This window comes from Ammospiza nelsoni, chromosome 2, assembly GCF_027579445.1.
Source record: "Ammospiza nelsoni isolate bAmmNel1 chromosome 2, bAmmNel1.pri, whole genome shotgun sequence".
Lineage (NCBI taxonomy): Eukaryota > Metazoa > Chordata > Aves > Passeriformes > Passerellidae > Ammospiza > Ammospiza nelsoni.
Genome location: NC_080634.1, coordinates 104,127,724 through 104,249,619, shown reverse-complemented (window position 1 = coordinate 104,249,619; position 121,896 = coordinate 104,127,724). Strand labels below are relative to the sequence as shown.

Sequence of the window (121,896 nt, the reverse complement as noted above, 5' to 3'; positions counted from 1 at the left end):
GTGCGCGGGGGCGCTGCCGGCGAGGGGCGGGCAGGGCAGGAGATAAACGGGGCGCGATCGGCCCGACGGCGCCGCTTCCTCTCACAGCCGCCGAGGTCGCGGACGGGAGCGGGCGCATTGTCCCGGGAAGGCACGGCGGGGTGGAGCCGGACTCCGCGCTGGGCTGCCCGGGCTGTCTCGGTCGGGGAGGGCGGTGCCCAGCTGAGCCGAGCCCGCTCCGTGCCGGCCGCCCTCAACTCGCCTCGTCCCGTCTCCGTGCCCGCCCGCCCGGGAGCGGAGAGAAGCGCGGGTAGAGGGGCCGGCACGAGGAGGGAGGGAGGGAGCCGCCTCGCCGGGGGTTTGCCCGGCTGCTCGCGATGGGACGCGGCCCCGCCTGAGCACCTGCCGGCAGCCCCCGCTCCCCTCAGCTCTCGACGCCGCTATGGAGAGCCCCGTGAGCGGCAGCGCGGCTGCGGAGCCGGCGCCCCCCGGCGCGGAGCCGGAGCTGGCGGCCGGGGGTCCGGCGGAGGCGGAGGCGGCGGAGGTGGGCTCGGCAGCCCCGCGGCCGCGCTGCCTGCGGGCCGTGTACGTGCTGAACGACCCGCCCAAGGCGGGCGCCGGGGCGCGGAGCCCCGAGGCCGGGGCACGGCAGTGCCTGCTGCGGGCCTGCGAGGCCGAGGGAGCCCAGCTCAGCACCGTCAACTTCGGCGAGCTGGACTTCGGGGAGACGGCGGTGCTGGACGCCTTCTACGACGCGGGTGAGCGGGCTGGGCTGAGGCGGGACGCGGGGCGGGGGCTCGGGCTGGAGCCTGCCCCGCGCCGCCTCCCGGGTCGTGCGGGGACACGGCCGGCAGGGACGGGAGCGCTCGGTGAAGGTGGTGCCGGGGAACAGGGAGAGCGGGGCTCTGGCAAGGGGTGTGGGGACAGCGAGATGGGTGCGAAGGGATCCTCGTGTAATGCGGCCGGCACAGGCAGCAGGAGAAGGCGAGAGAATAAAGTTGAGGCTCTCACAGCAGCTCCTTCAGTCGCCACGGTGCGTTGTCCCAGCAGGACTGTGGGTCCTGCAGTACCAAACGAGTCTTAAGGAACAGCCGACCTCCTCCTGGGGTGGTTTGCTAAGAAGCCTCTTCCAGCTCCCAGCCTGATGGGGAGCTTAGAGTGAGACACAGGACAAAGACACACCAGCCCCTGATCTGGCTTGGCCAGAGGCTTCATGTTCACCACTCTTACTTACTGCGGCCTGGACGGTGAAATTGCGAACAAAGTGTGTGGCTCTGAACAAGGGCCCTGAGGAAGATTTGTAGGTATTGCCCGCCCCGTTCAGGTTCCAGCTGGTGACAGGTGTCTGTCTGATGGTTCAAAAGAAAGCTGCTGTCCCTTCTCCACTCAAAATCATCTGGCTAGTTTGGCACTATGGCTGAGAACTGTGAGCTTTTTGAGCATTCATTGGAAGCTTCTGAGCCAATAGGTATTATAAACTAATCAAGGCGAGTGTGTGGGCATTTTGCTGGCATGCAGACAAACTTTTATCTCCTATCTGTATGAGCCAGCATAAGGAAATGCTGGAAATTTACAAACTCCAAAGATGGAAAGTACTCTTTAAGTCTATCTTTCACAGTTCATCTTTCATAAGAACTTTGTTTTCCTCATGAGATGTGTTATATTAAATATAGCACATAATATTTAATATAAATATTAAAGAATATTTCCTAAAACTTTAGCCGTATTTTAAATTCTCATGTGATTGAGTCAATTTCATCCCGATAAGCCACCCAAATATTGAGGAATCTCAAACCCTTTTTGTCAGTATTTTTCTCCAGTCAGAGTTTTTTTATGTCTCTGCTAGCAAGGTTGACAAGTTTGTAATACATTCTTTGTGCATCTTAGTACACAAACACAACCTAGGAATTTCTTTTATAGCCACTCTGAAGGTAAGAGTAATTTACTCATCAACACAAAATTATTCCTCTGTTTCTGCTAATAGTGCTATTAATGTATTAGGCACACATCTGTTGTACATTATACTGGGAGTCTGAAACAGCTATTTAAAAGGGGTTCTTAAATTACTGCCTGGTGAAGTGAGTGCTTCTTTTCTAGGAGTCTGCAAAGTTCTCTAACTTTGCAGACTTTTGATTCAAGTCATCTTGTTTGACCAGGATAATTTTATCCCTGATTAATAGCACTTTATAATAGTAACGTGCCTTTTACTGAATACACCTTCAACACTCATATATCCAGGGTTTTTTTTTCAATTATAAAGTAATTGAATAGTCCATAATCTGGAATTGTTCCAAAGGCGACTGTTAAAAATAGACTTTTTGTGGATTTCTTTCCAGTAGCAACAATTTGAGATCAGCCATGGGGACAACTTCTTAGTTTGTTAACTTCCTAATAATGTAGGCCTGGGATACTGGCATCTATTCAGTTCTTAAGAAGAACATCATTAAGAATAAGTGTTAATGTGAGCACTCCTATGGCTCACGATGAACTTTGTGTTAGGAAGTTCCCATGTGTTTACTTTAAAAAGAAAACAATCTAAAGGAGTTTTATTGCTGCCTGGGTAAGATATTAAGCAGGTGTTTCCCACACTGAAGATATCTCTTACAGTGTATTTTTACTTTCTCTAGCTGAGGGGTAGAACCTTGAAAAGCAAATCCTGTTGCTTTGTAACAAATGGTGGGGTCTCTAAGAGGTGCTGGCCTGTTGCCTTCCCTTGGTTTAATAATGGAACCTTAATCATCTACTAATGCTTAATGACTGAGCAGCAAAAGACCATCTCATTGTGAGTAGGATTGATGGCTCTTTGTTAAAAATGTTATCTATTAGCCTTTTTCCCTGACTGTGCCTGAAATTGTAGCCTTTACTCAGCCGTTAGACAGCCCCCTCCAAAGTAGTTTATTCACCTTAGTATGAATCTATAAGTACCTTTTGTAACAAAATCAGCAAACTTTAAGGACAGAGGGCAACAAAAAACTTCAACAGAAACTTCTTTCCTGTCTGCAGGCAGGTTTTCTGGTCAATGATTTTTCAGTAGAACACTGAGAAAAGTGCTGCAAACCCACTTAAATTCTATAATCAGAGTATATGTGTTTTTTACCTTGAGTGTAGTCATTACTGGCTTCCCATCATTTGAAATCTTACTGTGAATGGAAGCATGGCTTATGCCTTTAGTTAGGTATTGCAGACCTGCAGGTAATGCAGGTGACCCTGATCTTAAGAAATCTCTCAGCTTTCTAAGGTTTTGCTTTACTGAAGGAGAATTACAGCACTTGTGAGAACTAACTTAAAAGTGAAATAAGAACTTGGTAAAGAAAACTAAGATTTCTTTGCTCAGTGTGGGCTAGAAACAAGCTGTCAGCAAAGTAATTTATATTTTCCAAAAATGGGCAATGAGATCTACCTAATAGAGGAGCAACAAGGATGTCTGCACACATTCACTGTATCTCTGGGAAGAAAAAAAGGTAATATTTTTAAACTATAACTGGCAAGTAGTGTGAAGCTTTTTTTGCAGAAAATAAAAGAATAAAAGTAATTTTCCCTAGGAACAGTGAGCCTAGGAGCTAATTGAGAATTTTTAGAATTCTTCAGAATTATCCCATGAAGAAAATCAAACTACAGGCACTGTAGTGCATTCATAAACAACTTGAGAGACACGGTGGAAGGGTGAGTGTGACTTGGATATAGTGATGTTACAGGTAGAGTGATTAATAGCTGCAAAGGATCTTTCTGTTCTTAATGTACTAAGAAAACAAACATGATGTCAAAGTCAAATGTCTGGCCTGTACCTCTGGAAGGGTGATGTTAGGTAGAAAAAATGTAGCTTTTCCTTGTCTACTCAAGACTTTATCAAATCTTAGTGCCTGCAGTGCCAGGCAATAGGGTTTGGCTACAGTGTTAAGGGAAGGGGTGTACAAAGTACACTTATACAGGTTTTGGGTGTTCCCATTTTGGTTTATGAAATCCTTTCTCTGTAGCTGATCATACTTTTCCCTCATGAGGGATGTGCAGCAATCTGTTTTGAGGCTTGGAATATTTCTTTGACCATTTGACCACAGCATTTAGAAATTATACAGTCAGCAGGATGAAAATCAGCTGAAAGGAAGACAAGCTAGAGAGCAAGTGGTGTACTGAGAAATAGAGCTAATTGCTGACCTGAGATAAGTGAGTGTTCCTCTGACAATCCAGGAAACTGTCAGGTAATTTGTGAGTATAGGGGAATATTTTGAAGTCTGTTTCTGCTGTTTTGCTTTATATGAACCTCTCTAGTCAATATCCTGTGTGATAAGGCAGCCCCAAAAGGCATGGTGTGATACCTGTCTCTGCAGGCTTGTCTTCATCCAGAGCCAAGACTTGGGAGTGAGCCTAAACAGAGACTGAAACACAGGTCCTCCTTACTTTTGTACCTGATTTCTTAACCCTGATTTCTTGTCCATGAAACTTTTTTTCTTTGTGTTACACTGTGAAAGGGGAAGGAGGAAATAAATTTGCTGGATCCTAATTTTCAGGCTCTGGCACCTGCTGGGGGAATCATTGCCTGTTCCTCAGCTGCCTGCCCTGAAACCCTCTGCCCTCAGAAGGCCAGTGTCCCCATTTCAGAATTGGCAGGGATGCTTCAGCTTCTTCAGCATGAGGGCTGAGTGCATCAGGTGCAGTAAACACTTGTCAGTGCTTTGGGATAATATACAGCATGGTAACCCGTGTAGCTTAGCTGGAGGCACAGCTTCCCTTGCTGACTCTGCTGCAGGGAGCTCAGTCTCTGACAGGAATGACAGGTGAGGGCAATCACTTCTAAACAAACTTCATCATACCTTCCTGCTGCAGTTTATCTTTGCCCCTGGGTGCGACAGGGAGCAGTGCTGGAGTTAAGGGTTAGTGCTATGATGCTTACTTCAGCAGGCAGGGTTTCCTGTTTTTCTGAGGAACGCTTAAAATCTTTTCTTTCTTTTCCCACACAGATAACTCAATGGCTAGGGGTATATTTGCTTTAAATCTCAAGAGACATACATACCACAGAGTACAAAAGTACCAAGAGAAGCAAACCAGCCATCTTTAGAACAGGAAGGTGGTGGATGAGAGGCTGGGCTGGATATTCTGCTGCTTCAGTAAAACAGCAGAGCTGTTGGGACCTGATCTTTTATCTCTGTGTGGTGCTGCACATATAGAGTGACTTCAGGTGTCTCCAGCAAAGCTCTGCATTGTGACATCAAACCAAATATTCTAGTAACAAAACCCTTTAATATACCAGTATGGTAGTCCTTTTATATCCAAGTGTGTGAGGCCAGTTTTAAATGACAGTAACAAACATCAGGTCTATATGTTACTGTCATAAAACAGTTGAGGTTGGCAGACACCTTAAAGGTCATCCAGTTTTAACCCCTCTGACATGGGCAGAGATACCTTTCACTAAACCAGGTTGCTCAAAGCCCTGTCCAGACTGGCATTGAACACTTCCAGGGATGGGGTATCCACTCTCTGTGTAGTATGTTTCAGTGTCTTTCTATCCTCACAGTAATCTAAATCAGCCCTCTTTCATCTTGAAGTCTTTCCCCCTTGCCCTATCACTACAGGCCTTTGTAAAAGGTCCCTCTCCGGTTCTCTTGAAGCCCCCTTTAGGTACTGCAAGATGCTATAAGTTCTCCCCAGAGCCTTTTGTTCTCCAGGTGAAACAGCCCTAACCCCCTTCCTGGGGGATGTGTTCTAGCCCTCTGATCATCTTCACAGTCCTCCTGTTGAACCTCTCAAACAGGTCCCCACCCTTGTAACGCTGGAAACTCCAGAGCTGGATGCAGCACTCCTGGTGGGGTCTCACAAAAGCAGAGTAGATGGGAGAATCCCCTCCCTTGACTTGCCAGCCGTGCTGCTTTTGATGAAGTACAGGACACAGTTGGACTGATGATCTCAGAGGTCTTTTCCAACCTAGTTAATCAATTCTGTGATTGACTAATTGATTCTGTCATTCATGTACCTTCATCTTCCTTAGACGGTTTCCAACCTCATATTCTGCATGATACACAACACAAATGGTGTGTTTCTGTTTTTTTATAACTTACTCAGCAAGTAGTATTTTTCACTGTGTGATTATAAGTCAAATTGAGTCTCCCTAAATAGACTTAGAAGCTTTTACACCCATTACAACCATTGCAATTGACTTCAAAAATTTGAACATGTAAGATTATTCTGAAAAAAGGAACAACTGCATCTATTGAACTGCCTTAGCTCTGAAGACCAATTATTGTCACATGGCTCTTGAAAACACTTCAGTAAAGTGGGTTTTGGTTGTTTGTAATATTGTTTAATTTATTTTTTAAAAAATGAAACTGGCAGCATTTTCTGGATTTCTTCATATCAGTGAATGTTCTTCTGATTGAATTTTTTTATCCTCTGATAGGAGGAAAGAACTGTGCTGGCTATGCATAGCAGTCTGCAAATTCTAAAGGTCCTTTTATTTATTTATTTTTTAAGAAGTATATGCAAACATTTTTCATGTAGTTCCTCATTTGCTCTGAAGGAATCTACTGTGCCATTTGGCTGTGAGATGCTGGCAAGCAGATCTTCAGTTCTGCCTTTTGCATTTCAAGTTGGCTTTCAGTGACTCCCAGCCACTCATCTCCTTTGCAGTGAATGCATGCTTGCTCAGTCTTGCTGTGCTGTGTGTAGCATGTTCTTCATAAGAATCATTTCTCTTAGACCTGCAGTCTCAAAATTAGGTTAAACAAGAATAAAGGTTATGTGGGTTAATTACATTGCTTTAATTTCCATCCTCCATAAAATAGATTATGGTAGATATGTGGTAGCTCATATTATGTTCTGCAGTCATGCTCTTCCTTTATCAGTGTAATCTTTTTTATCAGTGTAAGCTTTTTTAATTGTTAAATTATGCCTGTACATCCTAGTTAAAAGGTAAGTAATTGAACACACTTGCACATGCTAGTTAAAAGGTAGCCTTTACAGGATCGTAAAGGTAAGTTCCTGGTTTGCCTTGAGGTAAAGGTCTTCTGACTTGTAAGGACTTGTGCAAAACCGAGTTGAGAACTCAAGATGTTTTGGTTTCCTCAGGATGGACTTGTGTCAGAGTAGTCAACAGCTCTTGGCCAGGAACAAGAAGTAGGATATAGTGATTATGTGCATGATTATTATTTGATTTATTGCTAATTTATTGTCTAAATACTGCTGTAATGAGGCTGTAATACAATAAGTAAATAACTATTATCTATTAAAACAGATAATAGTGCAATAGGGTCATGGTCTCTCCAGTTCTGAGCTTCAATGGGACCCCCTTATTTTCTAAACTCAGAGGAGTTTAGGTGTGGCTAGGTCCACTATCTCAGATTTGGTCAACAGTTTATGTCTAAAGGCTTACAATATAAGCAGGTTTGGCTAGAAAAGTACAGGTCAACAGTCTTCAGCCTTGGAGAGTTCACCATTCCAAAGCAACAAAGCACCTATGTAGCAGCTTTTGGATTTTATCTCCACTTGTGACTGGATCTTACTGGTTTTCACTCACTATCAAAAAGTCAGTGTTTCCCATCTTCAGGCTGCAGGCTTCCATGCTGCGAGGGAATTCCACCTGGAAGGTTCTTGCAGCACCAGGAGACCAGCTGGCCCAGTCTCTGCCAGCATTTCGTACCCTTCTGCAGGCCAACATGCACCAAAGTCAGTCCTGAATATCTTGGCTCCCCCATCTCTGGAGTGCATTAATTTACATTCAGACAGTTCCTCCTGCAATCCTCACCTGGTGTTCCAGTCCTAGGAACAAGCCTCACTGCCATCAGGGGCTGCAGAAAGGGGGATGCTGTGGGGCTCTGTGTGGAGGTCACATGCAATGGCCCAGCTATCTTCTGTCAGCATCACAAGCCTCAAATTCAAACTCTGGCTGCAAACCTGTGTTCTGGAGATACTCAGGGCATGCTCCTGCTTCCATGCATGTGGAGGAGCAGCTGCAAGGGTGTTGTGTGGCTAACATTTGGCAGCTGAGATGAGTGTAGGGTCTTTCTTAGGAGGGCCTCAATGTGGTTTGCCACTTGCAGCTGAACTCTGTGAACACAGTAGGCTCTGGTTGCCATGCACCTCAGGAGGGCTGTGAATTGCTTTAGCCTCAGGCTACCTTTGAACAGCAGCAAGGGTGCCTGAGGCAGAGCCAAGAGAGGCTTGCAGCTGTTGCTTTGTCCTGCCCCCTGGCACAGGCTGGGTACAAACAGCGTAGCTCCTGTGTCAGCTGAGGTCAGGGGGACTCAGTGGGCAGCTGATGGGTCAAACGTGTCTCACAGTATGATTTCACCCCACCTGTCTTCTTTCAGAAGTGCTGCACATCTCTTCACCTTTCCCTGGGAGGTTGGGCTGGTTATAGAAATGTGCCAGGAGCAAAAATTGCATCACTGTTCTCTGCAAAGAGAAGACATGAATTCTGACACAAGTACTGGATTGCTGTGTCATGGAAAGTCACTCATGCTTTTTTTATCCTTCGTAGTACTCAGCCTGATCAGGTTAATGATTCTGCTGTGTGTTCAAGGTGGTGGAATTGAAACTTCTCAGCTATTATTTGGTAATACTTCAGAGCATTTAAAGTTTTGTCTAAGTAGTTCAGCAGCTGTTATGTCTTGGAGTGCAAAGCCCAATGGGATTCACGACTTTAAAACGTGTACCCTAGCTTTTATTACATTGAAGGTAAATGATCCCAGCCTTGGTTAGCAGTCTGTCTTTAACTGCAGTGGGCTCTGATGACAGGCAGAAATCTGAAATGTAATGAAACAGTAATGACACTGTTAGGACTACATCCCTAGCCTTCTGCTGATGTGGGATGGTACAGCTAAATCCAGCAGTAAGGGATGTACTCCAGTTGATCACAGCAGAACTTACAGCTCTGTCTATTCTAGTATGTACTGCTTTTATGCTTAAATTGTGTTTTAAAATTCTTCAATATCTCTTTAAAGCAAAAAACAAGGAGAAGAATCTTGAAGTGCTTTTTTAACCCTGCTTCAGTATAATAGTTTTTTATTTTGCATCATGTTATGGAGGGAAATGTGTCTGGATTCTTTGCATTTTGTGGGATTTTATTCTGTTCAGTAAAACAGCCCTTCATGCACAGAACTGTAGCACAACCACAGGTGGTCGAGGGCCTCTCAACAATTTGAAAAGTGTTTATCACATGATAGATGTTTACCACATGATTTCTAAACCTTTTGAAGTGTATGCCAAAAATACACTAGTTCTGGAAAATAAACAACCTTCCATGTAAATCAGCATGATAATGAGCTTTCTCTAAAATTCTTCAGTTTCCTACTGGTGCTGGCAGTGCTTTCCATGAACAGTGGTACTTTGATGCCTCCAAGCACGTCAAAAAGCAGTGGTAGATTCTATGGAACTGATTATGGGGAAAATAACAGGGAAGTTACTTTTTTAAACTCAGGGTAGTGAATTATTTGCCACTTGATTGCTGTCCTTTCTGCCTCCTTCCCTTTAAATTTTTTACAACTATTTAGTAGCTAGATCAGCCACAAGAAATTGGGTTGAATCAAGTATCTCTTTGCCTTAGTCAGAGAAAAGCTGCAGGTTTTTTCTATTGCAGAAAAATCTCTGCCCATAATAATTTCCCTCAGCTGAAGATTAGCTGCATTAACTCTATTGTTGCTGCCTTTCACTCACAGAAGCTGAAGAAAGAAATTTCTTTCTGCTAATTTGTGTGTTGAGGGAGACATTCGTTGTTAGTTTTGCCTTTGATTGGAGAGTGACAAGGTGAAACTGAGGTTGGGAACTGGTAAATGAAAACAGTACAAGGCTTTATTCAGTCTGTGTGTTGCTTTCTAACAGTGCTAGACCAGTCATTGCTGTTGTGCTAATCTTAGCAGATAATAAAAATTTGCAGGAGAAAAGCTAATGTTTACAATTGTGTTACTGTTTGGTTCTGGGCTGCCTTACTTAGCAGGGCTTCTGTGTGCACAATCCTGTTTCACACAGTAACTGTCAGCTTTTATCAGCATCACCTCTGCCTTCTCTGCAGCTAGATACGTGTTTCAGATATTTTCTTTGCCAGTGGATGTTTGGTATGCTTCAGTCTTTTTAAACCCAGTTTGAAAAGAGGACATGATTACCAAGCTCAAAGCCAGGCACTGTGCTTGTTTTTCCTACTGCTGTTTATGGGGCTTAAGATAACTGACAAGTTATGGGATGTTGTCAACTGGAGAAAGTATTCAAATCAGAATGAAGTCTGAAAATGGTTGAGGTGGATTTCTTGTTTTCATGATAATTAAATTGGGAAACTGATAAACTTAGCTTTTTGCTTATTATAGTAACAAAACTAGGTAAGTCTTCATATTGTTTTGGGAAAACTAGAAACTGTCTTGACTTTCTGGCTTGTGATCAAGTAAAAAAAAGAATGCTTGACTATTTAAAATTTTTTTTTACCCTTTAATGCCTCTTCAGATTCCTAGTTTTGCAGTAGTGTCTCTGTGATGGTATAATACAAATTTAGAGAAGAATAATATGTTAATTTCTGTAATTTTGGGTATTTTGGACAATTCTAAAGATGAACATTCAGAATTTAGCATCTTAAATCTAAACTTTCTTGCATCCTCTTACCATGACCAAGTACAGGTTAGCCTGGGGATGTTGTTGGAAGAGAAACTTGACATGGGCCAGCACCTCAGAGAGCCAACTGCACCCTGGGCTGCATCCAAAGCAGGGAGAGGGAAGGGATTCTGATGAGAATCCCTGCAGATCTGTGGGACCCAATGTAGGAGCGAGCCCAGAGGAGGCTGTGAAGGTGATCAGAGGGCTGGAGCACCTCTCCCGTGAAGACAGACTGAGAGGGTTGGGGCTGTTTAGCTTGGAGAAGAGAAGGCTCTGGGGAAACCTTATGGCACCTTGCAGTGCCTAAAGAGGGCTACAAGAGAGCTGGAGAGGGGCCTTTTACACAGGCTTGTAGATAGGCCAAGAGGGAATGGTTTAACCTAAAATGGGGCAGGGTTAGATTGATATAAGGAAGCAATTCTTTACTGTGAGGGTGGCAGGGCTCTGGCACTGGCTGCCCAGAGAAGCTGTGGGTGCCCCATCCCTGGAAGTGTTCAGGGCCAGGTTGGACAGGGCCTTGAGGAAGCTGGACTAGTGAAGGTGTCTTTGCCCATGTTAAAGGGGTTGAAACTAGATGACCTTTGAGGTCCCTTCCAACCTAAACCATTCCATGTTTTTGAGGTGGAAAATGCTGGAGACCATGTTTGGACGTTTGTTGCAAAATCACAATTTCATGTGATTAACTTTGTCTAAATCACCATTTGGAAGTACTAATATTCCTCTGATTCTATAGAGGTCTTAGGGAATAGGTTCCCCTATTGTGATAACAAACAGTCTGTGTTTATGCTTTATATTCTCTGTCTACATGCTGGAATTTATAGAATTATATATGTGCTGTATTTATAGAATAGGTAAAGACTAAGTAGATAATGGCTATGACTCTAGAAAGACCAGCTTCTACTAAAATTCTAGATTTTATTGATCTCTACATAGTGTCTTGAAATTGATTTCTCTCATTTTTTAATGGAAGCTTCCAATTTTTTAAATTACAGCATTGAGTGGTACATCAGGATTTTTTCAGTAGCACATGCAGTCTTTTAGACTGGCACGTAAAGCTTGTACTGTTTACAGGAAAGATAAAAATAGCAGAGAGAATCCACATCTGCCCAGCATCCGGAGTGTTGTATCAAGGACTCAGTATCTGTATGTGAGTGCAAGTCTCTTGGCTCACAGATGATGCCCTGGCTTCATGTAAACTTTATCTCCATTTGCACTTTAATAATATTGCCTTTCCTCAATAAACTTTTTTTCTGTGCATAACTTACTGTGCTTTATGTGAGTCCTAAATGACAGTATGGGAGTCCATCAACATAAAGAGGAAATCTGTGATATAGTTATGAGGTGGGATATCTCAGTTTAGTACATAAAAATTCCCATTGCTAATGATGGAGACATCTCTTGATTTGATTTTAAAAAACATATTTGGGAAAAAATAAGATATTCGGACTAAGAAAGTCTCACTTTTTTTATTTGCTATATATTTAAATAAAGAAAGGAATAAGGTCTTAGTTTAACCCAGACTTATGAGCTTTAGTGTACTGAAATATTTTTTCTATTTTAGTTCCTTGTATTTTGATTACTTTTCTTCTTATTATATTTCTTTGATAATAAGATAAAGATCAGCATAATTTTACTTCTCCAATTTTTTTTTTTTATATATGTTGTTGGCCAGTGTGTGTGACCTGTGGGAGATGTGCAGATTTAGCAGGTTTTTTATGTTCCCCAGCCAAGGTATTCAACATTAAATGATGGGTGATTCTCAAATGGTTTAGTTTGGATAAATGTCTAAAAGGTTGAAGCTTATTTAACCTTCTTGGCCTAAAAATTTGACTGCAGCTGGTGAGAAAGGGACAATGTTCCTTGTTGAATTTCATCCTCTCTTTAATTTCACTTAGGCCAGGTTATCCAGTTATGTAACTTTTTTTCCCTGTACTTCATTCCCTTTGATTGCCTTTGTTGATCCAGTGTAGGAAGTGCAGAGGTGCAGGAGAAGTTAAATAAAGTTCACCTTTCTCATTCCATGTACCCACCCCCCCCGCAATTGCAGGCAAGGTTCAGATTAGGTTCAGGCTTGGGGTGTTTTTTCTCTGTGCTCTCTGGGGCTGTGTGGCTCCACTCTAGAGCACTGCTGTGGAAATGGTTTGGTGTGAGCCTTGGCACACTGCTGGTGCAGCAGGCAAGTGTGAGCTGCCTGCTTTTCATTTACTCTGCTGTTTCTTTTCTTCTCTGATACTAAATAGGGCAGAAAAATGTCCTGGAGAATTAGTAGGTTCTTTGGCTTGTGAAAAAAATTAGGAAAAAGTGCTATTCTTAATGACTCGGCATAGTGAAAAGTATGTGTGATGTGAGACAGTTACGACAGTTACTCATTATGTCAGTCTGACATCTATATCAAAATTTCTAATATACTGAGAGTATATAAACAGGGAAAATTATTGAACAGGTGTCTTCAGATCATCTGTGACTGATAAGTGTTTTTTTCAGTGTTCTGATTTAAAGCAAGAAATGAGCAACCTCTGGAATCTTCATTTGTCTACATCTGTGAACAGAAAACTAAGGAGACAAATGTGGCTTATTCAAGTACTCTTTGGGAAGTTTAAAATGCTGCTTCTTTACTATTCATTTGTATATAAAGGGTGAATGAAAAATGAAATACCTGTCTTTTTGAGGTATGAATCAGGCATACTGATTGTTCTGTAGATGCTCAGCTATTCTGCAGGTGGAAGACTGCAGATGCTGAATCAGAGACTATTCAAGTTCTAAGTTGTACCAAGGTACAGTAGGATGATAGAAGGGAATTGCTTAGGTAAAATATTAGTAATTTTCTTCTCTCTGAAGGAATTTGGTTTGTTAGCAAGTACCTTTCAAATGAGGGCTCTGTTTTTCAAAATCACTGTTTCTGTTTCAGTGGGGTATTTTTTTTTCTTCTGAAACTCAGAATCTTAATAACTGCATGGTCAAGAAACCCCATCTCTGAAATCCCAGTTTATCTGACTAGGTTAGCAGCTGTGGGGTAGGAAGAAGCAGGTATGGAATTCAGTTCCACAGGCAAGCATTCAGCTGCTTAAGCCATGATAATGCCCTTTTCATTCCTGCAATGTTGTCAGCCTCTGTCACGGTGTCATTGCTTATGTCAGCAGCCAGTGAGGCTGATGGGAACTGCTCTGTTCCCCACGAGCCCCACAGTCACTGGTGTGCCCTGAGCTGTTCTCATGGGGTAATCCCAGCAGGAGCTAAACACCACTCACTGTCACTTCCTCACCAGCAGGCTTGGAGAGAGAACTGGAAGAGTAAAAGTGAAACAGCTCGTGGGTTGAGAAGAGGACAGTTTCACATAAGGCAAAAGTTGTTTGTGTTGTGTTATTGGCACCAAGGCCAGCTCAGGTTGGGTCACTGCTGCACTTGCACTGCTTCTTGTAAGGCTTCTCCTCCAGTGGTTCCTGCTATAAGCAGTTTTTATGACATGTAACTCATGGTTGCAGCCATGTAAAGGTGTATCTGTTAAAATCTGCACCCTTGCTCCCTTTGGGCCAGAACATAGGGTTTAAAATGGCAATGAAAAAAAAGAAAAGAAAATTTACTCTATCTCACCCAAAAACAGCACAGCTGTGTTTAAAAAAAATTATTAGAATGCTAAAAGTCTTCAGTTTATTTTAACTGTAGTTAGGTAGCCAGCATCTCTATCTGTCCATCTACCTGTCTATCTATGATAGAGTAGTTCACAGTATATATAAAGGAAGGATTATTTATCCTGAAACTTGTAGTGATTAATAGTTTTTGCTTTTTACACTATACATGGTCAAGTGATTGACGTCAACCTGAAATAGCAAACTGCTTTGTCTTTCTTCCCCATTTTACTTGTGCTGGGAGCATGTTTACGAGGTTTAAATAACAGTAATTTTAAAATATAAATACTTCATTCTGGCATTCATGAAATATGATTATAATTCAGTAGGGATGATTCTAAGAGATGTGTACCATCTCAACCTAGAATCTTTTTCACTATTTACAGAACTGGATTTTTAAGTTACAGATGCAAATGTCTTTTGTTACACAATATGTGAAAAGTGAGTTGTCCTGAAATTAAGTTTTTAGCTGTTATTTCTTTCAATTGTTAGTTTAACAGTTTCTTCAAGTACTTTACCAGGACAATAGTGTGAAGCTGGTAGCTGATACCACTCACAGGACTGATCAGCTACACTGACAGAGCTTCTGTCTGCTACTGTGCAGGTTGATGGATAAGGAGAGAAGAGGACAATGAGAGAGACTTAGTGGATCATGTGAAGGAGGTAGGACTTGCAGGTTCATCTGCCTGAGCCACAAAAGCACTGAAAAAGCTAAGATGCAAGCAATGAGATCTCTCTCAGTTCCTAACCTGGGATCTTGAACAATGTAGATTTACAAGAAATGGTATAAATATCAGTCTCTTGTGCATGTCACAAATTCTATAATGCATTGTTTACCAATGTGTAGATCTTGGCAGCATCCACCTGATTTGATTGTGGTTGGTAAATAAAGGTCTGTGACTGTGGTCCCAGAATGGGTAAATTTTTACAATCCTTCCTCAAGGAAGGGAGGTTGTGTAAAGGGGTCTGTGCTGTGAGTTTCCAGAGACAGTGTGGACATAATCTTTTTGACTTCAACCTCTCACACTGCTGTGATTTAACTCCCTCAGACTTGAGGTTTTGTTGTTCCTGGGACCTCACAAGCTATGGTATGAAAGGAAAAAAAATAAAAATAGAAGCTTAAGTCTATTACTAGCTTTTATATTAATGACTTTGTCTTGCAGGGAAATGTAATGCTTATATTTGGCTTGAAGGTATTTTTGTGAAAATTTAATTAATTTGTAAACTTCTTCCATAGATGGGGAGGTTATAGTCAATGCTTCAATGTAATTAAACAGGTTATATGAGTAAGAGGAAAGACCCTGGGCTGAGATAGCACATGCACAAACACCTCTTAAAGATGTGAGTCATCCCCACAGTTGTATAACAGTGAGTGCCAAAACAAACAACATTGTAAACTGGGACTCACAAATGAGCTCCCAATTTATGGAAAACTCTAGCAAGAGTTAGGTGTTTGAGAGATCCCTAGAAGTCTTAGGTGAGGATTTGAATTGTGACAGTCCTTCCTCTCTCACAGGTAGAGAGAATGTGAGTAAAGTACTGATGAGAAAGATTTATAGTCCTTCTCCACTGGCCATTTGTTGGTTAACTGATGGGAACACATCTAGGGAAGCATCTGCTGAGATTATCTATTTCTTAGTCTGGAGTGCCTTAGTGGTTGATAAAATCCTCAAAGCAGAGCTGTGAGGCTCTGTGGAAGGGGCACTGAACACCTTCAGTGTGGGTGTCTGCAGTTGCCTGGATTCCCCTCGTGGGCAGTGGAGAGAAACTGGCACTTCTGGGCTGAAGTTCATCTCCTGAAGTTGGCTTCTGACAGATGAGGGGAATGGGGCTGGAAAAGTGCTTCTGCTCTCTCTGTGCTGACAATGGAGGCAGTGACAACAGGCTCACCTGAGACCAAGCATCTCCCTTGTGACTCTGAGCAGCTCACTGCCCAAACTTTGCTTTGGAACGAACAGCATTTCATGGGGCTGAGAGGAGTTACTTCCAAACAGCTTCACCCATCTGACAAATTTCTGATTTGGTGCTTGAAAACTGCTTTATTTGGCATGAGAGGGTGTTTAACAGTTGCCAGGAAAATAAGTTTTCCAATGCAGTCTCAAAATGACTTGAGTTGGTTTGGATTAAATCTCTTAAAAGAAAAAAGGAAGAAACAAAACCCAACAACCTGAAGCAAAGACTGGCAAAGTTAAAAAGGACTGAAAGCAAAGCTTTGTCATGGAAAATATTAAGCAATTTCTAAGCCTAGGCATGTACTGTTTACAGTGAATTATATATTTCCTAACTTCTGCAATTCAACATTTAAAGAAGAGTTCTTTGAGGATTAGGTCTTTGTTTCCTTCTTTCCCTAAACTGCCAACTGTAAAAAAAAAAAGACCAAAAAAGTCACAAATTATGCTATCTTCTGAGAGAGGTTATTATCAGGTGTTTCCAATCATACAATATTTTTCTTCTTCATACTTGTGCAAAGCATTAAAAACACATTCTGAGCTTGGATGCCTCTGTATTACATTAACTGCATTCATTAACTGCATTACTTTTCTCCCCGTGCCAGTTCTTGTGGGTGCTGGTTGTATTCTGATTTGGCAGAGTCTGAAAGATTCTCCCTGAAGATCTGTTAAAGAAATAATAAGCATAGGCATTCTATTGGCACAATTTTTGCTTTTCTAGATCAGTAGAATTGCCCTGTTCTTTTAATACAGTGTCTTGCCCTGTTTGAAACTTAGTTTTGCTGTGAATTTAATAGTATTTAAGAAGTATCGAAAATGTTAAAGCTTTTGCTGTCAAAGCATTTTTGGAAGTGTCCTTGTTTCCATTTGACAGAATAGTTCCTAAAATGCAATTTCAGGGCAAAAATTTGAAAAGCTTTAGATAATGTATCTAATGAATAAGAAAACCTCAAATCATAAAAATAAATGAGAACTTAGGCTACAGATCAATTCCTAGAACTGGCAGTGTTGCTCACCTGCTGTAATTTGTTCTGTTCCTCTCAACTAGAGTGTAGTCTCTTGGGTGATGTAATTTTTGGAACAGACGTTTAGCTATTAAGGAATATGTATTAATTATAAATATGGCACAAATACTTTGTTGTGTTTTAGAAAAATGAGTTGTTTTAAGATACTAGTTTCCCTGAGTTGCAATAAATGCCACTGAAGCATGAAAAATATGTTCTAATTCTATTTTTAGTGTGTGTTCCATGTACCAGAGGACAGATGAAAGATGCAGTATCTGTAAAGTAACACCACAGCACTAACGTGATTTCTGGCTGCAATGTTCAGGTCTGAATGTAACCCTATTGTGGAGCTGTTTGTATGAAAGGGGGGTTTGTACACAATTACAAAAGCCAGAGATGAGCATTGGCCCCTCAGTCTTAGCTGTTCTGTTGTTTTGCATGGTTGTCTGATTTTCACAGTATCATCTGAGGGCTGATTTTGCTGGATAAGAATTGCCAGTGAATGGTATAATGTACATGTATTGCTAAGATAGCCTAAGACTAAAATTTTCAAAGGTTGCCAAAGCTAGAATTTGAAATCAAAAGGACAAAAGACTATAGGTGAGAACTGATCTCAAGAACAAGAAGTTTCTCTCTAGTTACGATTCCACTAAATATTTAAAATAAACACAGGTTTTGTATTCTTTATCTACATTAAAATGCTGTCAGGCTCGGTGTACATGATGCTGTGCTGGTTGAATTCATGACTAGTTTCAGTCCATGTGCTAGACGTGCCTCTGTTTTTGATAGACTGGATTATTCTGTTTTCTGCTTCTTTGCACTTCACATTTCACCACCTGCAGCAAGGCTGTCTGAAGAGCGCTCGTTCCTGTGCAATTTCAGGCCACTGGGGGTTCTCCCAGGGCTTTCACTGGAAGCTGTACAAGGCACTCCTGTTATCTGTACAGGAGAAAAATAGTGTTCCAGCTTTCTTACCTCCACTTTCAGACTGTAATCAGACTGTAAGTGCTACAATTTTTCTTGGTAAGTTTTAACCATTCTGGTAGTTTAAAACCTGCATTATTTCAGCTTTTTGTGCTGGGATCTGAGAGGATTGAGTTTGAGTGTTCCAAACTTTTCATGTGCACAGGAAGGAGGAGCTGCCTTGCTGGGCCACATGAAAGGACTTTCTAGCACCATCCTGATGCTATGGTTAGAAACACATTCGGTTGTCAGCTATTCCTCCTCCTCCTCTTCCTCCTCCTTTACATGGATGTGTCTGCTTTCCACACAAAGCCCAGCTGGCCCACTTTGCTTACCACAGCTGTTCCTAGAATTGTCTCTGGAGGTGGGACTTTGCCAGTGTTGATGTGTTGTGTGTTAAGTGGAGTAAAGCAATCATTTGAATTGCTACAGTTAGTAATGCTTCTGGGCAGTGAAAAGGCTCATCTGAAAAATTAAAAGATTTTTTGTTTCCCAGCAGTAGCAGAGCTCAGGATTTGCCTGGTCCTTTCAGGAAAGTTATTTAACAGCAAACTTTCCTTAGTCAAGAATGCTGCTGCTCCTCATTTAATACGTAGTTCATCTTCAGCATTCTTCATTCACATGTACTGAGCAGAGCAGTTTCACAGGGAAGGATGTGAAACTGGTTTCCAGGGCAAGATTTGACACATAAAAAAGAGGAAATGCAAAAGAGAGGTATGGCTTTCCCCTCTGTGTTTGTGGTTCTAAGACTGCTGGCTTTTATAATTGTTAGGTACTTCATGGTTGCCTTCCATATTGCTTGGTGTGAGAAGTGGTGACACATTTTGGGGTGTGCTGGCCTTTGTCTATAGTAAATCACTTTATAGCATAAAGCCTGTTGCAGATGTAATGCCACAATTAAGTAAAATGCAAATGACAATCTCAGTCTGAGAACAAAAATTAGAGGTGTTGCTCTATTTTTTAAAAACAGCACAAGTCTGAAATTACCACTTTACAACACTTCTTGTATTTTTCTGAGCAAACAGACAAACCATGGAAAAGAACCTTTTAGAATTTTTGCCACTTGATGCCCAGGTTTTCAGAATTCCCAAAACACTTGACAAATCCATTAAAGCTGTGAAAAGTAAGATATAAGTATAAGATATAACTTAAATTTAGATTTTGCTTCATTTTATAGTATATGGATAATGTACTAGAACTGGAATTCTCTGTGTTATCTTCTCAAAATAACAATAAATTTAAAACAGTGAATTAAAAATTATTTGGCTAGTATTTAAGTTTTCTTTTCTCCAATTTGTGGTTGGTGTCATCAATAAAACCTGATAATGTCACTTTTTTTTCAGTGCTTACTATATGTGAACAGAAAGAAATTTTTTTCCCACACTAGTATGAGGATTCATACCTAATTTAATTCTTATTTTTCCTGTCCTTTGAAGCACTTCCTTTTGCCTGTGAACTAAACACCCTGTCAAAGGAAGTGCCCTCCGTGCATCAGAAGGTTTCAGACATGCACTGTGCATGCTTGTGTTTCCTGTCCTGAGGTAGCAGCAGGCTGGAATTTGCAGTCAGGGCTCCAGCCACTCCAGACTCCTTTGCAAAAGTTGCAGCTTATAAAACAGTGTGTTTTTTTTTTTAAAGATGCTTCCTAAGCAATTTCTGAACTAATGCAGTTAATTTTAATTTTAGTATTAGTGCTGCACAGAAGTGCAGCACTTGGTTTTTACCTACAAGAAGCTAAGTGTAGCCTGAAATATATGAAGTTGTTTTTAAAATGCTGTTTAATGTGATTATAACATATACAAATCTGTATTGCTGGACAAATCATTACTGATTCCTTGGTTTTTATTTTTATTACCAATTCTGGCCCTGTAGCAAACCAGTGATGTTAGCAAAGTTCATGCTGTAGTATTGCAAACTTGAAAAAGTTGAATTGAAATACCAGAAGTTCCTAAATTAAAAAAAAACAGCTTTGTCTCCTGAGTCTTTCAGCTTCTGAAGCAATCTGGGTTTAATTTGGTGCTGTGTATTTTAATTGGAACAATATTTTTTTCTGAGAAAAGTAAGCAGATTTTTACAGGATACCATGATTATAAAGCACTAAGATATAAATGAAACTTGATTCATTATGAGAGCCATAATATCATCACAAATGTTGACAGTATTTTTACAGTAATATTGGCTTGTGCCTAGGATCTAATGGAGGGCACTGGCACTTTGCTGGTATAACAAACTGTGCTGAAAAATCACCTCAACAGTTCAGTTAGTAGTTGCTACCAATGTGCTTTATTACCTTGAGCTTCCCAGTTTCTGGGAGTATGGGGTGGTGTCCCTTATGTTTTAGCTGAAGTGGAATCTGCAAAGGGTTCCTAGTTTTCAAATATACCAAGTTTTACCATAGTTATTTCCCTGTGAAAACTTTGGTATTGTCTTCTTTAAGGAGCTGTGCAGAAATCAAAATGAATATATATCCTGAATTAAGGATTTTAATTTCTTTTTCTTTAGGAGTGTTGTTGTTCTTCTGAAGAATTTGACAGTTTTCTTGACTGGTTTTCAAGGAATTACATATTTTTTTACTTATTGACTATGATGCAAGTCGCCAATCAGCTGAAGCAATACAAATGTAAAGGTTCATAATTTGCAGGGTGCTAGTGAATAGCAAAGGGCTGAGTTGTGCATTTCCCTCCAATATGATTTCTATTATCACATTAAGTTTAGGGGTGTATTTGAAATCTGTTATGTTTAGAAAGGTTCCAAATGCTGAAAAATAATGAATCCAAAATAATGGAGTAAGGTTCTTGCTCTGCACGGAGGTCAGTCTTAGATTAGAAGTTGAAAGCAGTGCAGACTTTTTCTTCTCTTAGGCCTCCTAGATTCTATTTAACTATCAGCATATTGCAGGCTATTTCTTAATTTTCTTCTGTTTATTACTTTTTAACTTACAGATCCCAAAATCTGATGCCAAAATTGTCCTTTTGCTAACAATTCCATAAATCATAAAAAAGTCGTGCGAAGACTTGTGATTTATTTAGATCATTAATTGTATGATGTCTTCAGGTGGATTTCCAAATAGAGAAATAAGTCCCTTGGTCTTAATCTGTTTAATAATGTTTTCCATGTTGAATTATTTATTAGTTTCATAGTCTCCTATTTTACCACAGTTAATGATCTCTAATCTTCATTTCAGTTTTCACAGTTATTTGTCTCTGCTCTGGTAGACACACTAATGTTAAAATATGTAAACTGTAGTATAAGAAATGAATTAGGTGTCATCTGCTGCAACAATGCAGAGACCTAATCAAGACTGTATAAGCAATAGTTCTGAATTACCTTAATGCTCTACAAATACACACATACCATTATCATTTTACAGTGGAAACAAAAGCCTAGACAAATGAACTGCAATCACATAATAGATTGAGATCAGTTTTTGGGTTCATGACAAGAATTGACTACTTTGAGGATGAAAATAGTCTCATGGGAAACTACTAGAGGATAAAATGAGTTGAAATTATATGCAATGCTTAAGAAGAAATGAGGGAGAACACATTTTTATGGGTATGCTCTTTTGAACACGAGTTGCTAATGCAGAAAAGCCATAAGTTTAAATATTCTATTCCAGAATAATTTGAAATTGTCATATGCAACATTAATCACATCCCCATGCCTCTACTGCATCTGGTGGATGCATTGTACAGATTTTCATTTGGAAGCCTTCTGTCCTTCTAGAGAGGCTGTACCTTCCCCTGCTCTCTTTCCTTCTGAACGTAGGAAACTCTCTCCATTGGTGGTTTAGACCTGTGTGAAATATTTCATTATCACATAACATTTCTCATGTGTGATAAGAGTTGATAAAAATTGCCATTAGCTTTTGCTTCACCCCTGTCTGAAATGGAGGTTGAACCTAAATTAGTCAAGGGAAGTCCAGAAGTACATTTGGCTGACCAGGCTCTTTTGTTATGGGGAATGGGAGTTGAGAATGAACTCTGATTGACTTATGTTTCTATTCATAAATCAAAATTTGCAAAGCACATACTAGTGTTGAAGTTATTTCTTTTAATGTGTCTCTGGAAGTTTTAGGAAATTCTTATCTCTCTTATCAGCCATTCTAAATGCACGGTTGAAGTGCAGGGCCCCATGTCTTGTTTTTAAAGAGGTGTAAATGAAGAAATTTGGTGTAAATCATGAGAAAAATGCCAGATAACTGAAACAGAAGTATTTTTGGTGTTGCATACTAGCTTTGTTCATTACATGATTCACAAAACTGCCTTACTCCAAGAGGAGATATGTACCCCTGAGAACAGTAGTTCTGGGGAGTGTGCTTAGACCTAGCCATAAGTGACACTGAGCACTCTCAGCCCCCCATGCACTGGGTGCATCCCAGGCATCCACTGCTTTTATAAGTGTTTACTGTGGGTCATACTTTCTCCACCCAAATTTGCATTAATTTCATGGGCCCTCTGTGCTCGTGCTGCATTTCACTAGCACGTTAGTAAAGCTTCTTTGCAAGTGGTTCTTTTTCCTCCGTGCTCCAAGGCTGCTGCTGTTACTCCTGAAGGAGCACTTGGAGAGCTCCAAAGGATTGCAGCTTCTCATCTCTGCTTAGCCCACAGCCAGGAGCATGTCACGTGCTCTGCCTCTGTCCGCTGTCATTGACTTCTGTGTCATTCCTTGACTCCCATGCTCAAACTGAATCTACTCAGTTATCTTCCTGGAGCTTTTTCTTACCTTGCATGCATATTTTTGTGATACATCTTCATCTCTGCTACTCTTCATTTGGATTTATTTTTATTTTATCTTATTTACGCCTATGTTTGTGAGGTGTGAATAAGCAAGGAAAACCTGTTCTCATAAATCTTTTTATCATGTGTGAATTAATATCTAAGGGATGAATAACTATCCTTTTAAGTGGAGGTGCTTATTTCTGTTCTTATGTCCATGTCATGTATTTTTGATTCCACTTACATGGCTATGGAGCAGCAATCAACTGGAGACGAGTTGTAGACCAGATGTGGCAATGATCTGTGTACAGCCCTGTTTCAATGAACTCTGTTACAAATCATTGCTCACATTGTATTGTAAAATGCAATATCTGTACACTATAACACTGCATTATCTGATTTCCCTTGCCAGGGCGATGATTTTGATTTCACAGTATGCTGATTCCCCAGAAACACTCTTATGCAAGCAATAAAAACCATCCAAGCTCCTAATTTTTTTTTTTCCTAGATGGTATTTGATTCTCAGTCTGCTTGTTAGTTTCTCTTGAATTTGTTCTATAGATAATTTATTTTTTAGTTTTACATATAGATAATTTATATATTTAGTTTTCCAAAAGGATTTGGAAATATTGGGGTAATCTTGATTCTGTTGAGTTTGTGGAGCTGAGTTTTACTTCTTCAAGCCTACATGGCCTCTCTCAGTTTACATAACATTACAGTGTGCAATACTAGAATTTTATTCATGCTGCAGACAGCTGGCTAAACATTGGAGCTGGAAAGATCATCTGTAGATGATACAGGATTTGAGTTTTATATGAATAAGGGGATTTTCTTATGCCATGGTTTTGTGCCAGGGTTTTGTTTCTTTGGTGGGTGAGGGAGGTGCATTTGGATTTTTTTTGTGTGTTGGGGTTTGGGATATTTTGGGGTTTGGGGTTTTTTATGTTTGTTTGGTTTTGCTCCTGAACAGTGATGTTTTGGTCTTGAAGCAGGTCTTTAGACTCAAAATGTTCCTTGTGTTTTAACAGGAGTCTCATAGTAATCCAAGGGACTGGCTGACCTCCGTGTGGTGTGTCAGAATAGGCTGATGGAATTGTACAGGAGCATATATTCATGGCAGGTTTTTCCAAGAAACTGCCTACTAAGTATGGAGTATTGATTCTTGTGATGTGTGACCTTGGTGCAACCAAGGTTAACTGGCTGCTGCATTTGGGTCTCAGCCATCAGACCTGCTTTTAGATTTCTTGTTTACTGGCAGCTCACCCTTCTGTCTTTCCCTGTATGTACCAGGCACTGTCTGTTACCCCTCCAGAGACACAGAATTTACTGCCCAGCTGCACTGAGTCTCTGGAATCTGTTTTGAACCTCAGACACCCCTGTGGTTTCAATGCTAAGGCTCTATTCTTATGAATACTTTGGATTTCAGTTTATGTATCCCAAAGTGGTGAAAGCAGACAGACATATAGATACAGACCTCTAAAAAACTTCAGAGCAAAATTGTCTTAGGAATATATATGGATATAAGGATCAAGAAATAAAAACTCAGCATTAAGTGTCCTCTTCTCTAGTTACCCCTTCTTCCTGCATTGCTGTTTAGGTCTATATGAGAACAAAATGGTGAACTCAGAATCTTTTGTCTGTATCTCAGCTGTTCTGCATAATATGGGATATTTCTTGTTAGCTCTCTGCACAGCTCTTCTTGCACAGATGTAAATGTTCTTACTTGTGTTTCTGACTTTCATTTCTGACTGGAACACTAAAGAAGAGCAGTGGAAGTCTTGCTTGTCTACTTGTGATTGAATTCCCTCATTGCTCTGCCCCCATCTTGAAAATCTTGCCTGTAGCCTTTAGAGTCAATTTTCAGAGTAATTTCTTTTTCTACTCTTTAGGAATTTCCCATTCTTTAAATCTCAGCCTCTTAAAATAAACTTGGTCTCACAGTTTCCCCTGGTTTTCTAATTTACATTATTATTTTTAGATGTTCCATCCTGAATATTTGAAACTTCTGTCCTATGGGTATTCATGCTGTCAGGCCTCAGGGAGCAAATGCAAAATTGCTTTTTTACCCAAGGCATTCCTGATGGTGTGATTTCAAAACCTTAAGCAGGAGTGATAAACTCAGCCTCCCAGTTAATGTAACACTGATAATTTCATGAGTGGCTCTTATCTTTTATATGAAGAATAAAATCTACTTCTCTCATAAGAAAATGACCCTTATTTGAAAATGTTGCCTTTGTCTGTTCAGTGTGTAATTTCAGGATTTATTTTAAATCCTGTGTAAGATTAAAATTGGGTTTAAGATTATTATTTTTTTTAGCATTGTCTCTTGTTTTCCACTTCTCTCATTTCAGATGTTGCAGTTGTGGACATGAGTGATATTTCCAAGCAACCATCACTGTTCTACCACCTTGGCGTGCGTGAAAGCTTTGACATGGCCAATAATGTTATTCTTTACCATGACACTGATGCTGACACTGCTCAGTCTCTCAAAGTAAGGTTCTCACTTCACAATCTGCTTCATTTCAGAAATATCTTTATACCTGATCCTACAGATGTTTGTGTTTTTTTGAAACTTACATTTAATGTAATTCCTGATAGCTGTATAATTAAATCCTGCCAAGAAAAAGCAACTATTAGCAAAAACAGTAATAATAGAATAAATAAATGCACGTTTTTGTAAGAAAAGCTTCATAGTGTGGTACTAATTTTTCTTCAGGTAGTTAGACTTGGAATTGAGAGTACAGGTCCAATTTTTTCCTTCCTTTCCCTCTTTTAATTAGACTACATGTAAGAAAAAGTTATTGCCTGTATAATAATAACTTGAACAAGGGCTGTATTGCAGCCTGCTCCTATGTAAGCACTTCTGTCAGATGAGGTTTGTATTACCTATGTGCTGACTAGCTAAGACTACTAGAATCTCCTTTTTATTGCTGTTTGAAAATAGGAAAAGACATCCTCACCAAATCTTTTTATAAGGCTGTTGTTCATTTTTATAGTAGGATAATACATGCTATACACTTAAGTCCTGAAATTACTGTTCTGGATGCAAGTCATATATTGTGGATTTTTCTGCCTTTTTCAGTCCAGGCTCTCTTTATTTTACATCACATTTAGACTTTTGTCCTCTATATCATCTGTTGCTACTTTTAATATAATCCATTTTCTTGCTACCTTCACTGAGACAAGCATTGTTCATGGTTTGTTGTTTTTTTCCTTATTTTGAGTTATTGCCCCTTGCTACTTCGCTTTTTTCTGCATCATTAGTGTCCAAAAATCCTTTTTGGAGTTCTCCAGCCTCTCTTGATTCTGTAAGAATTTTAAGTCTCCTTTTTCCTCAGAAAAGCTCTGTTCTGTCACAGCTTCTCATTCCTCTTCTCTGCTCTCAAGGTCTTTGATTTTGCTCTCATGTGTGTCTAACCCATACTTCCTTTCTTCATGTGGTGATCCACATACACATTCACATTCCATGTGGTCTGGGGTCCCAAGAACTCGGAGCTGGAGCCTGTCACACTCTTTGCTCTGTGAGATTATCCATATGGATACACACATATGGATACTGGCATGTCCTCCTTTCCTCCAGCTAATCAGGGTGGGCAGGCATACAGCTTTTCATCCACTGCTGGTAATACACCTGAAATACTTCATTTTTATTTTTCATTAACACATTTTTATCTTTCTTTATGCTGTCACTCAGATGTTCTGATTAACTTGGTTCTCCCAAGGATGTGCCCAAGTCTGGGAAGCACAGGCTAGTTGTTTTCTATTTGTTGCTGCCCAGTGAGGATATTGGTTTAATTTCTGCACTTCCTGCCATAGCACATACTCAAGCCCCTGCTCTGTAACTGGAGTGTTGAAGGATCTCCAGGATTGCATCCACCTGTGGTTGGATGTTCAGACTGATTCTTGCAAGTCTGTACTGTCAGTTCAAAGCCTTTTTTTCTAATAATGTAATGCTCAAATTTAGGGACTGGGGAACACCAGAATGTCACTAGGTCACTTCAGGCTAGAAAAACTATTATCTGGCTTCACCTTTCTTCTTCTAGGAACTCTGTCAGTGGCACTGATATCTTACTTATCCCTCAGTTGCTTGCATAACTCCCTTGGCCCATAGCATATCTTAGATGGGATCATAAAACTTGATTTAAGTTCCTGGAACCAGCTAGGAGAGATCCTGTGTATCAAATGGTTTAAGCTGGACACTGAGACAGGGTTCAGTGCTCCTCTTGCCATTTGTGTCTCTTCAGCAATCGAGCCCCAGTTCAGTGCTGGATAGCATTCAAATATGCTAATGCACCTTTCTAAGGAAGACTTCAGAAGGTAGGCAGGGACTGTTCATGGGGTATTTCAGCAAAGAACAGTTCGGGACACATTTCACATCATAGGTGCTGGGTGGTTTCAGAAGACTTAATTTCTCCCTATTGAGAAAGATTTAACTGCAGTAGATAAAGCTCTGTTGGAGATACTTGCTTAGCTAGATAGACATTAATTTCCAGATATGTAGTATTTCAGCTGTCTAAGCCTTCCATCACTTTTGTTATGAAGTATTTTATTTTGGTTAAGGAGTTTAGGCTAATTAGGAATTTCATTTAGGTTTTAATACCTTTTTGACCCTTTTATTCTGAAGTTTATGAGTAATTTGTTCAGGGTTTGTTCACTTCTGTTCAGAATTATATTACTTTACTTGGACCTAAGTTGCTGTGCACACTCTTAAAAGTGGTGCAGAGTCTGAGTGTTACAAAGGCAGTATTGATGTTACTGCTGTTACTTCTGCTGAAGATCTGTGAAGTTCTGGCAACCTGACTTTATACAATTTATCTTAGGAGCCATCCTGAAATTACCCCAAGAGTTTTCTCTTCAGTTTCACCAGTGTTCTTTCAAAATAACCTAGTTCTGAGGATATAAAAGAATACGTAATCTTGTTTTCAAGAGAGTTCTATCTATAGAACTAAAACTCTTAAATGCCTCCTGATATTTTTGCCTGTTGTTGAGGAAATGGGTGCATGGGCATGGGCTGTGCAGTGATTGTCCAAGTGGATTTCAGGCTGTCAGAGATGAAGTTGCTCAAGCAGAATCGTCTCAGGTTGTCAGAGCCCATTTAATTCAAGTATATTGAAAACTTTGATTAGAAACAAGTCTATGTCTAATATTTGTAGCGTGGCTTACCTGGAGACCTCTTTAGTTTGACTAAGCAGTGTTCATTAAACATGAAATCCATCACCCAAGAGAAGAGAAGATTACTTACCAGCAATTAGATGTCTCTGAGGTCTGTTTTACATGTCCTTTAGTTTATCATTTGCTTCATTGTTTCAGTGTCTGTCCTTAGATTTTGAGGTGAGAAGAATTAGGCTGTTGAAGGAATGTGTTGGTGTGTACCAATCTGTGTAGCCAAGGGGCTTAGGTATGGGAAGGATACTCTTTCAGGGAGAAAAACCCTCCAGCTTTGAATGCTTTTGTCTCACAAACGCTCAGAGTGTGACTGGGTGTGCCCAGTCTGAGATTCCAGTTACTGCTAAGTAAAACTTTCTTTATTTTCTGAATACTTTTAAAAGTAGGTTTCTTCACTGAATTGTTAATTTTTTCCTAACCTGAGCTGCTGAGACTCTTCTTGATGTTGTTCTGTCCCTTTATTGGGAGTTTACTGTGGCAGGTAATCTGGATTATGCTGTGAAGAATGCATTGTGTGTGTGAGTGTATATATATGTATGTATGTATGTATGTATAGCAGTGGTTTTTATTGGAAATAATAATTCCCAGTAAAAACAAATAAACATTTCTATTACCTTTTTTTCCCCCACAGGATATGGTATCTCAGAAAAACACAGTAAGTATTAAATCCACATTCATTTTTAAACACAAAATGAAGATCCTACATTTGAAGCAACTTTAATACCAAGGCTGCCAAGCATACATATTCTCTGTATGGTTAAAGGCAGTTGTTTTACCAATCTATAATTCAAACTTTTGGAAAACTTGCTGGCACTCCAAAGTAACACTAGATTTTAAAGCTACTTTTCCTTATCAATTCCTTTCTAAGTTGTAGAAAAGTGCCAGTAGATGTAAGTTTTATTTGTGGGTTGACAGATCCAAATATAAACTCAGAAATTCAAAGTCTCTTTTTCCCTCTACCACTATCACCCATTTGTGCAAATATAGATGTTTGTGATGCCTTAATGGGGTTTGCTGTTGTATCTCAAACAGCTTTGGCTTCTGTATACCTGTCCTCTAACTTAAACATTCACAGATTTACTTAGAAATGCTTATGCCTTAGAAAAACTTATTTCCCAAAGTAAAAATATTCTTACACTTAATGCAAATAAAGCCAAAAAAATAAGTTTGAAACAAGATAAAATGTAAGAGTTAAGACTTTTTGAAATATGCCATGTTATCTTATATAGTTGTGTATTTTGCCATAGTTCATACCATGTCAGTGTTTCATTAAATTCTCCACACTGTTATTTTGAGGACGACTAATTTTTCAAACCTCTTCCACTTCCATTTATCCTGTTTCTTTCCATTCACCATATACTTTTATTTTCTTCTAAACAATATTGAGCAAGATTAAAATAATGAAGTGGTGTTAGAGTTTGATAGTAATTTTAAAGAGAACCAGAAGAAAAAATGCATTAGTCACAGCAGTTTATTTTGAGCTGCTGTTATGACTTGGCCACAGTGCTCCACATAGGCTAAAGATAGATCAGGTTTAGCACATGCAAATGCAGATCATCCTTCTTGGCTGTCTCAGGCATCTTTGAACCAGTTTGACCTGTGTGGTGGGAACTGCATTTACTGCTCTCTGGCTCTCTGAAGGGGGACTCAGAATGTGGCAGATTTCATTGTGAGTGCTACTATCCATCCAGTGGTGGATGACTGAAATTTCAGGACCATGAGTTCCTAAGCAAGAGGGAGAATTGTGAATGAGCTGTTTGGTGGTAATACTAGACGTGGAGTAAATGACAAAGGGGTGGGTGGCAAGTTCAACCTAGTGCAATCAGATTAGCAGCCTACAGTCTTTTCTTGTGGCAGTCTTTCTCCAGGAAGGGAGGGTATTTCCCTTCACACTGAAGAGAAGATTGAATTACAGAATATGCTGAGTTGGAAGGGCCTCACCAGGATCATTGAGTCCAACTCCTGGCCCTGCATAGGACATCCCTAAGTCACACCATGTGCTGAGAGCATTGTCCAAACACTTCTTGAACTCTGTTAAGCTGTTGCTGTGAGCACTTCTCTGGGGTGTCTGTTCCAGTGCCCAGCCACCCTGTGGAACCTTTCCCTGATGTACAACTCAAAGCTTTCCTGACTCAGCTCCATGCCTTTGGTTCCAGTGACATGGTTTCTATGGTGGGGTCTGATATTGGGCCTGTAAACACCTTGTGGCTCGCAGAAGGGGCAGGGAGATATCCCTAAGCTGGGATCCTGATTCCTCCTTTAAAAAGGAGGGATTGTCTAACCCACTTTCTTCAAGTGCTTAAATTGTGAAAAAGAATTGTGAGTAAAATACAGTGAGGTAAAAGTGGATGACTTTAAATACAAGTATGGATTCTTCTTTATATTATTTGAAGTTGTTCATACCTTTTATTATTAAATAAATGTGCTCCTGTATTTCATTCTTTTATCAGTATTTTTTATTCAGAAATTAGAACAAACTCATGAGCAAGCTAAATAATTCACAGGATAAAACTATGTTTTTTTAAGATGAAGTTGACTTCAAATAGACAATTGCCTTCCCCTCCTTTCAAATCCAGTGAGTTGTGATGAGAGGTTTGCAGTTTACCACTGATCCAATGTGGAGCCACTGCTTCATTGCTTGATTAAATATTTTACAATTGTATTGCAATGTCTTGTTTGAAGTGACTTGCTAATCAGGGTTGCTGTGCTTGTTAAGTAGGTACATAATTGGAATGAATTTGTTATATCCAGTCAAATATATATTTTTATAACCATTTCAGTTTAATTGCTGAATATTAGATGCAATAATTAATTCCCCTATAGTAGAACTTTGTGTTTTCCTTTCCCTTGTCCTGAGTGAAAAATGTCGGTAAGCCTCTGCTGTAACTGTGGAATAGCAGAGCCTAAATATGCTTTTTATCAGGGGCTGGAGGCATGCTGGAAAGAGGAGAGATATCTCCTATGCCTTCCTCCAGCCCAGTGTAGCCACAGGAGTATCATTGCAGGAGAAGTCCTCTCCATGTTTTACAGGCTCTGTGGCCATGCATCTGCAGGGTGTGTAAGGAAAGGGGAACAACTCAGATTGTTGCCAGCACACCTTTGTTCCAGCAGCAGGAGTGAAACTTTCTGGTCTGGCTGCTGTAGCTTAGAGCTTTCTCTGAGGTTTCCTATTTATCCTACAAATCTTATGTCATCTACAAAGGTGCAGAAAAATCTTAGCAGAGAGGAGATGTGGAGCCATGCTGAAGTTGTAGAGAAGGTGAATGGCTGCTGTGTCATCAGGGCAATTTCCTTTCATGTGTATCACACGAAAGCCTTGAAGAGAATGAATATTTTACTTGTAGAGAAAGCATTATTCTAATTCAGCATTGAGGAGGAGACAAGAGCAAGCAAACTGGACATGAAGATGAAAACAATGCAGAAAAAAAAAGTCAGCAGTTCAACTGAGAGTTGGCCTGAGTATAGCTGATCTAACAGTGAAAATTATACAGCAGATAGCTGCAGTGGTGGGAGCCTGAGAGATTTAATAGTTTACTGTCTGAAAAAGGAGTGTGAGTAGGAGAACTTCCTTCCTTCCACCATCCAGTAATGCAGTTTTCACAGATAAGAATGAAGAATGTGGTTCAGTTCTACTTGACTTCCCCAAACAAGCAGTTAAAATTCTGTATTGATAATTTATTGCATACTTGGATGTGAAAGGAAAGAATTATTATCTATGGGAGTTCAGTTCCCAAGGAATAATTGCCCTGGCATGAAATTCAAGATCAAGATTCTGTGTCCCATCAGTTGGATTTCCTTCTGTAGAGCTCCTCTGAGCTTTAAGGACATTTCTGTTAGTTTTAATAAAGATTGCACAGCTTCCTAGTTTCTGTCAAAATTATTATCAATAAAATAAATGGCAAATATGCAGTCTTGCAGAGCAGGTGCCACTGTGGAATAATGGACTGAAGGACAGAGGAAAAAAAAATTACTTATGGAAAATGCTTGTGCTTTGGAGTTTCTTTAGATGTCAGCTAAACATCAGTTCACTGGAGAAATGAAATTTCAAGGATTTTCCAAAGCAAAAAATGCTTCAAAAAAAAAACCTTTCCCCAAACCACTGTAATAGACAAAATCCATTGGGAAGTTTTTCTGTTTTGATTCAAAATTTTTTACCATCCTTGACTTTTTTTTTTTTTTTAAGGAAGGAAATTTCATCTGCTGCTATAGGATCTTAAAAAATTATGAATAAAAAAAGTTCAAGGTCAGGTGAAGAGAAGAGTGAACAAGGGGCTTTAGAAAACTGCTGGAGTCAGGAAGCAAACCGTGCAATCCTTTGGGTGGTAGCTCTAGGATTGGTTGCACATAGTTTGGGATGCACACTTTGATCCATTCAATTTGTTTGAATGAGGCATTGAAAATACAAACTAGAACTTTCCACTATGGAAAAATTATTATACCAAGAGCAGAACATAAGGAGAAAGGCTAGTTATTTGTTCTTTAGTTTATAATATGCCTGAAGAAATTTTAATAACCCTGTTAATTGCATTCAGGGAAGATGTTTAAAGGAAGGTAGGCTGACTATTAAACCAAAAGGTTTAGATCATTGTATACTTAGGCCTGTGGGCCTGGTGAACTATTTTTAGATATTTAAATGGTTATTTTTCATGAAATCCTGTAGCAGCTCTTATAATAAGCAGTGAATAATGTCTGGGCCATGGAGGAGTCATTAGCAAAAATTCTTCTTGAACCAAAGGGAACTAGATTGCAATTTATCCTTGCCACAAGGAATTTTTATGTTGAAAAATCTTTTTTTATTGTAATTGGCAGAAAGTTTCTTCAGAGGCTTCAGTAGCTGTTTAAATAAGACTGTATGTACTCTTTAAAGGCAATAAACATTTAAGAAAACTAAATAGAAAGATTTTGGCACTTGGACTCATATTCTCCAGTTAAGTAGCCCTCATGGATTGTATTGAGAGCCAAGACTGTGAAATATGATTACATTATATGAATTTAATTTTCTAAAGAAGTATTATTGCAGAGTTGCTTTCAATTTGTTATTTTCTGATTATTTTTACAATGTATAAAAGTTTATATGATCCAGTCTTTTAATGATACATTTCTAAAAAGGCCTGAGGTAGCAGAAGTGTCAAAAGGGATTGTAAAAGGGCACAGAATGAAAGAGCAGGAACATCTTAAATTCAGTAATTTTTCTTTTTGAGTGGAAAATAGTACAAAGGCAATGGGTAAAAATAAATGCTGCTTTTAATGCTTTTAATAATGAAATATGCCACTGTTACTTTAGATAATGAAAATTAAGGCTTTTAAAATTTTTGTGTGAAAGTTAGTTTTTATGGAAATATTACCATCTCAAGCAATATGTAGTAGTTGGACTATAGTTCACTAATCACATAATGAGTCTGACAGGTTCATAAAAATAAGACCTGAAAACATCTTAATGGTGACACAGGAGATGTGTAGACATAAATCGTATAAATAAGAGAAATCCAAAAGATAAGATAGGTAAGAGAAATTACAACTGTTTGAACTGTTTTCTTTGCCTTGTAAATATAGTCTTGCTGCAAATATCTATATTAATTTTCTGTTGTTTCTTTCTTTAATTATTTCTTTATTCATGTGTCATGTGTGTCTTTTTGTTTCTTATGGTGTTTTGTGGTGGTGTTTTCCTCTTTGTTGTTTTCTTTCAATTTGGAGTAGGTTGCCAACCTCAAAGCTTTTCTTCGTGTTCAAGTACCTCCTGAATACCACAGTGGTAATCTAATAGGCAAAGTATGTATCCCTTTAAATCTGCTTTCTCTTGAATAGATATGCCATTCTTTCACTGTGCTTCTAGACATGCAAACATAATAATAATAAGGATGATTTAAGAATAGTGCTTGGCAGGGTCTTTCCTTCAAGGTGGTTGGAGTACTTGCTCCTTGCAAGCTATATCCCAGAAATTTAAAGTGTTTGTCTTGTGATAATCTCTCTTCCCAGTCTTTACATAAAATATAGTGCATTTATTCAGCTTTAGAAGAGGAAGTATTTTTTTGAAGTTTATAATATCTTAGTCACTGTAGTGGGTTGACCATGGCTGGATGCCAGGCGCCCATTAGAGCCATTCTCTCGCTCCCCCTCTGCAGCCAGACAGGAGAGAGAAAATAGAACAAAGGGTTCATGAGTTAAAGACTGGGAGAGGTCACTCATCAAATACAGTTATGGGCAAATCAGGCTTGAATTAGAGATATTAATTGAATTTATTAGTAATAAAATCAGAGCAGGATAATAAGAAGTAAAATAAAACTTTAAAAACACCTTATGCCCCCACTCTCCTTCCAAGCTCTACTTCCTATCCCAGCAATGCAGGGAGACAGGGAATGGGGTTATGGTCAGTTGATTACAGGTTGTTTCTCCCACTGCTCAGGGAGAGGAGTCATTTCCCTTCTCCAGTGAGGGGTCCCTCCCATGGGAGACTTTTCTCCATGAACTCCATCCCTCAAGCAAGTTCTCCACAAATTGCTGTAACATGGGTCATTCTTCCATGGGTGCAGTCCTTCAGGCACAGCCTCTCCAGTGTGAGTCCCTCGTGGGGTCACAAGTCCTACCAGGAAACCTGCTCCAGGCTGGACTCCTCTCTACAGGTCTGCAGGTCCCTGCCAGGAGCCCACACCAGCACAGGATTCAAATGGGGTCACAGCCTCCTCTTAGACATCCTCCTGCTCTGGTGTGGGGCTCCTCCATGGGCTGCAGGTGGATCTCTGCATCCCTGCGATCCTTCATGGGCTGCAGGGGCACAGCTGCTTCACCATGGGCTGCACCAGGGGCTGCAGGGGAATCTCAGCTCCAGGATCTGGGCACCTCCTGCCCGTCCTTCTCCACTGCCCTTGGTGTTGTTGTTCTTGTCACTGCCTTGTGCCTCCTCCTCCTGTTCCTGCCAGTGCCTTCTCCACTGCCCTGCAGCGTTGTTGCTCTCGTATGGTCTCATTCCACTCCTCTGTGACTACATCTGTGCAATAACTTTTTTCCTTCTTCTTAAATCTGTTATCACAGAGGAGTTACCGTCATTTCTAGTTGGCCCAGCCTTGGCCAGCAGCACATCTGTCTTGGAGCTGGCTGGCATTGGCTGTGCTGGACATGGAGGAAGTTTCCAGCAGCTTCCCACAGAAGCCACTCCTGTAGCCCCCAAGGCCCTCCTGCTACCCAAACCTGGCCATGCAAATCCAATACATGCCCATATGGCAGGATGGATAGGAATGTGGTGTCACAGAAAACCCTAACACTTGAGACAACAGTGAGTTAAACTCCCTGAACACTCAGGAGTTTGTGATCTCTTGGAGTCAATGCAGTTCCTTTTCTGTTACTTTCTGTATTTTCCTTCTAACTGCTTAGTGAGGGTGAGTAAGTATTCTTGGTTCTTGAGTGAGTGGCAAAATTAATAGCATGGCTCAACTAAAATAACTGCACTGTTAGCTTGGCAGGAATAATTCCCTCCTTGAAAGTGCAGAGATTTTTACTCAATGTTACCTATCTGGGAGAAAACATACCTTTAATTTAAGTGTAGCATCTCTGTCACAAAGTGACAGTTGCACCACAGTAACTTTACCAGTACAATTTTAAAAAACCCCTGTTTATATTAAGATCAAAAGTTTACTTTTAACAGCATTAAAAAAATATTTGGAAAATATTTTAAGACAAAAGCCACTCTACATTTGGCCTGGCTTGCCTAGAGCCTAAAAATGGCTTCTGTGGGCCTCACTCTTTGAGCCTCTCAGCAAAGGTGTGGCCTTCTGCTTAATTCCTTTAACTATTTCACCTGAAGAACAGATCCCTTTCTCAATGTATTTGCAATTATTTTCTGGTTTTTTGGGGTTTTTTTAATGTTCTTAAATTTATGGCTTGTTTTATGATTTTAAAATGTTGTGATTAAATACAAAACTTTCAGTGCTGGCATGCATTATATGCTGGAAGATGAGCTATTCGGAGTTTTGAGGGGTTTTTGAGTCTGCTTGGCTGTAATTTTTAACTTCAAATTTCCCAAAATCAGACAATCAAAATATCTTAGCTTCTAATCCTGAAATTAACCAACTTATCATATAGTCTTGATAAGCTATAAAGTTATAATTCTATTACAATTAAATATGTAATAGTTTATAGATATATATATGTGTATACATATGCAGGTAGGGTTGCCACATACATTGCTTTACATACACCTAAGCCATTTATTATCTTTCAAAAGCAGTAGTTGGTGTGTGATAAGGTAGTAATTTTCAAAATTATTAGCTTTTGGTATCAAGAGACCAGCATCCTGAACAGAAGGTCAGAAGAAGCAAGGGTGATGTTTTCAGCCATCTCTAATTCTTGTTAGCAGAAATAGATGGAATGGTTTTTTACATAATAAAGGTAGGAAAGACTTTCCAAGGCCACACCGTCTATATGAAAGGGTTTTATAATTTATTATATGTAAATATTGTACAGAAGAGCTAGAAGACAGGAGCATTTAATTGCATAGATTTCACTATGCAAAAGGAGACAAGAAATCTAAGTCAAATAGATGATATGTTGGCTGGATAACAGTACAATGTTTGAGGATAAGATTATTACAGTATTTCCCATGTGTAAATAATTTTTTTTCTGAAAATTTCATTGCTTTTTCATTAGATAACTGCAGCTCTTTGCACCTCAAGATACATTACCCTTTCAAATTGGATGGGCTTTATTCATTGCAGGAATTGCTAATTTGCTGTTGAAGATTTAAGAATAGACTTTATAGACAAGCAGCTTTTGTGTTGCACTGAACTTACTGTTTATTTTAATAAAACTCAGACAAACCTGTGCTAGCATATTGGTAGCTGGGATTGCAGTTTTTCTGTTTTTTGTTGGGAAGTAAAGATAAAAGTCCAACAGGTAATTATATTGTTACAACAGGGATAAATTAACTTAGGGTTTGTAAGGAAGGAATATGACTTGATCTTTATCTAGAAATAGTTTAAAATTCTAAATCCTTGCTCAGATCAGCAACAGGATGTACTGATACAGGTTTTTTTATCTGTAATTTTAGTAACTGCTTGCCCTACATTTTTAAGTTCCTGTGAAAAATCTGTTTATCCTGTCTAGTTTACTAATAAATTCAATAATGTGCCATCTTCATATCCATTCTTTTCATCATCCCAGCATTCTCCCATTGTTCAAGGTGACTCTAAATGTCTATGGCTTTTCTACATGCTTATATTATATGAAAAAATGGCAGGTATGATTTTGCTGTGTATGTTCAGTGCTGAGATACCTCCAACTCAGTGGTAGTTGATCATGGCAGGTGAATCATGTTGACCTCTGCCTCAGTGCTCCCATCTAGTTACTCCCAAATATAAAGTTCACCTTCCTTTTAAACAGCAAAGAATTGCCATAGCTGGAAGGGGATACAGGTGCTTCTTCCAGCTGTTGAAACCTTCACAGTGTCTGATTTCTGGGGTCTTGCTCAGGGGCTGAAAACTCTGAACTTGCTGGTTTTGGGCTCTGAAGGGCCATTTCTTGTGTCCTCACCCATTTCAGCACCTTGATTGTATATACACGTTTTATGTGGCCTGTTAGGTTTTTTTGGGTTTTACTTCTAGAATTTTATATTACAAAGTCTGTTACAAAACATTTCAAAATTTTGGGGTTTGGCTGGTTAGGCTTTTGATGGTAGCATGCAGCAGTTTTGTTGTGGGCTCCTCTGGATTAAACATCTCCATAAAGTCCTTCCAGTGTCTATATTTCTGTATTTCTCTCATTGTGGGGAGCTCTGCATTTTATCTTTCCTAGCACAGGGTGAGCTTAGAGGATGCAAGTACATCTCTGAAGCCAAAAATTTGGGAGCAGAATATCAGCTGGTAACTGTCAGACCCTGCTAGGATCTGTGCATTACATTAAAAGGAAAAATTGAACAGTTTTGTTCTATTGTCAGTTAACAGACTTGGGCCCTTACTCATCAGTTTTGTTAGTGTTTGTAACTTTTCCACACAAATTTCCTTGAATTTAATGCTTGCAAATCTTGTATTAAACAGTGCACTAAAACTTCTTACACACCAGCACTACTCTAGCTGTTTTTTCTGTCAGCAGAAGATTCTGTGTATACACAAGTATATTTTCTCTTTCATTTGTTTTCTAAACTCTTTTTGTTTTTATTTTAGGCTTCAAGTGGCAATTATTATTTTATTCCATACATTGTCACACCTTGTGCTGACTACTTTTGCTGTGAAAGTGATGCCCAACGAAGAGCCTCTGAGTACATGCAGCCCAGCTGGGACAATATCCTGGGGCCGTTTTGTGTCCCACTGGTGGACAAGTTTCTCAGCCTTCTCAAGGATGTCCATGTTACATCATGGTAATGTTACAACACATACAGTTCCAGAACCTTTGATAGCCTCTTTTTTATATTATGAAAAAAGAAGGTACAGAATTTCTAGTTGCATTGATTATAAATTCTTTTATTTTTCACTGTACTTAATGTAATGTCAAAAGAAGCTGCCAATTTTGCTGCTTTTTGTATTCCTGGCCTGCAGTTGTTGCAGTTAACTAACCATGTTGTGCTAGAATTTGATTTATAGTTACTTTCCAGAAAGCAAAGGCAATCCATGGGTAAGATAAAGTGCTTAAGTTTTACAGGGTTTAAGGTCATAATAGGAACTAAGCTCATAGATTTCAAAGCCAAAAACTGGCCTTTTCTGTCATCAGATAAAATATATACATGGTAGCAATGGGCATTCAGTTTAATTCTCATGATTTGTTTTTGTTTATAAATATCAACCTTCTGATACAACTTAATAAACATGATACTGCTTAGCCATTTCTACAAGGGACTGTTGGAGTTTTGAGAATTGGGGCTGGAGAAGGAGGTCTTTCTTTCTCAGTTGCTCACTTTGTATTCTGCAACTATTCCTGTTTGGTATGTAGTTTTGGAAAACCCTCACAGAGACTGGGTTTCTGGTTTTTAATTGTCCTAACATCTGTCTGAAGCATGAGGTAGCGCCGAAGGCCCTCAGATTTGTTTCCCCATTGCCATCCCACCCAAGTAAAAGGCTTGTCTAAAAAACTACTATTCTTTTGTGGTCCCATCCTTGCAATCCCATGGATGACTCTCCTGCGACATCCTACCCTGAAGGACAAGGGAGCACCCAAGATTCCTAGATGCTCATGGTTTAAAGGAATGATAAAAATCAGAAGATCTGCAAAAGTTTGCATAGTATTATTAGTAAATTACACACTTGGCATGGAAATTGGTGTTTTAGTCCTTGACCTCCTAGTGTAAGGCACAGCAGAAGGTTTTGGATAAAGGGCGTAGGGTGAAAGGGAAGAGAGAGAGTGATAAATTAAAGAGGGGCAGAGAAGAGGAAAGAAAGAGGCATCACCCATCCTGGCTCCAGTGTCAATCCTGCTGGGGTTTTCATGATCCTGGGATGCAAATGCAAGGCAAGCACCCTGAAATTTTTGGGGAATTTTTCTTTTTTTCTAAGTAAGTTTTCCCCACACTGGAGATCAGTTTCTCACTGTGTATGCAAATTAGCTATGTGCAATCTGTTCTTGTAGATCTTTCTGGAAATGGATTTGAAGCCTTTGGGGGTTATTGGGTGGTCCTGATCCCACCTGGCAGTCCACGCCCGCTCTCGGCCTTGTTTCTGTGCTTGCACAGAAATGTATGAGCCTGTGCTTGCCAGTAGAGCTTACTGTGACCTTGTTGCTTTGATTATAATGTGTATGAGACAGAGAACTTAATTTTCTTTGCTTATGCTACACAAGGTTTAATACTTTGAAAGGCTCATTTGTAAACAAGAAGGGACTTGTATGCACTGGAGTATCTGTTGGGTGGGACATGCTAAGTTCCAAACTAGAGAGTCCATGGCCTGCTTCAGGATAAATTTACCCCTAAGTAGCTGGTTGAGGCCATTCATACTTGTCATGCTGGCAATATATATATTATTTTTCACTTTACAAAATGCTGATGTTGGATTGTGCACTGATATTAGTGTAAATAAGGTGCACTTACTGGAGGCTTTTACAGAGATCCTGCCCACATTATGTATTATGTTCATCAAAGAGATTGCAACTTTAAATCAGCTTTTGTGGGCTTGTTTTTGTTTAGTATCTGTGTTGGAAAGTCTCCTTCCAACTTTCATGATAAAATAATTTACCTGCTCTTTACATCACACTGGTGTTTCTTCTCTGTGTCACTTTATTATCTCAGATGCAGTCTTTATCATACAAAGTGCCACATCTGTCAGGGTCAGTAATGGGGCAAAGAAACGCTCCAGTTTTCCTGTGTTGGCAAAATTGCCTCAGGATCCTGGTTATAAGCCTATTGATACATGGCCCTACAGTCTGAGGTGAGGCAAGGTGGAATATTTGTAAGTAGTTATTGAAAAATATGGAAACATTTGATGTGGACCTCACTCTGTGAAATTATACTTTTTATTAGAAATTATACTTTTTATTAGAAGCATAGCCATGTTTCATAAGAAATGTCTAACAGTCTTCTTCTCCTATGTCTAACTTCTATTTCTTAGTGCCTATTATAAAGAAACACTGCTAAATGACATCAGAAAAGCTAGAGAGAAGTACCAAGGAGATGAACTGGCTAAGGAGCTGGCCAGGATTAAGCTGCGTATGGATAATACCGAAGTGCTGACTTCTGACATTGTCATAAACCTGCTTCTTTCCTACAGAGACATTCAGGTATGAGCCTAAAGACCAAGGTGGATTATTTTACTGTGCAGTTTTGGCTCTTGTTTGTTCTCCTGTGCTGCTTTGTTTGTTAGGCAGTGATTCAAAGCTGACACTAAATGGGAGCAGTTGTTATGTTGTGTAAGTTTGGATTGTCTTTTCGGCAGTTTAAAGGGATAGAGACTCTTACTTATTCTTCCTGTGAACAAGAGACTCAGATTAGGTGACTTGCCAAGGTCTCTCCCTTTGCTTTTAGTAATTTTTAACTTCCTTAAAAAAGCAAAAAACCCTACTGAATAAAGATGGTTGCCTTGCTCTCCTCTGCCCTACCTTTCCTCCCTCCCCCAAAAAAATTAAATATATTTAGAAACTAAGAAAATTTGGGTTATGTTATGACCATTGTATTGGCTAGAGATGCCCAAACTGAGAACTATAATTCAATGAAACATTAATTTGCTTTTGAAATCTAACTGCACCCTTTTTTCTTCTTTTAGTTTTTCTAAAATAAGTTCTGCTTTTGCTAAAGCAGCTATTTTTCCAAATTGACAGTCTGTGTGTTTGACATCAATTTTCAAATATAATTTCAACCATTCTATAGGTATTTTTTTCTTATCAGGAACTAAGTTGGCTATTTCTTTTTTGTAAATGGGTTGTGAGAGCAATGGATAACCACATCATCCTTCATTACCAAACCTTCCATTCTGAAATGCATATTTTCCTTACAATACTTTATCCAACTTAATTTGGATTGGTTCTGGTGATCATGAAATATCTCCCTTGAGAAATGTGCTCGCATCAAATCATGTTTTGAACAAAAAGATTAAGTAACACAAGGCCCTTTGAAATGTCAGTAAACTGGCCTCTTCAGCACTGTAGATGTGGGTTACCCCAAGAAACCCAAGTGAGTGCACAAGTGACTGATGTATATCAGAACAGCTGTGGTTGAGTCCACGGTGCCCTGGTGAGGTGTCATTCACCAGAAGATCTTAATAAGACCTGAAAAAGCTGGGAGAGCAATTGATCATACTGGCTGCAGGGATTCAGTAGTTTGGGCATCGTGGTGAGGGAGAGACAGGCACTGCCGTGGATAGACAAAATCCCTCTGTGTTCCTACACAGCCTTCTGGCTGTTTCTCTTAGGAGCAGTCCCCTGAGAAGCTGTGATAACAGTACATGTGATCATGATAAGTTTTAGCTTAGTGATGCTTTCTTCCTTTCAGTTTATTCTGCTTCAATCCTTTTTATTGTTTTTTAATTTCATCCCAGGACTATGATGCTATGGTGAAGCTGGTAGAAACACTGGAGATGCTTCCTACCTGTGACCTGGCTGATCAACACAACATCAAGTTCCATTATGCTTTTGCATTGAATCGGTGAGGGTGATGGATTGAAGTTGTTTTATTTTAGTGCTGTTCCATAGGGGCTTATATGTAAATTTATAGTGCAGATAATATCAAATTCTCTTCCCTTTCTGCACACATCCATCACAGTCATCTCTCCTTAATGCCATACTTACTGTGCACCAGGACAGTGTGTAACTTTTGAAATTGTTGTTTTCCAACAACCATTATTTTGTCAACAACTAGGAGAGAGTGGATCTATTCCAAAGGCCACTTGACTAACTGCAGGAGACTCCAGTGATACCAAGGGGTTCTTGGTCAGTCTGAGATTGTTTAATCTGAATCACTGATTATTCTGAATGTCTTCAAATGTTTAGTGTGAGAGAGTTATGAGTGATTTATTAAAGTAATAGGTAAAAAGCACTGCTTGATCCATGAATACACATTCATGATAGAGTTTCCTTGGAAGGCTGGATGGTCATCAGGACCTGCAGGCATATCATTACTTTAGGAAACACTGAAATATTATTGAACTCTTATAGTTAGGTACAGACTTTTGTAGTACCTATGTATAATAATTACTCCTTTTCTAAAGAATTTACCTTAAGATTGCCAGAGAAAATAGATCTTATGCAAATGAAATCACATGTAATAATAAAAGTAACTGGCTAGATGCAATCCACATAATATTAAAGATTGTGACTTAGCTAGCTAAAGCTAAACTAAATTAGCTAGCTGATTGTGAATTAGCTTACTAAAAATCAGCATTGGACAACATAAGCATGGCATAAATCAAAGAGATTAAGAACTTAATAATAGATATGGAAATGTAGTTCCTATGGCATTTTCTGGAAATGATAATAAATATGGTCCTATCTGACAGTTTAATCAGACATAAGAGAAACCACTAAACTGTTGCTCATAAAATTACTGCATATGGATTTGGCCCTATTTTTCAGAACTTCTAAAAATTTTTTCAGGAATTTGACTCAGAATGTTTAAATTTGACTCAGAATGTTTAAATTGCCAGTGAGAATAATGCTAGAATCATGCCTTTTCCTTAGGTAATGTCTTAATATAATCAGTTTGTAAAACTTTTTCATTTAGATGTGCATAACAAAATTGGCAAGCTCCTTTACTGTGTTGGTCTTCAAATTCTTTGTATTTTGAGCAGCATGTGCAATCCCTGCCATTAAATCTTCTGTTTTGACAATGCCAATAGCACCCTGGTAAGACAAGATAAAATTAATTGCTTATGAACTTGCTTTGCCTGTCAACAGCTTTCATTAGCCCCATCCAGCATGACGGTCTTTGTTTTCTTTTGGGAACTATTTAAACATTTCTATAGAAAAGGTTTTTCAGAAAAAAATGACTGGTTTTTCATTGATAAGAACACAGAATTTAGCTTCTACAGATGTTTTTACCTTCTTCAAACAAAATAATGGACAAAATTCAAAAGCTGAGAGTTAAGCATTTTTTGAGCAAGTCCATTTAGTTCAAAATGACCCCTAAAATGTTGCATTTAGCATCTTACTTGCATGAAAATTTTGAATCCCTAATTTTGTCTATTTAAAAACCAAATTATCTTTAGTTATTTCTATCAGAAGCTCTCTTTAAAATAACTATATTTTCAGTTCATATTCTATTAATTTCAACATGCAGAACAGTATTAATGTTGATAAGTACAGCTGATTGAACCCACCAGGAAAACAATACATCATATGCAGAACAGAATTAGCAGCAGAAGAATATCTGACCCTGCAGAATGTTAATGTGTGCTTAATTTCATAAAAGAGTCTACTAGAACTGTGATCCAGAGAGAGTAATTAATTTATTTCCTATTGGACTCTGTAACTGAGTTCTCCTGGCCATTAGTGTCACTTGCATGGTCAAGTCAGAGTTACTCTGGTGCTGCACAGAGCCAGCTCCAAGGCTGCAGGGCTGGTTCTGGGCACCCCAGGGCTCTGCTGCTTCAGCAGCTGGGCACAAACCCAGCTGAAGCACAGCTGTGTGTAGGTCCAGGTTAATAAGTGCTCAGGCAAGGGACAGCAATGTTTCACTTTAGGTTCTGTGCCATTCCAGCCTAGCTGCATGTCCTCTGCCTCAGAGCCAGCCTGAGTCTGACTTGTCTTGGATCATAAGCAAACCAAGCCTGGGCCTCACTGATGGGTACTGAGCAGACAAGTACTAAGGCGCTCACTGTCATATGAAGGGCAGGCAGACACTTCCATGCTGATTTCTGGAGCCCTGATTCATGTGGCAGGTGTTTAAGCACAGCCCCTCTCTTAGATTGCTGTCTTCCTCTCTGGCTGCCTGAGAGTATCCTGGATTTGTCATCTCTCATGTCTTTTATCAGAGGCTGACAATGGATGTTTGCAAAGGCAGGCTTGTGCTTGTTTCCAAGCCTTGGCAATCTGGATACATCACTGTCCTAGAGTGATGGAGCAAAGGGCTGTTGCTTCTCCAGTGTCTTAAGCTGAATAATTTGGATGTAACACAGGAACAGAGCAGACAGTGCTCCCTTCTGTACAGAGACAGGCTGGTTTAAGACATTGTTCCTTGTTGCCTCCTAGCTGAGATGTAAGTCTAATTGTATCTTAATTTAGACATCTTTAGGTATAAGTTCAGTCCAAATGTGCAACATGAGTATTTTCAATATTTGTATTCACAGCTGGGGTATGAAGTAAGATGCTGTGCTGTTGAGGGCTGGGTGTTCCAGATGTGGATGGCTGTTTGTTTCAGTCCATGGTACACCTTGCCTGGGAGGCAAGCACTGTGTAAGGACTGCTTAAGACCAATTAAATTTTCTAATTGGTCTTATTTACCAGAGCTGGAGTTATAATGTCCTGGACACTTGCAAAGAGGCCCAAGGCTATGCCAAATTCTGTTCAAAACAGAGTAGACTTTAAAACCAAACCCAGTCCTGGCATGAGGCCAGAACTGTGAAAATTTTAGTTCCTTTCAGAGCACTTCTATCTTCCTTTATATTAAAGATGAGGACAGCTGCAGTCACTATTATTTAACTCAGGCATGCTGTGTTTTAACAAGCAACATATTCCAGTACCATAATAAAAGAAGGCAATTAACAAGTGAAGGGTGTAATAGGGTGCAAGTAGAAAATCACTAGTAATTGTGAATAATGCTAGTAATTGTGAATAATAGTAGCCACTGAAAATTGTTCCCATTGTTAAGCACTAGGGTATTTAAAATGTTCTGTTCTGTGATTACTCAAATTTAGTAAAAAAACATGTTGTAGGCCTCCTCCTTTTACATGCCTGGCTTTCATGAAGTACCTGAGGTGTATACGAAGGAGGGAAAAAAGCTAGTTTTTTTCTTTGTCATATCTGTTTGGAGGCTTGCAAATTTAGTTCTTGTCAAAGCCTAATTTAGGGTCTTGTTTTCCTCAGTCACTGTTTCAAATATTGAAGATTCTAAAAGCAAATTACATCCTCAGTGAAATGTATCTTAACTTAAAAATTACTAACTAATTCTAACTCTAATTAAAATGAGTTCTCATATTTCTTAATAATTAAGATTTTTAAAAATGTTCTTGCTGTCATTAAGACATGAAATGAAAAGGAAAGCAAATGTTTATTCCCTTGAGAAAATACTTTCCATTAATACAAGAGTTTTTTGTCATATATAGTCTTCTCCATCTAGCTAGATTGAAGCAAACCATACCGAGGAAGATGTGAACAAAAAGCTGAGAAAAAAAGATTACACTATCTGTTACCAACAGAGTGAGCTAATTCTTGTCCCAGTGAAACACACATTGTTCCTGTTGACTGTGTTGGGCAAAGGCCTGGTTCACTGAGTGTAGTTCTGGCTCTGTAACCATGCCAGTTCTTTAAAGCTGGTAAAACCAGTCTCTGAAGCAGGAAGTTTGGGGTTTTTTTGTTTAGAAATATTTAAAACTAGGTCTCCTTATAAAGACTAGAGTGTAGAGAAAGATTCACCATCAAGGGGATGGATTTGGAGAGCAAGAAAGGAGCTATGATATCAAAGAGATAGTAAAAAAAACCACTTGTATTTTTTTACTGTGTGTTCCAGGTGTTATTCCAGGTGCGATGCTGTGATAGGAGTTTGTTGCCCTACACAATAATTCAGGGAGGTAAAGGAGGAGTGGACAGTTGGATAAGACAGGAAGACAGATGCAAGAGGCTTGTGTAGACCAGGAAAGTGAGACGATTGCTTCTGTGATTGAAGAAGCATGGTAGGGTCAGCAGACAGATGAACCACATGGCAGAACTGCAGTGAACAAGCTGGCAAATTGGCAAGTGAATCAGCCAGCAGTTTCTGGAGGATTTGGTTTTGCAGTCAGGCAAAACCAAACTGGCAGCAGAATATTGGCACAAATTCTGAGGAAGTGATTAGAGGCTATAAAGGTACCCAGCAGGACAACTTTTGTTTAAAGAAAAAGAATTCCTGTGTAGCCATTTCTGGCAGAAAAACCTTAGTTTGTTCAAGATTTCTTCATCCAGAAACAATTCTGTGTCATTGATAATTCCCTCAATTTGAATTTTTTTCCCCTAATCCTAATAGTTCAGTTTCCTTTTTAAATAAAGTTTAAAACTGTGCACAGTACTGACAATTAATGTGCTGGGTATTTGTAAAAGACATCATGAATTTTTTTTTTTAAATTTTTATTCCTTGATCATTTCCTTTTAATTCCTAGCATTGTGCTTGGGGAGACTTGGCAGTGTTTTATTGAGCACTAGGATATTTTCATAATTGCCCTAGTGTTTGGAAGTAACTTGTAGATCTCTTTCTTAACTGGCAGTAGTTTCTGCTGCTGCCATATTCAGATAATGTAGATTAATTTTCTCTGTTTGGTTTCTCTGCAAGTTCTCACAAGGTAACAATTGCAGTAAGAGAACTAAAATGTGCTAACAAAGAAACCAGTAAGAAAAAAAAGTAGATTTATGAAACACTTTTCAAGACCTGTGGGGTTTTCTAATATAGTTTCTAAATAAATTGTAGTAGTACTCTTTTTTCTTACCTCATTGACCATTAAAACTATATTTTGAAAGAATTTTCAGATTGTGAGTAGTGATTCTAAAAACTGTGCCCCCTAAACCCCAGAAAAATATGGAAAGTAGCTTATGTTTTCACTGAGTGTGTATGCAAACTTCTTTAAGGTAGAACATGTCTTCTTCCAGATGTGAAAAGTTTAACAGATTGTGTGTTGAAGAGCACCATTGAAAAATGCCTATTTCAAAATTCTCTTTCATTCCTAAAGTTGACTTGTTTGTGTGATATCATGAGGGACATTTGTATTTCAGTGCAAGGTGGCCTGCAAGCACCAAGGAGCAGTAAAATGACCTGGTAGAGTCATTTTTGTAGCAGCCTACTGAGATTCTGCTCTGGCTTATAAAACTTCATATTCAGGGGATATGCTTTGCAAATCTCACCTGGTGCACCAAGGTAATCCATAAAGAGAGCATTTTCTGCCTTCCTTCTCATGCCTGTGCATCATCATATACAGTATTTCAGATTTCCCCTTTTAGAGAGGCTGTGGCGTCTCCATCCTTGGAGGTTTAATAGATTCAGCTTTTCAGACACAGCCAGGCCTGCCATGATCTAGTGCTGGGCCATGGACCTGCTGTGGGAGGGGGATTCTATTAGATGACCTCCAGCAGTCCTTTATGACAGGGTTTTTGTGATTTGTTCTAATGTGGCTTTAAATGGGGGCTGGGGAACACGGGGAAGCTTACAGAGTTGAGATTGGTTTAAAAAAATAGAAGCCAGTGCTAAGCCTTAAGGGTTTAAGGTAATCTCTTCTACTCTGTTGATAACACCACAAATCTGCTTCAAGGCACCTTGAAACAAATTATGAGCTGTCAGGCATGCAGACCTGACAAAGTGTGGGGTCTGAAATAAGAAATGAAAATTTGTCTTGGTCAAGCATAACAAGTTCTGCATATTATCCAACAGAATATTTTCATACTGACTTCAGAGAACCTGCTTGGAGCTTATGTGATCGTTCAGGTTTTTTGGGTGTTTTCTTTGTTTGTTCCCTCTTTTTTGGTATTTGAAAGCTGAGAATTTCCTAAATTTGTAAATTATTATAATTGGTGTATGGGTTATGTATCATCCAATGGGCATTAAAGTCTGCTGCAGTGAAAAACAGGGTCTAATATAAATATACCTAAACTGATTATTGTTTAATTATATCCTGTTATATGAGTGCATACTTGTCATGTGCTAAATTTTGTTGTATTTAATTATTTTTAACATTTTTTTTTCTGTAAAAGAGAGAGATCTTTCATTTTAAGTTCTTTTGTACAATGTTTATGTAGAGCTTGGTCCTTTGTAAAAATCTCCTAATGTTGTATTTGGTGTGTACAGGTTGATCCTTTGATGACCAGAGATGTTAATCTGCACAATGTTCCATTTTAAGCAGTGTCCTGCTTTGTTCATTATATTTCTTCTTTAATTACCCTTTTTTTCAATCAGTACATAACACCTCTTTATATCAACGTTAATAAATAATCTATATCGCAGAAGGCAGACTTGAGTCAAGTCTGGGAAAGCAGTGATTTTTAGATTTTCTATTTCCATGCTAAAGTGGAACATTAGGTTTTAGTTGTGCATTTCTTGTGTTTTCAGGAAGAGCACAACACATGCCAACTTTTGTGATCACAATATACAAGACAAGGGAACTACTGGACTTTTAATATCAGGGCTTAATTTTGTTCTAAGCTCTGTTTACTCAATTTTCTGTGCTTTAGTGTTAACAACAGTGAAACTTGGGTACTCCTAGTGAAAGAATTTTGTCCAGAAGAGGTTTGGTTAGAGCATGCTGACCTGGGCAATGGATTTACAGTTTTTACCTCCTGTTTATTTCTTGTAAAACTGAAAAAAGATACCAAATTTCTCCTTGTGTGCTTATTAGAGAAGACCAATATTTATTTCAGAGCAGTTGATCTGAAGAAAAAGTGCTTTAAAAATATTCAAGTACTTGTTGTGAAAGTTTATGCTCTGCCAGTGACATCAAAGGCAGGATAAAGCCTTCACAACCAGCTACAAAGCTGTTTAATCCTATTAGATGTTCTCCATCACCTAACATGCACAGAAGCCTGAATTTTGCTACAGATGTGCTGTTACTGGTCTTACTGCATCAACTGGTTACCTAAGGAACAGAGCCCCTTTACAGTAAATATTAATCCTTTTGGGGCATGCAAGTAATACATTTACCAGAAACCATTATGTGCTCCTGGTATTGCTGACAAAGTAGTCATAGTCCTTGTAGGCCTGTTCATGGGTATATAGGTGGGGATTGGAAAATTGTAAACAGTTCTTAAAAGGGGTTGGTAAATATTTTAAATCTCTCTGGTGATGAAAAAAAGTGTTGAAGAGGCTATTAAACTCTTCAGCTGTGTTTGCATTACTTTTGCAAATAGACATTGTTGTTTGTTCTAAGTGACTTTTTGCAGTGAATATTGAGTTCTTAACTTAGAAAAACAGCAAGCTAAATGGAGGCCAAAAATCTGATTGTTTAATAATAATAAGGAATGGAAATGTTAATTAATCACCATTTTCTTATTAACACAGCTCTTAAATGTTTGTCAAAACATGCTGTATCACAGCTGTTTGTTTTCCAAATCCTTTTGTAATCTGAACAATTTTAATTAAGCAATACAGTTCAATTTCACCCTTCTATTCTTGTTGGAGTTCAAAGGCTCCATATTGAGCTCTGTCATTCTTTCGGATAGGATTGGATTGACCTGGCCTCTGCAATTAATTGGTATTTCCTGATATCATTTCTGTATCCTCTGGATTCAAGATTACAAATCTTGGACATAGCTGAATGATCTGTCACACTGAATGCTGAAAATGGCTATTTTTGTTGAGTATTGTCAGGAATGAACACTAAACAGGCACTTTTTTCTCATTGCAGGATGTTCAGGGTGTACTTGTGTACACAGGAAAGAATCAAATTAGATGGCAGATTTTTATCAAAGAGGAGTTCTGGGTTTGCTTCAGTTCTTATGTGAGCTACACATAGAGACCAATGACAGGAGAGTGAATTTGGGTTTTATCAGTCAGCCAACAATCATGCATCAGTCTAAATAAAGTCAAGTGTGTGTATGATGGATGGATTGCGGGATAGATGAGGGATACTGTTCTCTCATCTTGCAGTTACTGTTTCAGGTCTGAACTCATTTATGTTATTCTCTGTATTTGATTTCAGAAGAAATAATGCAGGAGACAGAGAGAAGGCACTACAAGTTATGCTTCAAGTCCTGCAGACATGTGATCACCCTGCTCCAGACATGTTTTGTTTATGTGGGAGGATCTACAAGGATATGTTTCTTGATTCTGACTGTAAAGATACCAACAGTCGAGATCATTCCATTGAATGGTAATAGGAAAAAAACCACCAAAAAATCTGTTTAAAAGCATTTTCAGACTTTTAACTTCTGGTTGTGAAAACCAGGGCTGTAATAATTAGAAGATCAGTTTTTCTATTTATCTCTGTTTTTCAGGGTCCTGTTTGAATAAGTGGTTTACCGAGCATCACATCTGTGTACATGCATTTCATTGCTTCTCTTTATAAACTCTTCTGGAAATTGAATGATGCACTTTATTGGGAGGGATGGTGACTAATCTCTGTCTTTATTGAGGAAATATGCAATTGATGTGTCTTAAGACCAAAATGAAATACAAGTGAGATCATGGAGTTATGTTAGTCCTCTGTGCCAGGATGGTTTCCATGCTGGATCCCCAGGAAAAGCAATGATCTACTGTATATAAGGAAAAACAGTGATAAACTGTGTTATAAATTTTCTGAAGACATTAATGCATGCATATGCACACAGGCTCTCACTGACATACTGTTCATATAGGTGTGTTTGTATAATCATATTTGTGAGTACAAGAATTTTAGCAATGTGGGTTTGAACTGTAATTGTGCAATATTCTCTCCCACCCTCTCTTTCCCCCCATACAACATGGGTGGGTAGCAGTGAACTTGCAAGCTTCAGGTGGATCTCTTGATCCTGCACCAGCTAGTGGCAGGCACTCAGCCTGTGTCAGCTGTGTCTCACTTACCTTTAATGAATATGAAGCTTTAAAACAAAGGGTTTGGGGGCCATTGGTGCCAACTAATCATACAACCCTTTCAGTAAATCAATAGTTTAAAATACCTACCAAAACTTTGCAATGTTTCTGTTCTTCTAAAGAATAAGATTTGAGCTCTTGACTCTTCTTTGTAGGTATCGCAAAGGATTTGAACTCCAGCCAACTCTTTATTCTGGAATTAACCTTGCAGTTTTGCTGCTTGTTGCAGGACAACAGTTTGAAAGCTCAATGGAACTGAGAAAAATAGGTAAATAGCCACACACAGTGCCACAGACAGGTTTTCTGCCTCTCTCCCTATGAAGAAACAAAATACTTGCAGTGATGGGTTGCATAGACACAAGGGTGGTTCAGGCTTTTTTGTGGTGGGTCCTGGATGGCATCCTAAAGCACAGGGATCTCAAAGGCACATTTTCCTTCTGGCTGCCTTAGAGCAGCCTTCTGGTATCATGACCCATCTAAAGGGCCCCAGAGATTGGAGAACAACAAAGGACCAACTTCAGCAGCGTCTGTAAACTGCCTTTACTGCACCACAGAGATTATCCCATTGCAGAACCAACAGGGCACAAAACCAGGAAGAGACAGGGTGGCCCACTTCTCAGGAATGCCAGGAAAGGGTTTCTGTTGTCACTGAGTTGAGAGATCCACAAAAAGAATTGCCTGGAAGGACCTACCAGGAGAGTTACTTGTTGTCTACTTAGAGTCAGTCTTCCATATATGTGCTAACTAAAATACATCACTTTACATTTACAAAGAAATCCCATAATAGAAACAGATATGCAGATCTTCCTAGGGAGATGATAGTTGAACATTATATTTGGAATCTGGTCTTGCCTGAAATGCATATTTGAGCCTTAAATGTTAAGAGTGCAAAGGTGGCTTTAAGTTATTCCTCTGACCTTGCTCTGGGGCGGACTTGTGTGAACCTCTAGCCATGGATCTCTTGCAGTAAATGCAGATGAGGACACAGATTTGTGCATCTTACACTGAGAATCAGGAGGCAGATAGCACAGACAGGAAGTAAAAGAGGTTTTTCAGCCCTGTGTTGTGGGGGTTCTTTATTGGAGGTGTGATTTGCAGATCCTTCCTCTGTATTGTGCATTGTTATTTTCTGGGGAAAACTTACTCCTGTTTATTTTCATCAGTAATGCTTAATCAAGTCTTAAATTAGTCTTTTACTGATCAACTTACTAGTAAAAAACTCAAAAGAGTATTTTAGTGATAGAAAATTATGGTTTCCAATTGAAATTTTACAGGTGTACGATTAAACAGTTTATTGGGAAGAAAAGGAAGCCTAGAAAAAATGAACAATTACTGGGATGTGGGACAGTTCTTCAGCGTGAGCATGCTGGCAAATGATGTTGGTAAAGCAGTCCAAGCAGCAGAGAAGCTTTTTAAGCTGAAACCTCCAGTGTGGTATGTGGTAGAAGGCTGTTGCTCAAGCACTAAACTATGGGAAAATACACAAATTTAAAAAAATCTTGCAGTCACATGGATAATTTAACTGGCTTTTTCCATCGCAGATTGTTTGCAACTCTTAGTTTATGCTATGTTCTTTTATTATGAGAAGGAAGGGGGAAGGTGAAAAATTAAGTTATCCAGCATTGTCAGGTTATATCCCATTGAAGCATGTATTTTATAAGAAAAAATTTGGGTATTAGTAATGACTCCTTGTAAAGTAATTGTGAAAAATTGTGAAACCATTGTTTTCAGAGTTAAGATAGCTGCTGCTTCCCTCCACCATCTTCTAGTTCATCATATCCTGTCTAATCCCCATGTAACTACTTGTGTAACCATACCCATTTGCTAAAGGCTATTGTTCATGAACATCCATGGGAGCTTATTACTCAAGGCTTTGTCTAAACTTGCTATTCTTTCCAGAAATCTGTAAATATCAACACTACCATTGTGGTAGTTTTTAAAACACATTTCATTTTGGATGCCTAAGTCAGTGAAGGGGTTTTAGAATCTGGTTGAATTTTGTTTTCTCTCTGTTAACTCACTAATTCAATACATTCTAGGTACTTGAAATCATTAGTTCAAAATCTGATGTTAATTCAGCGTTTCAAGAAACTCACCATAGAACATTCTCCTAAACAAGAAAGATTGACTTTCTGGCTAGATATAATTTTTGAGGCAACGAAAGAAACAACTAATGGACTGAGATTTCCAGTAAGATGTTATGTCCAAACAAGTTTTGTATGTTTTATGTTTCTGGATAGGATATTACAAGAATTGGAAGACTCTAAACATAATACTTAAAAATTTAACTGCCTGTTGTTTCATTGCATGAACCAAACTCCTGTATTTTCTTAATCTTTCTGCTATAAAAAAATTAACCCACCAACCTAAAAGCATTCTAAAAAAACTTGTAAGTCTCCCTTAACAAATTGTGATACTGCTATTCTGTTGTTCATAAGAACACAGACCTTTCCCACCTAGTCTTGGCCTCCTGTCTCCCTTGAAAATTTTTTAGGTCTTACTTCAAAGTTACCTTCTGTCTATCTGAGCATCTGAAGATGCTGTAGTCTATTAGCTACTGGTTTATTAAGGAAAAATGCTCTCTGTCTTCAGGTTTTGGTGATAGAACCAACTAAAGTCTACCAGCCTGCTTATGTTTCAATCAACAGTGAAGCAGATGAGAGCTCTCTGTCTTTGTGGCATGTCTCTCCCCCTGAAATGGTAAAACTGTCAGCAAGTTTGTTAAATTTACTGATTCATTTTGCATAAAGCAATTATTTACATGTAGACTTTGGAGCACTTTACAAGAATTTTAAATTTGCTACATTTCTGTGAAGCCCAAGCCTCAGCATCTCTTGTGAAGATACAAAAGTTGACATTTTACAGAGAAAGTAAAAGGAGTGACTGTGATTAGAAATCAAATGGTTTTGATGTCATTCAGATTTAACTTTTCTTGACCATGTCTCTCAGAAGTGCATGGGTTATTTGGTCTGCTCATAATATTTCTCATTAGAATTCCGTGATTTTAGTTAAGATGCAGGTCAAAAATTAAAAGTAAAGATAAAGCCCAGAATTCTGTTCAATATTTCAGGCATTTTAAAGTTTTACAACTGTAATATTTGAAACTAGAAAAAATGGCAGCCTGTGACAAGTAAGTGTCAAGAAATAAAATATTTGGTGTCTTGGATTATTGGATAGGGTCACAGGGGATTAAGAAAGGAGTAGGCACAGTTATAGACAATGTCAGCTCTTAAAAATGATAAATAATTTCAGTTTCACATTGAAACACTTGAAATCTGCAATGTATTTTGCCACACTTTCCTAGTATTAGAACAACATTGGTGGAGAATAGACCAAAGGCTAGAGACAAAGTGTAAAAGGAGCTTGTTGGAGCAGGACAAGACCACATGATTACCTGGATCTCTGAACAATTTTTCTGGTACATTTTTCTACTTCACTGTTTCAGGTGAATGTGTCTGACACAATTTTGCTTTGTGGAACAAATTTTTGGTGCATATCTGACATTGCTAAAAAAGATCCAGCTCATAGCTATAATCAGATTTATGGTGGGCTGCAGTCCTAGACACAGGCTGTCCTTCCTCTGTTTTGCCTCCAGTGTGTTCCCTGGGCCAAAGCTGTTGGCTCAAAACTTCTTAGGGAGACTGGTGAATTTGCTTTTCCCTTTGAGCCTAGATAAGAGTGGGACATAGTCTGCTCCATGTTTAATGTGAAATGTAGATGTATTGCATCAAAACATGTTTGGTAAATTGTGCTGCACAAGTTACTCTTCAAGATGAATTTACATGAGGAAATGTGGCCTTTGCTTCTACCCTGTGCCATTTATATTCATTTTTTCCTCAAAATGAAGTAAAATAGCAATGTATGTATAAGTTATTTACCCAGGTATTAATCTTATTTCAAAATGTGGGAGTGGGGGGGAAGAAATAAAGAGAGAGAGAAAGAAGGAAAGAGAGAGACATGTTGGAAAACCTTTCTTTTGCTTACCGTGATGTGACTTTGTTTTCAGTATTAAATCATTAAACTGTGGTTGATTTTATCTCTTTTTTCTTTACAGAAACAGATTCATGAATGGAATTTTACAGCTTCTTCCATTAGGGGAATAAGGTTGGTATGTCAGTAAACAGTTCAGTGTCTTTTTGTGTGTGTTTTATATTTCCCGTAAGTGCAAAATCCGGGCTCTACCTTAAATCTCTCTCTTTCAGTGGCCTGTTATAAAAGCTTGTTCTGTCCAGCCTGCCTTGAAATGTCACAGAAGGGTTTTCCTTTCCATGCATGGGCAGAGGTGTACATTTCTCATAGGAACACTCAAATCTGAGAGGGTTATTAGGTGTCTCTACTCTCTGGTAGACTTCTTTGTTTTCCACTATGTAACTGACTTTTGTAGATTTTTCTAAATGTTTCACTGAAGTTATAAGCATCTCTGCATTTAAAAACATGGAGAGCACAAGGAAAGAAGAGCCCTTAGTGCTTCTTGCTTCCTTCCATAAGTGAAAGAAGCAAAGTAAATGAAATGAAAGTATCTGTAAGTAAATGAAACCATGGTATCTGTTTTCTGTTTGGAATTCAGAAATGCTTCTGATATGGCTTTATTTAAATACCTGCTAGCTAAAACTTGAATTATTAGAGAACTAATAAATGAGGCATAAATGTAGTTTTTGCTAAGGACAGAAAATAATTCTTAAGCTGTAGGTAGACTACTAGTGGAGTTTCTCAAGGACTAACCTTTAAATAGTTAAGACAGTTCCATTTTGTGATGCTTAGATCAATGAAAATAGTAGTCGCAAGTAAATGGGTCAAAATATTAGAACCAAAAAAGGTGAGAATATTATATAGAAAGAACAGGATTGTTCTGAGAACTGAAAGGATAGAAAATATTCACATTTGATGTTAATAATTGCAAAATGCATTACTACATTTAGAAAGTAGATTATGTATGTTAAGTTGGGCCGTTTTGCTGCCAGAAGGGTGAGAGACAGAACACCAGGAGAGGAAAAAAAATTAAGCCTATCTCTTCTCTAAATTATGCAGGCTGCAGCTAAGAACCAGAGGAACTGGTAGTTCAGGGAACAGTACAGGGGACACCAGGTGGGCTTTTGCCTTCTCTCTGAGCTCCTGGTCTCTGCACTGGTGGATCTGGCCTTTCTAGGGACATCTGTTGCTGTTGTCTAGGACCACTTGTGTGACTGCATAAGCTTAAGTGCTTGACAAACCTTCTGATTCAAGTACAAGAAGAAATTCAGATACCTTATGGATTTTGTAGCTCTGAAAGGAGAGGACTTCTAGGCTTTGGTCTTGACTGAGAGTGCCTGAAGTTTTAGGTCCCAGGTTTGCTTCCCTGAGCTTGCATAATTTACCTAAGCAAGTAAGCTCAGTGAAGTAGTATTTCTCTGAGTAATATGGGGGGCAGTTGAAAACCTGAAAGTGTGGATTTGGACATAGATTCTGTAATAACTTCAGTCTTTTCTTCTAAAAGAAAAAGCAGGCTTTTGTTTAAATGAATTTTACATGGTATTTTATTCTATTACTCCAATGCAATGTGAATTATTGAAGTCTGTGGAACTTATTAAGAATAATTCAGCATAAAGTTTCTGTACCACATTAATTAACTTCTGTCAACACAATGCACAGAAATTAATCTTTGAGAAAGATAACTTTAATCAAAAGGAAGCAAGCAAATAATTTCATTTGCTTTGATTTTTAATCATTGCTGAGTGATTAAAAATTCACTGTATTACAAAGCCCAAAGAGGCAATCTTTTTTAAATTTATTGGAGTTATATGTTTGCTTTGTATGTGACAACTTCAAATTACTATACTTTTGAAATTCCGTTCCTTTAAAAAAAAAATTGTTGTCTAATTTAAAATACACTCTTATCAAAACTCCTAAACTGTATTTATACTAACCAGTTCATCTTATATACCCCATACATGAAAATGTTTATAATGCAGTATTGTTACTTAGATTCTGTCTTGATGTCTTATATTTGCCCCTGGGAGAGTCACCTTGTTTTGTCTCTTAGTTCTCAAGTCTGATATGTGCTTGTCTGACTTGTTAGACTGGAAATTGCTATACTAAATGAAACTAAAGAATGGCATAGTTACTATTTTCACATATTTTTAGAAAAGTTTTCAGGCAAAATTCAGATTTTTTTGAACATTTTTGAGGTAGTCCTTAATGGTGCTTCAACAAGCAACATCAATTGGTCATGTAACATGTGGCAACTTTGCTGTGTGCTGTCATGTATTTTAAGTAACTGGCTCAGCACAATATATGCAAAATAGAAGAGTTTGACTGAACAGATCAGGCAAGAATCTAAGAAATTTTCGTAACTTAAAGCACAAAAATACCTTAAGAAGCCTAACAACTTGGGATTATGTAGCAAAATACTTCAGTGCAAATGGTTGGTGTAAGAGGTTTATTCTTAGATTTATTTTCATATTGATACTGTGTTTTATGGCATTTCACTTTTTGCTTCAGTGCATTTATATGGGATATATATGACACTGGCATGACACAATAAGCAATAAATAATCCCTTTTTCAGAATTATTGCTGCAATTTGGAGTAAATACTGGTCATCCCAAAACTAGTTTGTCAGTTTTAAGGCCATTAAAAATATAGACTGAGAAGGATCTGTTACACTGTTGGTATTTCCCAGTTCAGTTGTTTTTGTAGGCGCAATGGAATTATACAAACCTGAAGTACTTTTCAATCTTTAAGGAAAGGTTTTCTTTTAATAGCTAAATTAGTGTCAGAACAATTCACTTTCCATTGAGGTGTCATCAAGTACCATGGAATCTGATGGAATTGTGTAAAAGCCGAAGTGGAGATGAACAATAAACCAACCTCAATACACATCAGTATTTTACCAAAGTAAGCAGCAGCTTATTTATCACAATGGAGGTAGGATTATAGACTATATAAATAAGGTGAAAACTCCTAGTTATAAGGAAAATATATGTAATTACATAGTGCTTCCCTGAGGTAATTAACTGTGAAATATGTATTTCTTAAGTGTTCATCATTAAAAAAACCCTCCTCATTGCCCTATTTCTTACAAAAGTTGTATCCAAAATAACATTTTCCTAATGTGAATTTTACAGCATTTCCAAGTTTGATGAACGATGTTGTTTTCTTTATGTCCATGATAACTATGATGACTTTCAAATCTACTTTTCTACAGAAAACCAATGTAGTAGGTGAGTTCAGTTTGTGTGAATGTTGCATGCCTTATCTATATCTTAAATAAAATTGATTTCATAAAGATTGAAAACCAATATTTTTGCTTGAGAAACAGATTATTTCTTCATTTATTTTTTCTTGATGAAGAAGCAATGTAAACTCGGTGGTGCTTAAGGTGATTAGAATACCCATTATACTTCCTGTGTGATTCTGGTTAGTTTACCTACAAATCATTATGTCTGAAAAAGGCTTAACCAGTTTAATCTAAATTGCAGCTATTATCCCATTTTTCTTTATCTTGGCTATGTCATGTAAGGTGCTACATTGTTTTATTTTCCCTTTTGTGTCTGTTCAGTTTGATTTAAATAAGAGTATCTGAGTGTAACAAGAAATTCTAATTTACATTGTGTCAGAGACCTGTGTTACCGATTGCACCTGTAGTTAAATGTTTTCTAATGATCTGTTGTCTCTAAAAAGTAAGCAGGCTAACTGAATTTTAGGCCTAAATCTTTACAGACTAAGTTCTACCTTATGACTGGCAGTTGCAAATACACCTTCTGAATGGTGTAGGAAGGAGTTGTTAATACAACTTAGGTTTTGGAGCATAATGGTACATTCACTATTTCTTGCAATAATTACTACTTATGTATTACATGGAATAAACTCAGGTTAAAGGAAATTACTAGCTTTGCAGTGTGCATTGCATAAAAGGTAGGAAACACTAAAATTAATGTTACCTCCTCAGCCCTAATTTGCCAGTGCAATTGGTGTCTCATGAAACATGGACACATTTTTCATACCAGATTCCGTGTGCTACAGGAGTCCGTTCAAGAGGACTCTGTTATTTAATAAAAGAGATATAAAAAATTAAATTAGTATTTTAAAAATGTTTAAGTAATTGTTAACAATTTCTTATAGAATTTGGAAAAAAATGAGTGGCTCAGGCAGGGAACTACAGGAAAAAATGTTCTTGTACTTAGGTATCTCCACCCTGGAGAACTAGAAATTAGTTAAAACTCTGTTCTTCTAGCTACATTGCTACTTTTATACTTTTAGCTTTTTAAATGCCTGACAAAGAGCTACAACATCTGATTTTCTGAAATACTGAATAATCACACTTGCAGCCAAACATGTACTGAAAAAGTATTTGAGTTGAATCTACCAAGATTTTACTAGGCAATTGCAAAAACAAGCAACTATCAAGTTCTACTACAGCGAACATAATAATTTTATAAATAATGAGGGTTTTCGGTTGTGTTTGATGTTCTTCATCATTTAAAATGGGATAAATATGGAGAAAGTCAGTAATGAAAGCAAGCTGTGAACATGCTAGTCAGTTTATTAGCTTGAAAGCAATGCCCAGCTTGCAAGAATCTGTTTAATCTGCTTCCAAAAGGGCATTCTTCTTTGATCTTGTGCTTTGTATTTCTTTTTTTAGATTCTGTGGTTTAGTGAAAGAAATTTTGTCTGATGCAGTTGGTAATACTTTGGAACTAGAAGGAGAAATAGATGGAGACACATTGGAGGTATGTCAAGGATAAAAGATCTGAAAACTCTGAAACTTGTTCTCAGTATTCCCTACAGTTTCATATCAGTAAAATAGAAAGATAAACATAATTTTAACTCCTTAATTGTATATGCAATTTAAATTCTTTCAAAATTATTTGTACATGAGATTTGCATTCATTTGAAAAGACACTTTTTTAATGAAGTGGGTCTGTTACTACTGTAAACTGCTTAAATCCTTAATGAAATGTGTTACTGTGTTTGTATTCTCTTGTAAACAATGTATAGATAAGAGTCAACTGTTATCAGCTGGCTCAAGTGGATAAAAAAGATAAAATATTAAATAAATGATAAAAAAAAGCCACTACAAAGGTACTTTAGTTTTTCTGCCTGGTACTTGATACCATTACTACTCCAAGTAATTTCATTTGACAGGCTTCTGTCCCAGAGATATTGCAGGTATTTAGGATCAGATTAATACACTGAGCTTTTTTTCTTATCACTGTAACATCCATGTTAGGAATCCAGTAGCTGTAGGCTTTCTTTCTAATTAGTACAGAGAGGAAAAAAGGAAAAGCAACCAACTTGGAAAGAGTTATTCACATTTCATGTGGATTTCATGTGAATCCATGTCTTCATAAGAGAAAGTGACTCATAGCAGATGTCCAATTAAATACATACCCTGTATTAATTATTCTTCTTTTTATTTGTTTTGAAATCGGAAAAGCCGCCGTAGAAGGTAGGTTGTAATTTTTATTTGGACAAGCAAATTTAATCAATCAATTAATGAGCATGAAAACCCTCCTGTGGCTTGTTTGAGCTGGGCATCTTTCTGATTGTGTCTCATTCCAGCAATTCTCTTAGGCCAACCATTCAGAGCAGCTGTTCATGGTAGTGAGCTTTTGTAGGACTTGAGGCTTCAGGGGACAAAAAAGAAAATATAGAACTCTCTGCTGTACTGCTAAATAAAGTGGGAAAGATGAGTTTGGAGTTCGTTTGGCCACAGAATTCTTTCCTCAAACGGAAAGGACAAATACACACATCTGTTAAGCCCAGTTTAATACATCCATCTGTGGTCTTGACACAGCTTCAGGGCTCTGCGTTGGTACAGACAGGGTATTAACTATAGCTGCAGTTCTTTATATTACATAATTATGTACTCAGCTAATAGCCAGGCTATCTCCACACAACACAGTCTGTTCAGCTGTGTAACAGTCTCTCAGAGGATGTGAGCTCATCGTGGCTTGAGCCTTTTAAAAACTAAACTGAAAAAATCACTGACAATGCATAGGAGGAAGCAATCCTGCATGAATGAATGATACATAGAGATGTGACTACAGAAATTTATTTTAAATCTTTGAGCTATATCATTCTGCCTATCTTGAACTTTTCACAGTTGTCACCTTGTACTTATTGTCTTAGCTTATGACAGTGAAACAGAAATCAGGACTTCTGAAGGGGAGAAATAATTAGTTTAATGTATAAACAAAGAAAGACACTTAATGCCTTTCTGCAGCTTGAGATCTTACTTTTAAGAAGTGACACTGAGGAAAATGCAGCTTTATGTGGTCTTGATAGGTTCCACTAATACAGAGAAAACAGTTCTTGCTGTTAATAAAACAGTTGTTTATATTTGGGGAAGAGGAGGAAATAACCTACTGCAAAGTCTGGGGGAAGAAAATCTGATTTCAGTCAAAATCCTTAAGAGCATGTTGTTGCAAGGGGTTGTATATTTTATGTATAAACTGCAGTCTAATTTTACAGCTAGCAAGTATTTTGAAGGAGTGTGAATGTTGCAGTTCCTTCAGCCCTGGGGTATTCACTTCCATATATTGATAAGAAGTTGCTATCACTTTAAGAATACCTGCTGTGCCCCAATTGGATAATCTAAAGAACACTCTGCCTTACAGAAGGTCAGATATGAACACTTGTTTACTTGTACCTAATGGCTGGATTTCACAGCCAGTGGATCACTTATTCAGATTTTTGGCAACCAACAGTGGTTAATTCAATACTTGTAGATGTTGGGATGAGAAGAGGCAAATGTAAAGTGACATCAAGTATATACAAGTCTATTAAACTGTCTACTAACTAACACTGAACTCTAAATACCAACAATTTTCGTCTATCATGGGACCCAGACTGGAGAACATAGATTTCCCCACAGTAATTAAAGGGTTGGCTTAGGACCAGTGTGTTGCAGATGGAGTTGCTGTCAATCCTAAATTCTGCAATGTGACTGCTGTCTTTTTTTTTGCACAGTTTTATGTCATATGATAGCTGTGAAAGCTGGATGTGCTCCTACCAAAGAACCTGGCAAGTTTTGCATATGGCATTTTGGGTCAGTTATGCCTGTCATGTAACGAGATTATGTTGTGAGCTGTGAAGTGCTGAAATGTGGTAAATGGAGCTGTGCTAAAGCTGTGCTTGCTCCAGTTTAGTTCCACTGAGCAGAATATGCTGTTAGGATAAGTGACAGACGGGTTTCCTTTAGCACATTCCATACAGCAGCATGAAAGTTGCCATCTTTGCCGAGGTGAAGAGGGGGAGTGTGGATACTGCGGCAGCAGAGCTGCCATGTGAACTGGGAAGGCACATCAAAGGAATTCTCCAAGGCTGCATTCTGTGTCACAGAGTTACATTGGACAATGCAGAAAAAGTGGTCATTGGCAGAAAAGTCCATAGTTATGGCCGTTGTAAAAAGTTTTATTGTTTGTTTTTTTAATAGGGAAATCACATGAGGCCACAGAGAATACCCTGCAGTTTTCCCATATGGGACATCCTCTTGGATATGGGCAGATACTAGGGAGATCTGTGTACTCCTGACAATATCTGAGACTATGAAATTGTCTAGTTCCCTTCATCCTTTATCAGTTCCCTGATTTGAATCATGGATGTGCTGTTCAACTCAGCTTCCATAAGAAATTTGGTTTTATACAGTGTCTGAGGTACACTTCCATTAAGCATCATTCACTCCTTTAGAGTATGGGGAGTTCTGTCACAAGGTTACTATATGAGGTGGTGTAAATTAGTGTAACTTTGCTGAAGTCAGTGAACCAGCATTGAGTTGTTCAGCTGGAAATATGACCAAGCACATTTCAGCAGCAGTGGAAACCACCATTACATTTAATAATTTGTTGACAAGATGAACATTTTTTTCTGCCCTTTGGAAAAATCTCATTGTGAGAGGGGATATCCTGGGGTGACTATATGGTCCAGTTACTTTTATCTATTCATTAAACCACTGGTTTCAAAATTTTAGGTTATGTTCCATATATTTAGATGTTCTGAAAGCTCTGTCAGCAGTCCTTAGAGACAATACATGAATGGCTCATTTTGACAGCAATGTTTCATTGAATTTGGTTTATTGGTATGTTCCCTGTTTGGATGAATGCGTATTTCTCAAAGCTGGTTAAGGAAGTTTGTATTACAAAGCAAGTAAGATGGAAATTTTGTAAGTTGTGTAAAGCACGAGACTGGTGGGTAACCTGCTGTCCTCCAGCTGCACTGCAGCAACACCTTTGTGCTGGGCTAAACTGGCATTAAGGCTCTCTGTAATGTCAAGTGTTAGTGATAACAATTTCTGTGCTACTTTGTCTTTTCTGTTTACAGTATGAATATGATTATGATGAGAATGGTGAAAGGGTAGTTCTAGGGAAAGGCACTTATGGAATAGTTTACGCTGGAAGAGACCTTAGCAACCAGGTCCGAATAGCCATCAAAGAAATACCTGAGAGAGACAGCAGGTAAGACCTAGTTCATTGTTATGTACACACTGTGAACAAAAATGCAGTTGTTTTTTGAAAATTTGGCTCCTCTTAGCATGTGTTTCTGTGTGGTTAGTTTATAAGATGCCAATATACTGAAATTCAATTACTATTTCCTACTATCCAAAAGTACCTTTTTGATAATAAAGACTTTGTAATTTTGGGGAAAATATATGATATATATCATAAATATGACAGTTAAATAATCTGCATGCGTATCTTACATTCCAGGAGACATTGGTTTTAGTTGCATGTCATTTGTATTCTTTTTGAGGAGGGTGAAAATCATGAGAGGAGCTCTGGAGTCAAAGACAGTGCTATGTATTGATACAGAAGACACACATATAAATTCTTGGAGGGCATGTTTCTCCACCAGAGTTCCTCTGAGCTCTGTCTCTGTACCTTTTTGGGATAGGCAGTGAATGATGCTGCATTTTAAGGTCGTGGACAAGATATTTGCTGAGAATTGGAGTGGTATCCCTAAGATACATTCTGTTGTCAAACTAGCATATAAGCATAGCCTAGAACCTTTTCCTGCATGATGAAATAATTCTTTATTATTTTCTTTCTTTTTTAATAGGTATTCTCAACCTCTTCATGAAGAGATAGCACTGCACAAATATTTAAAGCATCGCAACATTGTCCAGTATCTTGGATCTGTTTCAGAAAATGGGTACATTAAAATTTTTATGGAGCAGGTGCCAGGAGGTTTGTATCATGCTGAGTTTGGTCTGCCAAAGGAAGAGCATTTGGGACTCCAAACTGACTGAAAGTCAGTAGATAAGCACTTAATGAGTTTGTGCACTCTGTATGGCTTTTCTGTTGGGATGTTAACTGTATAAGTCCTTTTTCTCATAGAAAGAGAGTACCGGTTCCAGTACCCTCTCCCCTTTCTATAATAATTCTACACCTAGAGAAAAGTCATTAAAAGTATTTGGTTTCAAATACTCATGTGTTAAAAAATAGTGGAGTTAGAGCTGTATAGTCCATTGAGCTCAAGTGTCTGAATGATGACTGGAGCTTTCAGTGTAAGTTTCTTTTTGAGCAGTGGCACTGATAGAACAATTAAGTACTGTTTTTTAACTGCTGTGTACAAAGGACTGCTATTCCCTAGGTAGATTAGAGATTAAAGTGAGATGTGTTCCTTGCTCATAATTTCCAGTTTCACTCCTCCAGCTTTCTCTGCTGGAGGAAGATGATGTGAAATCTCTTTGTAACCTCTGTACCTTGTTTCCTTCTCCATTTTGCCATTTACTCTTCAGAGTCAAGGGTGTATCAGAATGAGTGTTAGAATTTGCATTATTTTAATTTGCAAAGTGAAAACAGAAATAAGAAAAATGGGGGAAAAAGTTCAGATTTTCTAAGAAAGGTCCAAACAAACATTCAAACTGTAATTAAATGCATCCAGGCCATTAAGGGATGTAGGGAAATTATTTCATTTTTTGACCTTCTCATCTGACAGCTGAGATACTTTGACCTGCATCACTCATGCAGATGTGATGAAATTATACCAACACTTCCACTTGTTTTCCCACACTTGTTCACAGTGTCAGCTGGTGTTGTTTCCTGTTCATATATGCACAGTAAAGTGTGCTGTGATTAGTTGCTAATGGCAAGATATTACTGAACCAATTTAGATATTTTAAACTCTGTAACAAGTCTTAAAAAGGAACCAGCTGTTCATATTATATGAGATTTTTGAGGAAACTTCACTTTAGAAAGCTGTCTGTTCCTTTAGCTGAATTTTTCTGGCCTTAAGTAGACCTACTGCACTTAGTTTATTTTGTGCTAAATAAGTAAAACTGTTCTTTATTTTGCCCCATGATTTAAATATTTGTGTTCTTTAAAGATTAGTTTTATTAGAATTGGGGATGTGTAGATGGCCCATCTCCTACTCTGAATATCCATTCAGGATTTTTTTTTCAGTAGCTTTCTTTCCTGTCTCTGAATATTGCCAGAGGTTGATGCCATATTTGTAAAGAGGAGGCTCTCTCTGATATACATTCTACCCTCCCTGCCTCAAGAAAATCAGCTTGTCTTTGCCCACACCTGTGGTTTATGAAGTACAATGTACAACATGGTAGAGTGTTTCCTTTAGTCCTTGTTTCATTATGGGCTACATGGCTGCTAGTTGTAGTCTCAGCAGTTGTTACAGTGAAGTGAGGGGGATGGATCCAGCTCTGTCAGAACATTTATTCTTGTTGTGGGAGTAGAACCTGACCTGGCAAATAAGAAATAATCAGTCCAGAGCAGCAGCAAATTATTTGCTATGAGTGATCTAGCAAGAATTTGGCTTAATCATGGGTACTGCTTTCCTTTTACATTAGGATGTTGAGCAAAGGCTTTATCCAGACGTACATGTTTCATGTTAATTTGGGGAATTTGCTATCTTGATACACTTTGTTCTTAAACTCCTGTAGGCAGCCTCTCAGCTCTCTTAAGATCTAAGTGGGGCCCAATGAAAGAACCTACAATTAAATTTTACACTAAGCAGATTCTGGAAGGCCTCAAGTATCTCCATGAGAACCAGATTGTACACAGAGATATAAAGGTAATGTTTCCTTTTGTGTGTCTTGTTTGATTTGCTTTTTATCTTTACTTCAGTTAGTTTTGCTTTAATCTGAAGTGGAATTTTTACTAGGATTTCATGGAAGCTGAAAACAAAAGGAAGGTATAAACCTTCTGCTGGTGCTCCTGGAATATTGCTTTGTGGAAAGGTATATTACAAAGATAAGTGCAAACTTGAAGGAATATTGAGATTGAAAATCTGTATTTTTCTGTCTCCCCCTCCCTGTTTGCTGCCTTCCTCCCTCGTTGCCTCTCTCCTTCCCCTCCTTCCCTCTCCTCTCCTAACCAGGGTGACAATGTTCTGGTGAACACCTACAGTGGTGTGGTTAAGATATCAGATTTTGGTACTTCCAAACGGCTGGCAGGAATCAATCCATGCACTGAAACCTTTACAGGTAAGATTAATCTAGCAGAGTGTTTGACATTTTCATGACAGGTTTAGCATTCAAGCCAAGAGGCTCTTTGGCTTAGTGATGAAAACACTCTGGGGTGTCTGTTTGCAGGGCAGAGTAAATGGGAGTGTGGTCACCATAAACATAGGCTTGATTGCTTTCTTGACTTTTTTTTAAAATTAAACTCTCTTCCATTTTACTTTTTGGGGGTAAAATTTTTTCTTCAAAGTGTTCCTTAAGTAGCAATTGATAGTTGCAATTAGATCTGGAAACACTTGAATTTAGCAAATTTTCCATTTAACGATCTTGGTATTAGTAACTTACACTTGCACACTTTCTAGATGTATGTTTAAAAGTGCAGAAAACCAAACTCAAAATTATGAACACTTTCAGTTTTGAGGTATTAATTATAAAACCCAACCAACTGGATAATAACACTAAAAAGACGACTTTACAGGAAAATTTTAGGCTGATGTGTTACAGAACAGCTTTTAATACAACAAGGTTTTAAAGACTTGTAATATTCAGGGAGAAAAAAATTACTGAGCAAAAGGGGAAACTCCACATTAAAAAATGAATGTGTGGTCACATAGTTTCTGTGATCAGTGGATGTGGTTAACATGGTGGTTTTTCTTGTTATATGGCCTTATGTAAAGGCTTATAGCACAAGCCTCTTACTTGCCTGCAGTTTAAGTAAATGGTACACAGACAAAGCCACTAGTCATGGATGGCTTCAGAGTGGAAGACAAGAGATAACAAACTTCACTTAAGTGAAAATCAAGACTTCTCTTTACCTCTCTGGTGGTATGTCTGCAGCTCCTCCAGCTTTCTTACAAAGGAAGCCATGCAAATAAAATTAAGGTTCTGAAGTAATTTACCTTTCTCAGTTATTTTTACTCATTATCTCATTATTACTCATTATCATTCTCTTTGCCTGTATTTTGCATGCTTCTCAGTGACTTTTTTAGCAACTGATTGTCAGTAGGGATGATATATGGAGAAGTGATATCTTAAGAAAAGTCACCATACTGTAATAAAAGGAGGTAACTCTTTCCTTGTGCCCTTCTTCTTTCTCCTCTTGCAAATTTTCAGCCCTGTTTGTGCCTTTGAGATGTAATTTGCCATGTGAATAAATACTTAAGTTATCATTTTGGATTTAAATCAGTAAGCAAGTAGCTATACCCCAAAGGACCTTAAATGGTTTCTAGAAATTTGGTTTTGTTCTGTAGTGTAGTACATAAACCCTAGATTTTAGGCATTATGTAATGAAAGCACATGGTTTGAAGATCAAGACTTCTGATGGTGACATCCCTCCATTCAAGACACACAGCCTGAGGGCAAAGCTGTGGCTTGAATTTTCATTCTGCAGCAGTCACATTCAATGAGCATATGAAACCCTTGTACCTTCACCATATGTCCACTACTTAATAGTTCACAGCTCTGTGGCAGTATAGTTTTATTGCATTCCTAAGAAGAAAAATTTAAATTCAATTTAAAGATGTTACAACTGAGCTGATAGAAATTCAGGGTGGAGAAAGAACTGTAGTGTTCAAAACACTCTGATCTTATAGAGGTTTCTGCTGGTGGTGGTGTGGGGTCTTCCTGTGAAGACACTCATTAGCTGTGTTAGTGAATGGTTCAATGAGTGGTACCAAATTGACCATTTTTTATTTAATTTTTTACTGTACTTTATCAGCATTATTACTAGTATTACACTCAGGTTGTCTACAGGCAGGAACTCATTTTGTCAATCTGTATAACTTTTGAAATTCTAACCAGTTGGTTTGTTGGGTTGGATTTTTGTTTGTTTTTTGGTTAGTTTTGCTAACCTTGGATGTCCAAAATTCCAAGCACATCCAAAGCATCCTGGAATTCTAGACTAACTATGATGAGTTGCCTTAGTTATTGCCCTGTATTTGCAAACTAGCTTTTCTTCAAACTAACTGTTGAAATTCCCTGTCACTAGTGTTCTCATTATTGGGGTAAAATATGAAGAATTATTCCCATGAAGGCTATCTGTCACTTCTCAGATTTTGCCATCTCTTACATGCATAATCTTTAAAAGTTGGTGTCTGCAAAAATTTCATATAATTTTATTTTCTGGGGAAGCTATTGGATTATGTGGTGTATAGACTTTCAGCATTTGAAACCTTGTGTTAGAAAGGAGGGGCAAAAAGATAGTTTTAAAAAAAGATGCTATAAAATAAGTTTTTGTTTAGTTTTCAGTGCTGATATGGGAGATAAGGTATTTGGCTATACAGGTTGCATTTCACAATTTTTGGCTTGTTGAGTGTTGTGTTAATCCTCCTTAATAAAAATGAAGAATGTACACTTGACAGCTCTTTTTGTCCTGACCAGGAACCTTACAGTACATGGCTCCAGAAATCATCGATAAAGGACCACGAGGATATGGTGCTCCTGCTGACATCTGGTCCCTGGGCTGTACCATTATTGAGATGGCAACAGGCAAACCTCCTTTTCATGAACTAGGGGAGCCCCAAGCTGCAATGTTTAAAGTAAATACATCTTTTTTGCTTTAGAGTTGATGAATTGTCAATTATAGCTTAATTTCATAATATTAATAGGTAATAACATTGTCTTACGTGGGTTGTTTTGCACAAAGCCATAGTCTGACCTGTGTTTTTAACTCTTGCTGAGAGATCCTCCCCTTCTCTAAGCTGAATTGCTCTAGGGGTTGATCAGTTATTTTTGTGCTGGAAATAGGTCATGACTCAGAGCAGCAATCTGAAAAATGAGTGAAGGCTTATGAAAACTAATATCCCCTGTGTTAGTTTTTTCAGCTCCTGCTCTTGTTTTATGATTTCCTTCTTGTAACCAGTCTCCCCAGTAATGACAAACAAGTTATTTCCGCTCCTTTAAGTAATTTTTGTAAGCCTCCTTCCCAAAGGAAAATGTTTTAAAGGCCCAGTCTCTGCAACAGGGATGCAGGAAGATGTGGTGGAAAAGGGCAGGGGATTAGCTCTCCAGCATGTATTAAAGGAGTAAAATACTCTGCATTTCCATTCCAAGTCCTTCAGGTCATAGCTTTCTCCTCAGTAAGCTGTTGTCTCTATTACATTGTTTCTCTTAGTGTATCTGTTTTCAAATGCAAAAATTAACACCTGAGAATCCTTCAGATAGTTTTGACAGTAAAAGTTTTAAAGAAGTTACTTGTTCTACCTCTGTAACTAACAGGAATGTAACAACTATGATGTTTCAAATAAGTAGACTGAAAATTTTTGGTTCTTCCATTGGCTTGCAGTAGACCTTTAGTAAAGCACTAAAGTTTTCAGTTATGCTTGAGAATTCTCATTCTTATAGTGGGGAAAATAACTTAGCAAACTTCTTTAAATTACCAATGCTGTAATTTTTTCATGTATCTTGTTGGAAGCCACTGTGTGAGCTTAGTATCATCATTAATGCAATCATGGTGGCAAAATCAAGTCTTTATCAATAGGTACAGAAATCTGGGCTGCAGTTCAGCATGACATGTAATGTCATACATCATACTAGGCCTGTGAGTTGTCCCATGAACCACTGCTAAAAGGCAAAAAAAGGACGATTATGGGTTTTGATACACTTATTTTAGTGGTATAATAGGTCACCTTGGAGCTGTCAACTTGTGGCATACCTCAAAAGAAGCTGCCTGGGTGAACATGGTTTGGCTCACTAAAGCTTTCCTGAGGGAGCCATGGAAAGAGACTTTTCCACATCACTGTAAATGTCCGACACAATTCTGTTGGCAGATGCCTTTTAACCTTATGTACCTGGCATGTAGTTGTGACTGCTGAATGAGTTACACATCTTATTTTCAGCACTGTTTAATGGAAGTTTTTAGCATTCTTATTGCAGACTGCATTAATGTACCACAGGCAGGCATTTGGTTTTGTTTCCTGTTACTTGCCTCTCCTGGGACCTGTTTGAAATTGTGTCTTGCTAGGCACCATAGGTTACAAACCATGTTTTCTTTTTCTGTGTAATGAAAGTAAGCAAGCTGGAAGCTGAATTTGAAACAGGCTGGCTGGGCAAACATGTAAAAAGAAGTCTGGAAAACTTGGAATATTGAACTTTTGAGGTCCCCACCTCCACACATGAATGCTCTGTTGTACTTAGGGCAGGTGAGGAGAGGGAAGGTTTAAGTCTCCCTGTGCAGTCACTTTAGAAATTGCAAATGACCAAATGGTTGGGCAGAGTAGAGAAAAGGGGCTATAATAAATCAAGAACTGGATAGGTCCTGGCTGGGTGTGCATTGTGTGGTATTTATTTATGAGCACAGAACATGTGCATCTGTATCTGTGTGAAAAGAGTACAAACAAATGGCATTCAGTGGAGACCAAGTACGCTAGTGTTGCCATAGAATTTGCAGGTGGTTGTGACAAAACCTAGTCCCCTTGAGCAACAGAGATTAAGACAAGATCAGAGACATGCTTTCAAACTTCCTGGCCCTGGTTTAAAATTTTCCTAGATTTTTACTTGGTGCATAAGAGTGAAACCTGGCACCAGAGTGCTGCCAGTTTGTGGCACTGAGCCTTGAATGTGCTCAGATCATGGATTGGAAGGCCTTAAAGCCCTATTAGCATTTTATTACTGCACTGTCATTCAAACAGAAGCAGGACTGCTGAGCATTTTTTCCTTCAGTTTGTATTCAAGCTGAACCAGTATTGTGAGCACTTAATAGTGCCACAGTTAATGCAGCTCTGTAATGAGATTATTTGAAAGCAGATGGCACTTCACTGCTGGGCTGCTGTGTCCCTTGTGGACACTACCTTTGTGCTTGTTCTCCAGGATGTGTTTTGTGTAAAGATGCTGAGACTACAAACCATAAACTCTCCAGACATGTGGATACAGTGCACACATGTTGTACAGCTCTGGCTTCCAAACAGTTCTGCCAGATTGACATTAGAGAATAAGAAGGCAGCAAGGAGCTGGAAAAATCACTGGGGAGCAACCTGTAGAAGTACATTTTTCATTACTTAAAGACACAGTCTTAAAAGAGACTCATTTAAGTAATGACTTAAATAAGAGTAATTACTTAAAGAATGGATTAACAAGGATCTTGTAAAAGCTTTGGACATCATGTGAATTTTAATTAAATAACACTGAAAGACTTCAGAAGACATCTGGCCCGAGAGGGGGGATGGTGACAAGGTCTGGCAAGGTCAGTGTGTGTATTTGTGCAAGGAAATTTGTCAGTGGCAGGAGCAGAAGGAGTGTCACCCCAGGCTGTTGGTGATAGAGGAGGAAATCATGGGCATGAATATGCTGGAGGAGGCAGCAGGAGAGACACAGGAGAGACTCAGCTGTGAGCAGGGGTGATGGGAAACCTGTGCAATAGCTGGAGGGGTTTGTGGCTGGTCAGAGGAGGAGTATTTGAAGCACTTGGTGTCAATAATGCCCAGATACCAAGATTGCCTGAAAGCAGATGATTAGATACATCCATACCTTGACATTTATGTAATATCACATGGATATTTACACCATGTTTGCCATGAAATAAAACAGGATTTGAACCTTGTTGTCACTTCAGTGCTTTATATGGGACCTGTATCACTCCTTTTCTACAAGAGTCAGGAGAAATGTGAGTGACTGTATTATAAGAGCTTTGGCCCATGGTCTCCTTGAAGTTGTTTCATAAAAATAATTAGTATTTCTGTTTTACTTGCAGGTTGGGATGTTTAAGATTCATCCTGAAATTCCAGAATCAGTGTCTGCTGAAACAAAGGCCTTTATTTTGCTCTGTTTTGAACCTGATCCTAGTAAACGTGTTACAGCATCTGATTTGCTCAGAGATTCTTTCCTGAAGCAAGTGAACAAGGGCAAGAAAAGCAAAATTGCATTCAAGCCTTCAGGTAAAGAATTATCAGCCAAATCCAAGTCAACATCATCATTAAGTGTTATTTAAAATATTGGAATCATTAAGAACTTTGTTTTGCAAAGGACATTTATAGTGCCAGGAAACAGCAGGAACTCAGCTATTAAAAATGTCCGTGATTTTTTATTATACATATTTAAATTTAATAATTCCCAGAAAATGAAGTGCCTTGCTTATTTTGTATTTTGCTTGCTGAAACCTCCCAAGGTCATTTTTCCTCTCCTCAGAAATAAATGCCTCATTTGTAGTAAATTAAAATTAGAAGAGTGACATTTGACAAAGACTTTCCAAAGCACTTCTGCATTTTAGATTTGCAATTGTATACACTTCAGAGGTCTGAGTTTCATAGAGTTTGACACCTGAAAATGTGGGTCTATTAGGTGTTTGGGTCAGCATTTCAAACTTGATACATAACATTGAAATTTGGCATAAAGGTGCTAAAGTAGCTGTCTAATGGGTTGTTTTGTTTTATCTGCATAGCATGATTCTTCTTCTCTCCCCCCCCCCAAAATGTTAGCCACTTGCTCAGTGATAAGATAAGGGACTTTAATATAGACTTGCCAAATATATTAAGAAACTGCCTGTTTCAAAACAGGGAAAGCCATTGGTCTGGCTGCTTCTTTCACCTGTCTGCACACCCACGCACTCCCAATACAAATTGAAGTTCTTCCTATTTTTCAGCCCTTTCTCTTGGGACAGCAGCTCTCAATTTTCTGTCCTACTGAGATGCCTTGCACCAGGTTTCATGAGGTGACATACAGTGTTTCATTTCTGTGACTGTTTAACCTCAGCCATCTGAATATCACTCATGTGCCATGGAGTATGTCAGAGCTTTCTGAACAACTTTAAACTTCTAGCTCTCATCCTTCCCTCACCTCCAAGAATTTGTAGTGACAAGCATCAAAAACTTTTGTCATTTTTCAGCTCCATGGCTATGTTCACCTTCTGTTGAGAGAACTGCTTTACCTTCCCTGCCATACAGCTGCAAACTGGCAATCAGGATTACAGTAAACTCTCAACATCTGGTTGGTTTGGTCTCATCATTGGTTTGGTTTTTTGTTTTGTTTTATTTTAAATTTTTTCTTATTTTTAAGATGAATTGGAAAGGGAGAAGAGACTTCCTTCAAGCCAGTGCTGAGAGGGAGGGTCCTTGCTAAGGGCAGGGGCACCTGTGAGTGAGGCAGATATCTCAGGTATGGAGAGGGCAATTTGGTGCCCATTAAAGGTGAGGAGGACATGTAGCAGAGTAGTCTCTGCTTAGATAGACATGCCTGTGGTGGAGCAGCAGATGAACTTCTTGGTTCAATTCAGGCTCTTCAAACTGCTGATGTCCATTTGAGCCACTTTGTGCAGCCAGCACCAAGGGGGATTGTGTATATGTGTGAGAGAGGATAACAAAATAGCATTTCCTGTGAGTATCTGTGCTGTCTTTGGGTTTAGCAATTAACTTGTTAAAACCTTTTATTGCTTGTTCATGCAATGATTTTGAATTGTGTTACTGCTTTTTATCAACAATGTTACTTCTCCCTCAGCCATTTTGCAAAATGAGGTCTTGAAGTCAGTGAAGATGATGACAGCTGTTGAAAGCATGTTGCCCTTTTTAGCCTAGTTCTGTCACCCATTTTACCATGTCTGTTCCTAGATTATACTCGGAACACATCCCTGCCCCTGCCCATCCATGGGGAGCAGGCTGGCAGTAGCAGCAGTGAGCACGGCTCTGTTTCACCAGACTCTGATGTACAGCATGAGGTGTTTTTCGAAAGGCCAAAGAGATCCATTTCAGAGATTCAGACAAAGCATCCCATTTCTCATTTACTAAGGTAAAGTATTTGCTTCTCACTTGACATCCTTGAGGGATTCTGTGGGTGTAATTCATATTTTATTTTACCTGATGGCAATTTTTTCACATAATCGTTAGGTAAACACGTATGTTAATCGGGAAGTTGCATAGACAGATTACCAGTTAATGTAAACATTGTCTATATTTAATAATAGATTCCTCTAATAATTCCTCTCCTTTAAGGTTTCCATGTACTTTTACACTTTTCTTCCTCCAGTGAGTAAATGTCAGTGGTCTTATTGATTGAGTTGATATGGATTTAGGAGTTAAGTGAGGATTTGACCCTTCCATGTACTCATGACAAAATGGGAAGCAGAAATGCAGCTCTGCTTCTCGTAAAGTGCAAAGTAATACTTTCAAATGAGTATGTTACAGTATGGGTCCAGAAAAAAATGAGTGGTTTCAGCTTTCCTCCCCAAAGCTGACACTAATGCCAGCTTAGCAGGGGGAAATCAGCCATGTGGGTTTTGAGTCAGAAGAGGATCTGAGCCATCATCTGTCTCAAAAATAGCGTTTACCAGTCTGATCAATCTGCTGCTGTAGTTTGAACGGAGTTTTTAACCCCAGAAGTGTCCTTGCTCCCTTGTGGCAGCCCTGGTGCCTTGCTAATGCTGAGTTTCTCTTGTGCCTGTGCTGGGTGGCTGCCACAGCGTCCCTGACGAGGGCTCGGCCTCGGAGGACAGGGGCGCCTCGCCCTCGGTGGAGGACAAGGATTCCGGGCTGTTCCTGCTGCGCAAGGACAGCGAGCGCCGAGCCATCCTCTACAAAATCCTTAAGGAGGAGCAGGACAAAGTTGCTTCCAATTTGCAGGAGTGTATTGCACAGGTAATTTCACTTCAGCTCACCTTTTCCCATCTCAAAGAGAAAATAATGAGCCAAGACATATTCCTTTTCTTAAAATAAATAAATGAAGGTGTTTGGATATATTGAATATATGAAGGTGTTTGGATTGTTCCTTCTGAGTATCTTTAATCTCTGAGACATGTAACTGTGTGAGATGTTTGCTATTGTGTGAATGTGTAGCAAACACCATCTTTTAGCTGCTTGGGTTTATATGAGGGAGAGGTTTGGGCATTTGATGTGGGATTGTGGAGGGCTGAGGTTGGTGGGTTGGGTGGTTTTGATGTTGTCTTTTCTTTAGGCTTTTAAGGAGCTAAACTATCACATAGTAATAGGTATATTCTGCTTTAAAGGTAGAGACCTGATTAACAATTTTTAAGAAAACGTTTGTTAAGTAGGTGCCAGGATCACAGTATGTGAATCTTAAGAAAGCTAAGGTAAATTTTCTGAAGGGGGGAAGGTGGGATGGGAAGGTTTAGTTACTGTGAAGAGGAGCAAGAAAAAAAAATCATAGAATGGTTAATGCACACCCAGACATTGCCACACACCTGTAACAGCCTTTCCTTCTTAATGTCTTAATTAATGAGAAAAGGAGACTCAGAGGTGACCTTATCACCCTCTTCAACTTCCTGAAGGGTGGCTGTGGTGAGCTGGGGGTCGGTCTCTTTCTCCGGGCAACAACAGACAGAACAAGAGGACACAGTCTCAAGCTGCCCCAAGGGAGATGCAGGCTAGAATTAAGGAGGAAGTTTTTCACAGAAAAAGTGGTCAAATACTGGAATCATCTACCCAGGGAGGTGGTGGAGTCACCATCACATGTGTTTAAGGGAAGACTGGATGTGGCACTTGGTGCCATGATCTAGTTGAAGTGTTAGAACATGGGTTGGACTCGATGATCTCAAAGGTCTCTTCCAGCCTAAAATTCTGTGATTCTGTCTGCTTGTGATGAGCCTCTCTGGTGAATGTGACTTTTGCTCATACCCTTGTCAGTGATTTTTGGGCAATCTCCAGCACACTTGTTCGTGACACTGTCCCATCATTTATTCTTACTAAAGCTCTGGTTTTTCACCTGGACTGCACTCCCATAAAGGGGACCATGCTGACTCTCAGTGTGGTGTCCCCAGCCAGCTGTTGACATTGTGGTTCAGCTGTCAAGCCCTGCTGCTCCATGTCAGCTCTGCACAGCCCAGGGTTCGCTGCTCCCTGTGCTCCCTTCCACAGCAAATGCACCACAGGGGCTCCTGTAGGGCTCTACAGAGCACAAACTCAGGCTGGGGAAACAACTGGAATACATTTCTGCTCTGAGCTTAAACTGCAAAACAGCTGATAGCCTTACAAACAATTAAAATTCAGAGTCAGAAATAATCAGGGCTCCCAGCATTTTCAGCAATGAAGGATTATTTAGTAGCAGCAAGTCCTGGTTCACTCTCCAGCTGTTTTGTAGCACTGCTGTAATCCTCTATCTTCCATAATTTATGTACTAGCCCCTCTACCTTTTAATTACAGAGGTTGTTCTTACAGACATTTGGATGGCTTTAACTGTGGGGGTTATGGAGTGAAAATCATAAAATAAACACTGGTGAATCACTGTGTCATTTTAGACCTTTTTTTGACTTGGGATAAATGCATATATAAGCATACCTTTTTTCCTAAGGAAATCAAATATCTGCATGATTAGAGAGAAATCTGGAGATTGAGAAAGGATAGTATCTAAAAAAATTGGGTGTCTTAGTGACTCATTTTGCTTTTTTTATGGAGGAGAGCTGCCCTCTGCAGTACATTGCAGGAATGCGTGGATATCGTTTGGAACCTCTTCCCTTTGTGACAGCCACAGTAGCAGTAGATTTACAGGGGCTTTTTAAAAACAGAAAATACTTTTTTTTTTTTTTTTTTTAAGGAAAGATAAAAACTAGAGACTTTGCAGAAACAAAACTTCTGTGATTCCGTTCATCAATGTGAAATATACAGAAGAACTATGTAACCCTTAGAATATTAATGCTACTAAAGAGATGTTTAATGACTCTGGGATTCATTTGATATACATTCATTGTCTTTTCTCCAGAGCTCTGAAGAACTGCAACTTTCAGTGGACCACATCAAGCAGATTATTGGGATTTTAAGGGACTTCATACACTCTCCTGAGCAGAGAGTGATGGCTTCTACAATATCCAAGTTGAAAATGGATTTGGACTTTGACAGCACTTCCATCAATCAGATTCATCTGGTGCTGTTTGGATTCCAGGATGCAGTGAGTTCCTTTCCTGGTGTAGGGGCAGAGGAATGCTTTAGGTTGGAAGAGATCTTAAAGATCATCTATTTCCACCCCCCCTTGCATAGGCAGAGGCACCTTCCACTACATCAGGTTACTCCTGAACAAAGCTCATGCCAGGGGTTTGCAGTTTCCCCACCATTCCTCTCCCTCCTTGCACTGTAGAAGAATTTGAATATCACAGTCTGGTTTGAAATGGTTTGAAAGCTCTAGCCTAAAACTGTCAAATCTGTTGTTTAGATTTTGAAAGGTGGGAGGTTTTTAGTGCTGCGTGCAGTTTTTACCTTATAAAGCTTATTATGTCTATTGGAAAATAAGATTCTCTTTCCTAAGGTGTGAGCAAATGGTGTTTGCTGCTGCTTTTTCAGGTGAACAAAGTGTTAAGAAATCACTTAATAAGGCCCCATTGGATGTTTGCAATGGATAACATCATCCGCCGTGCAGTCCAAGCAGCAGTCACTATTCTTATTCCAGGTAAAGCAGCTGAAAATAATCCTTTTTTAAAAAAAAAAAAAAAAAAGGTGCTCTGCATATCAAAGAGCTGTAGCAAATGGAACAATTCAGATGTTTACTCTTTCAGCATGCCATTAACTGCACCACATGTTCCACTCATCAAAAGACATGGGGTCAGAGTGATGCAGAGAAAGAAGTGTTGATCTGGAGGATTAATGCTGTACTTGCAGTACAAAAGCACATAATGGGGAAATAACCAGTGGTTCTGCACCCCCAGTGTGGTCCAAACATGACCAAAAAAAGGCAAATTAAATTCAGTCCAAGCTGGAGATTTGCTAGTAAGAAAGAAATTATTCTGTATACATTAATGGCATCCAGCATGGTTAACACTGCACAGGTCTGCTTATGTGTTCTGAAAAATTATTAATGAGCTATGGAGCAGATGTTTGGAAGCGAGTGCATCAGTATGAGGAAGAGGATGATTCTGGCCCATAGATGGATGATAGGAAAAACCACCAGGAAGATAAATGTCTAAGTACTGTCTAGGAATGAGTTAAGTTGGAAATATTTAAGTAGTTTTGTAACTGTTTAAAATGCTGAGCACCCCTTCCAGTATAGGAATGTTCTGAGACACTTAGTAACAGTGAGCCCTTTCAGTCCAAAGTTGCCATGGCTTTTAAAGCCAAATTGGCCACATTTTTTAGGACTTTGTACAAGGAAAATCACAGCTGTTCTTCGGTAATAAGGGTGGCCACCTGCAGCAAGTTCTGAGAAGTGGGGCTAGAAATTCTCCCTGGAGAAGAGAAATGCTTCCTCTTTGGCCCAGGACGTTAGGGAAAATCACTATTTTTTTTCTCCTACTATTTAGGAAAAATGCAAGCTTTCAGGTTTCTCCTAACATATTTTACTGACAGTCTTATTACTCATCTCATGATATTTGTCCCCACTACAACTATGACCTACAGTTCTACCTTTGTTGGTGCATTGCTCATTCTAGAACCAATGCCAGAGAACCTGTGCTCCGGCTCACACAAGGCTTCACCATCCCCCTGCTCAGTGTTGCAATAAAGCACATTATGCAAAGTCTTCCCCACCCACAGTAGTGAAGAACAAACTGCACAGCCTCTGAAGACACAATTACCAAAAGAATCTTGTTCTTCCCCTCATTCCTTTTACCAGAGCTTCACACTCACTTTGAGCCAGCATCAGAAACCGAAGGTGGGGACAAGGACACTGATGAAGTGGAGCAGAATTTCCAACCCTCTGAACAGAACGGGGCTGAGGACGCTGCCATCACATCGGGTGTCAGCAGCCTCAGTTCTGAGGTGTCACACAAAGCTCAGCAGCAGCTCAGGCAGGAGCTGGGCAGACTTAAACACGACACCTTAAGGTAAATCTCCTGTAAAGACTCTGGGTGTATGTTCAGGCTGTCTTTGAAAAGCTACACTGATGGGTACATGCTTACCCATAGTACTGCTCACCTATTGCCTTGTAATAAGGCCTTCCAGGAACACAGGTGGATTTGGAATACCTGGCAGTACAGTATGGCAGCTGAACATAATTCAGTACAACTTTTGTTTCTGTGTAGTTAATCTATTAATTGCAGAATGTCACATTGGATTTCTACAGGGAAGTAATTAGGTTTGTGTAACTGTGCCAGTTTCCTTCCTACTCCTTGGATGCCCCCTGACTGGTGTCAGTGCCTCAAAGCTGTTCCTGCAAGGAAAGGCCACAGCAGCTCTGTCCTGGCTTACGGGACAGGCTGGCCACTATTTAGCACCAGCAGAGCTCAGCAGAGCCCTGCTCTGTTTCTCGTGAGTTACATGTGTAGGGTGCTGCCAGCCTGTTAACAGCTGAAGTTCCCATTCTTCTTTATGCATGTGATGTAAATCTGTGATCAGAAAGTCCCTGGTAAAACATCAGTGTTACATTGTTCAGTTGTAAATTAAAGTATAAAGGCAGCAACTCTGCCCTGGGAGGCTGCAAAACAGTAGGAACAGAATTTATGATCTATTTACTAAATTCTGCAGGTGAAAGCCTTCAAGTGGCACCCCTGAGTCTCAGACATCCAAAATGAAATCTCTAAGCCATTAAGAGATGTTACTTACGACATTACCCTTCACAAATGCCTCTGTCCTGTGGTACTCATTAAAAATTATATTTTTTTCAGTTAGATTTATACTCAGTGTGGTTGTGTTTGATCTTTCTTATATTTTACAAGGCTTATGGAAAATCTCATTCAGAAGGAGAAAGAGTATCAGACCCTCTTACGACAATCTTTGGAGCAGAAGACTCAGGAATTACAATTGCTTCAATTAAAACTTAAACCCAAAGGTATGAGGAGACACTGCAGTTACACAAAAACATATGAGATCATGTGTTTGTTGAAAGGATGCAAAGTCATACAGCTTCAGCTTACCTGGAAACAACCACTTTTGCCCTAGTTTTGAGGTGTATTAACCTTTGTTTTCTGTTAAAAGATTCCCAGCGGTCTGCAGCAACTTTTAGAGAGAATGCAGACCCTGAGCTCATGAAGTGGCTGAAACAACAAGGAGCAGACTTGGATACCATTAAGAGGGTAAAAATAAATTGCATTTAAAAAAAACCCCATAATTTTAGTCATAATTAGCAGTTTGGTTTCAAAGAAGGAATATTTATTTATGAATAAATTTGCCTTTTAGTTTGCTGAAGAAGATTACACACTAAGTGCTGTCCTTAATGATATCACCAAAGATGACTTGTGGTATCTTCAGCTGCGGTAAGAAAATACTTTTTAGTTCATTGTTAAGAGCTTAATTAACGTATTTTGTTAAAAACATTTTAAAGGTTGGTTACTTAAATAGGTCAGCGACAGTTCAGGGGCAACTGCCATCAGTTTCCTCTCAGATTTCCTGATAAAAGTTTTCAGAAGTGACACAACTACACCAAGGATGCTTTGAGCCATCTGCTTTGGCATTTATCCAGGTTGGGACCTTTTTTTGCACTCTTCACAATGAAATAGTATGAAAATATTCATATGTAATCATATGAAAAACAGGCAAAAACAATTTATGTTTTCTACCCATTGATTCAGGTCCTTTTCTCATCATTCTGTTAACCCCTGGCTGACCTGGAAGTTTTAGCTATAACCATAACAGTGTAGTTTGTTATGTACTGTCATAACCAGTCTATCCTTGGGATTTCTCTGTTTTACTTCTTGCTCATTTTAAGGCAATGGAGATGAGGGAGCTCTCCCTAACTGATCTCCATTTCCCTTCCTGCAGGGGGGGTGTTCGCTGCAGAATCTGGAGTGCAATCCTGAACCACCGACAAGCATCCAGCAGGACCTCAGTGCAGGTCAATGCTTTGGAAGAACACAGAAAGGGAATAAGCAAATGAAATACATTCCCAGCACTTAACCTGTTAGATGTATATATTTATATGTACAGTGGCTTGCAAGTTTTGCACAGTTATGTAGCTTGTTTGACCATCAGTGTAATGCACAGTGAACAGTAACAGCTTTTAAGTCAGTGTCAATGCATGTGAGTTATTTATGACAAGACTAAAGCACACGATGCCTGCCGATGTAATACAAAACATTAGCAGAGAAAAAACCCACCTGAATTGGCTTCAGCACTGTGAAAACTGTGAACTTAAAATGTGTTACTTCTGCTGGCTGATGGTTTGAGCAGGGAGGGGATATGCTAGAGCATGTCACCTCATTGTAGATGGATTTATACAGCTTTTTGTATTAAAGCTACTCTGACTGAACTACTGAGAAAAGCCTGTGTTTTCAATTAGTGACTTTTCTGCAGCAAAACCAGAGCACATAAATTGTATTTTTGGTGGGGTTTCTGGGAAAGAGTTCATGAAACAACACAGACCATTAGATAAAGGTTGGTAAAGTTTAATTTTTATTTTTCTTTTTACACTGTACTTAACACATACAGCAATCCAAAGAAAGTCAGTAAAGCAAATATATAGCACTTTAAATAAACCACTTTCGACTTAGCTGCTTCTGAAACATTCAGCATGGTTAAGAAATTCCATACTCAAATGGATTTCCTTACACATTTCCTCTTTTGAAGGAGCTCTTAAATAAGCTTAAGAGTTGTTTATATAGTTCCTGTAAATGCATTCACTTATTCACAAGAATAAGTTACACCAATAAAAAGGCCTTTAGCTGACAGACTTGTACTTTATCCACTGGTTTGGGCCACGCACTTCAAAGGGCGGCTCATTGAAGTAGATGTGGTGACCCAGTTCTTCCAGGGGAGGCTCTGGGTCAGTGGTAGCAAACTGAGCAGCTTCCTCAATCTCCTTCCTTACTGCCACATCGATTTCCTAAACCAGAAATGCATGCTTATTAGAAGACAGCTCAGAAAAAGCATCATGATTTTGAATGTAAATGCTATGCTAAAATATCAGTCAGAATTAGTTAACAATGACTAGAAATATAAAATCAAAAACCTTTTAAAACTCCTTCCCTACCAAACTGCATCATTTTGGGTAGTACTGGTACCTTAGTGACCAAGGAACATGACCCCACTGAGCCTAGAGGGCTCCTCAGGGTTAGAGAGCTCCTCACTCCTTCACTAGGATTCTTCACATTTGGTCATTTCCCTTTCCAAGACTCATCCCCTTCTGGAGAGTCAAGAAAGCCCAGGTAATTCTGATTTCTATCTGTTAGCAAATTACACCCCCCAGCCTTACTTAGCACCCAAAAGCAAAAGGCCTTTCCAGCAGAAGACAACTTCAGGACCTGGTCTGCAACAAAACTTCACCTTCACTTACAAAAGTGATGTTAAAGCAAACCTTAAGTAACTTTAAAGAAAAGCATGGCATGCTGCCCAGTGATGTGCTTTCTGGAGATCATCAGTGTGTGACTGCTCAAGAGCTTCCTTACATAGCAACTAAAACCATACCTTTAGTTCTTCAACACTAGCAAGGTTGTTGTTGACCATTCTGTCCTTCAGCAAAGTAATGGGATCACTTTTGCTCCTCACTTCTTGAATTTCTTCTCTAGTACGATAGCTAGGAACAAGACAGGCAAAGACGTGAACCCTGGGGCACAGTGAGGTCTGGACACAACTCACTTCTAGAAGAAGAGTCCAAAGAGTTGGCAGGGATGCAGTGACAACACAGAGCATTGATCACCCAAAGGATGGCACAGAGCCAGAGGCCTCTGGAGAGAGATTTGTAAAAACCAACTGAGCAGAAGTAGCTCCAGACTCAAGGGAAAGGGGAACAAACCCAGCCTGAGACAGTTATCCTGAAGGGCCATATTTCCTCCTAACCCTTCCCTGCTATGGAGGGGGCTGCATGACATCCACATGCTTCCAAGTCACTGCAAGTTTCCAGTGAAGAGCTGGGATACACCTCAAATTCATGCAGACACATGCAGCTTGATCAGTTGCCTAAATCTCTCTAGCACCTGGATGTTTGTACTTTTAAGATGTGTTCTACTTGTCTGGGGAGTCCAAACTGTTCTTGTAATTTTACCTTACAGGACTTTAATCTTTTTAAAACCCCAGAAAAGCATGATGCTAATTAATCAAACCTTCACTAGGACACACTGTAAGCAGAATTCATTAATAGAGAGCACAGAAGTTTAACTGACTTTGTGCTTGTTCTAAACCCACATCTTTTAATTCTGCATTAAAACAAGTGTGTGACATGGCTACAGATTAGCAGCTGAGCAGGGAGATGAGTGAGCAGGCTGCTCATAGCAGTTTCACTGTAACCTTTAAATGCATCTGACATCTGATTGAAACACTGAATTTCACAGTATAATCTCTTAGAATCTGACCATCAGTACTTATTTTCAGTGAAAAGAAAGAAGGAAGAATGTGACAGTACCTTATTCCAGGGTCACTCATACTGTGGCCATGGTAACGATACGTCTGTAACTCCATCACAAGAGGACCCTTGAAATGAACAGAAATACTGAGTGCTGCCACCATGAGTGACCAACTTGTTACAGCAGCAACTGTTTGCTTGAGCTGAATTGCACTAGTGATCAATTATTTTTATTCAATAGGTTCTTCTCAGTTTAATTTACATAATATTAGCACTTATAGTTTCACACAGTAAAATGAAACCTAATTCTTTTTAAATGAAAGCATGTGCTGATATTGTAAGCATTTATTTTCATGTTCTCATGAGCAGCTTTACAATTTCTTTCCTTCCACCATTACTCAGAGTATTTCCAATTACCTCACAGAACCTTCATTACTTCAAGTATTGAAAATCTTCAAAACCAGTGTTACTGTACTTGGGTGACAGACACTAACATTGACTCACAAAACCTTTATTTCACTTTCCATTTCTTGTAAATATAGAATGACTATCACCTTCCTTGATGCTTCCCCTAACTAAACACAGAGATCACAACTGCCTGACAGTCATAACACCTTTCACAACAGAAAGTAACTGTGGTAGAAATGGGAAAAACTGACAGTATAAATAATAAGTGTTTGGTTAATACCAATTGAGGAACTACTTATGCAGCAATAGCTTGCAAGAATTCCACCCATGGAGAAGGAATGCCAATTACAGACTTACTTTTCCAGATCTGCAGTACTCAGCTGCAAACTTTATTGCTTCTCGGACACAGAGCACATCCATGCCATCCACCTGGTAATGAGAAAAGACATGGTAAGGCAAAAAAAATCCCAGCCTCCAAACTTCAAATCTCATAATTCTACAAGTGGAACAGAATTCATCTTCAAGTAAATATATGTAGAAATAAACTAAATACCTATGTATGTGTTGTGTAGGTATGTGCACACACATTCCCCCTCAAAAAAAAAGCTGTACTCACCCTGAGACCTGGAATGAAGTATCCTCTTTTGTAGTAGTCAGTGCTGGCTGCAGCTCTTTCAACTGATGTTCCCATTCCATACCGATTGTTCTCACAGACAAAAATACAAGGCAACTTCCATAAGGCAGCCATGTTGTAGGTTTCAAATATCTGGCCCTGAAAGAAAATTAAGTTACATCTCATCAGGGAGCTCAGCCTTCAACATTAGGCTCTACTGAAAATCCTTCAGTTGCAGAGGTCTAGAAATTGTAATACTTAAAGTGATCTGAAACCAGCCATTTGCTACAGGTCAGAAGGAATAAAAGAGAAGCTACACTATATAAGGTAATTTTCATCTCAACCAGTAGTTGACAGAAGTTCATTTTTAAGCCTGAATCAGTATCTGTGTTAGGGTACCACAAAACCTTCCACTTTAACTTAACTCAGGTATTTCAGCAACAGTCATAAAAAATACTTGACAATTTATTTACCTGGCAGGATGCTGCTACAGCAAAGTTAAGTTTGACTGCAGTCAGCCTTGATTGCTCTGAGTCAAATTCAGGGAAAACCATGAACTGAGATCTCCACCTGTGCTTTGAAAGTGTGAAACCATCAGTGGTACACACAAATCACCAACTGCTTATCTGGCTTATTGTCTCAGCTGATAACATGAAGAGTCTGGCTGGAATATCCTGGCTGGAATATCAATAGTAACTGGCTCTGCCAGAATGCTCTGTCCTCTTCTCAGTCTTCAGAAACATGATTTACACATCTCTCTCTCCCTATCCAGCAGCACTGTCATCTTCACTGCCATCCTTCAGAGCTCTCCTTACAGCACAGACAGTTCAGGGTGCCACACTTAGGTGAGCTGTGCACAACTGGAAAGAGGGTAAAGAGTAACTGGAAACCTCTCCTCTCAAGATTTGTGTGCCATTCACATAATTAACCATTAGCCTCATTCACACTCTGTGCTCCAGAACAGAAGGAGCCAAAAACCTTTCCCTCCACTACAGCTACAAGGGCCAAACTCAAAACAGGGGTGGGGAAGGACAGATGTTTACACAGGTCCAAACTATGATAAAAGACTGCAGGCACATGGAACATTCCTGATGTATAAAGAGCACCTAGCAATTAACTTCTAAACTGTTCACCTGAATCACCCCTCTGAGGACTACACAGTTGTTGGAACACATCCCTGCTCAAACACCTAAAACAACTCAAATAAGAGGTGGCCATGTCCAAAATCTGCAACATGCCTGGCCACCTCCAGGGAGTTCATCAACACTGCCTGGGTTGCAGGTACACAGGGAGAGCAAAGTGTGCTCTTCCACCCCTTGGAGTAAAGGCAGAGCTCAGAGCACAGAAGGAAAAGGGATTCCCCCAGCCACACTGCTTTACCTGATTGGCGGCACCATCCCCATACAAGGTCACGCAGATTTCATTTTTAGCAAAGTATTTACAGGCCAGAGCAATCCCAGCTCCAAGAGGAACCTGCCACAGAGTACAGGACAAAACATTTTAGAACAACATTAAAAGGAGTTGAATATAGGCAGCCTGAGATCTTGAAGGAGACATTTAGGCTGTTAGAAACCTGCTCAACAAACAAGCTGTTACCAATCAGCTTCCCTTTGTTACAAATGTTATTGCAGCCAAAATATAAACATGAAAGGTATTCTCAATTTGAATTATTTTTCTACAGTTTACAAAATGGTGAGAACACCAGAATAAGACATACCAGCCTCAGAGTAATGGTATCTGCATACAAGGTCACAAAGCACAAAAACTGAGAGGAAACACTGAGAGGCAACAGGAAACAAGTTAATTGAGCTTGTGCTTTAAAACAGAAGTAATGTATGTACCTGAGCACCAACAATACCATTGCCACCATAGAAGTTTTTGGTATACATATGCATTGAACCTCCTTTTCCCTTTGCACATCCTCCTTTTCGACCTGAAACGTGAATAACAAGCAACTTCTGTTTTGGAGGAAAAATAATACACAAATAGAAACATGTAATTCAGTTCCTAAAGGTAGTAACACTAAGGCCATGATCTGTGTGGAGTTAGGACATGAGGGCCTCTCTCATACAAGTTTACAGTTAAACATCTCAGAAAACAAATAAGGAGGGAAAAGAGAGAACAATAACAAAAGCGTAACTGTGGTAATATGGACGAGATTAAGAAATTTCAAAACCAAACAAAAGTTTCAGTGTCCTACTATACAAAAGCACTTTCAGATAAATATGAGGTTTTTTTTTTTTATAGACAACAAGGTCCCATATCTTAATCTGCAAGAAGTATATAATTACTTTCAGCTTCTGCCAGAAAAGTAAGAATAATGTTCCAAATTACTTGCAATAATTTAGACTTGTCTTCCCTTTGACAATAACCTCATGTAAAAATTACCAATAGGACACTAAAAAAAACCCCAACTGCTACCAGCTCCCCATTCCACCCCAACATAAACATTAGTCAACCAGCCCAGCTTAATTCAAGGTGTAGTTTGAAGATAACAAGTGATCCATTAAGCCTTACAACAAACCCTATTTAAATGAGCCCATCTAAGAACACAGAATTTCTCATCAGCCCATTCCATATCCTACTCTTTTCTGTCTTGTTACTATTCATAGAAGATTGTATTTTATTTCTAATATGCACAGCTTGTCTGGTTGGTTTTCTTATATTAGCCTGTGTGTTTATTTTAGAAATGCGTCTCTTTCTGAAATTTGTACTTCTCTTTCTTACTTTGTAGTGGATCATTTTTATTGCTGATATTTCTCATACCTTTCCTATGTTTATGGATTGGTTAATTGGCTTTGTGGGAGCTGTTACAGATTTTGCCAGCTAGGACCAAAGAAAAAAAAGTCTAATTTTAAGAAAAATAGTTTTACGAATAAGTAAAAGTAGGCTGTATAATTTACTTTTATCAAGCTCCCTCCACTTTTTGTACACTCCCTTCTTGTATTTAATAATTCCTTATTAACCAATGTTACTTTTTGCTACATTTTCTACTTTTCTTAGAACACAAACTCATTTCTCATGTAATTGTCAATTCTCCTGAAAAGTCCTTTTCTATAGCTTGTTTCCTCTAGGATCTTATCTACGGTTTTATTTTGGGTGACTCTGCTTCCTTCTCCTTCAAAGATTTTTTAATTCTGTCATTGTAACTCATGCTGTCTTTTAGTTTGGCATTTGTAGTCAAGATCCTTCTTTGCAAGAATGGCTCTAGCAGCAGCTCTAAGAACTTTCCCCAAGTGTCATTTTCTGGAATAACTGTCTCTTTACCACAGGCATTCCTTCCCAATTGAAAGAGCCCCAATAAAGTCAAGTATAATGTTAAAGAAAGTTATGTGTCATGAAATGTAAAAAAATCCCACTACATTATGACTCATATTTGTATCTCCACAGCCATAGTTGGCTTCAGTCATGACAATCTTCCCATTTATTTTCTGACTTACCAGTACCCAGTGACACTTGGCCAATCAGTCACCACTGGATTCTGGGTTTTTGTGCACATTACAGTTGTGCATTCTTAGCATAAACAATTGTTAGTTTTCAAAATCATACCACCTGTCTAACTCCCAAACAGGCTTTCCTATACTAACATTTCAAGCATGAAGATTCTCAGATCAAGTCTTTATTATACCAGTGATGCATAAAGGCCTTCAACCTCCTTGGATCTGTTCACAGACCTCACATGAGTTCATCAGGCTGATCCTCTCTTCCCTGCTCCATCCTCAATCCTAGTGTGGACAGCCATCTCTCCTTTCTGCAAAATCTCTGTCTCGATTATCACTTAATATTCTTGTTACAGTCAAATTCTCCCAAATCAGTTTATCATTACAGGCAAAGTTTACCAGTCTTCCTAAGACTTCATCAGCATAATTCTGAAAATCCAGGTCTTTCTCCTAGGAAGGATAATGCCCTGTCCCACTGAGAGCAGATGCCTATCATGAGCAAGTTCAAACCTGCTGCAGCACAATGAATACAGCATATGGTATCCAGAAAAATCTTATGAATTTGTTTTTTAGAAGTACCAGTACTTCAATATTCCTGATTAGCTAATTTTCACAGTAAAAATCAGTGATTCATAGAACTGAAACAATTGATCCATTCTGCTATGTCACTAAACTGCTTCTGAAGGCCCAGTATACTTTGTGCACTGACATCACTTTGAATTTGAGAGAAGCATTCTGGCACAAGCACAGCAGATGTGACCTCACTGTGCAGAGCACAAACCTGTGAGCTCAGCGAGGATCTCCCGGACAGGCACCCCCCGGGTGTAGGTGAAGCCGTGGGCTCTGTACGCCGTTATCACATGGTCTGTGGGCTTTATGGCAGCCTCAATCCCCACACAGCAGGCCTCCTGTTACACACAACAGACAAGGTTAGCAAGGAAGAAAAACACAGCTGCCACAGTCAGCACTGTGGCATACTGCTGATCCCACACACACCAAATAGTGGCCGGTCACAGGAAGAGCACAGATACAGGAGACCGACTTAAATCCCAAGGGTTGGTAACAGGCCTGGAGCTACAACAGCCTTGGGCTCTACATTCCCATCTGACTGACTAGCAAAGGCAAACGGGAGAAGAACCAGAATCTGCAAATATCTGAAGAATTTCTTCCCCCAATGAAGTATCTCAACAATCACAATTCAAATATATCAGGGGATAATGGACAGACAGCAAAGTTTCAGTAAGTCCATGAAGGACTAGCAGAGGGGAGGAGATTTGGTCAATGGATGTTCAGGGGGTTAGGCCTTTGTTTGGGTAGCATGCTGGTGTAAGTCATTGGAGGCTGATGATGGTGATTAGTAGGCTGTATAATGTAATGTCATTTCACAGGTGTTTGCATGAGGAGAGGAGGGTTAAGGGGAGGAGTATTGCAGTTGGGGGGATAATTTTTAGCATTGTAGGAGGTTGAAGTTGTGAAGGTGGTCAGAGCCATGGGTTCGGGTGAAGGCTACTAGTAGGGCCAGCTGTGTGCCTGCTTTGCAGATGGAGAATGTTAGCATGAGGATAGGTTCTCCGGGCTGCTGCTTTTTAGTGGGCACATGATCCATGAGATACAGAAACAAAAGCCATCAATGAAACTTGAGGGGAAAAATGCAGGCCTTCAAATGTGCTCATTCCTCACATTCAGCTGATCTTCAGCTGCACTGTGCCCTTCCCTGTCTTTGTGTCTCTCCTCCTCCCTCCTCTCGTCCCTCTCCTTCTCTCACAATGCACATAGATAAACCACTTCTACATTCTCCACTCTATTAAAATCCCTACATTAAATAAGCTAAGACAATGAAAAACCTCCTGGCCCAGAGCTCTTACCTGACCATCATATAAGTGGCAGAAGCCACGAATGATCTTCTGCTTGTAGAGCTGGTCAGACTTGAGCTCCATGCGGCGGATGGTCTGCATGGTCTTGTAGTACTGCAGCCCCTCGTCCCGCGTCATCACCGCCGTGGTGGCCGGCCCTGTCTCCAGCCGGTGCAGGTCACACTGCTGCAGTCAAACAAGTCATCATTCCCTCAAAACCATTCATCCTACTTAGGAATATTACTTCATTTTTTCATGATCTGCCATTTTCAAATTCAGAGTGTAATAGGTCAGGACAACTGTGCACTGTTTCAAAATTCAGGGAAATAAAACCCTTATTTTTAATAAAGACAGATTTCTACTCAGAAAATAAAGCCTCATTATTCCTAGAAGCAGAAGATGAACTCAAGTCCTCCAGAAATATGGCAAAAAGCACATTTCCATGGTTGTTGCACACTAAATACTAGGTAAGAGCTACAGAGGCTTAGTGAAAAGATAAGAAAGATCAAGAGTTTCCTCTGTTAAACAGTTTGTAAGATCTGGCCCTAAGACTGGCCCTCACCTCTGCTACCTTTATGATAAATAAACAGTAAGTTCAGTGGAAGAGACTAAACAAATGACTCTGTCAGTGCAGATTAAATGGCCAAAATACTTTTATATAGGTTAAAGGCAGCTTCTATCAAATCAAAAGTCACTCCAGAGCAAATCCACTGACACCTAGATGAACTGGATATAACACCTGGGCACACTACTCAAGACAACTCTGCTTCAAAGTTCACAGAACAACAGAAACCCTGGAGTCTTGTTATCAACACAAGATCAAATATTAAACCTTGTATCTACTCAAAAAAGAATTTTCATATAAACATATATTCCTTCCCTTCCACCTGAAACAATTTTCACACTTCACAGCACAGCCAAACAGGGAGAGGGTGGAAAACAACACAAATTATTTCTTTCAGATTTTCCTTCATCAACTCCTGAATGAAACACCAGCCCAGAAGCTACTGCCAATAGAAACATCACTTTTTCCTAAGACCCAGCCACAGTGGAAAGCTGACAGAATATAACACAAGTTTTCTGAGCAGCACCAAGTCAAACATTGAAAGGATGCCATATTTTTTCCTCAAAAAGCCACACAGACTTCAACCAGCTGCATCTTTGGGACAGACTGCAAACACCTAATTGTTTGAAAAGCATTAAGGAAACAACAGAACAGAACAGAAAAGGTTCTTTAGTTTCTTTCTAACACTGCTCTCACAGCTGCATTGTAATATAACAGCTGTAAAAAATCACAACTTCACATTCTTAAGAAACAAGTAACACTACCACACACTGCCAACACAATGCTTCCAGCTGCACTTAGTAATCAGGTCAGCTAGTGAGGGGTTTGGTTCTGGAAATTCAAACCACATTTTCTAACTGAAAGAGATCTGGGGACCAGCCCATCAGGTTAAGATCTCTAACAAATGCTTACAAAGAATGCCAGTACTAAGTGTTCTTCTTCACCTTAATCTCAAACTTAGCTTCACTTGCGAAGTCTCCGTAGTTACGTGATGCCACCATCACTCGAGAGGCCTTAAAAGAAAGACAAAACCAAAGCATCAGCAAAGTTTAAATGTAATTATCAAGTAAAAGTATGTGACTTTGCAAGTAATTTCTAAGAGTATTCTTTTCAAGTAATTTCTAAGAGTACTCCCAAACTGAGATAATTTATAAATAAGACACAGCAGTAGTATATACCATAAGACCTGGGAACTTTTATTCTGTATGCCAAAGTCCTTTAAAACCCATTATTTAAAATTAGGATTAGAAAAAGAGAATTTAAACTGGTAATACTCTTGATTAAAATAAACTGGTAATACTCTTGATTAAAATAAACCCAGTAAGTTTCAAAACTTTTGACAATGAAGAGCACCAAAACCATAAAAATAATTGTTTATCCCTTCAGATGCCAGGCTGACAATATAAGGAGAGACAGCCAATGCAGACTTTGATTGCTGACTCTCTGTGCTGACTGGAATTTTGACTAGATAGAACAAGAAAAACCCAATCCAAAACCAACCAAACAAAAGGAATCCAGCAGATATCTGAAATATAAACTGCTCTCAGTTTTTATTTTTAATAGGAAGAGAAACTGGAGGATTCAAAGCCATAACAATGGAGAGAGAGAGAATCATTTTAGTACCAGCATGGCCACTACTCTAAAAATTACGTGGAAACACAGAAGGTTCCTGAGGATACAAGAAATACAGAACAGAAAGGGCGACATGGTAGGGGAGAGATGGGAAAGATGTTTAAAAATACACTACTGCTCCCTTTTAAAGAAGGAACACTGGGTATTGACCAGTGAGTGGTGGTGATTTTAGATTACTTTAGCAAGTTTCACTGCAGCATCAGACAGGATGGGCCCGTGTCCATGCATGCTCTGTGGCCACAGCATAAGGAACACTACATCTTTAGTGGCAAGACTAGGCTGCTAAATAAGTTACAGAAAAACTTCAGCAGCTCCTTCAGCCAGGGAATCCACACACATTTAGCTGAAGGCAGATTCCACCAAAATTTTGAGAATGTTCAGGTCACCATCTCCAAAAAAGTTCTGACTGACACGTGTGAAGCTTGGGAGAAAATTCTCAACCCATGGTGGTTACCTCCTCTGTTGCATACTGATCAGATTTATCAGTAACACTGCCCCCATTCACTCTGCCCTGATATCAGATTAAATATTTAGGAGTTTTAATTTAAACCCAGTTTCTACACTATTTACCACAATACATCAGTATTATCAGTGAAGAAAAGCTATTTTACTTCTAGAGCTGGAGTAAATCCACAGTTTGGATTCACAGTATCTCAGAATGGGCAGGGTTGGGAAGGATCTCTTTAGCCCACCTGGTTAAACTCCCTGCCCTGAAGAGGACATAAAAGCACACTGAGGAGTCTGGACAAAAGCCCTGATTTGTGGGCAGTACACCTATCAAAGGTACACCTAGACCAGACTGACTGAGGCCTTACCTCACTAACAGCTCCCTAGGTTAGCAGCATTTGGAAGGAAAAAAAAAATGAAGAAGAGTAAATAGCTGTATCAAATAATGAGGGGAGAAGAAGTCAGCAAATTATTATCCATCCAGAACAGAACACTGCAAATGATAATTTCTATACATGGAAATCCATCTGTACACTCTGGAGAATGCTCAAAGCATATATGAGGTACTGCTTTATGGATTAAGTCTACCTCTATTTATTTGGTAATTTATGCCTTCACTACAGAGGCATAGGAACAATTAAAGACAAATATTTACATATTTGGTAAGCAGTTATTGAAATATCTGAACCAGGTTTACTTTGGCATTCCAGGAGAACACAGCATGTCCAGAGCAGGCCAAATACCTGTAGTAAGGGACAAATTTTAGCCACCCATATTTGCAGAATTTCATCTAGAGATTCTATTTGTGAAGTAGGAAATACTCCAAGATATGCAGCCCAAAGACAGATAACGAGAGCTTCCAGTGAATTTTCTGCCCTGTGTTTTTGTGATGGATCCAGTGATCCACAAGCAGCGAATGCCTGGGTGAGAGAGCTGCCTCAGAACCGGGAAGCAGCAATATATCTGCTCTCCATGGCAAAAAGGCACCTGATTTCCAGTTACCTAAAAATACCTTTTAACTCTGGCCTTGCCAACAAGCTTTTTTCAGCAGGGTTAATTTTTCCTCATGGCTACAGTCATTACAGTGGAATAAGCAGCATGAAGTGGTAAAAGCACGATTTTTCACACAACAAAGATAAAATACAACAAGTGACTCACACTAATAACAAAAAAAACCAAACTTTGAAACAAAATTCATGCAGAAGTTGAAAGGGGCTGTTGGCTGAGCAAAGGGAGGTCAAGCAGTTCAGTCACACTCGGGCCGAGCAGGCCCCTCAGAGGGACCTGACCTGTGCTGTCCAAGAGTGTAGGAACAAGATCGATCAAAGCCCTGCGCCATTAAGGGCTTAAAAAGCGAGCTCCTACACGCGACGACCATTTTACTGTCACTTGGGATCGTCAGGCAGAGACAGGGAATGAAAAACCCAGGGTTTTTTTATTTATTTAATTTTTCATCAGTGTTTCTCCTTTGCCGCCGGAGCCACGCTCCCGGGCAGCCCCCGCCGTCTCTCCCAGGCTGTTCCTGGAGCTGCCCCCGCGCGCCCCTCCTACCCCGCACCACTCCCGAACGGGCCGGCACCGGCCGCGCTCAGCGGCCGCACTCACCGTCCTCCCGGCGGCCGCCGGGCCCTGCAGCAATCGGGAGAGCGCGGCCAGCAGCATCTTGCGCATGGAGCGGGAAGGGAGAGAGGGCAGCGCCTGCCGCGGGGCCCGTCCGCGGCTCTCCTTCAGCCGCCGCCTCCTCGGCCGCGACCGCCGCCTGTCCTGCGTCCCCGCGCCCTGCGCATGCGCGGGTCTGCGCTGCGGCGGCCCGGGCAACGCCCCCTGCTGGCCGGCGGAGCCGAAATGTCATTAAAGGTCATTAAAGGTCAGCGGTGAGGGACGGCTCGGATTGCCCCTCAGAACCACGCGGGGCGGGCAGCAAGCACGGACCCCTGCGTTAGGAGGAATTTTGGATCTTCGGAGGAATTTCTTCTCAGAAGAGGCGTGTTTCTCCTCAGAATTCTGAGCAGAATTTCTTTTCAGAAAGCACAGTTAGGCATTGGGATAGCCTGCCCAGGGGGCTGGTGGGGTCACCGTCCCTGGAGGTGTTTAAGAAAGAGTGGACGTGGCACTCAGTGCCGTGGTCCGGCTGACGTGGTGGGGTCGGGCCGTGGGCTGGGCTCGATGGTATCAGAGTTCTTTTCCAGCCTCATTGATTCTGTGCTCAGGTTTGAGTGCTTCATGTGCTGCTCCGTGTGAGGGCATTCCCTGGCTTTTAAATGCACAAAGTGTTGAAATGTTTTCCCTTTAACGTCACAGGCATCCCTCCCTTGGGAAATACACAGCAAAGTTAAAATTTAACTCGATGCCGCTGGGTCCTCCCACCGTGTGACACCTGCTGATCTCTCCAGCCAACCTCGTTCCTCCTGCCGCTGGCTCCGGGGCACACGGGGCGGACAGCGGGACACGGGACAGACACAGCTGATGGGCTATGCACTGCTCCCGTGCTCCTCGCCAAAAAAACCCAGAAAGTAAATCCTGGGGGTTTTCACCTCTTGGCAGCACCAGTGCTTCTGTCCTGCAGGTTGCACAGAGCTCAAGTGATTAATGTTTAAGGCACAATTTCCAGTGAAAATGTGCCTCTCAAACTACACCTCACCTCCATCAGAAAAACCTGAAGACGCCATCTGTTTCCAAAATACAGCCTCATCTGGATCCCCACTGTACTGTCCACCTTCTTCCCTGGCTTCCCCCATTCCATTAATAATGACACTTGTGGCTAATGTGATTTTTCTCTCACTTTGTCTGTAGCACAGAGTAGGAAGGGAGGTAGCCATCTCTCATCTCATAAAGATGTTGTGAAGAAGCCTAATTTTTCATATATTTGGTTAGTTCTTACTCAGAAAAACAAACACAGGGTTGGTATCAGCTTGCTGGAGGACTGAAAATTAACCAAACTTTATTCAGCTTCAAGAGCTGGTGACAGTGCAAGGCAGTACTCATCTTCCTACATTTGTGCTGCTGCCCTGCAAGTTCCTTGACATATGCTTTGCCTCTAGATAGGCTGAGATGTATAAAAGAAACAAAATAATAGTACTGGTTTTCACATCTAAAAAAAAGTCTGAAAATATTATCACTTTTGCAATCATGAAATCCATCTGGGAGTAGCTGGATAGTGCTGCTTCCAGTGTCCCAAGGAATAAAGCAGTTCTTGCTGACATGTTGGTAAAGGCAAGTCTTTACAGGAGCCTATTGTGGAATCTTTATTGGCATGTAACATGTTGGAAATTCGAATTTTGCAAGTCAGTTCTACACTACTAAGCAGATTTAGGCTTCCTTCATGAGGCAACAACATCAGCAACAGCAGGTGATCTCCAGGAAAATAAAGGGCAAAGTGAAAATATTGATCAGTTGTTCCAAAAGGCATTTTTCCTAGGGTGCCTTTAGTCTGCAGTAGTTTAGTGCTTGGACAGCAAGTACTTGTCAGTCTCCAGCAGACTGGCTGGAGATGTTCTGCAGGCAGGGGGTGGCTCTGCTGCTAAAGACAACATTGTCCTGAAGGACTGTGTGTGATTTTCCCCGGGGCTTCCAAGTGCTGTGACACCCCCAGAGGCTCGAGGACACTTCTGAATAGTGTGGCCATTGTCTGGAAATGTGCAACCTGCATTTTTGTCAGTCAGCCTGCACATTCCTGGAGAGATTGCTGATGGATTCATGCACATCAATGCTGTTCGTGCACACACCAGTTACATCTGAGAGGCTCATGAAGCAGGCGTAGGACTGTCCTGCCCAACTCAGGTTTATAGCAAGGCCAAGGGACACCTGGGCTGGGCTGCTCATGGGAGGATGCTGAGGCTGTCAGAATTTCCTGGAGTGCATGGCAAAACAAGGATTCACCTTCTGCTTTTAACAGTTTTCACATTCTCCAAATGGGGTTCATCAAAAGAATGAAGTGTACTGGCATCTGTATGTGAGACAGGAAGCTTCTGGTAAACTCACATGCCAACTTCACCAAACAACAGTATGAAATAAAGGTTTCAAGAGATCACTGAACAATCGTTGACTGGACAATAGCTCCTGCTCAAAGGAAAATAATAATAACTATTATTATTATTATTATTATTATTATTATTATTATTATCACAAACTAATCCAGTCGAGATAATTTCAAGTTCAGTATCGTTACCTGTTCCTTCTCCTAATGAAATAAAAAAAAGCAGAGCAATTTTTATAGTTACACAATTATAGACTGATGTTATCAACACTTCTAATGGTCATTTGAAATAGTTATTTAGATAGGAAATGATCCATTTTTGTCCTCCCTGGAAATACAGCAAAGCATTGATTTATATCACCTCTGCCAATTTTTTACTTTTCATGGTATTTTATCAATATTATTTTCTTTATTAAAAGCTCTTAAAACATGCTGAAATTATTAAATTGTCCTACAGAAAACTGATGTGGAAAGCTAATTCATGAATGAGGTAAACATGAAGAGGAAAACAAAATCATAAGCAGAGAACGACACTAGAAAATAATTTAATGAAAGATGATTATGTAAGATTTCATAATGGAGTACCTTGCCATGTGTGACTTTAGTATTACATCAAGGGTGTGTTAGTGGCTGCTGGCCAAAATTCATCTTGTTCTATTGTTCTGGGTGTGATCCTAAAATGTTATTTTTCGGGTTGCAGCTGCTGTTACAAATGTCTGCCCTTGGGTTGGAAGCAGAGGGGAGCATCCAGGACTCCCCCCAGCTCACTGTCTGCATCCCCACCTCCTTCCAGGAGCCAGAATTTTGCTGCATGATTTTTCTTGCTCCTGTGCCACCATGGCTGTCGGTCAGCAGGCAGCCAGGGTGGCTGCCAGGGGACAGCTGGTGGCCACATTGCTTCAGCCTCATTTCCTCCGTGGGAGGATCCATGCTGGGACACGCTTCCCCAGGGCACCTGGGGGACACCATATGGTGGCCCCTTAAATTGCAATATCTCTGTTCTTAATGTTAATTTAATTCAAAATGCTTGAAATAATCTGAGGTGGGCTGGTAGCAGCCCTTCTGAGTGGCATTGGAATGGCAGGACAGGGGGACTCTGCTGCTCATCTCTGCGCTGGATGGTGAGCTGGGGAGGACAGGCTGGGGAGGGTGGTGCCTTAGTCCTATCTGTGCTGGTCACACAGCAGCCTCGAGGGCCCTGCCCTGACTTCCTCCTGGTGGGAAGCAGTCAATTAACTCAATTAACTCAATTAACTCCGAGTGAGAGCACACAAAGGGATGAATATATTCAGATGTGAATGACAGGGGACCAGATCCTGGAACTGGGCTGAAGAAATTAAGTTATCAAACAGAACTGATGTAGTCTTAGTTCCTTTTCCATATTTAAAATCTAAACCACCAGCTTCATTCCTGATGCATGCTCCCATTCTAAATCTTAATAAATACACTATACTGTTTTAAACTGGTCAGCAGGAGCAAGTTTTTTCCTCATTATTCTTTGTTTTGCATTTCCATTTATTTATCTTCTCCCATTTTTCTTCCTGTCCTCCCCATGCTCATTTGATTTTCTTATCCAAGCATTTTTTTATCAGTATTCCTCTCTTCCTTTTCTCAGGTCCACATTGGTCCTCTGCATTTCTCACTGAAAATGTCTCTATTTTAATCTATGTCTCCCATCCCTTCTGACTACTTCCCATTCAGTTCTAGTAGTTTTGGTTTTAGACAGCAACATAGATGGGGAAATCAGAATGCTGAATTGTGCTGTCAAAATCCTTCAGATGATTTGTGTTCTTTGGAGTCACTGGAGTTTGGAAGAGAGGCAGTTTTCTAGGATCTTCCAGATGTTTTGCTTCTAGCAGGGATATAAAATGGATTAAGAAATTGTATTATCTGTTCTTCATTCTGATTGCTTTTTAGCATTATTATTTGGGAAACACCAACCTCTTGAAGGAGAAGGACAATAATGAAGTTATAATGTTATTTTTCATGCTCAAATGTTTTATCCTTTTATGCCTCTCTTTATGTTAACTTTCTTGGGTTTTTAGTCCCAGGAACAATTAGTATTACAGCATACAGAGAAGCACTGCTGTAGAAAAGGTTCTACCCATTTACATACTAAAGTCCATGGGAAAAGTGATGCTACTTTACTCTTCTGTGTAAGCCCAGCTACTGTAGAGATATTTGAATGTAACATTGATCAGCTTGAAAACTGAGAGCAAAAGAAATCAGACATATTTTCTGTTGTTGCTGGCTCTCACTGAATAGTTATATTTGAGACTCAGTTCAGTCCTTCTGCATTTTGATATTTTCATGTACGTCTTTCAGGTATATACAAAAGTATAGTTTTATTAGAAATTGAGATCTTAGGCTTTGTGTCTAGAGGGCTCAGGTAAATGCTTTAAACAAATATTTGTGAAACCCAAATTCATGGAAAGCTTTGTAAAGAAACCAACTGTTTCTACTTAATCTTTTTTACACAGGCATCCTTCTTCTGCTGTGTTGTATTTCCCAGCACCTTAGAGATAACATTTTTGTTGATAAAGCTCTATGTAACACCCTCCTTTTCACAGTGCCTGAATAGTTTTGATCAACACTCATTTATGAACCACTTCAGTGCAAATTCCTTCCTGGAGGATTTTTGTCAGCTCCTTTGCTCACTGCCTGCCTTTTGTTTGCTGGGTTCTGCTCTCTGCTGCTAGCTGTAAACCACTGATTTACATCCTGGCTTTCAGACACAATTTTACAAATAACTGAGTTCTGATCCTCTGCCCCTTCAGGTTTGTGTCTCTCCGGAACTAAACGGGAGATTCTGTGCTTCCGTATATTTCCTAAAAGCACAAGTGAATAGAACAGGCAGAATTTGTCAGAATGGTGTTACCAGCAGTCACGGATAGCAATTCTTTGATTGTGGCCCTGTTGGTGTTTTAGAGGCTGGACTGAGCAGAAGGGCCGTGGGGCGGCAGTGTAGCCCAGGGATGGAAGCGCATCCGCGCTGTTCTCCTGGGCTGGCAGCGCCTCTGCGCTTTCCCTGCAGTCAGTAGCAAACCATTGCAGCAGGGGGCCGCTGGAGGCTGCCTCGGTACTTGGAAAAGTTATGTTAGGATAACATTAAGGGAACGAACTGAAAATAAACTGGTTACTCCAGAATGGGTGTGACCACTTGGTATTGCTTCCCCAGTTGTGTCTGTGGTGTTTATTTCCTTTCCCTGAGCACAAGGAAGGGGATGTCTCAGTACCTGATCTGTTGCTATTGCCCTCAGTACCCTTGCTCCCTCAGGGGCAGGAATGCCTAGTTTGGATTTGTCCTTTAATAATTTCAATGTTTATCTGATTTGAATGAAGCTCATACATCTGAGTGCAATCAAATCTACACCACCGTCCTCCCTGCACCAGAGAAACACAGCAGCCCTGGTTGCAGAGTTTTTTTAACCTCTGCAAAATCCAAGCCAGTGCTATGGTGTACAGAAAGGGTCTTGTACCACAAAACTCCCACCCTGAGGGATGTGTCATGGCCATTCTATACCAAACTCTTACAATATAAAGCCATTTTGCACTAAGCTGCATTGATTCTGACAGCCCTTCATGGATTGTGATCCCCCCGCCTTCCTCTGGTTTGGGATGACATGATGCTGCTTTCTTCAGCATGTGTGCATCTGGATCCATGTGCAGAAACCCTGCAAATAATTACAGGAGAGAACACTTATGAAAGCAGATCAATCAAATTACAGAATCGAGGACATTCTTTAATTTGGCTTCCTGAGCTTTGGTACTAAAATATCCTCTTACCCCTTTGTGGAGGATTGTGGAATAAGACTTATCTCTCTAATCTCACACTTTCAGAAATTCTTTTCTTCCATGTGATTAAGGGCATTCAAAATTTTCTTCAATTATGCAACTAAGACTGCTCTAACTGCATTCAAATAGAATGGGGAATAGAATTAAAAGAAAAAAAACGAAACAACAAAACTTCAGAGAGGTGAAGAGTAGTCCCCTCAGCCTGACAACCTTCCAGGCTTTTTCTTCTCTTGAGGAAGGTTGAAAAATATTTAAATGTAAAGATTTGTTAAGGAAACATGGCTAATGTTCACTAAACTGCTGAATCTCTTATGGTAATCTGCATGAGTAGAATGAATCCTGTATTATTATTTTGTTCCTAGGTTTTAAAATTAAGTACAGCTTTGTTAGAGCTCAATTCAGTGTCACCTGGTCCTGAGCATTACAGGGCAATGGCTACTGGCTACAGTTTTTTCTAAATGTTATTCTCTTGGTATTGAATAGACTATTCCATGCAATTTTGTCCTAGAAATTTTAACTGTATCACTCCTTTAGATTCAGATATTAGATTTTTCTTGCTTTGCCACAGGAGAGGGAGAAAGAGGGGAATGTCTCTCCAGAAAGCAGCTGGGGGAGGCTACAAAGGATTGTCTGTGTATCTACCATCCTGATGAGGACAAGATTTATCATCCTGGTTTTCCAATCGCTGATCTTCTCCAGACTCAATCAAAATCAATCAGAAGTTTTCTATTGTTTATGTTTGTTTACAGTAAACCCTACTATGTATTAGCTTTCAAATATATCAATATGTGCAATTTGCAGTCAAAAATACAAGCCTATAATACTTAGAAAGAAAACAGAAAAATCATTAAAATATCTGAAGGTTGTGTATCCTATGTTCAGAGTTTGGAAGCATGATTAACTTCAACTGCACTAAAACAATGAGTAAGCGTGAGGGAAAGTTCATGTTTGAAACTATTTTTAAGTGTTCATTAGTTTGACAGTCTCTGCCAAATGAGGCAGAATTTGTTTACTTTTGTCTGACTAACTTCAACTGCTTTAGAGTCCCATGAACTTCATACAATAATTATGACTTGGATCGTTTTTCTCTTTGATACCACCTCCCTTTGCTCTCTTTTAATCAACTGTCTCCTGTTTCATATGACAAGCAGTATTTTCCCAATCCTTCACCAGCTAGAATCCAGTATTCTCTAGCTGATGCCATATACTGCAATGAACAGCAAATTTTCTTTTCCATTACAAACTTCAAGAGTCAAAACTCAAATTATGTTTTTGGGATGTTTCCTATTGTTTTTGTAGGTGGCTATTTTTTTTAATCCTCAAACAAAGCTGGTATGTCAAGCAAGTCAACTATTTCAATGCATATATTGGGCAATTAAAACAAACCAGTAAAATTCTGCCTGCCCATTTACCTGAAGCAAGTACATTTTTCTGAGGAAGGGCAAGGTGTAAGTTGGATGTAATGGGTACAGATAAGGAAAATTCACGTGTTACATTTTTATACTACCATTTAACAGTAATTTTCAGCAATAGTCATAGCAATTTGTTTTAGTTTCTAAAACAAATGTGAAGTGGGTTCTCTTTTTGCATTAATTTTTCATTTTTTTCAGTAGACACACAGATTGAGTACCTGGTTTCCACAAAGGCTTGAATAGACATTTTTAAGATTGCAAGATGGCTGGATATATTTTGCTTGTTTTTTTATATATACCTTATATAGGTTTTTCTTCTCAGAATTTAACTCCTAAAGGATTTTAAGCCATTCTAATTGCAACATATAGTGAGCTATTTAGATATTCAGCTTGATCAATGCTTTAAAGAATCTGAAGATCTATGTTGGAAAAAAGAATTAGGTAAGCCCATTTCAGAACCATTATGCACATCAATTTCCAGTACTACTATTTATCCAGAGAGAATTTTAAGAGGGAAACTCAGTGATGGTAGTCATGGGACTTGTGAGGAGCAGACAGCCATGAAACCAAGGGATGCACAATATTAGAATCTTATTTTTACCTTCTTTTCACTTGGGCAGCAGAAGAAAAGGCCTGGAAAGATGGACAAACAGAATTGGTGAGAGAACATTTCTCAGTGGCTGGAAAAGTGTTTGAGACAAGTGACCCAGCTGGCTGACCCAAAGCGGTATGAATGTTGTAGATTTCCAGAGTGGATTTTTTTATAGCTCTTCTAGGAGAAGTTTAGTGGAAGGAACAGATCAGAAAATAGAAGCAAATGAAATTTGAGCCAGTGTGAGTTTTCCTGTTATTTTTCCAAACTTTTTTGAGCACGTTTATCCAGCCAGCTAAAGAGCTCCCTCATTTGCCCTGCACATTTCTTTCCACTTCCTCCACAGCAGAGGAAAGGCCAGAGTTTGAAATATAAAATGGTGGTGCTTCAGGCAGCTGTATTCAACTGATTTTTTTTCTGTTTTGCTATAATATGGTACTGATTTTAGTAACTAATTATGCACTTGGCCTACCCATAACTGAAATGTTTATAAAGTCTTATGTAGTATGAAGCCTTTTGTTAGCTTCATATGTTAAAGAATGTTCAAGAGCAAAACTGGAAGGAAATGGAATAAAATACTTAACAAATTGCTTCTGGACTGACTTTTCCTGAACAGTTGATAGGAATAACTTCCTCATTTCTCCCAGTACATGTAGTTTGGACTCAGCCATGCTTCTGTTGCAGGTTGCCTATGCCAGCGAAAGATATGTCACTGGGAAGACCAAAAAATTTTCAAGGAACAGGATGCCTCGGGTCAAATGAAATGTTTGACATTAAAGGTAGCATCTTGCCCCTCATTAGAGTAATTAATATTCTTGTTAATATATTAGAATTAATGCAAGTCCCACAATGACACTGAAATAAGCACTTGAGCTGTTTTTACTGGGCACTAGAACTATTGTAGTACTTTATATTTAGGAACTAATTATATTTTTTAAAAAAATAAAATATTGGCCCCATGAAAACCAGAATGAGACAATGTCACCTTCTGAGGCTCACTGACACTTAGATCAGGGCTTCTCAACAGTACAGTGGGACAGATGCCAGTTTTGGGTACATCTGTGTCCATTTGTGCTTCTCTCTCAATTCAGATGGAATTATTGCTGATCAAAAAAGGGCCCAAGCATTTGCAACCACAGTAGAAGAATTTTGAACCATCAGAGGCTGAGTAAAATCATCCCACAGGCTGCCAGCTGCTTTCTCTGATCTAGACTGTTACTCTGATACTATTTCTCAGCAGACCTCATTTCTGCAAGGCTGTTATTCCTTCCATAGCTGGAAAACTGCTGTAACTGAGTGGAAGAGGAAAGATTCCTGTTAACCAGACTATCATTCAGCATTAGGAAAGTTGCAGTTAGTTGTAACCCTTTGTAGTACCCGATCACCAATATTAGAATATACTGAACCTCAAGGATCTCAACATGAGAGTTTCTGACAATATTTCTATGCAGGCCATTGTTGCAAGGACATTAATTCTGAAAAATCCTCTTTTTGCATGCAAAAGCTGCATTGTTATCTGTGGGATGTTTGTATGCAAAAAAAGCAGCTGCAGATCTGTCAGCCTGCCCTGAAGGCTTCTTGAAAAATATCTAGGCTGCCAGTTGATTAGGTTCTTAATGAATTTGAACATTTAATGTTGTCAAACTGAAATTTGACATAATTAAAAGCAATTTAAAAAGTAACCATGCATGTTTTGGAAAGCCATAATCAGGTAGTAACATTGGTGCGAACAGCCCTGTTGCAATTAAGGTCATAATGATGCTAATTTGACCTGTTCTAGGAGAAATGAGTACCTGGGGAAGTAAAAGCAACATACCCAAATCCACATGTTTCAAAGAGTGGGTAGAAACTCAGATTTTAATGAGAATTAATTTTTTTAGATGTTCTTTCCTTTAGTGGTATCACATCTGTCAAATTTCATTCAGGGGAATGCTTTTGGACTTTTGCTGGTAGGAATAAGTGTTTTGAAATTTTATGCAGGTAATGCTGGCATGTCTTGATTTATATTGTTCCTTCAAATGGTGATGCATTAAGAATAATTTAGAAAATCCATATTTTGAATAGATTTTTTAAAGAGATCTTCTGTCATGGAAAAGCAGCATCATGCAGAGATACTGAGCTAAAGTTACATCGAGTTGTCCACGTGCCAGAAGAAATTCAGATGTGATAAAATGGTTCTCTGTCTTGCTTGTTTGAGTTAGCCTAGGCATTTTTGCATAGCAGCTGTGCTTTATTTGTCTGTACAAGTGTGTGTACATAAAATGGTTCACAAACAGTATAAACCTCCCTCAAACAAATTAAGTTTGAAGGTGTCATTATGTTATTAATTAAATAATGATTACTTTCCATATTTTGTAAACAAATTTTCTCAAAGAAGAATCCAACGCAGGCAAAAATAGAAAAAGGAAGGAAGAACAGGGTCCCATCCAGACAGAGCAGAAAGTAAGAGCAAAGGCACAGGGAGAGCAGGTTTCTATTACATGTTAGTCCTGCAAAACAGAAAGGATGCCAGTATTAGAAACACCTACAAAATATTCCTCAAGAGAAACATGCACAGGAGATGCTGCATTGCCAGACAGCAGCATACAGTGCATGAAATCAGAGAACACCTCCAAGGACAAAAGGTTAACAGTGATGAGATGTTTTTTCTTGGGGGTCATTCTGTCACCGCAGCCATCCACTGTGGACAGTAAAAGCCTGTGATTTCATGCAGAAGCTCATCCTAGAATGAATATTTAAATGGGAGTGAAATATAAAATAAATTCAAAATAACTTACAGACAATAATTTAAGAATAGGAACAAAATGCATGCAAATGAGAAATCAGAGTAATAAGGTCAAATGAAACGATTCAGAGGTTTACCTGAAAAATGGGGGGGTCATCTCTCATAGTTTCATTTATAGGAGGTGAGACATAGAAGTGAGTCATGCTGTCTGAGCTCATTATTTAGATTTCACAGCCACTGAAGAGAGGTAAGCAATCCTACAGAATTATATCCAGTAAAATAAATGGACCTATGGACTGTCTTTGAATATGTACTTATTCTGAAGCAGTCATATGTAGGTGAGAAAAATCTCATGTAACAATGATCATGACAGACAAGAAAGGCAGATGTTAAATGTTAATTTGCACTATGTAGAATAAAATCAGCAAATTCTCAACCACAAAAACAAATATCTTCAAAGCAATGCATGCCTTGGATGCATCTAGGATCGGATGCAAGTTCAGAGCAAAGAAAGTTTAGTTGGGGTTAATCACAGAATTATGGAATGGTTTGGGTTTAAAGGGACCTTCAGGTTCATCTATTTCCAAACCCTTGCCATGGGCAGGGAGCCTTCCAGTAGACCAGGTTGCTCAAAGTCCATCCAACCTGGCCTTGAGCACTTTCAAGGATGTAGCATTCACAATTTCTTTGGACAACCTGTCCCAGTGCTTCCCCACCCTCAGTTCATTGGTGCATTTGAACCCAGTAGAGTATCAGAGTATATTACGCTTTTTGCTGTCAATTTCTTTTTCATTTAAGGAGAAACAGAAGCAGAAAACAAATGCACAAATTTCGTCGTACCAATCTTTAACCTCTTCTAACAGCTCCTGAAATCTCATTTTCATTCCCTTTTCCATAGCTCCTATTAAACATGGAAAACCCACAATAACTTTTCAACTGCACTCCAAATGGATTTAAGAGATTATTTTTCTTTGGTGTGGCCAGTGCTGAAATAATACAGATACCTCTGGTGGATTTTTTTAATGCCTACTAAAAAGGCGGGGAATTTTGCCATCTCTTCCTGCTCTGACCCTGCCAAATGCTACACGGGCTGAAATTTGCACTGGAGTTTGGTTTAGTTTTTAGAAATCTTGTTTATTCTTTATTATAATTAAAAATATTACTGCAATTTCCCTCCATATCCAACCCATAATGGAAAATAGATCTATGGAAGACTGACCTAAGGTAATCTTGGTTCCCTGGACTTAAGTGCACTGTTTTTGAAACAGTCTCTTTTCCATGTAGCCCAGGGCAAGAGTCTATATTTATCTCCAACCTGTTGCTTTTATTTTGCACTTTGCAGTAGAGATATTCTTGAAGTACGTTTTACAACCCGTAGGTTTCCCTCTCCAAAATAAATACATTGGATCACTGTTATTCTGGTAACTCTCCTGTTTGGACTCTGGATCTGGCTCCTTAGGCTTGTACTTTGTGAAATAAAGTAATTCCAGTCACAGAGAGCCAGTAAGCAAGAGAGCATCTGGTTAATGACTTTCCAATTTGATGAAGCTATGCTACAAGCATTTTTTTAACTGATGATTAAAAATGACATAAAAATCTATATGTTTCTAGCCTCTGGCAGATAAGAAGTATAAAAGAAATCAGAGCAAAGTTTTCTACTTGCCAGTCAAACTGGGTTCAATCGTGCAGATACTTTTGCAGTAGTTAAGCTTTACGTGCAGCAAAGCAGACTCCATTACAGACCTGGTCATTTTGGCAAAACCAAGTGTAAGTCTGGTGAGTGCACAGTGGCAGGGAAGGAGAGAGGCAGGATGAAAGAAAATCCTATATTGGTTCAGTCCCCTTCTGTGTGTAATTTACAAATTCGGTTGGAGGGAACTTTTCATGTGTCATATGGTCTAATTTGCAACAGGGTTAATTTCTTCAGCATCTTTAACAAGTTCTGTTTGTTCTACATGTGTGGATTGGCACAAGGTAACTTTCTTTAAGGAACTCCTGGCATTTGGTGTTCTTACCTGAAAAATAAGTTGTGTACAATTGGAGAGCTCCCATCTAGTTATGATACAATGTTCACTTTCTGATACACAGAAGAGCCAGCTGTCCTTTTGAACAGGGAACATCCTGCCTTTTGTAAGAGAAAATTCAGAAACTGGTACAGCAAGCATCATCTTGGATGACTGAGCAGAACTGTGGGAATATCTGGTACTTTTTAGCATGTCCAGACAAAGCTTTGAATCCAGATTTTTCAACCACTTCCTAGAAGCAAAGAAATGTGCAAAGCTAATGTCAAGTCTTGGAACTACTGTTAATGTATTAGAAAATTGTGTTGGTATTAGAAGATTGTTACTCTTGCAAATTTCATACTTTGGGGCAGTGACCTTGAAGTCTTGAGTGATGTTTCATTCATTAAAGTGGAAATACAGGTAAGTATTGTGAAATACTTACAATAATTCATGCTTGTATAAAATGGGAAGTAGTGTGAAGAATCAGGAAAAAGATTTTATCTTTGTTTATAGTGTAGATACTGGAGTACTGTGTACTGTTCTGAAACTCTTTTGTAGAAAGTGAAAACACAAGTATCTCAAAATGGTTATAATGAAGTCATAAATTTAAAGAATACAACCTTTTTGTATACACAAAATAAGCTTTTCATACATAAAATGTCATCTTTGATACTTTCATCCCAAGAAATCTCACAGAGAAAAACATTGACAAGAACAATGGCCACAAAATTTGAGCTACTAGAAAAACATCACATAGGCTTAATAGTGATAATGATACCCAAAATAACCAAATAAGAGAAGTAAGGGGCTCTTTGTCTTTTAACTGAAATTGTCTGAAGTGATTCCACAGCTGAGCACAAGTTGTTAAACTCCACATTTGAATTGCTGGATACCATTCCCCAGGTGACATTATGCAGGAAATAAGGCTGGTGGTGTAATAATTTTACTAATCTATGAATCTACAGGATTTTATCAGCCTAACTCTGCTGTTCCTTTGTGCCTCCTTGCGGATTTCAATGCCATTATTAATATTTATCAAAATGACAGGAATAAATCACAAAATATTTTCTACTCTTTAACATTATATATTGTCTGTTGTAAGAGAGAAAGCAAAGTGATGACTGCATTTCAGGTGTTCTACTTGTGAATGCTGATCAATCATATTTTGTTAGGGTGGCCCCTGTAAGTCTGCTTGAAAATATTAATGAGATTTCTGTGGTTGCAATTGACCCATTAGTGATAGGATAAAAATAAGCTTCAGAGCTGTCAAGATTCTTATTTGTATGTAAAAATATATTTGGGGAGAAGGGAGGGCACCAGAAAATGAGATCAAGCAGTTACTTCAAATTGAGAACAAAAATATATCCTGACCAATTTATTTCTAACTCTGATATCTCAGATAAACCTTTAGTGAGCCTCACTGTTAAAGGAACAAATGTATTTTGGCATTTGGGTTTATTTTAAGGAAGTTACAGCTTAATTTTAAGACATCTATAATAAATGTTTTTAAGGAAACCTTGAAAGAAAGTAACATTAAATCATATTACAGAAAAGAATTCCAAGAAGAAATATTTATTAAATTGCTGCTAATTAATGTGTTGTATTTACTAGGACAAATGTGACAAGTTACATTAGGGTTACCAGCCTGTGGGTGGAGTTCTAGAAAAATGTTTTTTAAAGCAGATGACATAATAGCTATGATGTAAAGTGAGTTCTCATTCTGTTCTCAGGAAAAAAATGTCCAAAGCAGCTTTGCCTGCATAGAGAATTACACTAGTGATAAAAGAATCCACTCTTAGGTGTTCTCTGGTTGCTGATTTATGAACCTGGACAATGCAATATTGCTTTAAAACAAAAATCTAAAATTCATGCAACTCTCTTCACAGACTGGCAACCTCAAATGCATCTTATTAAATGTGCTGGTTTAATAATTTACTTAATTTTAATCATTACTGTGCTTTGCTGTTTGGAATATTATTTGAATTTATTTTTCATCGAATTTGCCTTTATAATTAGTGATTTGACACAAAGTTCTTCCTTGAAAAATCACGTGACAAAATATATTATTGTTTATTAATCAGAGTCTACTGTTTTTCATACAGCATGAACATGAGCAGCTTATCCAGTGAAAAGTTTTGGCAGCAGTATAATTCTCAGTGCAATCAGAATTTCTCTGCTGCTGGTTTTATATTGGCTGAAGGAGATGCACTTCACACAGTAGGTATTATTCCATTATACATATCAGTGAATTTCAATCATTTCAATCTTTTATGAGTTGTTGACCTTCTATAATTTTCCAAGGGAAAGACAGATCCTGGGATAGTGAATTTAAATTATAATGCCAGTAGTGTTGTGTTTTATAGTCCCACTTGAAAGACCTTTCAGAAGCAGTCAGCAAATCCCCAGTGTGGGACACAGTGTGAAAATCACCACACCAAAGGAAATATTTGCCAGCCTCCACTGTGAGTGATAGGGATCTGTGTCTGTGTGTCCTGCAGGGCACTAAACAGCCTCAGCTTCAGCTCCCTCCTCCCCATTGCTGCAGTCTCACTGAAAGAGCAGGATTCTCAATCCGACACAAAGCATAACTAAAGTTCTTATAATTAAAAATACACAGAAGAGAGAAAAATCTGATTTTGGACAGTGTCTTGTTCCCAGTCTGAGCACAGCACACCATTTTAGAGCCCATGTCCAGAGCAGTGTGCTTTCTCTCCAGTGCTTTCTCTCTAGTGCAGGCATTGACTCATGCTAAGGAATGTATTCCATTACAGCTTTGCTGGCTTGCCCTGTAACTTCATGTAGAACCAGTTAGTTGCTGTGGTGACAGAAGCCAACAAACAGAAAAAAAATCATGAACTCCTTCAGGACTGGTCAGAGCAGCTTAATGACAGCATCCATGCTTAAAAGTGTAAAACTTTCTTGTTTTGCACTCATTTAAAAAAAGATTTAAGGTGTGATATTGTCCTAAGGCCATTTATGTTTCCTCCTGTGATATTAATTTTTTTGAAGCTATAGAGACTGTAATCTATAGCCATTCTTTCAAGAAAATCTGAAGTTGATTTCCCTAATAACAAAGTGATCCACAGCTAAACTTGGTGAAATCCCTCTGTCTTTTAGAGTGATACATGAAGACAGAATCTGAGGTTGTTGGTGTGATAATATTCATCTAGTGCTGAAATCTGTACAATACTTTCATTACCTGAAATTTACAATAATACTCAATGGGGATGTTTGAAAAATAATGTAGGATAAATATAGCATTGCAATATGTTCAGAGAGATATAAGCTCACTGAAAATTCACAAAAAAATGAAAGTCATAACTATCTTTATTATTGCTCTAATATTTGATTTTATTAACAGTTTCAAGCAAGGCATAGTATGGGATGCTGTCTATGAGAGGTGGAGATTTATTATTTCAAAGAGGAAAAAATATTTTACAAGTCCATTATTCAGTTTTGACCTTGGTAATGTTTAGATCTGCAAATGCCATCCAGTGACAATGAGATGGGTATAAAGTTACTGCAAGGATGCTGAGTTGTTACATGCTCTGTGTCAAAGGAAATGGAGCTTGGGGCACAAGGTGATTTAGGACTCTTATAGAAAAGGAGGGGTTTGTGTATCAGGAGGAGATTATTGTGTTCTCTTCCCTCAGATTACCTTGTTTAGTTTGAGGAATGAAGCACCAAGGGAAAGATCTCACTACAGGTGAGTTTGGCCTTTTTGTTCAATCCACTCACCAACTACAGGGACTGCTAAAATCTGGGAATGTGGTTTTGTCCATTGCACTGTGACAGAACAGAGTTTCTCTTCTTCTCTTAATGCATTTTGGTTTAGAAGAGTGTTGTAGTTAAAGCTGTTCATGAAAAACTCTTTCTGGCTGTGGCACTCCCAGATCTCCTGGAAGTGTCAGGAGAACTCAAGCAGGTTTTCAGCCAAACTACAGAACCACAGCACAGCCCAGGCTAAAAAGGATCTTGAAAGATCATCTGGCTCAATCTTCCATGGGAGAGGGAGCCCAGGTGAGGTTATCTAGCACCCTGTCCAATTGCATGTTAAAACCCTCCATTTATGGGTACCCTCCATTTATGGGTACTTCATCCTCTCCCTGGGGAGGCTGTTCCAGTGATTTATAGTTCTCACCATAAAAAGTTGGGTTTTTTCTTAATTGAAGATGGAACCTCTGCTGGAACAGCTTGTGTGTCCCATCCCTTCCCCCCACCCCCATTTTTTCCATGCATCTCCTTGTGAAGTGAGAGGCCCTGTCCTGTTTCCAACAGGAAAATGTTCAGCCTCAAATGGTGCAATTCCCTTTTTTCATCAACCCAGTACTGAAGCATTCAGAGAGGCTCTTTGGTTCCTGCCTCACTGCAGGAGCACCTGTGGAGGGAGTGACCCACCAGAGCAGCCAGCAAGGTGTGGTCACCTCTGAATGTCCTGCCATGTCACTGCCAGCCCCACAGATATGGCAGAGGGCTCTTCCTGTGCCACTCTGCTCCATCTGCAAGGACATCTGGGATTAGTGGGCCACCTGAGCGCAGACAGAGCTGGGACAAAACACAAAAATCAGAATATGGGGTACCTTCATGCAGGTACTCACTGAGAGTTAGGGGATTCCTGGTCTCAGTTACCTCAGAGGAGAATGGCTGTTCAGCATGTGGCCACTTTTATGGCTGTGCATTGATCTGGCACTATTCATCTATCTTGTTATTCTCATTCATTGCCATTTTAATGACCTAACTGTCAGATCCGTCTGCCATGTAAAAAATCAATGTGGAAAAAGCAGACTTGTTGTGGTATGAGTTGGATAATTTGGCTCAGAAGTGATGTGTGCCTGCAAGGATGTATATTTGTATGCAAGTGTGTGCCTGTGTATTTCATTAATAGATGCTGTGTTATTGCTATAGTTAGGTAATTCTCAGCCCATTACTTTTATTGCTAAATTTGTTAGCTTGCCACTTATCCTCAAGGGACTATATTGACATTGGCAGGATAAGCCTAAGGGCTGTTGTGATGTCTAGACAAAAGGAATTAAAGACAGCAGAAATACTTACTCAATATTTTCCTTCTGTGGGAAGTTTCTGTCTCACTCTTAGAAGTTTTCTAATGTAACTTTATTAACAGTTTAATATAATAACAAATGTGTGCTGTAATGGAAAAAGTGCAAGCATTTTACATGTATTTACAGTTGGCTGGGCAGACTCTCCCTGCCTAGCATCAAAGCAAATTTTAATATTGTGGATTTGAAATTAAACTAGGAGTGTTAAGTCTCTAGGAATTTTCACTGCAAATGAAAAACAATCCCATCAGTTAGACTGGTACTATGAAATCCTACACTATTTTGAAAGGAAGAGAAGCTAAACCCACTCTTTGAAGAGCAGAAAAATAGCAAAGCAAAAACTTGGATTATCTCTGCGTGGGCAACATAATCCAGGGAAGATCCAGGGATGCATAAATTCTAGGTCAGAGAACAACCATTAAAGTAGAAGTCCTGTCTGGGTTCCTACCAAACCACCAGACAAAACATCCTGCTGCATCACTCCCATCAAAACTACTGCAACAAGAGAATTCATGGGAGGAGTGCTGACAGCTCTCTTCTCAGACTTGTGTCTTGATTTTTTTTCTCCCACATCTTTAAAGTTATTTACATCAAGGTGTATTCTGTGAAGAGGATCTGAGATTTGTGAAGCAAATCTGGTTAAGTCAGAAGATTTTTGTGGGAAAACATCAAGAGAAAAGAAGAATAGAAGATTAAAGGGCAGTTCAAAGAGAAGAGAAAGGATATATTAGTGAAGAAGTCTAGAAGAGAGTGAGATGGAAAAGTTATATATATATATGGGTATATATCAGTAGATAAAGGGGTTTTGTAAAGTTTCCATACTTATGATGATTGAGCTGAGTGAAACTCATCTGAGTCACCAACAAATAACTTTGTGAAGATATTCAGGGTTGGTTCATACTAACTACTCAGTTCTCTCCAGGACTATGAAGGAGGTGTTTTGATAGAATAGCCTAATTAAAATTAAAGAGAAAACACAAGAAACCCCTCACACATTTCCAACAAGATCTGTTCCCTGCCATTGCCATCCTATCCCTTCTTTCTGGAGTGAAGATACCTCCTTATCCCTCTCCTTCCACTGTAAATCCCCGTTTAGGAGATCCCACACTGCACTGTGGGAAGCTTCAATCTCTGCTGTGTCACAGCCTGGCTCTGTCCCTACATTTGACAGGAGTTTGGCAACATCTTCTTGTTTCCACTCCACACCTCCCTCTAGTACCACATGGGCAGAGGAGCATCGCCTGTTACTCTAACTGCTACATTTTCCTTCATGATTCATTGCATACCTTAAAATGTGAGGACAGTGAAGGAAAAATAAATGTTGCTTGGCTTTGGAAATCTGCTCATCTTTGTCTTTTCCAGCAGAGAAAAGAGTGTAGTCCAAACCAGAAAGAGGAAGGATTTAGAAGACTAAATACCAAAGTTTTATTGCCTAGATCTCTTTCATACAGAAAACATAAATTAAAGAAGTTATATATATATATATATATATATATATAAAACTAATGAAAAGAAAGAATGAAACAGAAGAAGAGAGCTTGGGGAAAGATCTCTGAGTTACATATGCTGTATTGTTGTTCTGGAAGCCAGGAATATTTTTCTCTAAAACATAAATCTTCATAATCACCCAGATAATGAAAAGGCTTTTCCCTGGCCTCACTAGAAAGGGGAATCTATGGCAGTTTGGAGGCTGTTTGACAGCCTGGAGCTTGGGGCTTAAAATGATCTATTTTTTTGGACTTGATTGTGAAGTTAGAGAATACACTGTCAGTCAGCAAACCACAGAACACATGTAGCCCAAAACAAAGCTACTGACCAATTTGCAAATGCAACTAAATACAGGATTGTTCACAGTGCCTGTGCACACTGGGATAAAATGTATCCAAAGGCTATCACAGACACTGAATTACTCTGAGCTCCTTTAACTCATTCCTTACTTTTTTAACATGACAGAAGCTGTCCACAATGTTTATATGAAACTTAGCATAATGTGGATAGATGTATATATAGGTACACATGGCCATTCTTAGTTATGCTTTTTTTTTTTCCTCCCCTAAAACATGTTTGTGGCTATTTTAATATTGCAGCAATGAGTCATCACCACTGTGGTGCTTTTAAATGGGATTCCAGCTGGGACTGCCTGTTCCTCCTCTGTCTGACAGGGTCTGTGCAGGCACTGTGAGAGCTCCTTGTTCTGTGCCAGTGTTTGCTCCATTCCCTGCTACCCTGTCCCATCCCCCAGCAGCTCTGGCACTCACAGCCTGCATTTCCTCAGGCAAGGTGTTTTTCACTGCTGGCTTTTTAGAACTGATTACCAGGTGAGCATAATGACCATCTTATAGTCCCAATGTGCTTTGTTCTCTGTCAGTGCCTGAAATGTGTCTCTGCACACTCCAGCTCTCTAACACCAACACCGTGCTCAGTTTAGGACATTTGTGATTGAAAAAAAATCTGTCGCTAGGTGATACAGAGACAGTGTTTATTTTTTGGGTGAGAAAGGTTGGGTGAGAAAGGTGCATAAGGTTGAGATATTCAGCTCTGTGGCATGCATTTTATGTGTGTGACACCCACTAACTCTCCATAAGTAATATATCAAGTATTTTATATGCATTAATCATATTTCCAGTTGTGAGTTTTTTGTATAAATCACTGGAATTCATTATAACAGCTTCTCTCATATCATGTGTCAACTTCCCAGCCAAGCCCTCAGGTTTCTAAACACATTTCTATTATATTTATCCTTTACTTTGTAGTCATCATTGCATACTAGTACTTCAAAGATGCTTGTTCAGGTAGTTAAGCAAGGCAAATATTTCCCTATAAACAGTAAATTCCATTACAAAGGATCATCTATTCATCTTCTCCTCAAACTGTTTTTTGATTTTTTTTAAATAATAAGAAAAGCAAATAACTATAAGGATGTGGTTAAGGACTTCAGATATTAAATAATTGTGACAGTTGGCAATATTCTGGAGTTTGCAGTACATCATGCTTCTGTATTCCCTAACCTGTGATTTCAGATGTTCCTGTTTCAGTCTTTACTAAATCCTTAATTCTGTAGGGAAGTGAAACATCCCTGAGAAATTTTGTTTTTCTGAAAGCAAACTGTTGCTGTAGCAAAATATGATGTCTCAAATTTGACTACAATGAAGGTTAAAGGAGAGAAGGATATTTTAGAACATAAGTCATTCCTGCAAAATCTCTGAAAATGCTGTTTAATAAACAGAAGAGGGTGGAATTATATTTAACTGGAAGCTTTCCTGTTAATGAAAAACCTCTTTCTTTAGTGGAATCCACCAGCTCATGTTTTCCATTTAGAATTATTTGCATCTCTGTTCCAGGTACAAAGTATGTATATTTTCTTTAACTGTATTCTTCAATCTGTGTAACTTAGCAGATGAGATTGGCCTTGGAGTAGACAAGTAAGCCACTGGCCTGGGTTTTTCTTCTCCTGGATACTTGGGACAGGTGTCCCACTCAGGAGGAATAATAATAATAGTAAGGAAGGAAAGTGTGTTGGTCTGAAGGTGGTACCCAGCTCCCACCTGGTGGCTGTGCCCCCCTGCTCAGACAGCAGGTCCCACTGTCCCCAACCCCTGGTGGCAGTGCAGTGCTGGGTTAGAGACAGCCACAGGCCTGTACACTCCTGTTGTTTTGCTCTCCATAAAAGCATTTGATCAGGTAAAAATAAATTGATTTGCAGGAAAAAATTAATTATTTCTATTGTGACTGGACATAGCATTGCAAATACTTGCCTTCATCTGGAATCCCAGCCTCGAGGTGCCCCTGAATGATGGGAGCCTCTCAGCTCCATGTCCCAACCCAGCAGCTAAATCCCACTGGCACTGGAGTTAGATATTCACATTTGAAAACATGCACATCCAGTCCAAATGAACTCTCTAATGGAGCATGACTGTTGGACATCCTCAGGCCAGCAGTAACCCAGCTGGCTTTGGCACCTGAGTAATGTGTCAGTGTGGGCTCAGGTCAATTAGCTGTGCTAAGCAGGCTAATTTAGCTCAGGGGCAGTGTTGCAAGCTACAGAGCTTTATGTGGTGCCACACCCCTGCATTAGAAAGGCTGGGAGCTGGTTTGGGGGATTTTGCCCATTCCATATGGCACAGCACAGACACTGCCCTTCAGTCCCAAAGTGATGTGCAGTGATACCTTGAAGTATTCAAATGGCCAAGTCATTTGTACACCTTCACCTCCCTCAATCTCAGGGCTGGATTTTGTAATGATTATATTAAATATTACTCCACATGAAAGCAGTTCCTGTGCCAGGGACAAGGTGTTACTCAGCATCATGGCAGACTCCAGTCAAGAGTAAAACACTGTTTTCTTCTCTTTTTTTTGTGGCCATCAAAGGTGTCAAGGAAAGTGCAAGTGGCGTACAAAACTATACTTTCAGAGTTTCATAGTTCTAACATTCATGTAATGAATGACAATAATTAAAAGATTTTTCTTCAGCTGGTAGCTTCATTTGAGTACAGACACCATAAAAAAAGAAGTGACTACTTCCTCCACATTTCAACCTATGCGTTCTTCAAAGCCACACTCCTCCTATGCTCAGGCTCCATCATCCATAGCCTAAATGGCGAACAAGATATCCGAAAAATAGGAGGACTCCAAAATATACTACCCACAACCACTGCATGCCTTACCATGAGCAGCCTTGCTCTAATAGGAACACCATTCCGAGCAGGATTCCACTCAAAAGACCAAATCATCGAAAGCCTAAACACATCCTACCTAAATGCTATACATTTGTATAGCACAGGAAATCATTGAAGCTGACAGAAAGGTGCCACACAGAGTTATAAGGGTGATACTGTGAGGTAAATCTTTAATTACAACAACTCTAAATATTTATTCAACTATAAAAGATAAAATAATGAACATCTTGACTCTTTGGGAACTAAATGTTTTTTTTTCTTTTGAAACACAGTGCTGCAAATATGAACTCCTTTTCAGCTGGTGTCTGAAAATGGCTTTTATATCATCTGAAGGGTGCTTACTTTACATATTGAAAATGCAAAGCAAGTTATGGATAGCCTGTCAGTAATATAAAATCACTAACCAATCCAGGAATACATTTCATGTAATTCTTTTGATGAAAGGGTTAAACATATTTGAATCAAGCAAAACAGATGTGAGTAGAGAGTTTTAATGATCAAGTAGAAATGAACATCTTTTGCAAAGTTTCTACAGTTTTTCCTAAAGCCCTTCAACCACTGAGCTGTCCCTCACTTGAACACTGTTGTGCTGTTAGACTGTGTGCCCCATGGAGAGCCCAAGGTGCCAAGAAAGCACCACTGTTGTCCGTCTTCCTCTCCCAGGACAGGATGAGCTATTCTCAAGCTATTTCTGAGGTACTACTTTGAATATATCCTTTAATATTGGAAATTTTTATGTGGTATGTGTGAGCTTCCCATGGAGATCTTATTTCCAGTCCTATTCTCAGTTTACCAGATAATTTTTTCCCCCATTTTATACTAAGCTGGGTGTTTTTCACATAAATGGAGTTAAAATAGTTGCCAAGGAAACAAGAAGTGGCTATAGTTAAAACAGCCTGAAGTGTTTATTAGTTTCAACTCAGGTGCTGGAATGGGAAACGCCTTGTTCAGGGAATTTTACTTTCCTGAATCCCCAGCTGGATTGTTTAAATGCAGCTGTTCATATGGTGTGCCTGTCTTTGTAGAATCACACACCAAATTGTGTAGATCCAGATGGATAATGGTAAATAGAGCTCACAGAGTTAGAAGAAGAAGATATTGTTTGAGTAAAATCCACCATTGTGATTAATGTGCCCAGGCACAAAACTGGAAAAATACAATTAGAAATTCCTTAGAAATACCTGTGGTTTCTTACCAACTGGAAACTTGTAACATATATGAATATTTTAAAAATAGATGTCATAATTCTTCCTGTGTCTTTCAATTTTTTGCTATGAATTAATTTTTTAATATGATGTTATTTCTTACATGTTTTTTCTTCTAAAACTATTTAAGGAGTACAATCAGACATAATTAGTAACAGCACAACACAATGCAAATGACCTTGTTATAACACTGTAAGTCATTCAAAATGAAGAAAAACAGCTTACAAAAAGCCTTGAGTCTCAAGGTGGGTGTGCTCTGACTCTGGGGCAGCCTTCCTGTTGTGCAATGGGACCAGAAGGGGTTTCCAAGGAATCCTTTCTGACAGTGGAGCCCAAACACAATATCCATATGGTGATGCTGAGGTTTTGCTGCCTGGCCTTGGTTAGTCCCTCAGCAGTGCCCTGAAGCTGGCATTGTGCATCCCAGCAGTGCCCTGAAGCTGGCATTTGGCATCCCAGCAGTGCCTTGAAGCTGGCATTTGGCATCCCAGCAGTGCCTTGAAGCTGGCATTGTGCATCCCAGCAGTGCCTTGAAGCTGGCATTGTGCATCCCAGCAGTGCCCTGAAGCTGGCATTTGGCATCCCAGCAGTGCCCTGAAGCTGGCATTTGGCATCCCAGCAGTGCCTTGAAGCTGGCATTGTGCATCCCAGCAGTGCCCTGAAGCTGGCATTTGGCATCCCAGCAGTGCCCTGAAGCTGGCATTTGGCATCCCAGCAGTGCCTTGAAGCTGGCATTGTGCATCCCAGCAGTGCCTTGAAGCTGGCATTGTGCATCCCAGCAGTGCCACCAGGTCAGAGTGAAGCCACCCCAGGGATGATGCAGGGCTGGGCTGAGACACAGCACCATGGCAAGGCTGCCCAAGTGAGCTCCATTCACACTGGAGCCCTTGCCCTTTCCAAGAGCCACAGGGGGAGGCCGGGGTGTCTCAGCAATTGCTAGGGTCCCTGGCTTGTCCCCAGCAGGAGCTGCTGAGTGAGGCAGGACCTGCTTCGGCAGGAGGATGTGTCAGGCTGATGGCCACACTGGGTGATGCCTCTCTGGGTGGGCACCTCAGTGCTGGCTGGGAAGCTGCCTTCTCCCTCTGCAGGGCCCTCTGGGTGCTCAGGAGCAAGACTTTGTACTTTTGTGCCACCAGGCATGGGTGGATCCCTTCTTTTGTCAGGAGATTGGAAAAGGACATCTGAATAAAGGAGTTGATGCTGTTGGACCTCAGGGTTTTCTGCATGATTGCTCAAAGGGGACTTTCATTTTCTTCTGCAGTTGCAAGGAGAGCAGCAGTTTGATGCCACACTGCGTCCTCTTTGCTCCAGTTCTGGTTAACGCTTTAATGTTGTTTCTAAGTATACACAATGCTTCCAACTTGTCCATGCCAAACTTGTTCTTCACTCCCACTGCCAACTGAAGGTGGCTTCCCAGGGCAGTACTTGGCAGTTGCTGCTTATCCCAAGGTCCAACCTTTGTCCTGCTTAGAGCAAGGGCGGATTACTTTTCCTTCTTGTCACAGAATTCACAGAATCATTAGGTTGGAAGAGATCTTCAAGATCATTGAGTCCAACCCATGCCCTAATACCTCAACTAAACCATGGCACTGAGTGCCACATCCAGTCTGTTTTTTAAACACATCCAGGGATGATGACTCCACCACCTCCCCGGGCAGGCCATTCCAATACGTTATCACCCTTTCTGTAAAAAACTTTTTCCTAACATCCAACCTAAATTTCCCTTGGTGCAGTTTGACACTGTGTCCTCTGGTTCTGTCAGTTGCTGCTGGAGAAAGAGACCAACCCCCACCTGACTACAGCCACCTTCAGGAACTTGTGGAGAGTGATAAGGTCACCCCTGAGTCTCCTTTTCTCCAGGCTAAACAGGCTTGTCCTTCCTATTTGTCCTTCTGCATTGCCTGAATCAGGCTGGGGGTAGGTGCCAGGCAGAGGCTGCAGGCTGGGTGCTGTCCTGACTGGATGCTGTGCTGGGTGGATGCTGCGCTGGATATGGGTGCTGTGCTGGCTGACCACCCACATCCCTGCCTGGGCTCTGTCCCTGCGGTGGCACGGGTGACACTGTCACTGTCCCCGTCACTGCAGCACAGCTTGCAGGGCTCCCCAGTGACCGAGTGTAAAATGAACCCTGTCTCTGTGTGCCCAGGGCCAGCTTCAAAGCCCTTTGAAGTGACGGGGATTTTTCTGCCCTCTTCAAAGGGCCCTGGCTCATGAGCGTGCAGCACAGGGTGCACCAGTTAATTTTTAAACTCCCATTACCTGAAAACTTCTTGTAAAGTGTAGCAGAGCATAAGGCTGGGGACGAGCTTGCTGGAACACTTGACAAGGCACAGATGAACACCTGGGACTAAAAATTTCTTTCTTTGCTATTTATCTTTTTATGCCATGCACATGCCTTTTAATCACTCCTTGTAATCATTTACCTGTGTTTTATTCTGTCCTGAACATTTGGTGCTCGGTTGTTCCCCTTGCTACCCTTCACCCAGCAATCCACAGGACCCAACAAGGTCTACAGGGCTTTCCTTAGCTGATCTTAAATTTCTGAGCAGACTAAAAGTTTAGAAACCCTTGGCATACTCAAGTCAGAACCACACCAGCACATGCGGGGCTCTGCAGGAAGCTGCTGCTGCCGAGGACAGTCCATGGGCAGTGCGCTCACTTCCCACCCTTCCTGCCTCCTTGTCTCTTGCGTGGCTCCCAAAATATTTCCCCCAGTACAGCCTGGGATGCTTACTGCCACAGGATGGCTGCTGGCAGGACGAGAAGTTATTAAACAGTGTGCAAAGGCTGCAATTTTATTTGGCTCTGGTTTGTGAGGTGTATAAAGATACAATGCAGGATTAAACAAATAAACAAACCCAAAGAAAACACCTTCTCTTTATTTACTTTTCCAGGAGAACTTCATGTTTTTTTCTCATCCAAGGTCGTCTACATTGCCCATTTAACATCATAACTCCAACAGTAATAAAGTTAAAAAAAAAATTGGAAACAAACTTTTGAAGTAGTGCAGATAGGCAAAGAACATTTTATTTATAGAGCAAGGAATAAATAAACATACCTCTGAATTGAATTAGAGAGTAGTCTCCCAAAGGAAATAGTGGATATCAAATTGCTTGAATAATTTAAAACTAGATTGGACAAAGCACTTAATAATATATGGCAGAATAGAAGCCTGCCTTGGCAGGAAATGGAGTGGATGACTTCATCAGTCTTTTCCCTCTCCAGCCTGGATTATTTTATGGTTTGTTACTGTAGATGACTCAAGGTTAACAATGCTTATTTTCTTTCAACTGCTTGCTAGAGGACAGCATATTCTTTATTAATTATCCCCCCTTAGCAGAAAGGCACTGGAGGTGCTAAGCAGTTTTTAGGAATATTGTGTGAGTGTCTGTGTTTTAGGGCTGCACATACAAGAAGAATGTCAAAGCCATCTGTCAGCTCCATCCTACAAAAGGCACCATATATGTCACATATCACTATCATGCTTTTCCATCATCACAAATTGAAGCAAAATTCTTTGTAGAGTCTTTTTGAAAGCACTGAAATTGGGTTTGCATCTCTAAAGGTAAAACTCCCTTTTCTTTAATGAGCACAGTGTGATGTAGCAGAGCTCTGTGAGAGAGGGAAATCCAGAGTCTGAATTGCTTCTGAAGTGGGCCCTAGATAAAATACCATGTTCACTTTGGTGGTGTTTATAAATTACATTAAAAGTAACTGACTTTTCTACCTTATTTAGCCATAAAGGAGCTTCACACCTCCTTGTGTAAAGCACACTCAGAACCATGTGGGCAGAGACATTTCACTGGAGATTTAGGAAGTGTTTGTTGGGCATTGGGTAAGTCAGAATGTACATTACTAGGGAAAGAACAGACATAAACCAAAAACTACACAACTATTACTTCACTTAACATGAAATCTGTGCTATTATGAAAACAGACAAACACTGAGCAGATAAACACAAATGACAAATAGAGGAGAGC

General features: G+C 39.5%; 2 protein-coding genes across 3 annotated transcripts; one reads left to right on the top strand and one right to left on the bottom strand.

Annotated features, from left to right (window-relative positions):
- Positions 1–421: 421 nt before the first annotated feature.
- On the top strand, positions 422–81,489 carry MAP3K15 (mitogen-activated protein kinase kinase kinase 15). 2 transcript variants are annotated; one of them, XM_059494066.1, is made up of 30 exons: positions 422–737; positions 25,157–25,296; positions 28,603–28,626; positions 33,669–33,740; positions 38,123–38,316; positions 40,493–40,661; positions 41,915–42,021; positions 50,183–50,353; positions 51,207–51,319; positions 52,326–52,485; positions 53,091–53,241; positions 53,644–53,751; positions 55,106–55,155; positions 58,154–58,249; positions 59,671–59,758; positions 63,351–63,484; positions 64,086–64,213; positions 65,926–66,056; positions 66,363–66,468; positions 68,824–68,981; positions 72,131–72,314; positions 73,980–74,157; positions 74,828–75,002; positions 77,080–77,265; positions 77,655–77,760; positions 78,919–79,129; positions 79,961–80,073; positions 80,220–80,317; positions 80,421–80,497; positions 81,003–81,489. In XM_059494066.1, the coding sequence occupies exons 1-30, from the start codon at positions 422–424 to the stop codon at positions 81,115–81,117; spliced, it is 4,059 nt and encodes a 1,352-aa protein (XP_059350049.1). In that variant the 3' UTR covers positions 81,118–81,489. The 2 variants fall into 2 exon arrangements, with proteins under 2 accessions (XP_059350049.1, XP_059350050.1); XM_059494067.1 differs by lacking the exon at positions 33,669–33,740.
- Positions 81,490–81,609: 120 nt separating this feature from the next.
- On the bottom strand, positions 81,610–94,254 carry PDHA1 (pyruvate dehydrogenase E1 subunit alpha 1). The gene is made up of 11 exons (XM_059493475.1): positions 94,081–94,254; positions 91,341–91,409; positions 89,844–90,017; positions 88,760–88,886; positions 86,380–86,471; positions 85,919–86,011; positions 84,542–84,697; positions 84,283–84,354; positions 83,578–83,645; positions 82,644–82,752; positions 81,610–82,062 (listed from the first exon to the last, which is right to left on the bottom strand). The coding sequence occupies exons 1-11, from the start codon at positions 94,144–94,146 to the stop codon at positions 81,898–81,900; spliced, it is 1,191 nt and encodes a 396-aa protein (XP_059349458.1). The 5' UTR covers positions 94,147–94,254; the 3' UTR covers positions 81,610–81,897.
- Between the last annotated feature and the right edge of the window lie 27,642 nt (positions 94,255–121,896).

Excerpts from the sequence above, each read along its gene's own strand:
- MAP3K15 (XM_059494066.1), top strand. The coding sequence starts at position 422 with ATGGAGAGCCCCGTGAGCGGCAGCGCGGCTGCGGAGCCGGCGCCCCCC. Across the intron at positions 40,662-41,914 it reads TTTCCTACAGAGACATTCAG|GACTATGATGCTATGGTGAA; the intron begins GTATGAGCCTAA and ends ATTTCATCCCAG. Across the intron at positions 58,250-59,670 it reads ACAGAAAACCAATGTAGTAG|ATTCTGTGGTTTAGTGAAAG; the intron begins GTGAGTTCAGTT and ends TTCTTTTTTTAG.
- PDHA1 (XM_059493475.1), bottom strand. The coding sequence starts at position 94,146 with ATGCGCAAGATGCTGCTGGCCGCGCTCTCCCGATTGCTGCAGGGCCCG. Across the intron at positions 91,410-94,080 it reads CGGCGGCCGCCGGGAGGACG|GCCTCTCGAGTGATGGTGGC; the intron begins GTGAGTGCGGCC and ends CTTTCTTTTAAG. Across the intron at positions 82,063-82,643 it reads CTAGTGTTGAAGAACTAAAG|GAAATCGATGTGGCAGTAAG; the intron begins GTATGGTTTTAG and ends TTTCTGGTTTAG.